The sequence below is a fragment of the Aphelocoma coerulescens genome (assembly GCF_041296385.1).
Source record: "Aphelocoma coerulescens isolate FSJ_1873_10779 chromosome Z unlocalized genomic scaffold, UR_Acoe_1.0 ChrZ, whole genome shotgun sequence".
Lineage (NCBI taxonomy): Eukaryota > Metazoa > Chordata > Aves > Passeriformes > Corvidae > Aphelocoma > Aphelocoma coerulescens.
The window spans coordinates 15,400,320-15,544,498 of record NW_027184085.1 but is presented as its reverse complement, the minus strand read 5'-3'; the positions used below and the strand labels follow the sequence as shown (position 1 = coordinate 15,544,498).

The 144,179-nt window shown below is 37.9% G+C and overlaps 1 protein-coding gene across 2 annotated transcripts; it reads left to right on the top strand.

The window, feature by feature from the left end:
• Positions 1 to 35,310: 35,310 nt before the first annotated feature.
• Positions 35,311 to 97,330, top strand: FGF10 (fibroblast growth factor 10). 2 transcript variants are annotated; one of them, XR_011147795.1, is made up of 4 exons: positions 35,311 to 35,526; positions 35,655 to 35,729; positions 36,272 to 36,411; positions 54,881 to 55,774. XR_011147795.1 is itself a non-coding variant. In XM_069002127.1 (3 exons), the coding sequence occupies exons 1-3, from the start codon at positions 36,075 to 36,077 to the stop codon at positions 94,413 to 94,415; spliced, it is 639 nt and encodes a 212-aa protein (XP_068858228.1). In that variant the 5' UTR covers positions 35,740 to 36,074; the 3' UTR covers positions 94,416 to 97,330. The 2 variants fall into 2 exon arrangements, 1 of the variants encoding a protein (XP_068858228.1); XM_069002127.1 differs by lacking the exons at positions 35,311 to 35,526; positions 35,655 to 35,729; positions 54,881 to 55,774 and adding exons at positions 90,818 to 90,921; positions 94,218 to 97,330 and having other exon boundaries at positions 35,740 to 36,411.
• Positions 97,331 to 144,179: the final 46,849 nt, after the last annotated feature.

Sequence of the window (144,179 nt, the reverse complement as noted above, 5' to 3'; positions counted from 1 at the left end):
TAAGTGCCTTAGCTAGGCAATTTCACATCATTGCTGTTATTTGACTTAATGAGATCTGAAACAATATCAGCCAAGAGTTGAAGGACAATACAAAATTTATATTCCTTTCACTAAAATGAAAATTTCTGCTAATTTCTCTTCTAGAAAGCTTTCATGCTTAAACTAACCAGATTCTTAGAAATGTGGAAAAAAATTCTCATTCCAAAACTTCATCAGTGTACTGTTTTTATAAAGATCTTGGAGGAACATGTCAAACACTTGGTTTAGGTGAGTTAGAACCAATAAGAGTGTGCTCTGCCAAAGGAAGACATTTTGACCATCAAAAATGAAAACATTTACAAGGTCCTAAGGGATTTTTAGGAAGTTTTTTCTTGAAAAATGAAGTTGATTTGAAAACTTAATTTTGTATGAAAAACAAATATGACCAAAACTACTCGATCACTTTTGTCTCAAAGCATCGCAACAAGTAATGACTCTATTTCCAAAGACTTCTGACTTACTGTGCTGCTGCCTTGATCATCAAAACTGCAGATGTCCACTAATAAATCTAGGCAAAATTTTAACATACATTAATTTTAAAAAGTAATTTAAGTTCTAGTGTGCTTGGTGCTGCACAAACTTTAACAAAAATAAGTTCCCTTCACAGTCCTACAGTCTTGTAATTTGGATAAGATCCTAAGAATACAATTCCCATTTAATTCAATGGTAAGCACATAACTAAAACCCTGTGCAAGGCATTGAAAATTTAGCACAGTATTCACTAAGTAGATCCAGATGATGGGCCAAATCCAGCTCTGATGTAGGTGGGCAAAATGCCATTTAAATCATTTGAGTTGCAACACTAGAGCTGAATTTGACCTTATATTTTTTGAACATGATGCCAAATGACTGCAAAAACAATGTAGTTTTTACTCAAGTGCAAATGAATGCGGTGGTTTCATCCTAGACCCTGGAGGACATGTATTCAGAGCACAAAAGCATCACACAGTTTGGCACAGCTTGTAACTGCTTTTCCACAAAGATCCAGGACTAGAGTGTTTAGGGCGTTGCAGGTCATGAGCAAAGGAGGCAAAGCAGCAGAGCTGCATGGACATGGCTGCACACTGTCTGCCTCTTGCTAACCTCTGGCCAGCACTCGCTTCCTCATTTTCATCATTCACTTTAGTGTTTCAAGAACAACATCAATTTGAATGATTCTGAAGTCTCAGAGGATGGGCATTGTTCCTCCCCAGGGCATACAGAAAGGCAACTCCATAGCTTTGTATTTATGCTGATAAAACCACAAACTGAATTTGTCTTAGTGTGGTTATTAACACCTGGCCTGTGTAATGTTTTACTTTTAAATATGTGAAGGGTCTTTTCAAAGGAAAGTTTACAGAAGGCAGTGATAAATAGGAGTAGCATTTATAATACATGTACTAGCTAGTTCATATTTTCATATTTAGACTTTGGCTCCCAGAATTAGTAAGAATAAGAGAAGTTTATCAGTTTCCTCTAGAACTATATTCCTCTATACTTAGCACAAATAAGCACACAACAAAAAACCAAACCAAACCAAACCAAAATCTAGATAGTCCACAAAAAGGCTGCCTGAATCATGAGATTCAGCAACTCATCCCACCACTTTTTGAGGATATTGAGTCCATTTGGCGTCAACATCCCCTTACTGCTGATTTTCTTATTTACCTTTTCAGTCTTGAGGTAATAAAAAAGAGAAATCTTGCCATAGTAAAAGGAGGAAAAGGCACAAAAACATAGTCTGGTGAAAAATTCCTCATTTTGAATGTGTGTACATGTAAGAAACCATTGTCCAACAAGTTGAATATATCATAGAAGAAAAAGCAAGTCTTCTAATTTTGCTGGTATTTCACAAGAACAACTTTTGTTCTGCTCTTTGTTCATCTCATCTGTACTCTTTTGAACTGTACTGTCACCAAAGACAGTTTCCTGAAAGAAATCAGAAGGAATACCCCAGGACCAGAGAATAGCCAAAGAAATAATCTGCAGTAATACTTTTTCTCTACTCACATAGAAAATAACAAAGATAATTGGTTTCTGACAGCCTTCACCTTTACTCTCATAGCAGTTTTTATCACCAGTTTAATTCTTCCTTGCAGCATTCTCTGATCTGTTCAAATGAGAGACCATAGCAGTGTTTGTTTTGCAGCTGTGTGGATCCCATACCACCCAACTCTGCAGACCAAAGCCAGCCAGCAAACTGGGCAAGCCCAAAGCAGGCCATGCCAGCATGAACTGAGCAGAACACTCAGGTGTAGCTAGACTGTAAAGCAGCAATTATGGCAAACCCAAATGGAGACTGAGAATTTATCAGGAACTCTTTTAAAAGCAAATTAAAAGTCTAAATTCATTAACCTGGTTTTGACAATCTTGACTTACTGCTATTCAGGCTTTTGATTTGGGATTTTTAAATCTAATTAGGAGTAGATGCAGTTCAGTGTTTTCTATGATATTCTAGATGATAAAGGTTCAAATCTCAAAATTCTTTTATACATCTTTCAATTATTTTACTCAATCAATAGCATCTAATGTTGTTATATCTACATAAACTTACTTCATCTGGTAACAGTGACATCAGAATTAATTTCTTCAGAAAAAAATTTTAAACTGTTGCTGAGAAAACATTTTAAATTTATCTTCTGGTAGGTGGCAAATATACTTTTTCTTATCCTTTCCCTCCAACAGATAGAAGGAAATTTTAAAAAAATAAAATTGTCTCCTACAAACCAAAACCAAGACTTTTCAAATAAAAAAAGGTGCAACATAGTTCTTTTTAAATCATGCTTTACAACCTTTTATTTTCTTCCTAACTCACTTTTCTTTTTCAGATGTGATGTCTGGAAAACTGTAGTAAACTGGCTTTCAATTCCAGTAAGCCCCCCTAGGAAAGCAGCTTTCAGTTCCAGGAGAAAATTTTTACTTAGTGGCTAAAAGACTTCCAAGTTCATGATCCAGAACAGGCCAAGAGCACTTGTAAGTCAACAACATCATAAATTAACTAAGTAAAACTAAAGTACTGAAATATCTGAAGTTGATTTCAGGGATATCAAATCAGAACTTAACTCAGACTTCCAAACCCTGCTTAATTTGCATAGAGAATTTCTGTCTCAAAAAGCCAGTCTATACCAAAATACTACATCCCACAAAACCCACCACTGAAACCTTGAACAGGCTTTTTCATTACAAGTGCCAGACATGTTTTTCCCCTTGACCACCTTTTTGCTAAATCAGACTTCAAATAGAGAGCTTTTTTTTTTTTTTTTTTAAGGACACTCACAAACTACCCCCATCTTAGATTGACTTTGACATTTTACAAGGACATTAGAGCTAAATCTAGCCAAATTTGGGTGGAAGACTTCCAACCCAGGATTCTGCGGCGAGTAGGGCTGGTGGATAGGTCACATTCTTTCTTTCAGCCATAGAAATTGATGTCCTAATATGGTGCTAGGTGGCATTATTCTGTGAACAGATTCTTTTCCTAACAAAATAACTCTTCATTACCAAATACCACTGTAGTGTTTGACAAAATTGTGCCATTAACCCATTCTTTAGCAAATCCAGAGCACGAGCTATCTTAGTCCCAAAGTAGTTTCAACCACCTTGTTTTGGTTCAGTTCATAAATCAAGCTTCTTGTACTTCTGCTGTTAGAGAGGATACAGGTCTTCATGTATATTTTGAAGATGCTTTTGCTTTCAAAGTAGGATCACATTAAAGTTAGTGAAACCTTTGAAAACGTTCAACAGAGAATTCATTTAGAAAAGCCCCATGGGTCCCTTAGAAGAAAGGCTCCAGATGGGTATGAACAGTTTTTAATGATACAAAATTTAAAGTCTTTGCTCTGAGCCATAGGTAATTCAGACTCATGCTGCCCTACTCCCTTCAAAAATATATGGCTGATTCTTTCTTTGCAGGGCACCCTTTACACCTACCTTCTTCCCCTTTATTTGCAGGCATCACTGATCTTCAAGGATCTAAGAACAAGAATTCACTGAGACAGGATACCTATTTTTTTAGGGGACTGAAAGTCAGAAACTTGGACTATAGTCACACACTTTTACATTTTTTATCTGTGTACCTCAGTTTCATCTGAAAGAAATTATATGTCTTGGCATAACTAAACTGTGCATCTAACTGTCTCTTATAATCTGTTTCATAGATAAACAGAGTTTATATAGGCAAGAAGATCTGCTTTCCAAGAAAATGTAAAGCAGCAATGAGAGGGACAAAGATTCCATCCCTTTTCATGAGAAATTTCTTTTAGTGTCTTGGTGTTGCTCTTGCTTAATGTAATATAACTTTCAAATGATACTTCCATCTGTAGTCACTTGTAATTACCATGTCAGCCCAGTATATGTTGGTGTTACTAATTTCTTGTATTTAGCTTTACTTGTTAACTGTAGTCCAAGATTTTTAAACCTAGCAGCACTCACGACCTCTAATAAAAGAGAGTATATTTTAGATTTATTTCTTGCCATCCATTTTACCAGCAATTTGATGACATTCCAAAAAGTTGTCATTAGGCATGCAATGTGATTAGTCTTATTAACAATGATGTTCTTAACTACTGCATGTCATTGAAAAAATCCTCTAATAATAGCCAGTTTTCATGACAAGAAAGCCGTGGAAATCTGTGGATATTAAAGCTGTATTTTTGCAAGCATTTCAAGTTCAGTTTATTACAATAGGATATCTGTTTAAGCTGCATTCACAGGTTTACACTGTCTTTATAGGAAGTATAATACACTACAAAAGAAAGGTATCAGATTCATCATGAACACATTTCATAAAAATGAGCTCCCTTGTTATTAAGTACCAAATGAAACAAAGAAACAAAATCAGGAAAGTGGGGGAAGGGATGAGGTCAGAGTGATTTTGTTTTGTCTTTTTTCCATACTCCCCATACTGCTGCTTTCTAGATTGGCTGTTAACTTATATATTTTGTCCTGCATAAAGGCATTTTGCATTCCACTTCCCTGGTCTCCAATTTGTCCATCTCACATGAAAGATAACATGAATGGGACAGGTAGCAAAGGCAGAGCTTGCTCTGGCTTAGACAGCACAAGAATTACCCATGCCTCCCCTCCACAGGACTGCAGCCTGAGCAACTTTGCCTCCGTTTTATATGGGCAGGTTATGGGCAGGAGGAGGGGCAGCCCCCAAGAGATTCACATTCGCACTCCAGTCAATTCACAGACATCAAATAGCTCCGTGGGGTTGTTGTACTAACAACTATCCCATTTGTTGTCGTCTTAGGCTCTGTAGAAAACTTTTGAGTAATGCTGGGTTTACTTAGCTGCAGAAAGTTTGGTGAACTTCAGTTCATTCTGAGGCCTGTTAACAACAGGAAAAGTCCAGCCTATAGTTACAGAGTATTCACTGCTTGATGACACTAATAAGATCCAGATGCAAGAGGTAGAGACAGCTGTGATCTTCCATACACTCTGCCCTGCAGGGTGAGTATGCTAAAGCTTTTCATCCTCTTATAATGTTCCCCCTGCCCACTCAAGTGCCCAGGGTAAGGGGAAAACAGGAGAAATTAGTGCCCTATTTTTGCATTAGTAAGATTTTTTAAGCCTCTGCCAACCAGATAAAGCTTAGAGACTTCTGTAAAGGTACTCCAGATTCAACAACTTTTCAAACAGATATGCTCATTATGAATTAGAGAGAATTAGAAGCTATTTACAAGTAGCAAAACCTGGAGAAGATAAACATATGCATAAGGAGACTGACACAGGAAAGGTTTGTTTGAAAAAGTCAAGATAGAGGAAATACAAAACACAGCATAAAAACCCTGAGGATTAATCAAGCTCCAAACATGCTTCGTGAAGGTGTATTTTTTTGTATTACAATAAGAATGAGAATTTAATGAACTAACACAGATATTAATTAACACAATTTTTAATAAAATGCCTTGGTATTTGTACAAAATATCAGCACCTCAACTGAAAACTATAACAGAAGTATCAGATGGTAAAAAAGCAATTGCCTCTTTAGCTTTTCTGCCTTTGTCTTTACATAAAATGCTTCCATTTCTAATGTGAGCAATTACATTAAGGGCAATAGTTTGCTTAGTGTAAAATATCAGTTACACATGAGTTATAAAGGAAGTGACTGCATGCCACAAGCTAAATAATTTACATTCACTATTCCAAAAAACAGAGGTGGTCCTATTCTGAAAATCATGGCTTGTGGGTAAGAACCTTTCACTGATAGTATTTCTTTGAGCAGAGGTTGGCAGGATCAAGTCCTACTCTGTGCACCTGACATCACACCATCAAGAAAACTCTGCAGATGTTTATCTTAAAACTTAACAGCAACACACACAAACTGCATCAAGGAAAACACAAAAGCCCTTTTGAACTGTATTTATTGTTGTCAGGAAATACATACCTTTCATCTCATGTAATGGGATATTTGGGTTTATTAAATCTAACTTGAACAGGTGAAGCAGTAAAAAATAGTTCAGTTAATAACTCATCTTTTAAATTCAGATGGCATTGCTATAATTAAAGGGAGTATCAGTAGAACGCACAAAAGATAAAATGAACAGAAGTCATAAGAGACTCAAAGACATATTTATTACTGTGTTAGACCAGTAGCTTCCAGCAAGATGTTTCTTTTCTTATTGGCAGACAAAAAACTGTTATCACTAGTACCTTCTTAGTCATAAGTTGTTTTACTATCCTTATAAAAAGAATTAGTTATCAAGCTCCAAAATAATACAGAGATTTGTATGTACTACAGAGATTTAACTGTATAAAACTTGAGTTCAGGAGGAACAATTATCTCTAAACAAGTATATCATCTGCAATTTTTGTCCTTCTTCTACAGTTCTCACATTTCCAAAATGTGCATGACCTACAGGAAGTTTCAGCAGTTGTCTGGTTCAGAGTTGCTATCCATGCCTGGCCTTGACTTTAGTCTCGGTTGTATGCCTGCATCATGCAATAGAGGAGGGATCTAATTTAGGTGCTGCATTGTCAGCATTGGTAAAAAAACAAATGGCCTTCAGAAAAATCAAAATAATAAAAAAAGCATTTTAACATACAGAAAGTTCAAATGTTGCAGATGGTTCCTATCAAATGACAGATATCTGGGTCTAGCTTTATTGGAAAGCTAAATATTTATAAAATAATTTGGGTTTGGATTTAAAGGTCATCTAATTAAGCAAATAAGTAACATTAAATTAGTCACAAATGTTCTTAAAATATGGGTTTTGCCATTTACAATTAGTCAGTAGAAAGTTGACTCACACTTCTCACATCTGACAAAGTGTTACTTTTGACTTTTAAAGCAATAAGAGGTTTTAAGCTGTATCAGGCTACTAATATTTAAATACAAATTGAAAATTGGCTTTGAGTCATATTTGGCATGATCTCCTACTTTTCTTCCCAATGGTAAAAATTATTACTGAATTTCTCAGTAATTCTCATAGCAATGTTCTTTGGACAGAATTGGAGAAATTCTACAAAGATTTATACTCTGGAATCCCAAACAGAGTCAGTAGAGATGCAAATTATGGCCCAGAAGCTATCTGCCAAAAGGTGACATGCTGTGATGTGTCTGTTTGCCATCAGGATACTGCTGTGGTAAAAACTAATATTAGAGTTATCCCAAACACCTTTTCAAAGCCACTGCTCTTACTTTGAACATTTCAGTGGTGTTTGCTTCAGAGAAACACTAATCTGAATGTATGGAGAGGTTTTGATCCCTGTAATTTAGCACTTTTGTAGTGGAGCATTTGTAAAGGAACAGATAACTGTGGTTTCAGAGGAAGGTTTTTAATGAGACAGGGAGACGCCTTTTTGTTTTTAGAGGATGGAACTAGTTGTATCTAACCACTGCACTATCCACTATCCTTCTGTTGGTGTTGACAATGGCTGTTTCAGCTTTATTTGATACCTTCTTGATTTTTGTCTGCAGGAAGGGCGATTACATATAGTCCTGCACTTAAATGTTTACCCATTTGCTGTATGATGGGAAATTAATTGATGAATATATATTAACTAAAGTGTTTTCCTAACTCTAACAAGCCAACAAACTAATAGAAGTTCTTAGCCTGATACAGCAACATTTTAGAAAGCCCTAATACCATGGTCCTGGAAGGATTACACACACCAGTTTCAATTGCTGTAGAATTATTTTTACTTCAAAGTAGTTTATGCTTAGAGTACATTCAGCTTTAGTTTGCAATGCTCAAGTCTATGATCTACAACAGGTTTTGTTTTGATCTAAACTTCCTTCAGTCTGAAGATTGTTTTTCATCATAATAGAGAATCAATGATTTCTCAATTTTAATTGATTCCTCTTTTCCATTTTGAGCATAGCTCTGCTCCTGAAAAAAAAAAAACCTAGACAACAAGGATGTACAACATATGCCCAAATCTTATTCTGTAGCACATGCCAAATAGTAATACATGGGTTCTAGTTCCTTCTCCAGTGATAGTCTGCAGCATAAATCCCATGGGTAGAAAACCACATTGTGTCACGTCCTCTTGACACAATGTATAACAATATCCAGCAAGCTTAATACCCTTGAATATATTTCAACAGCAGAGCCACAATTATTTTTAAACATCTAATTCTTTAAGCCTTTCTGTGTTATTGTAGGGAATTTTGGCCATCCCCTGCACCGCCAAAGTAAGCTTGAATAATTTCTGTCAAGAGTTCAGAACTCACAACAGAGCAGGCCGGGAGATTGCCATCAGCCCCAAGAGTCTACAGAATTCTGCCCACTAGTGACACAGAGAAAGAGGCTGAGATTTTCAGTTTTGTACAAACTTAATAGCCTTAAAATATTTGCAAAGGCTGTAATTCATGTATTTAATAGATATTTAAATTCATGTCTGAGAGCAAAATATGCCTTCCTATTAAGGCTGTGTATTTTCCCAAGGATTTCAGTCCTTCCCTAATTAAAGGAAATTGCAAAACCCCTGTCCATTTCCCTAGAAGGAGAATCAGATCCTTTCATATCTTGACCAGGGACTACACCTTGTGATGTTTTAACATAAGAATCATCGATATCCAAATGTATTTTTGCAATGGAATTAACACAAAAAAATTTTGTATAATTTTGCAATGGAATTATCACAAAATCCAGAGCAGAGTCAGTACTGCTTGCTCAACCCCTAGCATTTGGACATCTTTTTTAGTCCCAACAGGCTAGTTATAATCCATCTCACAGGCTTCAGGATTCAGGAGAGATCCAACAGTCAACAAGAGCTGGCTGAAAAAATAACAAATGTGCAAGTGGAGTAGGGCATCCCACTTGTTTCATTAAAAGCCTTAAGCATACACATTCTTGACTGTCATGCATGATCACACCCTAAGACATTGCAGTAAGCAAAGCAGCTCTCACTGCAGTTGCTTCATCACTTATCAGACTGTGCTGTCTCTTCTGACCAGTGAAAACAGTCAAAATATCTGCTTAGATATACTTTACAAAACACTAAAATCTTGGTATACAACCTTTTCTAACACTTCCATAATTAGCTTGAGCTGCAGCTTGGAGGGTGTTGAGGAAGGAGCAGGAGGAAAGAAAAAGCTGCGTGTTAAATATTGTTAAGACTTCCGCTGTTTTATATGTAACATCAGAAAGAGAGAACTTCTGCATAAGGTCGTTCTCATGGTTTTCATTATCGCATATAGTTAATTAAAAACACTTCAACCCCAGGCAACCAACACACTGCAAAGAGAATATTAAGAGGGTATAAAAGCATCCTACTCACTTGGAAACTAATTAAATTGGTTAAAAATGAAACAGTTTTTTAAAAAGTACTGTAGTGTCAGGAAGGGCTTGTTGATACCTCAGATTTACTATGTGTGCACAGAAATGAAAGGCAATTTTGCTTCTGTTGAAGGTAATGGCAAAAGTCCGTCTCCAGGGCAGGCAGATCAGGCCTTTAGCATTAGACTTAAATGTTGAAATAAATAGGATAGCTATATAGTGTTAAAAATAGGCTTTAGGTGCCTGATGCTAGTTTGAGAACAATTTAGGCATTTAATTCCAAAATAATAGCCCTTAAAATCTTTCTTCAATACCATCTTTAATTTTGCAGAACCTCTATTATTGTGGATATCTATCTGCACTTTGGAACAGACTAAGGAGCTTCTTTCTTAAGTGTTATGTATTGATGCCTGCTTAACTTACCACTTTTCCATGGCCAGATAGAGACTGGAGCCAAAACCCTTCCACTGAGCTGTGGGGGTTTACAACACAGGTGCCCCATTCTGACATTGCCATCAGGAATATTTCTATGGTCAAGGGAGATCGTGTCACTATAGGTAAAAGAGTTCAGGCAAAACTTACCTTCTCCCAAGGCTTGCTCAGAACTATAGTATAAATTCTACTCACTCTTTTGTCAACAAGACACCTCAGACATTGATGCTTAGAGATAGGTAAAAGAACTCTAAAGATTCGGGGTCACTCTTCCTATTTCTGTTAGCAAGCATTCATTCTCTGAGCATGTCTACTGAACACCAGTGGAAGCAGCACCTTTGTACAATGCAGTAGCAAGCCTTTTCATTTAAAAGATGTCTGGTATAGCCGCCTTCCCTTTTACTCTCAGAAATCAGAGCACACATGCAGATTATGAAAAAATAATTTTCTATCCATGCCAAAATCCTCCAGGTATTGGCTAGTCTGATGATGATGCCAGATAAAGAATTGATAGTTTCTTAATGAAGACCCTCTTAATGAAGATGCTCCAATGAACAAACAAACCAAAACTAGAAATTTATTAAGTTGGATGAATACAGCAAGAAGCAACATGGTGTGCAAATCCCCAGTCTCCTGAGCAGACTCCAGGAGCAAGCGAATGCACCCTTTCTTTTCTGCAAAAGATTTGCCTCTCAGCACAACCCACATCCCCACCTCTCATGAGATGGCCCTGCCTGAGTGTTGCACCCACTTGGCACTCCACAAGCTTTTCAAATTGAGATCCCTTTCTGAAATACTAACTAAAATACCTAAAGCATCCAAGACCAGAGCAAAGATACTACAGTCAACAACACTTTATTCAGCACATTTCACCTAGACTAGCTTAGGTGACTCTAATCAGCTGGTTTGGATTCCATCTTGAGTTTTTTTGCCGTATGGAACCAATATTAATTCCAGATTATCTTTCAGGCATCTGTTCGATAAGAAGAATGCAGCTTCCTTAATATGTGCTCAGCATCTGCCAATTTTAGGCCTGACCTTGCAATGAAAGTCTGCTGTTTATACCCTGTATCTATATAGGAAGCCAATGAAATTCTCAGCAAGTGCTTTAGTACGTTATAGGAGCTTCTGAAGAATGGAGGCCATAATTTTAAATTTTCCCTTGCTGACACAGACTAAAATAAGAACAGGCAAACTGAATAAATATTTATTTTAAAAAACTGGCATCAAATCCTACATTACAGGATTATTAGACATAGCATCACAATTATTTAAACAAGGATCACAAACAGTACGTAATAGGTCACAAGTCTAAAATTGTTACTGATGCTTATTGCATACTAGGATATTTTAAGTGTTATTCTGTTGCACTGATTAATAATAGAGCACATTACAGTGGTTTTTGTTACTCAGCTTTCTCTCACATGAAACTAATCCACACATACATTATTGATAAATAACGCACACCTCTCCTGTTCACATCATCTAAATTATGCAGAATTAGGAACAGCTGACAAACTAATACACATAACTGTTTCTCCTAATAGGCATCATTGTGGTTGTAGCTAGCATACTTGGTGAACTGCAGTTTTGGGTAAAACACGAAGTTTATATAAATGGAGTATATAAATGGAGTATAAAGTATATATAAATGGAGTTTACCCATAAATGTCAGAAAATTTGGCTTTCAGCCCTTTCTCTTTATTTTTTTTTTCAGAAAAAAAAATGCAAAAAGAAACACTTGAAATAATGCAGCCTTATAAAAATAAAAATTTTTGCAGTATTTTGAAAACATATCAGTAATACTTTGTACTATAGTTGTCCCATCAACAATAAATAACCTTCTACCAATGTTCATTCCTGCCTTGCTTTTACAAAGCAGTGCCTATTTTCATCTAGGAACTAAACACATCATTATCAAGCAACATCTCTCAACAGTCATGAAATAGTTAGCACAATATTCACCTGAGAGCATCACCTACTACAGATTTTCAAAGCAATAATCTTAGGTTACATTTGCATTGGGTTTCCAAGAGGAAGTATGAGTTTTCCTATGCAGATACACAAGGGCAAATTCACCTCATCAGTTCACTTAATTTACAACAGAAATGAATTTGGGCTATTTGCAACCACCTGAAAATACTGATGGTGACGGGATCATTAGCCTAACAGAAATGCAGCTACACCAGCTCACATAGCATGGATAAGAAGCAGGAGTCATTGTGCCGCAGGAAAAATATTACATAGTTGCAATCATGAAAAAGTGGTGGTAAGAGTTGCACAGCTGGGGTGTTCTATTAGAGGGCTATCCTTCAACTGTGTTGAGTCATATTTGCATCTTCAGCTTTATCTAGATGAAAATAATTGCCTGAGAAAAGCCTCACAGAATATTTATTAATAATGCAGTTTTGCAGAGAAATAAGCAAAATTTGGCATGAGGGTCATTATATACTATATGTTCTGCCAGTTATGACTGGACAGCTCAGGTGAACAATTCATAGGGCCAATGACGTACATTGTGGGGTCTGAGGCTTTTTTGATCACTGGGGCAATACAAGTACGAGACAAAAGCATAAAACCCTAAAAGCAAGCCATTCTTCAAATACTGAAATCTAAATCCCATTTTATTATGCTGTCAATGAACTGCTGAGATTCTCCTTTGCTTGTTAACATGATAGCAGACAGATGAGAAGAAATAAAAAGTACTGGCGTGTGAAAGGCAAATCAAAAGGGGAGATTGAAGGGATTTCTCGAGTTACTCAGGTGAGTCTTTAAGCCCCAGCCAGTGACCCAGCCCATGGTCAGAACGGTGCAGGTTCCGTTTGGTTGCTCCGAACGCTTAGACACGGTATCCAACTGTCTGCCCAAAAGGCTGAGAATTTGCAGTTTCTTTGTAAGCTTACTGCACAATTAACAAAAGAAGGGAATTTGATACTAACTAAACAGAGAATGAATAGTCAATAACATTGTATAAACTTTTTCAAGTCACAAATCTTTATGCAGCAGGAGTGACTTTGCATGTTACTGCAAAGATTGCTTCTTTTTGTTCTCTACACTCATGTTTTAGTTGTAAAATATATTTTTCTAAAACGGGACCCTCACCTGTTGGCAGATAATGGCATCCAACCCCTAACATAAAAAGAAAGATAAACCACAGACTAAACAAGTTACAGTAAATGAATAAAATGAAGAACACTATAATAGTGCTTAAGATAGATCCTTAAATGTTCCGCAGAACTGCAAAATAATTACTTTATTACTTTCAACATGGGTGGAATAATATTTATGAAAGAAATTATTCCAGTAAAAAAAAAAAGTATATTTTTTCACTGCCAGATTTCTAATTCTTAAAAAAGATTTCAAAGTACCTCAACCAATATTCTGAATCAAAAAATAAAACATGAAACAAATTCCATGCTATCATAATTCAATAACTATGAAATGAAGTGGCATGTGAAGAAGAAATGCAGCAGACAAAATGCAAATACAAGGGTATTTGTAAAACAAGTTTAAATGCAGTTAACTAGAGTTTATAGACCTCAACCTGAATACTCTTACAGTGGAAACATTATTGTTTGCATGTTGGTGTACATTTCTCAGAATGGACTAGTTGTCAAATTTAAGTAATACTTTACATACCCTTTTTGTAACTGCACAATTAGCTTTATGAAACCCAGCTGTTCAAAATAAAGCCTGGACCAGCAGTGCCATCTAGCATCTTTTAAAAAACAACAACAAGATCTCTGTGCACTTACAGAATTGGTTGATTAGCATTTATTAAGACTATCAATCTTTGTAATAGATCTATGCATCAAGTCATAACCCTCAACTGAGCAACAAGACATGTTTTGATAATCAGTGTATTACCAAATATAACATCTATACACGTCACAAACCATCTGGACAATAAAAGTGTCAGACAAAATTCTTTAGCCTTTGAAAGAGCTCAACTGAGACTGGGAAGAAGGGGACTGCGTTTATTCCTTCAGTGTTGGATTATAATACATGGATAGTGTGAAACTGTGACAAAAATGGGAAGAAGGAACAGTAAGGTTTTCTTTTGGGAACAGAGGCCAAATATGCAAACTGGACTCATTTCTTAGGGAAGACTATGGACTGTCTGGGGCTCAGGTTAAAGATGTGAAAGAAATCTTCCTACTCCCGGACCATTCTCTAATTATTGTCCATTTTTCTGTTTAGAAGTGCCTTTATTCTTGCATTTGCAGGGATTCATGAGAGAAGAATCAGGGAGACACAGCAGATCAATACCTGTCTCCGAGCCTGGTGTAGCCAGCAGAATTTTGGGGGTTTTGATCCCAGGTCAGTCCATGTGGCACTAAGCCTTGCAACAGGAGGGCCACATCTGTCTCAAAGGGGAAAAGGATCTTTGTGCAGGAGTTAGTAGGGCTCACTGAAAGAGCTTTAAAGTAGATTTGAACAGTGAAAAGGATAAAATCAGGCTCCCTAGAGTAAGCCTGAGAGTGGCATGCCAATGTTAGAGGACAGCATGCTAGCAAAGTCCTTCAGTCTTGCTGTTTCATTGGAGAGAGAGGGGGTGGAGATCCATGCAACAGCAAAGATGCAAGGGTTTTTGATCTGTTAGAAACCATGCAACTACCTGAAAATGGTGACAGAGGAATTAGGGCTTCTAACTCCAAAAAGATGTTGGGATCAATAGCCCAAGAGAAGTACAGCTACACCAGTGCACATAGCATGGACAAAATGCAGGAGCCATTGAGAAGCAGGAAAACTATCACACAGTTGCCATCATGAAAAAGTGGTGGGAAAGCTTGCACAACCAGGGTGCTCTAATAGGGATCTAAACTCTTCAGAGGGAATAGGCAAGGAAGAAGAGACAGTGGGGTAGCCCTATATGTTAGGGAGTGTTTTGATTATCTAGAGCTTCATGACGGTGACAATAGGGTTGAGTGTTTATGGGTAAGGATTGGGGGAAGGCCAACAAGGTAGATAGCCTGGTGGGAATCTATTATGGAGCACCCAGCCAGGATGGAGATAAAGAAAAAATATTCTATAAACAGCTGGGAGAAGTATCACAATCACTAGCCCTTGTTTTCATGGGGGACTTCAGCTTAGCAGGTTCTGCTAAAAATATAAAACAAAGGAAGAAAGGTAACAGTCTAGAAGGTTCTTGGAGCATGTGGAAGAGAAGCTCCTGTCATGGTTTAACCCAGTCGGATGGTTTAGACTGGGTTATATAACTTTATCAATGATTTGAACAAGGAGATCAAGTGCACCCTTAGTAAGTTCATCAACAACATCTAAGTTGGGTGGGTATGGGTGAGAGTGTTGATCTGCTGGAGGGATCAGCCTCAGGCTCTGCAGAGGGATCTGGACAGGCTGGATCCATGGGCTGAGGCCAGTGGTGTGAGGTTCAACAAGGCCAAGTCTTGGGCCCTGCCCGTGGGTAAAAACAACCCCAGGCAGCACCACAGGCTGGGGCAGAGGGGCTGGAAAGGACCTGGGGGTGCTGGTGACAGCAGCTGAACATGAGCCAGGGTGTGCCCAGGTGGCCAAGAAGGCCAAGGGCATCCTGGACTGGATCAGCAATAGTGTGGCCAGCAGGACTAGGAAAGTGAATCCTGTATTCAATTTTGGAAGGAAGACATTCAGGTGCTGGAGTGAGTCCAGAGAAGGGCAGTGGAGCTGGGGAAGGGTCTGGAACAGAAGTCTGAAGAGGAGCAGATGAGGGAGCTGTGGGTGTTTAGCCTGGAGAAAAGAAGGCTCCTTAATGCTGGAGGTCTTCGAAAGACTCATAGGTGTGGCACATAGGGACGCAGTTTAGTGGTGGGCTCAGCAGTGTTAGGTTTACAGTTAGACTAGATGATATCAAAGTTCTTTTCTAATCTAAATAATTTTATGACTCTATGATTCTACAATTTCTTAAGCAATATAAAATATATAAAATGTTTCAGATGACCCAAAAAATATTTTCTTGTGCCAGTAAAGAGAAACATCTGCTTTTCATGGTTTAATAAATGAACTCCTCATTCTGACGTCTGATAGACTTCTGTTTTTCACAGGTACATATCGACATGTAACGATACATGTGAAATATATTCATTTGCTCCTTTCTATATGGAGTTAAAAGACTTCAGATTTGCAAAAGTGTAACAGTGAGCAAAATTTCACCCACTTTTATTGTTTGTTGAACAGAATGAATTGCTTGGCATTGCATAAGACAAAACATGAAAACAAATACTGCCTCTCAGACCCTACAGTGTAGAAGACAGGCTCTGAAATGACAGGATATACTGGGAAGCCTTGAAACACATTCATTAATTATTGTCATTGTTAGTAGCAAGCCTTTAGAAAGAACTTGAGTGCAAACAAGGATGGGAACACTGTAGCATATGAAGCTCAGAGAAAGAGAAGTGAGATATTATTGCAAGTTCAACCACAGTAGCTCCTTAGCACTACACTATATAGACAGAGATATAACCACACATCTTAGCCCTATAGCTAAGGATAATTTCTATATTGCATAAATCAGATTAATTAATTGCATTACAGAAATTAGAATGAGATTATGGATCTTTCAGTTAAAGCCTCTGAAGAATCATTCCATTCTGAAAAATAATGTCTTGGTGACTTTTAAACAGATTTCACCTGCCACTCTTTTCCCCTGTTCCTGTGCATTTTTGTGTGGATGTTCCATGAGAAAGGTTTTGTTGATACAAAACTCTAAATTTAAGATACTTGAAATACCATAGCTTGAAATACCATAGGTTATTCTGCTCATGAAGGAAAATTCTCTCTGCACCCCAGCAGAGTTTTGTTGGGATAGAAATAAAAAATACAGTGCAAAGATTTAAACAAATATCTTTGGAACAAAAATAACCCCATCAATTATAGATGCTCAGTAACCGAGTTCAGACAATCACTGTGATCAGTCTGTGAGACATCACCAGCAAACTTTGTCTCTGAAGAAAAACATACAAAACAAACCAATCAGGACAGCTTAATATACATTCTGGTTCACATCTCAGAAATAAAATTATGTAAATGTAACAGTTTGGTGGCCACTGTAATATCCTCTCCAACTATCTCAAAAACTCTTTTAGAAGGCCTAGTAGAAAAATTCAGTGGCTACATAAATACACATTAAGTTTCTTTTCTTTCAAGGAACAAATATTTTTTCAGCCACACTTCACTATTATCTACATATTACAGCTGGTATTATGCAAGGTTTTGTGAGCTTCAGCTATGGCTGAGCATTCAGCTGAGTAAAGACTCAAACACTAAATATATATATATGTGATGTTCTCATTTTTTGTGTTAACACTTGGACAGTTTGTTTATTTTCCAAAATACATTTTTTCCCAAAGGGAAATCTTCTCTGTAAGGAGAGTTATTTTTAAAAGGTAATGTATTTTCAAAAAGACCAGCATGCCGTATACAGATAAGTGAAGCAACAGACTGCCAACACAACAGTCTGATAAGATGTTTTTACCTCTGTAAAGAAAAAAATAAAATGGTGGCAGCATGCTATGTGGTTTTCAGTATAATCACCCTAACCCTGGACCATTTTTGCCATTTTCTAAGAAACTTTTATTTTCCTTCTTTTTTTATTTCTGTTAGAGCATACTGGTGTGATTATAAATTCATACCCACGGTGTGAATCTCTGTTTCCAGACCTAGGGAGGCAAGACAAGGTCTTTTGTATACACTAGAGGAGCAATTTATGCAGCTTCCATCAGTTTATTCACATCATATGCCTGCAGAGCTCAGGGCTTGATATGAGTGTGCTCCCATTTGTCAAGCATCATCCCTTTAATTATTAAAAGTAAGAATGTTTACAAAGGAAACAACAACTAGAGATTAAAATGGGGGGAAGAGGCATACTGCATTCAAGCTAGTCTCCCAAACACAACTAACCCACTGGTGCAAAACTGATTAGCTGCCTAAGGCCACTGAGAGTGTAGGCACAGGATGTTTTCCTAAAGGGAGGAGGGGCAAGCTTGACCTTTAAATTTATAAAGGGAAACCACACACCCAGGTGTTGCAGCTCTGCTCACAAAGAACAATTAGGACATAATCTGGGTTGTTTGTTTTGTTGGGTTCAGAGGTCCATGCTGAAAGATCAAAAAGGTCTTACAGTCATTCAGTAAGCTCCATGCATGTGATGTTTTTCAACAGCCTTTTGTGTTGGTACTATTTAGTTATTTGTTTGTTTGGAAAGAAAAAACAGTCTCTTTAAGTAGAAAATCCCACTTGAGCTACAACAAGACAAATTGCCCCATTCATGTTAAAGCTGGATTTTAAAGGAAAAGAACAGCTTCCTCAGGAGGGGAAGTGGAGGGGCAGGCACTGATCTCTTCTCTCTGGTTATCAGTGATGGGACCTTCGGGAATGGTGTGAATTGTGTGTCAGGTGAGGTTTAGGTTGATTATCACCCAGAGGGTGGTTGGGCACTGGAGCAAGCTCCCCAGGGAATTGGTCACAGCACCAGCTTGAAAGAGTTCAAGAATTTTTTGGGCAGCAGTCTCAGGCACATGGTAGGATTCTGTGGGGTCCCTTGCAGCTCAACATATTCTATGAGATTCTATGAGAGTCTTTGATAAAAGAAAGCACATACGCATCAATTACAACAGGTACTTTAAGGGACTCTTCTGGGCAACAATTACACCAAGTTGCAAAATTACCTCTGCAGCTTTCTCATAAGGAAAGAGTCAAGCTTGCATGGCTCTTCTGACCCAAACTGTGCCAGCAGGACAAAGAAAGTTGGACAGTGTTTCAAAAAAACAATAAAAATATATTTCTCAGGCTGTCAGCACAGAAGGAATAGTGAGAGAAATAGAAAATACTGCAGCATACCCAACCTCTGGGATGTTGAATCTCACTGAAGATTTAGAGGTGCTCTCCTAAAACGACTGCCTATTAGCAGGGTCTCAGGTTTCTTTAAAACAGTCCTGCATCGAAGATGTCAACAGTAGATCCTTTGGCCATGATACTGGTTCAGGGATAAATCTGACTGTAACAGCTTGTGTTACCTGTTTGTTTTTTATAAATGGAGGTGTAATAGAGTACTTTAAAGATAATTTCTTCTGTCAACCACCCAGGAAATCACAGTCCCTCAGCAGGACTGTCATTTATTATAGAGATATACAAACTTTAGCATAATGTAATGCATTGGACAATCTTCTAGCATGAAAGAGATTCTTCCCCTCTACTGAAGTGCTTGGTAGTTGATCTGTCATCAACTACCCACAAGAGAGTAGGCGAGTAAAAATAGACATTCTTCACAACAAATTCCTTTCCAAATCTTTCAGATTGCCTGTCAATGCCTTTTCTGTGGCTGCTGTTCTTGCAGCTACAGGGAACTTTGGCCAACCGGATGGCAGGCCAGCCATACACTGGAAACTCTCAGAAATCTTGAAATTGGCACAGAAAGATGTCAAAACTCACCATCAGAGTTACTTTACTGCAACAAATAACCGGCTGGGATACCACAGTCTCCCAAGGCTGGGTCACTACTCTTGCAAAGAACCTCAAGTTACACACTGATTCAGAATACACGCATAAGAATGGAGACATTTTTCCAGCTGATGTAACAGGCTGTAGGTTCAGAAATTGTAAACAGCCTTTTGTCTGACTACCATTTCTTTCAGTGTGTGAATTTAAATCAAAAAGTTTATGACAGCAGCACTTTCCTGGGACAGGTTGGTATATGGCATCCAAAAGCATTAGAAATGAATTAATACTCGGTGCATTTTTTTCTTGCGATATTTGGTTTATTTCTAATGGTTGCTGACATTTAAACTTAACAACAAGAAACTTTAAATTAAGACAAACTGGCTGTTTGGTCTTGTCTTTGCTATAAAGAAACTTCCACTCTAGCATTTTCATAGGGAGAAAATAAAACCCAAGTCTAACATCTCAAGTGTCCAGAACAACCAATAAGCCTGTAAATGTCTATTTCCTCTCTTTCTGTTTTTTTTCCTTTTCCCACAAAATTGGAGCAAGTAAGTTTTTCCAAAGAAAATGGCATATAAAAAACATGAGCATTTTAAGATCTGATCCAGTGCAACATTTTGACTAACACAAAGACCAGTGATGTAGAGATGTGAGGCCTCACTTTATCTGACATTAATATTTTCCATAGGTTTGATACTCTAAGACAAAACTTACAATTGAATCAGTTTTTTTATCTTTAGCTTCACTGAAGAAAATCTACAGCATTCTGTAGGATTAAAACGAATCTTTCTTTCATCAGAGTTTAAAACTAATTTTCCAGGACACAAAGAGCAAATAGAGATAAAATCTGTTTCTGAATGCATCTGCTGGTTATGAACACAAATTCAGCTAAGTTTTTTGTTCTTTTTAAGTGATGGAGAAGATTAAATTGTCAAAAATACAGCAAGAGCAGAAAATAAAATATGAAAGTTTCTACATTTCATCCAAAAATAAATGTTCTGAACTTAGATACCAATTTTACTTTCAAGTAAAAAGTTTACTTACCAATTTTACTTTTGAACAATTACCAATTTTCAATTTAAGTAACTGGAACATATTTTCTTTGTATAAATGTTCATTTTTGCAGAGTAAGGCTATTGTACAGATTCATAAACTTCTAGTCCAGAGGACAGTGGATGTCATATTCAAAGCATGTTCCTTCTTATAATGTTGACTTGACTCCACTATTGGAGGCTTTTGCAAAGTTCCTTTTAACTACAAGTTATTAGATGTAGGAATTATGTGGAAGGTAGATACAAGAAAGAGGAACTTTCTGCAGCCTATGTTAAAACACAAGATTGATCTGATAGCCATGATAGTTACTCTTGGCTCTAGTATTTATGAAAAAAATGGAAGCTTTATCAATAATGGATGTCAATTTGTTACCATATTTTAAAGAAGGCCTACCATGTACAAAGCTACAGACTTACAAGGCTGATAGTAATTTAAAAAGAAATATGTAGTTGAGAAATAGAAAAACAAATTCAGTGGTTTATTTCTTAAAATTTTAGACTACATCAGATAAGCAAAAGAGCAATGAACAAAGACACAGATGAGCAAAATTTTATTTTGTCAGATATTTTACAATTCCAAGTAAGTGGACACTATATGGGAAGAAAGAATGTGCAGCACAGATGAAGTAGCAGACTTAGATTTTGGAGATTTTGCTCTTACTGCTGTTACTGGCCTTCTGAGTTGCCTCAGCAAGCATAGCTTGTAGCTCAATTTCATAGCATGTAGCATAGATTTCCTCTGAGAAGTATTTTAGTGATGTCTTGGTAATGCTGTCATAGTTCAATTGTATTGTTTATATCTTTTACTGTGATCTTACCCTTTGTAAAGACAAAATATAGTTTGGGCATGTGGGAGACAATTTATCCACACCATACTACCCTTGGGCAAATAATGTTAAGCCAGGGTTATTTGCAGAATTCAAAATGGGATTTAAGGCAGACTTAGTAATCTAATCAGCTGAACTTTTGAAAGCCTTTGCTCAAAAATTGTTTAATGCTTCTAGGAGCATCAGGCTTCAAAAAAGGTGCATTGGCACCTACAGATCAACTTCTAGTGTGTTAAAATGCACCTGAGCACCTAAAACTGGACAGGACCAAGGAACTATGCATACTAGTACATACATATCGTACATACATATGTATCATGGTTTCAGCACATGTCCTGCTGGAGTTCTAACACTAAATCTCCTTATTTCCATGATATATTCAATCCATTGAGTGTTAACAACCAAACAAATTGATTGAAAATTAAGATACTTGAATATCAATGCCTGCTTGAACTGCTGCTGATTCATTTTTCATTAGGTAGTCATAAAATGCCTAAACATACCATGGAGTAATAACTGGAACCCAGATCTTCTAGAACGTTTAGCCTTAGGCCACAGCTGGTGTTTTTCTGTACATATGCACATAAAGTAGAAAAATTACATTAGAATTGATTCAGAAGAGAGATTTCACCTAATGTGATTTAAGCCCTTTTTTTTTTACTGTAGATGCTTTAGGAAGAAGGATTTGAAACAAAAAGTCCTATCACATTAGTAAGAACTGTGGGTGAAAAGTGATCACTTCTGTTTTCAGATCTGTTTTAAGTTATTGCTTCCTACTTAATTTGAACAAAGATTTACCTGAAGTGCCTATAAATTCAAATGAGAAGAAGGGATCTTCCTGTATGGAAACAGCACCTTGGCCTCGTACAGAGTGGTAACTGCAACAGAATGCTTTCTCTTATCTATACAGACAACAAATTAGATGCATCAAGCTGTAGCTTCTTCTAGGGGAACCAAGCAGCTGATACTTAGGGACTGTGATGACGAACATCACAAGTGCTGAAACCCTTTACTAGGAACAGATTCTCACAGTAGCTGCATTGCGCAGAAACAGAGCTCACTCTTGACATGAAGGTGCCTCCAGATACAATGTAATTTTTGGCAGTTCTGGCAGTGTTTCAGCTCAGATTCCAACTTTGTAGTTCATACATTTTCTCATAAAATGAATGTTTTATGTATCTTACACTTACCATTAAGAAATTGCATTCTGACAGTCAAGTTATAATCCACAACTAATCTGAGTCAAACATTGTCTGTGTCTAGTTCAGGTTCTTAGTACCTTAACCTGCTGTCACACTTATTACAGCTAATTCCTAGAAAGTTGCAGAAAGCTACTGCTAGGAGGGGTGGGGAGTGAGGGTGTATGTATGCACAAACACTCCTGAAGAGTTTGATTCAGTATAAATTACAGCTTCCTGGGCTTTTATTATTCAATTATTTGTTTAAATGCTGGATATCTGATTATGCGATCCTTGGTGTAATTCTCTGTTTCTCATATCCATTATCTTCATAGAAAATAGCACAAAATCTGGCTCAATACCATTAGCACAGTCAAATTTTTGACACAGTTCAAACCGGCAGAGGTTCTATGAGTAAAGAGGCCTCAGAACTGGTCTTGGATGACTTACAGGACCTGGATTGGTAATGTTGCCTTGAGTAAGAGTGGCAAATAAACAGCATCATGACACGAGAAGCCACTCTGAGTAAGCTAGCATGTCGATATCTTGGAGATAGTGACTAACTATCCCCTTTCTATGAAGGCTAATAATATCACCAGCAAAAGATTCCTCCTCTAGCTCAGTACTAGGGGAGTTAAAGGTACTTAGGCTACCTACTATTATCTGCTACCACCACCCCCAGCTAAAGACCTTGGTGCATCACACACAGCTCAACTTATGCTGTCACAGCAGACCCATGCCCAAGACAGCAGAACAAGGGTAGTTGATGAGGTCCTCTTTTTCTCAGCTCTAAGGATGCATTCTTCAGACTAATTGGTTACAAATGTTCACTTAACAAGCAAAGTTATTCATATGACACAGTAATGCAATAGTTAGTCTTGAGGACTTTAAATGGTGTTCACTTGTCTTTCTAAATCAAAATCACACAGAAATTATTATGGAAAAAAAAAACAGTACTTAAAGCAAATGTCATTTTTAATCTAGGGGAAATTCATGTCCCAGAATTTAATGGATTGTTAGCATTCTTTCCTTTTTTTTTTTTTTTTTACCAGAGAGCAAACCCTTACTTAGCTAGAAAAAACCCCAAGGATTAGAAATAAAAAATAGAAGCCTTTTCCTGTTACAGTATTGATCTTTTTCACTAAGATGTGATCAAACACTCATACTGTCTCACAAGTATTCAGTGTACTGTGTAAAACAAAATGCTAAATCAAATTCTTAGTGGATGTGCACCCATGACACAATTATACAATACTGGAAAAAATACAATTCTAGTGAAAAAAAGAATCAGCATACATTGAATGAGCAATAATTACTGTCTTCCTTAGTCAGTACTGGGAATTTCCAGGGAATTTCTAGAATTGCCACACACTGATGTATCTTCTGCAGTTTGGTCAGTGCAGGAAAACCACACAGAATCTGTTGAAGTCATCTGCCCAGCATCAACTGAAATTTGAGTCCTGTTTATTCTCCAAGTTTAGCAGAATTAAGAGTTTTAGAGAGAGGATCCTCATGAGAAGAAATGGAAAATAAATTATTGTGAAAGGATGAGAGAGCTTGTTCGGTTCTTCCTTGGACTGTAGTTTTGCAGGAGCTGTCACTTAGTAATGCAAGCATTTTGTTAAGCTTTTGATTTAAATCTATTTGTTTTCTTCAAAATCAGAAAAAACTATAGATAAAGAATCCAGCAATCATTTAAACAGGTCCTTACACCAGATCAGGTCAACCTAGAACAACCCAACAAATTCCTAACTTCCTTTTGAAACTTCCTATGAAAATGATCATACAACCTACTAGTTCTTTCCAGTGCACTCCAAAATAAATGAACACTGAGCACGTAATAATGAATTTCTCCTGAGAGGATACATATAATGGCTAATTTGATACCATTCTTTCCAGTTATGAAAATGTCAGTGTCTTTCAGACTTGAAAAAGTGCTTCTCAAAAAAAAATTTTCTGAGTCTTTCATTTTGGGTATTTTTTGCTATCTTAAAAGTGTTTATCATCTCACTCCTGATACCCAGACTTCTGGAAAAAGAATTCAGCATCTGAGAAAATTTTTACAGGCTAGCTGAAAGTATGAGTAGGAAATTATGAATAAATCTGCCCTAAGAGTACTTAACTGCACATGTAGCTTTGAAAATGGGTGCTGTCATGTTGAAATTTACTGGAATATGCAGCTGCTAAAGCACAGGCATAAGAACCACAATGAATCTCAGAACGAGTAAGGTTGCAAGGGACCATGGTGGGTCACCTGGTCCAACCTCCCGGCTATACTTATAACATGTTACTCAGGGTTTTGTCCAGAGGGTTCTTGAGTATCTCCAATGAGGGAGACTCCAGAACCTCTACAGGCAACCTGTTCCAGTGTGTGGTCACCTGCACAGTAAAGAAGTTCTTCCTCATGTTCAGGTGGAACTTCCTGTGCATCAGTTTCTGCCCATTGTATCTTGTGCCCTCAGACACTGCTGAGCAGAGCCTGCTCCCTCCTCTGGCCCCTCCCTGCAGACACTGACAGACATTGATGAGGTCTCCTCTCTGTCACCTCTTCTCGAGGCTGAACAGGCCCAGCTCCCAGACCCTTTTCTCATAAGAGAGATGCTCCAGGCCCTTGGTCATCTTTGCAGCTCTCTCCCAGACTCACTCCAGGAGTTTCAAGTCTCTCTCGTTCTGAGGAGCCTAGAGCTGGACACAGCACTCCAGACATGGCCTCACAAGGGCGGAACAGAGGAGCAGGATCACCTTCTTTGAGCAGCTGTCAATGTTCTTCCTAATGCACCTCAGGATGCCACTGGCCTTCTTGGCCGCAAGGACACACTGCTGGCTCAGGGACAGCTTGTTGTCCACCAGGACCCCCAAGTCCTTCTCTGAAGACCTTTCCAGCAGGTCAGCCCCCAGCCTGTACTGGTGCACGGGGTTACTCCTTGCTCATGTGCAGGACCCTGCATTTGCCTCTGTTCAGACAGTTCTCGCCCCTGTCTCCAACCTGCTGAGGTCCTTCTGAAGGGCTGCACAGCTCTCCAGGGTACCAGCCACTCCTCCCAGTTTTGTATCGTCTAAGAAATTTTCTAGAAGGCTAGCAAAGATCTCAAAGTTTTGCAGGGCCAAGCCCAGTTTTGGCTAAAGATTTCTAACAGATTAGAGGACCTTATTTGTATCTTCTATGTAATGATTTCGTGAGTTGACTTGTATTTACTTTTCTGACATCAGTCCCAATAGTGACCTCTTCATAGATATGGCTTGTATATAACACTTGCTCCTGTTGTAGAGGACAATACGTTTTACACATTAGCTGATGTTGACTGATTTGCTTTTGTGAGAAGTCCAGTCTGGATGTAGTCATTCTAGGTGGCAGGCCACTCCCTGCTCCTGGCTCTATTCAGTGTTCTGAAATGGCATCTACATGTGTCATTCATCAATCAAAATATTGGGAGACAACATCCCAGCCTCCATTTCTCTGCCAACATTTCATGACAGGAATAGAATAGGCTCTTTTCAGGGTCCACAATACTGTGAGTTTCTAAACATGTCTTCAAAGACAAGTTTACATTTTGGAGGAGGCATGGCTACTCCCTAGCTCCCATCTAATGATATTAAACAATTGCAAGACATTTCCTCTGAAGGCCACCAGGGAACACTACAGTTATGCACAAGCTACCTGTCTCAGACTTCTGGAGGAGCACAATTTACTGCAAACCACAGAGAAACAAAGAGCTTTAGTTCCCTCTTGTCCTTTTCCTCAGAAAGATGACTTCTGGTGGTTTATCTGATGACATGATTTCTTGACAAAGTCATATGCATGTCCATAGGAGGCCATGATTAGAAAGATTTTTTGGTAATCAAATTTAAGGGTTTGAATCAATACATTATTTGTAAATGCTTTTAATTTTTTAAAATTGCCATTTAATAACCTTGAACCTAGCTAGTTCTCTCTCATGCCTAGAGTTTTTTGAAGGAAATTAATCTGTCACTTTACTAGCTAACTAACTAATTAACTAATAGAATTGTTAATTAGCTGAAGTGTTTTCTGCCTTTTGATGTATATCTGACACAAGCACCAACAAGCAAAGCCAAGCTGACGCAGTCTGAAGCAAGGGTCATCACTGTTTTGTTAAACTGTTTGTACAACAGACTCACAGAAGTTCAGAAGACATTAAAAGCACTGGTCTTAGATGCCTCAGAAGCTAAGCAAATCTTTTTACCCATATTTAATTTGTGGATGTTGTAAGTTAGCCTACCTATTCAGTCCTTCCATATGCTCTCTGCTTAGAAAGGATTTTGAATGTAAGTAGTGCTTTTTGTAATCAACAGTGAACATTTGCCACAACTAAATAACTTGCCCTTTTCTGTTTATATCATTTAGAAAGATAGAAATGGCTCCAAGATTACATTCTTTTCACAGCAATCACATGAGTAGGAGAACTTGATGATTCAGAGCTGGATGGAATATGAGAGGCAAGGCAGCATCACAAGCAGAGAAGAAGAGAAAGGATGGATGTAAACCCTCCTTCTTTGACATTCTCCATTCTCTGGGTGCATGAAGTTCTTGTACACTTTCGAAAGCTACTCAGAATGAGTTTATACTCTATATACAGGTTTCTATTGCTTGTTATGATCATTAATGTCTCTTGGTATTACAAATCCCAGTCTGCTTTAGGGGATACATATCTCTGAGATGTACCAAAAAAAAAAACCAAACCAAACCAAACCACCAAAACCAACCCAACCAACCAAACAACAAAAGACCAAAAAACCAACCAAGCAAACAAAAAAACAACACCAAAAGAGAAGAACTGCAGCAGCAGTATTGTTTGTATTTAGAAATATCCAGGGAAGGTATTTTACCAATTATTGGCATGCAAAAAAAAATGTGTGTCATTTTCAAAGTTCCTTGCTTTGAACTACATGTAGGATACACGATATGTGATGTCAATTTTACTGAATCTGGGATTTAGGAGCAAATCATTATCATCAGTAACTGGCAACATGGTAAGATCTGCAATGATTTGGATCTGTGTGGCCAGTTGTTACCCATATTCCATAAAGAAAAATAATCTCCTTAAGCCTTGAAGAATGGATGACTGCTCTTCAGAAAGTTGCTTAAATCTTTAACATGCTGCAAACATTTTAAATAATGCTAGAAAGAAGATACCATATTGTCATCCTCTGTCTCTGTGTTTGATCTTAATAAAAAGTTAAACAATCTGCTAATAAACACAGAACTAATTAAGCTGCATTTTCAAAACCATAATCAGCTGTTGGAGAGTACCCCATAACAGACAAAAATCATCTTTTAAAAGATCACAACTCAGCAATAAACTGACTTTGGGGGACTCATTCTTTGATACAGAGCCTAGAAAGCAGCAGAGTCTGGCTATCCTTTTTGAAATCCAGGACTAAATAATAGAGTGTATCTAGCTGGGCAATTATATCTGAGTCATCATGTTCTTACAAACAGTATTAGGGGTACTGTATGTCCTAAGCTGCAAAGCTTTTAGGAAAAAATCCCACATGTTCAAACTGACTCCACTTTTGGTTCTTGTCTTCATGTTGCCTTTGGTGAAACACGTTTGTCACATATATGTGAAAAGGTATAGTTTTCAGAGAGGTGGTGTCCAACCCTGCACAGGAATTTCGTGGAAATGCAGGTGGAATGTACCATGTGAGAGACCCTGTGCTACACATCTCCTGGGTGATGCCATGCTCAGGAAAGCTGACACCTGCCCAGCCTGGCTGAGCACCAGCTCCAGCCTGGCCTGCACAGTGGGAGCCACAGGGAGCTGTCCCTTCCTTCTCGGCCATGCCAAGGGCCTGCTTCCATCTCCCTTCCTCACGCTGAGAGGTGCTTACTCACAGAAGTTATCCCAGTGACTGCTACAAATTAACTGACAAAGAAGAGGCAATGTGTGAGCTCCCCCTGCAATGTGTGAGCTATTAACCAGCTCAGAGGGAGCCCAGCTGGCTACCCTGGTCGCCTGTGGTGAGGCAAGCGTGTTCAGCTGTTGGGCTGATGTTCCTAGCTGTCAGCTCTGTTTCAAATAGTTCCACGAGCAAAGCCTGGAAGTGACTTATTCACTCCCTTTCAGGAGCACTCAAGACGGATGGAGCTGTGGAGTTTTAGTATGGCTTTGTTGCCTTTCTGAAAGGGGTTGTGGTTGGATGCAGGTAGAGTACTGGACAGTTAGCACTTTTCAGGGTACATCCCCCTGTGTGTGAAAAAGTATGTGTAACTTTTTTGCTTTTATCTGTCACATCCTCCACAAAAAAAAAAAAAAAAAAAAACAAACCTTTTTCCAGTAAACAGACACCACTCTAAGATCCAAAGATGATATTTGAGTACCAAATTATCTCTGTTTCTGGAAAGTTTTTTCCAGGGAATGGAAGCTTCATTGTCACCAATGAGCTGACATCTTGTTCCACCTGAATGAAGTTCATTGATCCCAGACTAGTGAAAATGTTTACAGTGTATCTTGAGAAAAAGTTGTATAAATAATTAGATAAAACAGTAACAGGGAGGGGAATCATTACCACTAACATTTCACATTACATATAATACTCACAGGTGCATAGATTTATGTGGAATGTATGTCAGAACGCAGGAATTATTTCCTCAAAGCTTTGGTAGGATTCTCCATTGAAAATGTAGGCTTAGATGACACTGAGTGGGAGGAGAAAATAATTTGCAAAGGTCTAATGGACATTTGCCTCTTCTTGGCTGTTTCTGGCTGTTTTGTTATCAACTGCTCACATTTATATGAGAACCTAAGTGGTCCCCATTCATAGTAATATGAAAACAGAAAAACAAGTCCTCTAAGATTAAAGTACCTCCTTGAAAATACTGCCTTTTTGATTATATTTGTGCCACAGAGAGGCAAAACTGGCTGCCAGCGGACCATTACTAAACACAGTCATTGTCCAACCCACACACATAGCTATTTATGGTGCTGCAGCTCAGTGTCTGGGGGTCTGTAAACTCCTCTTGCTGACCTTCACAGAATGCATTTTTTACTTAGTCTTCTCTTAATAGCTGTATTTACCAAACAAAAATCATACCGTTATTTTCAAATGTCATACATCTCTTTGTAATTTTGGCAGACACTAGTAACTATAAATGTATTTTGAGGGAATAACTATAATAAGCATTTTAGAGAGACTAAACCCCTTTCTTAATTTTTTTGCTTGAAGCACAGCATTCAGACAGTTTTGCCAATGCATCCATGAGAGAGACACACATACTATCAATCCAAGTAATGTGGCAAAGCCCTCTTGGTCCCACAATTTATATGTCTATTCACAAGATGATGACCTGTGTAGTCCTAAGGGCTTCTACCTTGTGTTTGTGTTTCTCAAAAGAAAAACATGAAACAGGGTATATTCCAGTTAATCATTACTTATCACCTGTGGAAGTGCTAGCCTAGCCAACTCTTTGTTCTTCCACCGGATCTCAGAGAGTGAGTAGTGTCTCACTCATATGATAGAGGACTCAACCCTGGGCAGGGCACTTGGCCATTCTCACCACCGACTCCAGGCTGGAACCAGCTCTGGCTGAACTACATTTTATCTCAGACACATTTTCCATATCTCTGTTACATCTAACCCAGAAACACAAGTGGTTTTGAAATAAAAATGAAATGGTAAAACGTTCATTTTATTAACTTTTGCTAAAGTCTGCTTGAGTTCTTCTCCAGTTTTGGATATCTGGTTGGAAAGGAGTGTACACAGAGGAGCCAGGGAGTATGCTCTCACTACCAAGTCCCACTACAGGCAGCTAAAATAGTATTCTGATTTTATATGTCTTATTTCAGCTACAAACACACAGATGAGTTACACCTCCTCCAGTCTTTATCTTTGACAACTTAAGAGTTTATCTGATCCCTCATTCTGTACATAATGTTGGAATAATACCAGTATTTTGACACTTTTTTAATGTCACAGAGGTACACAAAATGCTAACACATAGAGATTAAATCATCATTTTGAAGATTTTTCAGAAGAAAAGATTTGGAATTATAATTTTTTCTCTCAAGCTTTAAGACATATTTTATTAGGTAAAAGGCAGTGGCCTTCAGTCCCTGTTGTTAGGGAGCATGAACTGCAGTGTAAATATTTCAGCAAGTAGCACTGTATGTCAAACCAAACAACTTGTCTTATTGATGGCTGGTGCCATCAATTTTCTTCATAATTCAGAGATTGAGTGCTACAGGCACGGGGCAGAGTGGCTGGAAAGTGGCCCAGAAGAAAAGGCCCTGGGGGTGCTGGTTGACAGATGAGCCAGTTGTACCCAGGTGGCCAAGAAGGCCAATGGTATCGTGGCCTGGATCAGCAATAGTGTGGCCAGCAGGACCAGGGCAGGGATTGTCCCCCTGTACTGGGCACTGGTGAGGCCACACCTCGAGTGCTGTGTCCAGTTCTGGGCCCCTCACTGCAAGAAGGACATTGAGGGGCTGGAGTGAGTCCAGAGAAGGGCAATGGAGCTGGGGAAGGGTCTGGAGCACAAGTCCTGTGAGGAGCAGCTGAGGGAGCTGGGGGTGTTTAGCCTGGAGAAAAGGAGGCTCAAGGGTGACCTTATCACTCTCCACAACTGCCTGGAAGGAGGTTGTAGCCAGGTGGGGGTTGGTCTTTTCTCCCAAGTAACCAGTGACAAAAAGAGAGGACATGGCCTTAAGCTGTGCCAGGGGAGGTTTAGGTTGGGCTTTAGGAAGAATTTCTTCACAGAAAAAGTGATTAAACATAGGAATGGGCTGCCCAGGGAGGTGGTGGAGTCACCTGGACGTGTTTAAGGAAAGGCTGGATGTGGCATGGTCTGGTTGACAAAGTGGTGTTCAGTCATGGGTTGGACTTGATGATCTCAGAGATCTTTTCCAACTTAACTGAATCTGCGATTCTGTGATTGTGTGTTTTACAGTAACACTGAGTTCTGCAGTTTGGAATTGACGTACAGAGGGAGGCATCTGAGCCATTGATGGCATTTGGCATTCTACATCTTGTTTCTGGCACAGCTGCCTCTCTGGTAGTGACAATCCTGGCCGAAATCCCTCTCAATGAAACCACTGGCATATTTCCCAACACCTTGAATAAGAACAGGATTGGGTCCTATGACCCAATGCATGTGCATCTCTCATCATACTGTAAGCAGCAAATGTTCATGATTGCAATCTAGCAATCTAAACTGAGGGGCTGATGACATCTGAGAGTGAGTTGGTTATATTAACACTCAAAGACATACACAGAACTTATTTACATCACCAAAAAAGATAAGGCCTTGACTAAGGGAAATCATATTTATTCTAACTACATTAAAATATTCCTTGTCTGATTCATGTCACCTACTGAGCAGGAAAAAAAAATACCCCAAAATCTAACCCAAAAACCCCCAAACATCCCTCCCTGCTGATCAAAAGACAAAATCATTACATAAACTATTGCCGTATTGGTTTTTTTTTTTAATTTTGCCTATTTTTCATTAATATTCACCTGTGCAACTCATTTCCCTGAACATTCTTTAGAAAGAAAACAGCTCAAAAAGAAAATTCTTAAAATATATTTCCTACTTTTTACAAAGTTTTTTAGAAAGTGTTTTCTTTATTTCATTCTAGATGGGTCAATTTAATTCATCTTTTATAAAACTGTAGTGCAGGAGATATTTCACAGAACTTTTCAGTGGTAAAAGGCAAAACAGAAGCACTGTTTTTGAAGCAGCAGGTACCGTTTCTAGTCCAGGGCTTGTACTGAAGGTAGCTGCTTTTCAAGCTTAGCAATGGAACAATTAATAAAGAAACCCATTAAGGTCTGCTTGTTGCTGCTAAAAAGGAAGGTTGAATTTCAGGCCTTTGAAGTAACTGAGAATGATTCAGGCCTCATTACAGAGATATAATCTACATTCATACATTTATGTTAGTGATTCAAATCTATTGGGACAGATTGAATTCCGTTAAATAGTGCATCTTTCCTGTGGAACTTTTCTCAGGCTTTCTCAGGCTAACCTAAGAGGTGACCTGACAATACAAAGTAGTGGGGTATTTAGGGATTCAACTGTGCTATAAAAGAAAGGCTATACAGAAAGTAGAAAAAAGAATGAGATATAATCTAAAAAGCTATGTCAGCTTTTCATTTGGACTCCGTTTTGTAAATGCCCCCCTTGTCATCACACAGGATAAAAAAGGACTCTATGCGTTGCAGTAGTTTCAAGTACTGCCCTGAATACTGCAGCTGGCAGAAGCAGATTTTATATGAAATTCTGCACATGTTGAACTTTCTGCTCTCAAGCACAAAATTTTACAACCAATATATACATAGTCACGAGCTAGAAATAGGTTTAAGCAGAAAGCTTCTTGAGTAAATTCAAGACAGTACCTATTTTTTCAGGGTTAATTATACCTGTTTAACCCCCAAACTATTTTTAACTCCCACCAGAGATCCTAAAATGACGATTCACTTTATTTTCCAGCATGTGACAGGGAAAAAAGAAAAACAAAAAAAAGATGTCTTCAAACCTAAAATTTTAAGATATTATAGAAATTGTTTATAATTTAAGCTGTTGGAATCAAAGTAACTTCAATTTTAGAAATAACATGTTGTATCCAGGCAGAACTCAAACATTGACATAGGCTTTTTAGACACACATGTAAGCTGTCAGGCATTCACAGAAAGGAGGGGTTTGCTTTACATTTTGTTTTGTTTCTCTATTTTTTTTTTAATTAATTACCAAAAGGAAAAGCCTTTGGCAAAAGGAAAGCCTATATCAGATTTGCAAAAAAAAAGATTTCTGAAATGCCTTGCACTCACTGCAAATACATGCAGAATAAATACTCTGAAGTACCATAAACAACATTGTAAAACATATTGATTCTAACAGTTAATGGTTTCATTTCTAAGGCTGTTTAAATGTCACCCCCAGCAGCTGAACACATAAATTTAGGAACCAACTCTCTCCAGAATAAACACCATAATTGGACAAAATAATTTCAAATTTCTGTTGTGAAGTTAACAATATATTTAACATCCTAATCTAATGAATCTGTCTAATTTTAGAACGGTTTGTTCTTTCCTGCATTTTCAGTTGTTTAAACTAAAATTTACTCCAAATGCCAAATGGAATAGCATAGGAGGTTTTCCATGACATTCCACTGATCTGAATTATTTAACGGCCTCTATTTCAAAGAAGTTTTGGGTTTTCTTATTGAGCTACTCACTGTGTTTCTGTGCCTATTTCTCTGATACTCCATTCTCTTAGCAAATGATCCATCCATTTGTGTTCCAAAACAGGTATTTAACAATGCTAAACACTGATTAAAATAGAATATCTTGCACGCTGGCCATATCCTGTCAGTTCCTGATGCTTTATTCTGGTGTTAAAAGATAATACATCATATGGAACATGTTTGTTAATTACTGGGAGAGTTGACAGGTCAGTGATAGGCTATAAATATGAATCTGTCTAACATTCAGTATGTGAAATGATACATCCACTAGAAGAGATGCAATCATAGGAAAAAACAACAACATATGCCCCTCCAGGAAAATAATAGCTTGAAAAATTGCTTAAAATAGCCTTGAAAATGGAAAAATTGTTCCTTTCTGGCAAGGGAAACTGCATTAGTTTAAAAAAAAATTAAAAAGACAGCAAAATATTCAGACAGATTTTATGGGGAAACCTTTGCAATGCCAATAAAATCCCTTTTGCTCTGAAGTCAGACGCGTGATTCAGTAAACGACTCATGTTAGCAATTAGAAAATGGTCATTTAGGGGCCTGATTTCTTTTGAGACAAGGAGAGTGAGGGTGGGGAAAGAGACACAATAAATCTTGAGAGGCTTAAAAGGAAGAGCAGGCTAAAGTGTGAACTTTTTATTTCAGCAACGGAAGCGAGAAATCAGTGATTCATTGAAGGAGGGAGAAAGACCTCCATGGAAGCTGGCAGAGAAGAAGGAAAAGGAGCTAATTATGTCTCTTCCCTTTTTACTCTCTCTGACCAGCATATAATCTGCTTTTCCAGGGTCTGCCTGTAGTATATACTCCTTTCCAACCTCTCGACCCAACCCCTCCTCCAGCGGGGGGGGAGGGGGATCTAGCAGGCAACAAGCTCCAGGTGGCTTTCTCAATCACTTCTCTGCCAAAAAAAATAAAATAAAACCCTCCGCTAGAAAATAAGTTGGGGTTTTGGGGGATTGTTTTTTGTTAGGTTGGGGGGGGGGGGGGAGGTTTAGGGGAGAAGGTTAGTTGGTTGGGAGGCTTTTTTGGGGGGAGGGAGGGAGAGTGGGGGAAGAGTGAAGGGGGAGGGAAGCCGCCCTGGAGGGGATTGGTTCAACTTGGAAGACAGGGAAATTAGTAAAGCATGAGTCTGTAAGCCATGCTGGTGGCCGGCGCTCCGAGAAGGACGCCTTAGGAGCAATTAGCAGCGAGCCGAAGGCGGCGGCTGCCGCGGCCGCCGCAGCCCGGGAGGAAGCGAGGGCAGCTCCCGGGGCTGCCTCCGCAGCAGGCACCGCTCGCTCCAGCTGCAAAAAGGTTTCAGATGTCCCACCGCTGCCTGACCCCCTGCAAATAAGGGCTGACCACCAGAGGCACATCCCACCTCTGACTTGTAATCGCTGACATTTAGGCTACAGCTTCCAACCTGTTTACAACCAAAGGGGGAGGGAAAGGAACGGAAAGGAAGGGCGGGGGGACAAGTTGGGATTTCTCCCTCTCTCTTTCTCTGGGGATTTTTTTTTTAATACTGTTCTGGAGAATTCAAAGCAAAACAAAGAAACTTCCTCCTCTGGGGTTGTCAGTGAGAAAAGGACGAGTTGTGCAACTGGTTTGGGATTTGCAAAAAGGCAAGAGGGTGGGGATCAGAAGAAGGTGCAAAGCCACAAAGTGTGAGTGCGTGTGTGTGTAAAGGTGTATGTGTGAAAAATTCACTCCAGCACCCTTATCTGCTGGTTATTATTTATCTTAGTTGTTATTTTTGTTGTTGTCATTGACTTTGCTGTCATCTATTTTTCAGACCTTTCTGCATCTAAGATGGTGAAGAAAGGAGTGAGGAAGAGAACAAAATAACTACTGGAAAGTCTCAAACCAGGTTGGGGAGTGTGTGTGCATGTGGGGGGGTGGGGAAGGGAAAAAGGAAAGAGGATTAACCACAGCAACCCCCCCACCTAAAAAAAAAAAAAAACAAAACCAAACCAACAACCAGCAGCTCTTTTTTTCTGAGGGAGGACTCGAAGGATTAAAAGGCAGCAACTTCTGAGGCGATTTGTCCCCTGAGTTATGGATGTTGGTGCACTTACTTCAGGCCAGATCAGAGCTCAGAGGAATCTAACCAGAAGCAGCAACCACCGTCTCTCCACTTGCCTTTTACCAGGTTTTACCCTTCCAGTATGTTTCATTTGATAAGACATTTTCCAGCGCCCAGAGTTTCAGTACAATGTGCAAATGGATACTGACAAATGGTGCCTCAGCCTTTTCCCACCTGCCTTGTTGCTGCTTGCTGCTGGTCTTCTTGGTGTCTTCTGTGCCTGTCACCTGCCATGACCTCGGCCAGGACATGCTGTCCCCGGAGGCCACCAACTCCTCTTCTTCATCATCCTCCTCCTTCCCCTCGTCCTTCTCCTCTCCTTCCAGTGCGGGGAGACACGTGCGGAGCTACAATCACCTCCAAGGAGACGTGCGCAAGAGGAAGCTCTACTCTTACAACAAGTACTTTCTCAAGATCGAGAAGAACGGCAAGGTCAGCGGCACCAAGAAGGAGAACTGCCCCTTCAGTAAGTACGGCTCTGCCATCGCTCCGCCGAGCAGCGGCCGCTGCGGCCCCGGGCGCGGCTGCCCCGGTCCCGAGCGCCCGAGCCCCCGGCTGGGGAGGGAAGGGAAGGGAGAGGTGGCGCCGCGGAGGGGAGGGGGCGCAGGGCAGGGTCGGGTGGGCTCAGCTCGGCTCCTCGGGGACGCCGCTGCCCGCCAGCCCGTATCTGCGAATCTCTCCGGTTACATTTGTTTTGCGAATGGCCTTGCCGAGCACCGTTTGTTTCTTCGCCTAGCAGAGGAGCAAATTAGAAAGATTTGCAAGGAAGTGGCGCGGAGTGTGTGGGGGACATTGTCTCCTGAATCTGAAAATCATTATCCCTTGTCATTAGAGTGCCTTGACGAGAGCGCTGCATTGGAACAATTAATCGATTGCCCGTGCGCGCTTCTCTCCCCGAGCCGCCCGCTCCGCGCTCCCTGGTCCCCGCTCCTGGAGCAGGGGTGTTTATTCCTGAGGGCCGAGGTCTTGCCCGGGTGCGCTCTCCGCAGCAGGGGTGCCCGGCGGCGCTGGGAGCCGGTGCGCGGCCGCGCTGCCGCCCGCGGTGTGGCGGAGGCGGTGCCGTGCTGCGCCCCGCCGGTCCCGGGCTGCAGCGACGCTATACCGCTACTCGCTCCATTGTAAACATCTGGGGCTGCCTTCCCACAGACCTCACACGCGTTTCATTGTCCTTGTCCTTCTTTCTTTCCTCTTCTTTTTTTTTTTTTTTTTTTTTTTTTAATAAATTATTTCAGAGCAAAAGTCATATGGCAGTCTCCACAGCTGAAGTTTCGAACTTTTCTCTAGAACTAATTAGACGCTTAGTGATAGCATGCTTCTGGTAATGTATTTTTGGCTGTTAGTGCTAGAAATGTAACCTTTACTTGGTTTTTCTGCCTGTGCAATCTCAAATTGAACTGTACTAAATCCCAATATATTGCTTTCTCTTGAAAATCTTAAGTGACTATGTCTCACTATAGGAACATGCTGAGAAAGTAAGCTCTGTTATGCAACTCGAGGAAATCTCAGACTTTCCTTAGTGGTAAAGAGCCACATTTTGGTTCTCGTGTTGTTTTACATAAATTCAGATAAACCTGGGAATAAATTTGCTGTTAAATTAAAACAATTGAAAGTGAATTAAGCAGATCCCTTGTTGGGTAATGTATAAAATATGGAGTATTTCAGCAGGTTGCCATGATAGATACTGCTGTTAATTCAGCTGTATTTCTAGTAAATACTCATAATATAACCTTACAAACAGTGAGAAAGGGGCTGGAGTATCATATGTTGCTGTTTCACTTGCTCCACCTTGCAACTTCATGGTTTATCATGCACTCTAATGTTTGTAAATGCTTTAGATGTCAAAGCAGCTGAATCTTACCACCTCCCTTTCTGTATTTCATAGAACAGCAAATTCTTTAAAAACAGAGCTGTGAGGGAGGCTTAACTTTGATGAATTTGTGTGGAATGAGGTCCTAGAACTATGTTTCTTAGATTACCTTTGGATTTGGAGGAGAACGGCACCCGTAAGATGGGATTCTGAAAGCTTTGTGTGCATCTCTGAGACCACCAAACCATTCTATGTAGAACACTGCTGCCAAAAAGGGTAAGGTGCCCACTCTGACAGCACTGTACTCAGGGAAGAAACTACGCATCTTGAGCAGTCCCGCTTAGCCAGCAGAGTTGCTCAGTGGGTAATCTTGTCCACATGCTTGAACTTTTGCAAAATCTTGCCAAGAAGAGGTAGAGTACACTGAAATGCACATAGACATCCTTGTACCTTTTCAGGCTACATGCAAGAACAACCTCCTGCAGCAATGGGAGGGGTTGTGCGTGTTGTGTCCTGGTTTTCCAGTCAGTGCAACAGAAAAAGAGTTGGCCTTCTCAGTGATGTCACGGTTATTGTCACATCTGCAGAGTGTCTGCTGAAAGAGAGGAGAATGTCATTTGTTTCATATAAAAGCAAAACAATGCCTTTTTTATACAAAATTGTATCCTATCACAGAAGATGATGTGCAGTGAAGAAAGGACTGTTGTCATCTTAAAACCTGTAGCTTCCCTACTCCACTTACAAAGGCAGACCTAGTGCACATCCTCCAGTACAAAACAATTACCATCCAGTTGACAGAAGTCAGAGTTCTGTGTTGTTGATTAATAGTCATTGTAATATGCGGTGTGAAATTTTGTTTTCTGTAAAAACAGTCTGAGACCATTTACAAATATATTTATTGTGCCTTTATTCAAGGCTGTTTGTGTAGTAAAATGTTGTAAGTGAATTCACTAAATCTATGTTTTTCATAGCATCACATGCAGCAGTGCTGTCGTAATACTGCTCCCCAGCTGGACTGATTCCATGCAAAGATACCGTATCTTTCATATGGTCTGAAATAAGTAATTACATGTGAATAGATTTCTGCCATGCATAGAGTTAGCCAGACAGGCCACTAAATCGTAGCCTGTTTAACATTACAGGCTATTTAATCTCTAAAATTAGTTTCTCTTTCCGAAACCATGTTTTCCTAAACAAATAAAAGTGACTATTGGCGCACAAGACTGAAATATTCGAATTTGGAGGCTAATTTTCCCATATGCTAATGTTTAAAATCCATTTATGCTGCAGTAAAGCCTTATCAGTAGGTCTGTAAGATTGTGATATGTTGTGTGATTAGACAACAGCTTTCATGGCTCACTGCCAATTAAGCACTGTCAAGTAAAAAGAACAGTTGAAGAAAGTCAGAATAAACATCAGAAAACAGAATTTAGTCTCCAGCCATTAAATGGCTCAAGCAGCATTCATAGATTTGCTCTATAAATATTGTGTAGAGTGCACTAAATTAAAGTTTACTCTGGCAGCTGTATTTCAGCTTGATTGCTTGGAACTATTCCATCATCCTTTCTCTACCTGTAGACTACCAGGTGGCTCCTGACTGTTGCATCAGAACACTGGTGGAACTTGCAGCACTTGGCATAGCTGGAGGGTGTCTGTCACTAGATAGATGCAGGACTCTTTATTTTATTGTTCCTTACATCTGGAAGTTGGTCCTCAAAATACAACTACTACCTTGTCCTGTAGCATCACAGCTGTGAAGTCCCTTGCCCGTGTTCTTGACAGTCATTTGCAAGCACAAATAAAGACAGCTGTAGTGTTTTCTGGAGGCTTATATACTAGCTGGGGGAAAAACAAATCCAAAAATCCTCCAAAGAGCAATTACGAAAGCTTTCACTATTGCTTGAGCTATGGGATCACCAAGAGAAGTTTACGCCATATATTAAAATTGAGAGGGAACTGCATGTGTGCAGATTCTGATTTTGCTCTCACACAGACAGCTCTCTCGATTAAGATGGAGAAACTCTGGGATTAATGGATGGCATGCATTAAAGCTACATGATATATGATAAACTGGTTCAAGAAAACTTGAATATATGTCTCAATGCTACACAGTTTTCAGCTGACTTCTAAGGCAAACGTTCACAGTACTATAAAGCACACAAACTTCAAATTTGCAGGACAGACCTTATTAGTTGAACAACAATAACAAAATACACGATGCTTCGTTAGTAGCAGTTAACCTGCAGTCTGTGGAGGGAGTTCTACCTGAGCAAAGATTGCAGGATCAGGCCCTTGCTTAGGTACGTGTTTAGGGAGTGCAGTCCGTGTCACTGAGCCTGAGGATGAGTGGGAAGAATTGCTGGAGGGATTACTGCGGGCTTTGGACCAAGCAGTGCTGTTCAAAACCTACAGTAGATGGCGGCACAGCCACTGCCTGGTGTCACCTCTGCTCAAACGAGGTGGACAGGAAGGGTCTGCATCCTCAACTGTATAGGCTGATTTAGTTCGAGCAAAGCCAAAAGGGCTTGCACCAGCAGATATTCTATTAATTTGCGTTCTGACCAACCTAAGTGGACTAATTCAAGCAAAGGCACTCCACTGCAGAATAAAAGTGTATGTCAGGGGAGCTAGCAAGAAATAATTAGGTACTTCCCACAAGCTAACCTATTACGGGCTTTTCTTCTGACTATTCAATTCTCTTTTTTTTACAAAGCATTAGGGACTCTCGAAGTCCCTGATAGTCTTTGGTTTTGCTTTAGTTAGCATGGGATAAACTTAACAACATAGTGAGTGAGAGCAAGAAAGTTTTGAGCTTCATTCTTTAGCCCAAAAGATTGTAAACAACCACTCTCAACTACTAGAAATGCTGAACATTACTAATGAGGATTTTAATTGTGTGCATATATACATGATATATAAATAGAGATTTGTAGTATAGATTGGGCTATATGCAGAAAAATAGCATTAAATGTGTTTTGCTGGAGTAGACTTCGTTTGATACTCATTTTTTTCATCATACCTCAGGTGCAGGAAAAAAATAAAGTGCCATAGGTACCTTAACATCAGTTATGAAGCTCCGAGCAGATTAGAATAATTGGTAAAATACATTCTTTAGCTACTGTATATTTTTTAAACTAACTGTTTGGGATTATTGACTCCTTATCATACATGTTTGTAAATTAATGTGAGAGCTTTTCACTGTTGCTGAAGACTGATTAATGTTTTGCTGATTTACTCTCCAAAGAGTCCTGTTTTATGGCTTTATCAATCAAAATACTTAAAATAGCAAATAATAATGAGGGAAGTAATTTGAAACATAGGTTCCTTACTGTGAAGTGTATATGTTGTTAAGATCATGATTTCTCACTTTCAGTTTTTTCTTTCTTTTTTTTTTTATTGTCTGTAGGATTCAGTTATATAATTTATAACCAGCAGTATAAAACCATAGGCACTTAGGATTTATGAATGTGAAAAGAATTGTACTATTTAATGTCTACATGACACTCTCCTGTTACCGTCACTGCATTCCTGCCTTGTGGACCCTCCATGCTGATACTGTAGCCCTGTCATAAATCTTTTCAAAATACACAGTTGTAAGAAGTCTTTTTGTCTTCATAAATCTAACTTATAGCCACTTGGAAAAAAAAAATTGAAAGAGTTAGGAGCAACTGGAAGTTTGTTCTTAAAATCCCAGAAGAAAGAAAACAAGGGGCATACAGGTTTATAGATGCCATGCGTCTGTTTTAATGGGAGGGTTCACAGGTAGTGGCTCGGTCAAAACTTCCCTTGAAGATGGCATTAGCTGAGTGAGCACTATAGAATGTGCTTACACTTCTGAAACATCTTGGATGCATTCACTCATAGGATAAGATCCTCTGTTTTGAAATAAGGCATTTTAAGATGACTTTCAGATGTCTTTGAACTGTGTGTGAATAGGGGCCTTTTCACTTCAAATGAGAATCAGATCAGATCCTGCAGTAGGGGAATATTCATTTATTGAAGAGAGCCTTTCATTTTAGAAAAGAAAAACCTTTCTATGTGCAAATCTTGTTAACCAGTGTCTTAAGTTAAAAATCACAGGTACCTGTATGAACATAGAGCAACAACTCATGTGGCGTGGATTGCTGACTTTTCCTCTGAAAAAGTAATATAATTGCACAAAGGAGATTCTAAATAGGAAAAAAATGTATATGTAAATAATGTTGTATTTCTATTTTTAGGCTTAGTATTTGGGCTGATAGAAATAGTGTCAACAAAGCAGAGAGATTATGTGGTCAGCTTGGGATTTTTTATATGCTCCCTTCTTGACATTGATATGCCATAACAAAACATTGTTTTCTGTTTTGTGGAGAGCTTTCTGAATCAAGCTCTTACAGTCTCTTGTTCCCCAAAGTAGCACAAAGTTGAAATTTCAGTTTGCTCATTTTAAACACTTGCTTCTACTGCTTGCAATTGCATACATCACTGAACTACGTTATTCTAATATTCTGGGCTTTATCATCTAATGACCTCTTCATCACTTGGAACAACACCAATAGTTTGTGTATCAGCATTGCCAACCAGTGTCAGCTTGATGAGGCTGCATGGAAAAGTAACCCTTGCTTGCTTTGGGCTGTGGATACCAAACTACCAGGTCAGAACTGGAGGACAGGTTTAGTTAACCTTAGCACATGTTTGTTTCTCAGTTGGTAGATGTATTAGTGCCACCTGTCTAACTGTGTGTACCTGTCAAAAAAATTTCCTTTCTTTTGCTTTGACAATTTATTCTGATGTGATATTTTGCTGTCTTGTATCCTTCCATTGCTCGGATTCTTTAACACAGAAAAGTAGTCAATGGTGCTTGCAACTGTTGGTTCTGTTAACTAGAAGGATCCTTTCCTAGCTCCCCTAATTGCTTCTGTTTCTTGTGCCAATTTGTTGTAAAACATCTCTGTTGGTGACAACATAGTAAAAAGGAGACAGGAAACAGCGTTTCATGAAGTTTTGAAAAGTCACCCTGGGAAAGCTCTCTGTGTTTATGAAGAGAATTAAAATCTTCAAGAGTATGAGTTAGGAGGAAGTGGGTAAATCTTTAATCACTGAATGGATTTTAAAACTGAATTCATTAGTTGTGCAGATTGATAAAATTGATTTTGGTGCTTTGTGAGTACAGTGCAACAAATGGAAGTTGCAGGGGAAAGAAATGGTTACGAGTAAGCCAAGTCTCATACTAAATGGTGGCTTTAAAGGCACTGTTTTTAAATTAGGTCACTTGTGTTCTTTCTTTGAACATTCAGTTCTAATTGCAACAGTAAATCATAGAATACACTCAAAGTAGATTCCCATGTAAGGTGGACAACTGGACAGTGCCTTTTTACTGCTACTAACACGTGCATCCAATTACTGGGTTGATATACTCACAATGTCAGCTGTAAAGCATTCCCCTATTTTATAGTTAGCCTAAAGAATTATTAGCCTGTCCCCTTTCACGTTTACCTCTAAATAATCTGTCAGTAGTGTATATCTTCTACAGTTAAAGAGGAATTTTCACACACATTGAAGCTGACTTTCAAGAAAAAAGGAAATGTTAAAATTACATCAAAAAGTTTTATTCCTTTTCTCTTTCCCCTCTTCCATAATTTTTGGTGTTGCGCAAGAGAATAAAAGGTTACAGATAGTAGAAAAATGAATTATTATGAATGTTATATAAAAATAAAGATCTTTCATAAATCTAGATTTAGGAAAGCAATATGATGCCTGCTCCTTTCATGGTGGAAAACATATGTGAGGGACAATAAGTTTAGTTGGTTTTTGCAGTTCTTGACTTGTCTTCCTTCATGGGGAGCAGAAGTGAAAATGAGGGGGTTGCAGAGGGGGAATTGTGAGGAGTCTCATTGCTCTTCTTTCTTCTGCCACTGATACTAGAGGTTCAAACATTGCATAGAAATAAATGAAATGTGAGTTTTCTTTTAGGTTCCTGACACACAGCTGTGCAGCTGTAGTCAGCATGTGTGGGAGTTGGGGAGGGAATGCTGAAGCATTTTGGAATTATTCAGGATGTTATTTAATTGGAATTAAGGCACAGTGCTAAGTGGAGGCTGGGTATAAATCAATGATATTGTGCCCGCATTAGAGGAAGTGGGTGGGACGTGTGACAAGTACCAGATCAGTACTAGAAAGGATGACAAGAAAGAAATAGGGGCAGCATATGTCATGAGTGGGAGAGAAGTGGGGAGAGGGGGAGCATGGCTGACCCCTTTTGGCAGCTGTGAACTGCCAGTGATGTTGAATTGTGCTGTCTGATCTTGTTGTAACATCTGTTTGCTCACAGACTGAAGCTATGAAGACCATAAGGTACCTTTTGAATTTGTATAAAAGTGTGTTAGGGTATGAACTTTCCACTCCCAATTTCATTGTGTCTTCTCTGACCCTATTCTGTAGATATTAGATATTATTTGGTACCTGCTCTAGGGTTTTCTTCTACATTTTATCCTCTTCAAGAGGATTAATAACCTGCTTTATTCTTAATATTAAATTCAGTATGGACAACTTGCAAGCAGAAGGGTGGGTGAATTGGCCCTTGAAAGCAATAAACTATTTGAAAAAGCTGCAAGTTCTGTATTAAAGGAAAAAAAAAAAGTTGGGGTTTTGTTTGGTTGGTTTTCTTAAATTTTTCACTCTTCTAATACTATGCACTATATTGGTTAAGAGAAACACCTGAAGGACACCAAGGTATCCTAGAATTCCAAGTGGTTTGCTTTTTGGAGAATAGAATAGGGTGGAATAGGGTGTTTTGGTTTTGGTTTAGTGTTATCAAATATTCCATATTTTGAAAGGTCATCATTAAGATTTGAAGCAGCTACATAGTTACAAATTTGGTGCTACTGTGAGCAAGGGAAAATGTGTGCTCTGGAATGGAATAGGAGATTACTGCATTTAACATGATGAACATTTTACAGGACTGCAGGTTTAGTGTCTTCACAATTTTTTTATTACATTTTACGGGATGCTAAAGCTTCTGATGTTCTCTGAAGCAGCCTTTCAACTTTAACAGAACAAAGTTTTTTTCTCATTTATTTCCCAGATACTTACTTTTTCTCTATGGTTTTTCCTGAATGTAAACAACAAAATTATAAACCATGTCATAAAGCCATAGAACTGTATAATATCCTGAGTTGGAAGGATCTCACAACAACTATTGTGTCCAGCTTCTGATCCTGCACAGGGCAATCTGGAAGTTGATCTGGAAGTACCTCTCTTATCCACATGAATTATCTTAGTACCTGTGGCACGTTTCCCTTGGAGACAAGCTAATGAAAACCTTCCCCTGAACTGTAACCTGGGCTCATGACTCTGCCCCTCTGCCCTGTCTCAGAGGAAGCAGGATGGTGCATGTGGTTCACATTCTGATGACAGGACACCTTTCCCTTGTCAAAACACTAGTGCTAATAACTGCAACACAGAAATTCTGTGCTCACTGAGGATCTGTAACTGCAAAACTAATGGTAACATGAAAAGAAGAAGAGTCTAGAGCCTACCTCATCATCCAAGCTGGGTTGGTTTCTGTTAACCTGCTTCAGTGTCTAGGCCTGGTTACTCTGTCTCTTCTGATGCTGAAAAGATAACCTGTCATACAAGATACATGTGTGGTTTTGGTGCTACCCTTACAAGTAGATGGGTGAATAAATCATACTTTGGCTGAAGGGCTGAGCTAAGGCACCGCCATGTGTAAACTGGAGGAGAAAATTGTCACAAACCTAGTTTCACTGGCCATTCTGACATACAAACCATTGCAAGCACTTTAATAAAATTTTTGCTTCACTAGTTCTGGCAGAAATACCTTAGAAAGCAAGTACCATGTAAGAAATAGACGGAAATTATGACTGTTGCAGCTTCTTAGAGGTGAGGATGCTGATAACAGCATGAGCAAGTACAGTTCTTATGAACGGTCACATTTAATGTCATGTCTGATAGCTTTTATTCATAAAGCAGCATGACCAACCATGCTTCCAAACACTCAGAAGCACACATAAGGAATGACTCACTTCTTAGTCCAATGAGTTGTTTATACCACTTAAGCAGCTAATAGAAGATTCAGTAAGGTAAGTACTGGGAGGTAAAAGTTATGCCCTTTCTGAGGCTTAAAAGTAGAATCAATGTAAGCAGTTTTGCTGCTTCTCTTGGATTTTCCTTTTTCAGCAGCCCTAGTCTGAGGCCAAGGATGATGGAGGGAGATGCTGAAATCATGCAGACTGGTGATTTGATCCACCCTGGAAATGATGATGTTTCCTATTGCCAGCACATGATGGGAAATACTGCAGGACAGGGAAAAGGTGACAGGGCTAAAAAAAAAAAGATCTGTGCTTCAGGTGCTATGAACAGACCATTTCATTCACAGCTTCCTGTGTCTGAATATCCTGAGGAGTGGCAACTGGAACCCAGCCTGTACATCCCATGGCATTTAAACTACATAGCAACTCTGTATTAGTTATTCCTTGGTACTTCCTTTACTCATGACATAAACCAGTCAAAAATAGTGACTGCTGATTACTTCAAAGCTGATGATTATTTTATATTAAGGAGCTACAAGACTGAATGCACTGACATACTAAAAACATTTTAAGAACACTCTATGGAAGACAGAAAGATTATTGTCAGTAAATGTAGTGTGTAAAATACCTTGCTGTAGGGCTTTGGATGATAAAATGCTTTTCATCTGAATGATATACCTCACAGAGCAGCTATTCAGTTGAGTTTGGTTAGGAAAGAAAAGATCAACCAGCTTTCTTTATAGAAGTGTTTGCAGGGTATTTGAACATTAGAGAGATTCTTAATGACAATGGTGGATTTTTGTCTCAAAACAGGACTGAAACAGATAGGGGCTGGAGTAGTGGTGTAGGATTGTGGGAATGATTGTCCTTCACCATGTGCTGTGAAGATACTGAGGGAATAAAGGAAGCTGAGGGAATCTTTGGAGTTCCTCATGGTCCTCATGGTGATTGTCAGGTAGCACAGAGGAGGAATCTGCTTCAGGGGAGAGGATACAAGACTGGACAACTTGGCACAAGGATAGTCTACATGAATCAGTCTTTGAGTGTAAGAAATGCTGTAAAGTGTTAGGAAATAATAGGTCCTATATGTTTGTCATCCACTGTACATAAAAATTTCTAAGAATATTTGAGTCTAATTTCTCCTTGGCTCTTTGCTGCGCATAAAATGAGGTTAGCAATACTTCTGCATGAGGAAGGGTGTTATGAAAGCCAATTATTTGTGAAACACACCAGTGACACTGTGATGAGTGCCAGGAAAAAAAAAGCCCACCCAGAGGGTAATCATCCTCTTCACTGAAAGGTTTGGATATAAGGAATAGTAAGGGCAGTTTTGTCTTCCTATAGGCTACTTCTTAATTCTATCAGACTAAGGTATTTTTTGTCTGTCAACAGAAAAGAAATTTAAAAAAAAAATTGCTCTATAACCCTTCTTGCAAGCATTCCGTCAAGATTACCCAACAGATTTTTTGCATAGCATAGAACAAAAATTAATGTCCAAATTGCTCCTAACCAAATAGCATGAGTGGAGGCACATACTGGATCTGTCCTGTCAAACTGAGCTCTAAATCTGGTTCCACCACACAAACATTATAAGCACAAGCAATGTTAAAATTTCTTTTGCTTTGAAAGTATGAACATTAGGGTGTTTCAGCTCAAGGATCAGGCCTATCAGTAAAAGAAATTTGAGCATGATATCCTCCTAATATTTATTTTATTAATGTATTAAGTATTTCTAGAAGTTCCTTAAGTTCCCCGAAATGCTGTCAATTATTCGTTTGATTCATTATTCAATGCTGGAATTATTTGTTTGCATTTCATTTATTTTCTACCATCTTTTAAATTATTGATACTTCCCCTTTAGTGTCACAGACATTATTCTTTCAGTTTAATTTATTACAATTACTTTTACATGTCACAACTTTGCTTTGAAATGACAGCCATCCAAGTTAAAGTCTTTTCAACTTTAGTGAAAACACTTATAATGAGGCTGACACTTGGCTCATGTGGAATTAATCTGGTCTCTTGGTCATTTCTTCAGTTTCTCCTGCTGCAGTCAGCTCTCAAAAAGATGTATCTGCAGCTGGGGAGTACATAAGATTAACTTCCGCCTCTCTGTGGCTTCTTGCCTCAGACCACACACCAAATAATTCCTCAAAGCATTACCCAGATTTGCTCAAAATTCACCATGCTTGCTTTATTCCTTTAGTTCTGCCACACATGCATTTGTGGACTCTGCTTACAGCTGATTCTGCTTAGGAAACAGGAAACATTTTGCAAAGATGAGTATTTAGAGACAAACACTATTGTAAAATATCTATATTAATTTTTCTATAGAACTCTTCCTTTTTTTGGTTTCATTAGTTTTATACATGTACACAGTAGACCATAAAGTTCAGCAAGACATAACCTTTTTGTTTCCAATTGTAGTAAGCATATCATAAAGACTGATACAGCTTTTCGGTACAGACTGACTCATAGTAACTCCTTCACCCAAAATGAAATTTAAAAAAAACCAAAACACAGTGCTTATATTCCTGAAGAACTTTAGTGCCATCTGAACTATTAAGTTCAATAATGCTATAAAAAATTGTCACTGGAAGAAGTGGAGTCAGGTCTCTAATCCAGGGACCTCCAAACCTTAATCACAGTTCAAAATCTCTAAAATGGTGTCACAGATGTGAGGTGTACATACATGTGCTCAGACAGCAGTGCAGACTCAAATTCTGCTAATCTAATGATTAGCAGAAAAAAACAGTAGATAAAAACAATAATTCTCTATGTTACTTTGTTCTTCATGCATGAAGTTCTAGATGAGGTTACCAGACTCTTTTCATTAAACCCATAATAGGGAAGGGAACTTAGTCTCTGTGTTTGAGTCAATTGCAGTCTGGCATTTTCTAGTACTCTTAATGTTGGGTTTTCAACTAAATATTTTTTCATGGAGGTTTCAGAATGTTTCTGCTTTCCAAAGAGCCAGTTATGAATATATATGTATATATAAACTCTTCATTTACAGATGTGTTTTGTGTGCTAAGCTATAGAAGTTCTATGTGCAAAATACCTCCTTTTACAGTGACAATGCAAAGGTAGATTGCAGAACAATGCAACTAATGTAGCACATAAGATGAAATTTCCAAAGAATCTGTAGAGGCCTGACTGAAGAGCACACTTACATTTTGCCCCAGCACAAGAAAGATATTTAGGTCTTGGAATGAGTCCAGAGGAGAGCCTCTAAGTTAATCCCAGGCCCAAAACACCTCTTGAGAGTAAGTAGAAATATGTGCCATGGTTGCAGTATTTGAACACATGAATACCTTCAGAAGGACTGTAACAGATGCGTTACCTAGAAAAGAATGACAAATGTGAGAGACTTCTAGACATCTAATAACAATTTCAGAGTTTAGTCAGTTAAAGAACTTATCTGTTCTTCAGTTCTCTTGTTCCACTGGTAATGAGTCCTAGTCAGCATGACCTTGTAGCACAGTTTGTTGCTGTTGCTTTTTTTTTCTTTTTTTTTTTTTTTTTGCATTCCTTATCCAAATGGTAGATTTGTTTTCTGATTCTGAAGGAGAGCTAATACTCACAAGTCATTTGTCACAAGCCACTAAAAGTGTCAAAGTCTTACAGCAGGTCCTTGGTGGCTTGTTAATCTCTCCTTTTTTACCCCCCTCCTTTTTTTAAAGGAAACAGACTAATTCACTTAAGCATAATGAGAGCCATGCTTGCTATAGCCTACTTGGTCCTACCAGCCCAAGTAAAATCTGCCTTGTTTCTTCATGTCCTTTTCTTGGCTCCAACAGTTAAACACAAAGCTGAAAAGCACAGGCTTTTGTGGCAGAGCTGCTTCATATGTCAAATGAAAAATTGAGGCTGCCGTTTTCATAACAGAAAAATATACAAGTGTGCTTTTCCTTTATACCCCCCTCCCTTCTAAATTATCATCAGCAACATGCAAAAGATAAACCTCTATGTTAAATAGGGAGACCAGATGTATGTTTAACCTCTCACCCTCATTTTTCTAACTGGCTTCCATTAGGAACAAAAAGTTAATATATTCTAAACAAAAATAACTGATATGGTAAGGTGAACTTTTCAACTGGGTAAGAGTTCTTTAGAAGGAGACAGTATTAAAGAGTCCTGTGTTAGGCTAACAGTCTGTTTTACTTTAGTGATATTCAGAACAGTAACTCTGTGGTTACTCTTGATAAGTAGTAGTAGGTGAAAGTTTGTTGAGTTGCAGCAAAAACAATTGTAACAAGTACTTAAATTCTCATGTGTTACAGAAAATCTAACAATATGTTATAGATCCCAGGTTCACTATTCCATGTTAGATTTTTTCATCTCTACAGTCATTCCCTAATCCAAACTTGAAATATGGCTGTGTTATTTTCTTCTTCTTTGGAGACAGGGACTGAGGCAGAGAGTTTAAAGATCAGTATTTTTCTTTATTTTATCTTCACTCAAACTTATTCCACCATAAATCCATAGACTGATGATTCTACTCTGTTTATTATTTTGTGTTCACAATACAAAGGATGATGTTCTCATTCTTAGTAGAAAGGGGAATTAAAAGATAAATACTCTTCATTTTGTATAGCAGAATATTTCTCCAACCTAGATGTACATGTATGGCAGACTAGATGACAAATTCAACCCTAATTAAAGATATAGAATATAGAAGAAAAGTCTACAAAAGTGATTAATTAGAGAAAATAGACAATTCTGTCTAAATGCAGTGGTTTTGGAAAGTGTTGTCTCTTGGTAAAAATGCCCATCAGACAGTAGAGTAAATAAAGTTGGCAATGTCTGATAATTAGGTGTTCTTAATGAGCAAAGTTAGGATCTGTGTGTAACCTGTATGGTATCCTTTGGAAGACTTTGGGAGCTGAGTTAATTATCAGGGAAGATATATGTCTATAGTGCTGTTGAAATACTCACTACAGATACCACCTGTAGAGGGTCTGTCTTTTTGAAATTACACAGTCCGTAAACCAGCAGATTTTGCATATGGATTCTAAATTCATAGTTTTAATTGCTTTTTTTTCATACTGTTAAGCTTGTATAAGTAGGGTAATGTTTAAGAGAGATTTAATAGAAGAAAAGATATTCACCCAGGAATCAAGGAGAATTGCCTACAGAAAGACAGGAGAAACAGGTCTGAAGAGAGACTGTTGCAATCAGGAAATCATTACCAGAAGAGGAGAAGCCCTCCAGCAACTCGTTCTGACTCCTCAGCTGGAGGTTACTAAATCTCACCAGCTCATGTTAGCATTTCAAATCTTCCCACAAGCAAAATCATACATCTTAGCTTTACTGGCATAAATACAAGATTTCAACCATTCTGAATTATATTACCTAAAGCGAGAATACACTGGAGTGTTTGCAGAACAGCTAAGCTCCATCTGGGGAAATAGCATAAAGAGTGGCTGGTATAGATTTTTTTTCACTTTAGACATGATTCATAAAGGGGATGTGAGATGTTCTAAAAGGAAAAGTAAAGTGACATTTGAAATAAAATTACCAAAATCATTTACACTCTGAACAGAGAGGATGGTGTTTTGACCCAGTCCAGAAACTCAGGATTTCAGTTACACATTTCTAGTATTTCTCTGAAGTTGGCAGTGTAAAGTAGTCAATTTATTCCCACAATTTCTATCAAGAGTATCATTTCAACACCTTATAATACCACCTTAGAACCTAGTCCAGGAGTAAATACCCAGTTGATTTCATGAGTTGTGCCAGTCCTGGAAAAAGTTGCAGATGTCAGCTTTGCAGAAGGCTGAAATAGCCAAAGGAAAAGGTCACTTGTGGGATAAAAAGCAAAAGGAAATTAAAAAATAATTCTTTGTACTGCAAGATACAATGAGGAGGTAGGAACGCTCTGAATTCGTACAATAAACTCCTCAGTTTTTTGCTCCTTCCAGCTACTGTAGAAACTCTGTCTTCTCATTATCTGCTTAAATTTCAAAGGCAAAACCATACTGGAACCATTCTTATTGGATAGTTCCAGCAGGCAGTTTCTGTGGAACAGTATGCACAGCACCAGTTGCCTCTTTACCACATTTCCAGGATGCACTGTCATCCACAAGATGGGCACTCCCAGATGGCCTCTCCCACCTACAAACATCTGTCTGTGGCTATTTGGGAGCTGTGGGTAGGTGGGAAGTGGTTTCTGGCTCTTGGTCTAGAAAAGGGAAGTTCTGAAAAGCTATGTAATAGGCAACCAGTGACCTTACCATATGAAAAACAGTCTTTGCTTATCTTTCCCTCACTTCTTGTAACATCAGCTTTTGGTGGATCACTTCAAAGTAGCCAGGCAGGCGTTGTGTCCCAGGATCAGGAAGGAAACAGCATTGCTCTGTGATTTATGATGATTGGGGAGCTCTGTTGCAGGAAAAGCCTTGACATGGGGATTTGTTATACTTCATAACTGTGTGTCTGTTAATCAAAAATGTGTCAAATCACAGAAAAGGAGGACCAGATAAAACCTTCTGGAAACTCTAAGAAAAGCTCCTGTTATGACTAGTGTTCATTTTATAAATTTGTTGAGAAGTTTAACAAATTCAGTCAACGCTGGGTAGCTTTGCTCACCATGTTCCTTGGATATAGGCTGTTCCACACTCTCAGTCCTCTAAGGGCTACGAATAATTTTAACTTTCAACCAAAATACTGTCAGCAGGACAAAAGGAAATGGCTCAGGTAGAACATCAGGAAGCATCCTTCTCTGAAATGTTTGTTAAACATTGGAATGGGCTGCCCAAGGTGGTGCTGAATTCACCATCCCTGGAAGAGTTCATGAAAGGACAGAACATGTCACTTCGTGCTACGGTTTAGTTGACAAGATGTTCAGTCAAATGTTGGACTCAATGACCTCGGAGGTCTTTTCCAACCTTAATGATTCTACGATTCTTTGATAATCAGAGCTGCCCTTTCAGTTCTTTTGCCCAAGTAGCATCTTTAATTGACCCAAAGATTTTATTCTTTACAGTTTACTATGAAATGTACATGTAGGAGGCAGTTGCATTCTCTCCTTTTCCTTTGCTAAATTTAATACTCTAAGCTCATTCCTAAACAGAGAAGAGTGAGCTAAGACACAGCCCCGTGTCCTGATCCTGAGATTAGCTCTGTGGGTCAGAGCACAGTGCTAATAATACCCAGGTTATGGGTTCAATTTGTATATGGACCATTCACTTAACAGTTGGACTTGATGATCCTTGTGGGTCCCTTCGAACTCAAAATATTCTGTTATTCTGTGATCTTCCTGTTGGTTCTGAATGCAAAGCAAGGTAGCATTCACATAGGCTAATAAGCTATGTGTCTTGTTGGAGCATTTTAATTACTATGTGGCACCCTAAAAACATAGATGTCTTGTTTTCCAGTCCCAGGTTTAACAGCTTTTCTGGAGCAGTTTCTTTTGAAGTATTTCTTGTTGATCTTCTGGCTGGCTCTGTCTAGACATTCTCTTTTCTTGTGAAGTAATGCTTTCATTTCATGTCTTTCAAGAGATGCTTCTAGGTGCCTGGCCTTAAACTAGAACTGTGCACCATGTCCCAGACCTAAAAGAAGAATACCAAGATTGGCAAAACTAGTAAGCCTCTGAAACAGACCTCGTTTCTGCCACTTCGTAACAGCTAATTTCTGCCCAATTAGTAAACTAGGTATGGCCCAGACCTGGTTTACTGTATATTTGACAGGGCAAAATGTTGAAAAGGTTGAAGTACTCTGTCAAGATTGATGGTCAGAACACAGTGATGTAGACAAATGAGTGATGTAGACAAAAGTGAATTTAAGGCATTTATTGCATAATGTCAAAAATGTAAATATCATTGATTTGCACATAAAACCACTTGAAATTTGAAAGGACTATGTTAGTTAATGGATATTTTGGGGAAATAACTTATTTTCCCCACTTCCTTAAATCTATTGAAATGCCAAAGCATTTTCCAAATAGAGTAAATAATAGATATTGAGAAACATTTTCTTACAAAATCAAAGTCCAAAATAATGTCAGTTTAGATGAAGCATGACATTTTCTGGGAATTAGTTAGAAATATCATGAAAACTGTCCAAATTGATTTTTTTTCTCTATCATAAGTTTGACAAGATGTTTCTCTGTTTCTTTTAGAAGTATAAAAAAAATAATTTTATCATAATATTTAAAAAGTTGAATTGCAAATTTGTTTGAGCCCATTACTTCTATGGGGAAATGAAATTAATTTAGTGATATTTTCAAATGAAATAATGTTTGGTTGTAAAAGTTCCATGTACAGCTTATTAATTCAAAAAAGGAAAATAATTGAAGAAAAAAATAACTGCTCAGAAGACAGTTGTAATATTCTTTGCCAAAATAATCAAGCTCTTCACTGACATAATGCTAAAGGCAGAGAATGACTTTGTTGTGTTTTGCACAGGCCTGTGTCCAAGTTCTTGGTCCAGGCAAGAAGTTTCACGGTTTATAAAATGCCTAAGTCAGTACTTGAGGTTCAAGGCACAGATGCCTGTATGGCTGAAGAAGTAGACATTTCCAGCCAGTGCTTAGGTAGCTTCTGTCTCTAGAGGTTATTGAATTAGAAATACTAGAGAATTGCAGCACATACCCATAATGGCTTAACACAGTACACAGAACTGTTGATTTTCTTGCAGAAAACTCCCCATGGGTCATTCTCTCTCTGTCCCACATGTAGAAGGGAACAGGCAGAGCTCTACCTTTACTTCCTTTACTTCCTTGGCTTCATTCCTCCTACTAAATCAATGGATTTAGTATAAACATTAAGAAATATGCTTGCTTTCTCCTCCCCAAGCAAAGCATTGTTTTTCCTGACTTTTTTTTTCAGGAGAAGCAAAGACAACTGCCTTTTATTCCGGATATAGTGCAAGCTGAGCAACCAGGATGATTTTTCATGAATCTGTATCTTTTCTATGGTAGAAACTGATTTGTATTTATTAAAGAACTTTAGGAAACAATGTTCTTGGTGTAGTTGTGTGTTTGCATGTGACATAATGCAGGTCTCTTGCTTGTGTGTTGATGAGGGGAGAGAACAATGCATTGACTGTTGTGGGTTTTTCCATATTGTGACAAAGAATTTTATTTCCTGAAGTCTCTAGGTATAATTTCACCTGTTCCTGTCATTATAAGATGGATATATCAGCCAAAGCTATTCTTAGTCCTCCCCTGATGCATCAGGATGTCGCAGAAGAAGTGTGGACTGTTGCAGCTGATACATGGAGATAATGGGCACCACATGACTATTTTTTTTTTTTTCCTGTTTTCCTTTTCTTTTACTGTCTGTATGTCTGGCTTTAATCAGTCAGTTCTCTGTGAAATGTTTCAATTGGGCCTGAACAAACTCTTCGCTCTTCTCTGATATGGACCTGTGGATTATAGGTGAAACTACATTAAGAGGCTGCAGAGGTTAATTACGCCTGAAAGTTTCCAGTGCTCTCCACATCAGTTGACACTCTCAGCACACTACATAAACAATCTGGGATAAGCTATCATTAGCAAAGCATGAGAGCTGCACTTGCCCAGCCCCTGCACTTGCATTTGGAAGCTTTCATACATGCTTGTACATTTTGCATGACTCATTTATGCATAGAAATAAATTTGTAGGTCAGCTGCATAGCCTCTGTGTGATATTTCCTTCATCTATATAAGCAAAAAGATTCCTACCTGTCCTACAAACATTTAACAGCTAAGCAGTCCTTTTTAAAAAGTTCATTTTTATTTAAAGTACTTAATCTTTCTTTCTTAAATAAAAGCTTGTAGTAAATTTGGTAGAACACCTGCATATACTGTTCCTGTCAAGAACTTTTGAGGTTCTGTAGGCAGATTTTTTTCAAGTTTAAGAATTTTTTTTTTCTCTGTTTAGCTGAAGGCTAAATTTCATTGGGAAAATATTAAAACCGTTTAAACAGAAGTGTTGTCAAGAGTGCAGTGTAAACATGCTGATAAACCATCGCTTTCTTTCTAATAGAATCCGTGTAGATGTTATGTTAAAAACAGAAAGCATAAGGTTTTCAAACAAACACAGTCCTCAGGAGAATCATGTATCATTTAAGATTACTTTAGTTCAGACCAAACTCCAGTTAAATCAGTTATCTCTTATGCAAAACAAAGAAATGAAAGGGCAAGTAGCCGCTTCCCTTTATCTCTTGTTATAATGTTTTCTTACATTCCAACACCATTTTCTTTACTGTTTTTGAAGAGAGGAGGCAGTTTTATGCTTTGGAGTGTGCAGGAACAAGTTGAGGAAGGGTTGGAAGGTCAGCCAGTGAGCTCAAAGTGTGGCAATTCACTTCTGTCTCACCTCATTCTTGCTTCTTCAGAGCAGCAGCGCAATAATCTTTTAAATCTGTTTGATATGGCTTGTATGCTTGAAGCAACTTGGACACTGCTTGCATAGGAGCTGTCTTGAATTTGCCTATATGAGGTCACAGAAAAAAAAATCATAGAACACTCAAGGAATTCTCCAGGTTGCTAGATTTAATTACCAGAATTTCTAAGGAATTCTTTTGTACCAAAAAATGATTGGATCATCATTTTTTTAAGTGGATTAGATACAAAAATATAATGTAAAACAGCCATTATGGTGAGGTATGATGTGGGACATTTTTAGCTGTCAAAATGTGCTTAGAAATGTATAACAAATGCCAACATGATACTGTGAATTGTGAAAAGAAAAAGACATGAGTTCTGCTGTTTGCTGTTGCCAGTAAATGTCTACTTTTGTTTGGACACTATTACTACAAAAGCCAAGATAAGATTGTGACTTGCCAATTGTTGCATTGTGCTGTCCAACTCTGGTTTTTAATTAAAATACACATACGCCAAAAATTATGTTTATAAAATTTAGTATGTTGTGTAATAAAAGAGTGTTAGGTAGTCCAGTTAATGAAATTATTAAACTTTGGCAGTGTTGTTAAATTAAGTTTATATTTAATGTTCTTTTAGGAGAGTGGGTGGAAGGACAGTTGAATTCTATTTCATATTAATTGAAACTGACTAAGCTGTTGATATAATATTGCCTGTAAAGAGCAATTAACTGGATTGTGACACTAGTTTTTTCTGGGAGGGCAACATGGATAGTGCATGCTTTGAAATAGAACAGTCGTAAGTGGAGCTTTTATTCCATGTAAGCAAGAGCCTGTGTAGCCAACATCCCTTTTGGACATGTTACATGTTGCTGGTGCCAGGGGAACCACATACTGGGGAAAAGGTCTTATAACTCATAATGCAAGCCAAAAAGGAGAGTTGAATATTCAGTGCTAGAAGCTGGGATGTAGCACACCTTATTATCGTATATCAAATGAAGTCTTGATTCTCAAAATGAGTGTGGTCTTTTCTGGTTTTTTAAGTAGAGGACGTGTACAATTTTAAGGATCACATTCTTTATATCAAGACCCTATTGTAGTTGCTTGGATAATTTTCTTGAGTTTGAATATTACTTGGATGAAGGCGTTTGCAGGATCAGCTTGCATTTCTTTGTGAGTTGCCCAAGCACTTTCAATTGAACAAAATCTGCACCCCCCAACTTTTATGAGTTGTTTGTTGTTTATTTTTCCATTATCAAGATGACCAGTTATATGTTTCATAAGTAGGTTTAAGAGTGTGGCAAACTAGCTCCGGTTGTCCCTTGTTTGGTTTGACACACTTCATGGACACTAACACTTAATTAGTCATTGTCTGATCCAAAGAATTTGAGTAGCTTGTTGGTTTTGTTTGTTTACTCCATTCCATCCCTTCAGTAAGTAGAGAAGTGTAAAACATATCTGGAAACACAAAACTATGTGAAATGTCCATGCTGAATAATTTCTCATCATAGGCAACAAAAGCTTGACCATTGGACCATTCTTAAATTCATGTTCATTGTGCAATGAGAGATGACGTTTGCAAAATACATATCAGAAAAAGCTAGGGAAAGACTGAAATTGTATTTAGGAATATAACAGAAAACTGAAAGTGAAATTAGATACTTTCCTAGGCAAAAAGAAAGCCAGTCAAAATTTGAAAATGTAATCTACTTAAGATAGATTGAAATAAAGTTCTCTGGAAATCAGCATTAGGACTTCCAAAGGGTTTGTGCTGTCAGTTGAGACATATACTAGTCTTTCTTCTAAACTTTTTTTTTTTTTTCTAGTTTGGGTTTTACTGAATAAAAATGTTAAAAATATTTCCGTACAGACAAAAATGCCAGCTCCATTCCTTTTTGAAAGACTTGTATAAACACTTGCAACAACTCAGTCCCAGGATGTTCATTAAAGTCAATGTCTGCTAAGCCTCAAAATTTCTGGCTTTACTGTGAATATTTCCAGTTGTTGCAAACTAGGTAATTATGGGTTTTTTCCCTTTTAACGTAGCATATTTCGCTTTAGCAATAAGCAAAGAGGCAGGTAAAGAAGTTTTAAAGTATCATTTTTTGATCAATCCGAGCCAAAGCTTTACAGTTTGTATTTGTATGAAACCTTTCCCTTCATATTTATTTTAAATTAAAAGAAATTTGAAACCTTTGATGCTAGACACTAAGCCTTTGGGTATCTGCTGATAATGCCATGTCCAAATGTGCATACCTTAATACCTTAAACAAAAATATCACCACTGACATACAGATCATGAACATTTGCTTAGCAGAAATATTTATATAAGATGACCAGGTCTTACTGCCCAGCTGTAGGAGGGCATTAGGTGCCTTGTATTGTTACGGGTGTAGAGAAACCAAGAGAACTGAAAAGAGTAGAGGGGGGGTGCAAGATATATTACACAAGGTGGTTTACTGCAAAATAAGGGGTTTTTTTGGCTTTTTCTGCATTGTGTCAGGGGATTTTTTGGTTGGTTTGTTTTTCATTTCAGTTTGGTTTTGTTTTGATTTGGTTTTCTTTTTCATTTATGTGTTGTTATCTAGCTGCCTGGTTTTGTTCTCCTGCCTGCAGTTTTTTTTCCCAGATACACACATGCATGAACATATATTGCAGGGAATTTAGAGGAAGGATTTACAGTAATTTACAGAGTTAGCCACATGAAATAAAATCAGGGTCATTTCTGTTAGAAACCTGGCTTCAGCTAGTGTCAGCCTAACCACTGTTGAGTCTAATGAATAGCAATGGAGCCTGGTATTACGAAGTGCAGGGAATCATCAAAGGTAATAAAACTGAGATCAGACCAAAGCAGCATCTGGGAGTGAAGTTTTAAGTAGCAGACAGGAATGTGTACTAATTATTGCATTGTTAATATGTTGCATGTGTTGGTTGAATAGAGATGGTGTGACTAAGGGCAGGCAGTAGCACAGCCAGTAGCCCTGGATTTTATCCATCACAGATTCCATATTAAATCTCCAGCTGCTTTATAACTTTCCTAATGCGACATATTCCCATGCAAAACCTGTCTGTCCAACTGAGCACACCACTTCTTTCAGATGTCACCAAATTTATGTAGCAGCCTAGGACCACTTGGCTTCCTGCTAAACTGGATTGAAAACTTAGAAGAGACAGCTGGACAATGTTTCACTGCTACTAAAATATTTGCATTGTATACATCAGACACTCAAGTTCACCAAAGAGCTTTGATGGCTCCTTTCGTATATATACAGGAGGAACATTTAGTTGTGATGATGCTGCAGCACTGGAGTCAAACACAGCATTCCAAAATGTCTTTTATCCTTAGAGAAGATTGTTCTTTCTCTATATAAATCATGAGGCTTTGGAAAAAGTATTGTTTTCTTCCTGGCATAAGGTGTGCCAAAAAAATACAAAACAGGCACACTACACCAATTAAAAAAAAAATCCTCTCTATCCTTAATTTTACATGTCTATTATTTGAAATATCAGAACTGTGAAATTAAATTTAATACCCATCAACCTGTCAAAGACGGTAATATATAGCAATTGTACTTCAAATTTTCAAAGCCATAGCAGCATAAGCTAATTAATGTTCTGGAAGCACAGGAAGCAATAAAAATCCTGTAGTGCTTTGAATATAATGTAGCAGGATAACATAATCAGGTTTCTCATGTCTGCACAAGAAATAGTCTTGAGTATTAGCTGAAGTAATAGTGTGGTAAGTGTAGTCATCATTTACCTCTATGTAATCTTCCAAATTTCAGGCTTTTGCCTTCTCTGCTGTTCTGAAATGGAGTTTGTTAATCAAGGGCCTTTGTAAAATGAGGTATTGAATACTCCACTGTCAGTCTACTAATATAGTTGGAAATCTATGATGAAAACTTTTGTTTAGAGTTATGGAAAAGTAGAAGGGCACTGAAGGAGCTCCCATCACCATTTCTTTGACCCAGGAATGGAATTGCATCTATGATTTGATCAAGAGCATACATCAGAACAGTTAGATTTTTTGTGGGTCCAGTCACAGAGCCATCAGGAAAGAAGGCAGCAGGGCATAGGCCACCAGCTTGATTATGGTGCTCTGGATTTGTTCAGTGATACTCAGTCCCAAACGATCCAATGACCAGATCCTGTCACACTAAAGAACTTATATTTGAAAAGAGAAAGGGGAAGTGTGGTGTGGTTCTTCTGGGCTTTGTTCATTCCCCTGTATGCTGTTTTTGCCAGTCTGTCAGGACTGCAATAAGATGTTCCCTTTCCAAGTTTTCTTCTCTGATTCTATGGGCAGAGAAAGTCTTACATTCAATTAATTTTTTCCCCAGCTCTCTAGATTTTGAAACCTATCTTGTTACTATGTATTTTGCTCTCTACCATATTTTACTTTGGACACAAATGCACACCTATCTGTTATCAGTGGTAGCAGTAGCTTGGTCAGCCTCCATGGTGCAGAATGGGAACATTTTGGAAATCTGGAAATGTTTCCTGGGCTAGAGAGATGGTTTCCCACCCAGCTCTCACTAGCAGTCACATATTTATCCATGGAATCCCCATATGGCTTTGTGGGTGGTAATGTGTATAGAGGGCAGATTTCCCACCACAGCGGTTTCCCTCAATACAGATTTATTTCTCTTTTGCTCTGCAGAGTTTTCAGTCTTAATCACTGCTAAACTTAGGCCTGGTGTTTGTATTAGCTGTATGATGAAATAGTCTATATTGAAACTTGCAGCTCTTCGGATACCATTTGTTACTTTTGTCTTTAAAATTGGATAATTATTTTGAAAGTTTCCTCATCCTGACTAGAGGCAGAATAGAATGTACAAAATCCTGGCACCAAGACTTTAATTACAAGTTCCAGCCTGGAGGCAGATTGGTGACTCTGCGGGTCGAAAACCTTAGCCATGCAGAAAGAAAAGAACCTACAAAAACAGAGTCCTCTGGCTGACTCCTGCAGATGCGAGCGCTGCACTGCTCTGTGTACATAGCGGGGGGCAGAGAGCAGTCAGCTTTTGGCTTCTCTGTCAGCTCTGAAGTCAGCACTCCTCAGAAATTCATGGCACAGAAATATTAGAGCAATGGGGTCATCCTGAAATTGATAAATACCCATTTGAAAATGTCTTAACATTGTATTATGATTGGCCAGAGCCAGCCTGAGTGTGACATATTTTGCAGTGTGAGCTGAATCCAGGAATTTTAGATGTGTACCTGACTTTTGCTATTAATATACTTCAAGGGGCTGAGAAGTTTTTTGCTTCCAGTCCAGTACAAACAGATCTTAGCTCAGTTACAAGATAACTTTCTGGCAAATATTGTTTATTCTCTTATTTTGAGGAAATACTGCTATTATATCGTTGTGGAAAAGCAAAAGAATAAGGAAGGCATGGTTCATTTGAGACCTAGGATGCAAGAGGCCTTTAAGACACACTGTGACTTTGCTTGTGGCCTGGTCCAAAGGTAGATGCCCTGGCTGGAGATAGCAGGTGACCTCCTCTTCCCTTGCAGGGTGCATGGACTACTATTATCCCACTCTTATCACATTCATGGCGCCCAAATAAATCATAGACATTGCTGTGCTAGGAGTTTTTCTTCATTTCATGGAGCTCATGCGAGGTTTCCTACCCACAGGCCAAAATGTTTTTTAAACCAGTAGCTTTTGACAACATTGTATGATTTAATATAAAATATAAAAGCTGTTACAGCTATTGGTGTCCATGCAGAAACCTCACAGTGGTACACCAATGTGCATCATCTGGCTCAATTCTGAGTTTTTGCTTTTAAGACTGCTTTCAAAGTATTCTTCTTCCCTAAGTGCTTAAAATTACATGAACATTGTCATCATCTCACTGTGCTGTATTATTCCACAAGTGCTACTGCAAGGCAAAACACTTGTTGACTACCTCAGCCTTCTCCTCATCTGTTCTTACCAGTTTTCCGGCATTGTTTATCAGAGGGGGTTACACCTTCTTTCACCTTCCTTTTCTGGGTCACATAGCTGCAGAAGCCCTTTTATTCCTTGCATCTCTTTCCAGCTTCAGTTCCAGCTTGTCCTTGGCTTTCCTCACACCATCCCTATGTAATCGAACTCCATCTCTGTATCCTCCCTGCACTGTTGGTCCTGGCTTCAACTATTCATGCATTTGCTTCTTCCTCTAGTCTGACCAGCAGTTCCCACTCAGCCGTATTAGTCTTCTGCCTTCTTTGCCTGGTTTCTTGCTCCTGGGGTTGTTAGTTCTTGCATTAGTTCTTGCACTCTACAGAGGGTCCTTTCACTTGAGACATGGCAGAAGAGGCCAACTCTCCCCTGGCCACAACCTCTTTTCAGGCAGTTGTAGAGAGAGATGAGGTCCCCTCAGAGCCTCCTTTTCTCCAAACTAAACAACCTCAATTCCCTCATCTGCTCCTCATAGGACATGTTTTCTAGACTCTTCTATTGTCCCCTGGACATGCTGCAGCATTTCAATGCCCTTCACTGGAGTGAAGGCCCCAAAACTGGACACAACACTCGAGGTGTGGCCTCACCTGTGCCCAGTAAAAGGAGACAACCCCTGCCCTGGTCTGCTGGCCACACTCTTGCTGATCCAGGCCAGGATGCCATTGTCCTTCTTGGCCACCTGGGCTCATCCCCAAATGTTTTTCCACTGGGTGATTTCTGGCCACTCTTCCCCAGGCCTGTAGCATGGTTTGGAGTTGTTGTGACAGGAGTGCAGGACTCAGCCACTTCACCTTGTTGAACCTTGGCCTCAGCCCATGAATCCAGGCTGTCCAGATCCCTCTGCAGAGCCTTCCTGCCCCCCAGCAGGTCAACACTCACACCTAATATATAATCAAGCACCTAAGGCATGCAACTTCCTTCTTCCTAAGAGAACAACTTGTAAAAGAATCTGATTTTCAGCTTCTGCAATTAAAAGAAATATTGCCCTGAATTATGTATGTTTTGTAATTTAAAGACATGAGATAGTTCTCCCCTGTAGTGGCATTATACTGATTCAGTCTTCTTATTAAAAGAAATAGTGAATATTTTTAAAAGGACACTTAAAAGAGGTCAGGCTGTCCTTTCATGATTTCTAGTTGTTTAGTGATTTGGGGCAATTTTCTTTGTATGAAGAAGCTGGATTCTGGGACCACAAGGGCTGGTTTTTGAAGTGTTGTACAAGCACTAACAATAAAACACATTTTCAGTACAAGTCTTTCACCTGTGTCTTTAGAAACAGCAAGGACAACAGCAGGAAGAGGACATGTCATGAACTCTTTTCAGACTGGTGATTTCAAGATTTGTTGTAATAATTGTAGGACCTTAACCTTACAAAATGAGGCATTTGCTCCTGTTTTAGGAGTAAAACATTTCCTTCTCCAGTTTTAAGTTTAGTGTAAGAGAAGATTGAGTAGAACAACTGCAACATGCTCTGAAGCAAGCTGAGCCCAAAGCACACTTGCCAAGTTTGTTGACAGGGATAAGAGGAGGCTGGTTCTTGATGAGAACTCAGAGAATTAGATCGAATGAAGGGAGCTGAGCACTGAAAAGCAATAGAAAGAGCCCTTGATCCTCTGTTTGCTTGAGTAACTTAGTTGGCAGTATATTAAATATTACAACTGACTGCAAGGGAAGCAGAAAGTTCAGCGGTTCATGCATGTTAGTGCCTTTCATTTAGAAAAAAAATTCAGAATAAACCTTAAAAGAGAAAGCAATAAGCAGAATTCTGATTGTTTATTTGGTGGAAAGCACTAGAACACTTCTAGAACACCTTCTTAAATCCAAGACAAACATTTTCCTTGTAACGTAAATTAAAGTCGTCTTTCCATGACACTGGGATGCAATATCTTATCAGGGATAGAGTAACAAAATATACTCCTTTCATTTTCTTTCCTAAGTTGGCAAAAGTTAGTTTTTTGACAGAGACAAAGTCAGTATCATGTCATCAGCAAATTCTATGCATCTGTTTGCTCTATTACACCACAGTAAGAAAGTAGCAGCTGGAATTGCAGGACCTGATAATGTTCTTTCAAGCCAGTTGTAGTTTTGCTATTGACTTCATTGGAATTAAGGCCAGTTTACATTTCACAATCAACCATTGATTTCTGGAGAAGAATGGCACTTCTAAAGCAACATTTGAACTACCTTTCACAATCTTCAAGTGTTAAGAGTGTCATGCAGATTTTATCTCATACAAAATAACCAGTTGAAGAAATGGTGCTCTCGATGGTCACTGACAGAGGCATTCCCAAGGGTGGTCTTTGAGCATAGCAGACCTCAACAGAGATTACATCAGCAGCAGCAAGGAAAACAGACACTTTTTTGTCTTACAGTGATGTTTTATTTTAAGCAGCTACTGCAATAGTGTAGCAATGTGCAAACTGACAAATATGAAACTGATTCTTACATGCCTTAGTTTCAGGCTTATTCATCTCTTTTGAAGTTGCTGAGACCATTTGTATGTGTATGTGTGTTTTAAGTAGCCTCTAAATTTGGTGTCATAGAAATAAAGAAGAAAAACATTTTCAGGACATTAGTTCTCTGTGGACTGCAAGCAGTGTTCAACAAGTGACAGAAGCCCTGAGCATACATAATTGAAAGTCACTAAATCACAGAAATTCCAGAAATTAAATACTTCATTATTCTGTGATGATACAACGATGCCTTTACACATCATCATGCTTGCAAAGTCCAAACAACCTCATATTCAAGAAACTTTTTATACTACCCACATAATATTAAAAAATGGTGTAAAGCCTATAGTGACATAAAAGAGGATCCTCCACTGATTCCAAGGGAGCAGCTTTGATATCAAGTAGATGAGGTTTTGATGCCTTTATTTTACCAAGTTACTTAAGTTTTTGCTTGTCTTTGTGAGTGAGAAGTATTTTGCTATTTTGGTTTTGGTATTCAAATATTTCCTTTTTGGAGGTCAAATAGGAAGTGTCCTCTTGTATATGTTTGCTGAGAGCTGTTGATAGAGTGATTATAATTTTTTTCTTTGAAGAAAATATGTCCTTCACTGTAGATTGATTAAAAACAACTGTTGACTGCATTTGGCACAGACATAGTTGATCATCAACGTACATTAATACATAATTTTGCTATGTTTTATCTTACAGACATTTTCTGTGTTGTGTGTATATTTTCAGATTGTGATAAAGTAATATATATCTAATTAAGAGTTGAGTTTGAGTTGCGAGGAAATGGACTTCACTGAGATATGTGCCACTAAAGGATCCAGACTGAAGTTCATGGAAACTTTTCCACTGGCTCCAATGAACTTCAAATCTGATACCTAATGAATTTCTAATTAAAGTTGCCTTATTTTCTTAGATTACTCAGAAATACTGTCCTATAGCTTTTGGTTCACAATTGGAGAATACCAACATTTAGCTTAAGCACTTGAATTTCGATTCTCCTGTGTAAAACACTATTTTATATGAGAGAGGTTTATTCCTACATTGATAATGTGATATTGAAAAGCAGGTACTTCTTTCTGACGTGGGGAGATGGAAAAATATTTTGTAGAGCTGACTTCTATTTTGTTTAACCTTTGAGCCTTTTGTCTTCAAGAGCTACTCTTTAACTTTTAAATGGGACTTTTAAAATCACATTTAAATGCAGCTCCAGATAAATCAACTTCTAGCATGGCTGTCTTGGCAGAATACCTGTTTTAAGTACAGTTTTCATAGAGTACCCCAGATGTGTAAGTGTGTATCCTCTTTAAATGATCAAATTATATCCCACCTCTCCACTCACCAGTCTCATAAAATGCTTTCTGTATTCTACAACTGCTTTTTTCTCATTAGAGTTGTCATTGCGCTTCTCTTTCAAGTATTTCCCCACCTCAGCTAGGTTCTGAATTTGTTCAGGGGGGAAATTCCAGGCTATTGGGTCAGAGAATTCCTTCAGGGTTTGGCCCATATCCTCCCATTCCCCACACCACTCAGGATTTTCCACACCTGGGTCAGGTGTCTCATCAGCCACCCTGGAAATCTCAGCCTTGATTCTAGACAAGCAGCAAACCACATAGAGGAAGCCTACCAGATAAAGTACCGGGAAGGTGGTCTCTTTAACATCCAGGGGAAACTGAACATTCTCAAGAGGTGACATACCATATTTAAAGGGGAAGAAGATGAAAGGCTGGGAAACCCCATCCCCTCCTCCTCCTGTAACAAACTGGGTACAATTACTAATAAACCCCCAAAACAGGCTACTGAAACTAGAACAGAGACTAGGATGGGAAAACAATAGATCATACAGATTTTGAGCAACCCCCAGTACCTCTTTCTGTAAATCATTACCACAGAGCACAGCAAAATAGAAATCTGGATTCTGCCCCTGCTCAGTAGAAGTTACGTACCAGGGACAAAATTGAAGCTATCTGTGGATAGGCAAACAAGCCTAGGGACCAGAAGGACAGTAGTACTTCAAAGAGGCCTAGGGACCCAAAAGACATTATTAGTATATCAAACCAGAGAGACATTATGAACTCAACCAACATGGTGGCTACTTTAGCCTAGTAGAAAGTAATTAAAACTAAAATGTAATTATCACAGTTTTTCACTTTCCTCCGGCCCCACATTGGGTGCCAAATTTATTTGTCCTGGTTTGAGACAAATTTGGAGGAAAAACGTCTGAAATGAACGTCCTTCTGTTAGAAGGCAGATTTCAGCAGCCCCTCGCCCACAAGGTTTGGAAAGAAATTCCTCAGAGGAAGGTGAAAAAAACCCTATTTATTTAACAAGCAAAGTGCACGCAGGCAAGGAAATAAGAATGATGTTAAGTAATAAAGCCTCTCACTGTGGAGAAAACCTGGTAAATTCAGAGTCCTTTGTAGGCATTGCTCTGCTCTCTCTCCAGAGCTGGGGTTCGACATGGGCCCCTCTGGGCCACGGTGTGGGGCCTCCCGGTGATGTTCTGGTGTTGCTGAACAGTCCAGAAGAGAAGAAGAAGCCAAAGTCACAAGGAAAAAACTTTCTTGCCTCAGCTAGCAGGCTAACTAAAAGAAAACGAAGTTTAACTCTCCTTCTCTCTCCTGAGAAGAAGAGACGAAAGCTGGCTAAAAGCAGGGAGGTGCTTCCTCCACTCTGCCTCAGGAACGCAGGGGAGTGTGTGTCGTTGAGCTCTGAAAAATCCACCTGGCTTCTCTCCCCCTCTCCTGAGAAACAGCTTAAAAACACAGAAAGGCACAGAATTTATGTCTGACATAGAGCAGATGATAGGGGATACACCACCATAAAGTCACCCCGAGACATTATGTATGCGATTTTTCAATGTCTCACAACAAAATTTAATTTGTTGTTGTTCAGGTTACTACTGAAAGCATGGAAAATGTATCAACTCTCCTGAACTCCAGCTAGATAGATTGTATCCCATTTATTTTCCTTCTCCAAAAAAAAATAACCATCATCAAAGTCATCAAAGGAAGTTGTCAGATTACTTTGACATTATACCCTTTTGGAAAAAGCATGTTAAATTTTTATGCCATTTTCCATTTATTTCCATGCATTTTAAGTGAATGTAGAAGAAGAGAATAACTTTATACTATGATTTTTGGGTTATGTCAGCATTTCTAAGAGTAGTCTTCTTACAGAAGTAAATCCCAACACTACTGGTTGGCTTTTTTTCTTGCTAATATCCAGTGGTAAAGCATTCCATTTATATTTTTAGTCCACTCAGTACAGAATATGTAAAGGACAGGTGTGGCCAGCTACCTACAAAAAAATGTCCTACACAGGCACTGTAAAGAGTCACAGTCTGTCCTTGTTTATCAACAGATGGAAGTCAAATTACAACCTTGCTGTCTTCATGCAACCCAAAGGGTGCATGTAAAGGCATAAGTAGGGGATGAATATACTAACTGAAAAAATAAAGAGACAAAATTATTCCTCTTACCTTGTAATTATGCATCATCTGAACTTAATATACACAAGGATTTCTGCAATTCCTCCAGATGTCAGAGACCAAAATCTTTGAGGACAGCCATTTGTCCAGAAGGACCCTTTGAGGTAAAACTGTGTTCAGATTAAAATGCTGGCAAGGATGAGTTCAAAGTCATGTCAAAATTGCTATCTAAGATCATTTTTCAGGAGGATGTGTGCTTGTCTCTAAGGCAAAGCAAGAAATTTGATGCTTTGTCATCTATCCCAAGCATACAATAATTTTTATGGTTCATTAAATCTTGGAAACACAGAATGGGAATCTTCTGAGGTATTCTAAGAAACAGGGATATGACCATCTCGTCTTTTCAGCTTTTTTTTGCAAGCTAAACTACATTTTAATTCTTAGCTGTCCTCTTTAAATGTACTCTGCATACTGTTATGGGCTAGGAACAAGAATATTTATTATAGACATCTACTGGTTAATCTGAAAGCAGGATTTCAGCATACATCTACATCAGAGAATGAATAAGAATGCAGCCATGAAAAATATAAACACAGACTTGTAGTATTCTACATTACAGAGTTTCTGCAGAGGTAGAGCAGTTGTGGTTCCATTCTGCCACTGTTAAGAGCTCATCTGAAATTAAATGCATTATTTTAGCCAAAAAAAAAAAAAAAAAAAGGTAACTGAGGCAGACATGAAGCTGTGAATAGCTCTGTAATGGAGAGGCACAGTTTTAGCAGGGAGTCTGAAAAGAATTTACCTGTTTAACCAAGCAAAAGAAAGGTGAAAGAAGGTTTAAGACTTCTCTGTTAATGTATCTAAGCAAGAAGATAAAAAGGAGTAACCCCACAGATATTGAATGGGACAAGATGACTGTTTACACTAAGAGAAAGCAGTGATACAGAAGAAAATGGATAAAAACTGACCCTTTAAAATTTTTGCCGGAATTTTTATTTTTTAACTGTACCTACAGGGGATTGAAATACACTTTCAATAAAAACATAAGCAGGAATTACTTTTTATCAATTTATAAAATTACTGTATGATGTGGCTGCTTCACACAACAAGTAACTTAACTCAGCTTTACTACCACTAGTTCCTTCTACAACTATGATTTAAAGCATCCAACAGGAATGTGTAATCTAAAAATAATCATTTTTCTTTTGTTGGTTTTAGTAATTTTGTTGGTTCTTAGAGTTTGGTACTATTTAACACTCTTTTTGCTAACCACAAAGTATCTGCAGATTTGTATATACATAATTATATGACTTCATGAACAGCTACTCAGATTCATAATTTTTCATTTCTGGTTTTGTTAGAAAATGGTGGATGATAAGTTAGTTATTTGCAAGATAATCATTTACATATGGCTTTTGTCAAGCCACATTTGGAAAGAAATCAGCATGTGACTAAAAAATTCAAACCCAACAATTTAACATTGTTTTGTTAGTTAAATTGCTTTAAATGACATTATGTTGGATGCATAAGAAGTACATTCTATTGGAAGCATAAAAATTTGTCAGAAATTGCTTTGCATTTAACTTCAACTAATTTATTAAGCAAAAGAAGAGCAAGCAGTTAGTTACTAAACTAGCTGATTCTAGTTAAAATTCCTTTTTTTTTCTTAAGTAGTAGAACTCATCTTCTGACACCTTATTTCTTATTTTTAGTCACTGATTTCTTTTCTGTTACAAATTCCACTATTTTTCAAAATCCCAATCACTTCTTAACTTTGAATGGATAACTTACTGTCATGAATAAGTTGAATAAACCATAATGAAGTTATTTTCTCTGCTGAAATTCTGATCTCAGGTATTTCATGCACGTCCTTTACTACTTAAGTGTTTGACACCTAACTTTATTAGCAGGTGCATTGCTCCATTTAATATCATGATTTTAGTTTGTCTTAGTATGTTGTCATACAACTAAACTTTCTTATTAAATAATAGAATCATAGGACTACTTAAACAACTTCCATTAATTACTTCATAGAATTAGTTAAGCAGCTTTGATGATTCAAAAGCTCCACACAGCTACTTGATCACTCCGTCCCCCAGTGGGATGGGGGAGAGAATCAGAGGGGTAAAACCAACTAACTGATGCCCAGCCAGTCCCTGAACAATGGCAGCCCTGGCCAAATTACTTCCCCAACCCAGTTTTATTGTTGTGCATGACACCATGTGGTGGAATATCCCTGTCAGCAGTTAGAGTCTGCTGTCCCAGCTGTGTCACCTTCAAATTTCCTGTGCTCTCCCATTTCCTCACTGAAGGGATGGTGTGAGGGGCAGAAAAGGCCTTGGCTCTGTAAGCCCTGCTCAGCAGTAGCTAAAACATCCCTGTGTCATCAGCACTGTTCTCACCTCTTACTCAAAACACAGCACCATACAAGCTACTATGAAGAAATTTAACTCTGTGTCAGACAAAAAACAGTACAAAAAAGGCCAGCATTGCATTTATTACACCCTACTACAATCAAAGTAGTATCTATTGATGGACCTAGAAGCCAAATGCTCAATCAGTAGATACCCAGGAGGCATAGTATTCTAAAGGAATAGAGCAATCCAGAGTTGAAAGGAGTACCACATTGACTTTAGGGGAAGCAGATTTAGCAAAGAATGAACTTCCTAGATTTAGACCAACCTTAAAAGTCATTGTGCGTTTATATGTCCACTCTAGTGGCAAAAATAAAATATTACTGAAAAAAATAAGGCAAAATAATGTTCCCTTGGAAACTGTAGGATGAACTGTAAGGGTTTTTGTGTACTATATTGTGTAATAATTCTGCAATATTCACTAAACTTTTATTTTAATTATTCGTGATATTTTCAGGGCCCTCAGGCTTTTTTCAAGTAGATGTTTTCCAGGGTTTACAAGACTTCAGGCAAGTGAAAATATCTTATGTGGGGAAGTCAGAGGACAAAGAGATTTAACTATAGCTGACACACCTCTACTAAAACTGCTGTCACCACTATATTTGTCAGCTGTGTTTACGGTTCACAGGAAGAAGATCAATAAATAGAGCCATTTTGTGCACCTATTGTCAGATACTGCCCTTCATTATTACATTTCACCATTCCCTTTAAGCAAAGCAAGCCCAAGGTTTCATTGTCATCTCTTTATTAATGAGGTGTCCCTTCTACAGACATGTTTTATGATGGTGCATTGGTGGTGTATTTGCAATTAGTCTGCGAGTATCCTGTGTCAATACACTTCAGCCCTGTGCTGCAATGCACTCTGGAATATAGTCCAACAATTTCAGTTTTCATTATGTGTTCTCTGTTATGTCATTAATGATGATTCTGCTTATTTACAATATCCAGAAAAATCACGCACTGGGACATCTGGCAGACAATTTCTGTGGTGTGGAGAAAGATACAAACACCTACATTAATGCGCTTAATATTCATAAAATAGATTATTAATAGTAGATATTAATCTTAGGGATATGTCCATGTAATCATATGTGTTATCTGATGTCACCAAAACCAAATCATGGTCCTCATAGATGCTTGCTAAAAGTTAGCTAAATACAACTAAGCTGAAAAGATGCCCATAATGAGTGGAAAGCATGGAATACTTTCTGAAAGATATCATTCTCTCATTCTAGCTGTTATTGCTTTTGTTTGGCCTACTTCCAGATGGGAAATAGCTTAGACAAGATCTATCCATTAAACAACATTGACATCTGTCTTGTGGGTAGAAATATGAGAAGGGAAGATAAATGGTGTCTCATGCCTGTGCTGAAATATATCAAATTTTAAGGGAAACAAATTCACCCTGTGCCCTTGGATTACATGAAATATTTACAGTATGTCACTTATCATTTTGCCTGCATGTAGAATCCCTTAACGGTTCTTTTTCTACATAATTTTTTGTATCAAAAATATTAATTACTGACTAGTTCATTTTATACAAGTTCAAACCAACTTGAGAGTATGAGCAATTTGACAGCTATGTAGCAGTTTAGCTTCTGATGGGAAATATACCAGGGATTTTGCATCCAGGTAAATGTACTTCAGAGCTAAGGAGTATATTTAAATTAAATGTGAAATGCTCAATATGTGTGTGTATATATATGTGCATATGTATATATGTCTTCATAAACAGTACATCAGTAGCCAACATTCATATCAGCAACACAATAAAGTACATTCATATACAGTATTTAGTATGTTTATGCTTAGTACATATGCAAAAATACACATGTGAAATAAAACGTTTTCCTTGATGCGATTTAATGCTGTGAACAATAAATGTAGACACTTGCAGGTGCATAGGTGAAGATATTACCTCTATCAGTTCAGTTTTATTGCTGAACTTAATTTGTTTTTTGGTGTCTTTTAAGTAAAGAGTAACGTAAAACTGTTTGTGTCAGCTTAGCCTTTACAGCCAGATGCCAGTCTACAAATGCTATCATTTATGACATGATAAGATAGGAACAGAAGTAGAAACATCATTGTTCAGCTGGACCAATGGCCCACACGCACAGAGAATTACTCAGACAGAAAGGGCAAGCCTTATACTAGAGAAGAGACAAAGTATTTCTTCACTACAGTATTAAAAAGCTTTTTAAATTAGCATTAAACAAGCTAGCCTGGGAACTAGCAGCAATCAAGGCACAGGGCTGAATCCCTCTGCAGAGCTAACACAGTGGCATAATGAGCATTTAGAAATAATTGAATGGTCAGGGTTGGAAGGTACCTTAAAGATCATCCAGTTCCAATGCCCCATGGTGCTAATCCCTTTATGTTAAATGCAGTACAAAATACAAAACAGTTCCTCTGAAAAAAATGTGTTATGTTACACAAAATAGACATACATATATGTAATAAATACATTTAACCTAGGCAAATAAGCATGTACATATTTATAAAACGTATAAGATTAAACATATTATTTTCTTTTTTGGCGGAAGAGGTGTTTATCAGATACAGTGTAATCCCTAAAGGCATTAAATTCAAGTTGAACTATTTAAATTAAGCAGTGTAGGCTCTTAGCCTGCATGGGGGTTTGTCACACAGGTAGGTTTTCTTTCTCAGATACTGAGATGACAAAGCCTGTTTTCTTTTAAAATATTCTCTTTACTGCCTCAGCTGTTGCATAATCTTTGTAGTTCTGTTTTAATTGTTCTGGTAAGTGATGTTGCCCAAGTTTCTCTAGTCACAAACACTAATGAATTCCAAGGGTTTCAGAAGATCTGTATTCTGTTTACACTGTGATATTTTAATTTCTCTCTAGCAGGCAAAGTCCTGCCTCAAATTTTTGTATATATTTCTACCCTTTCCAGAGCGCTGCCTGTATTTAGTAGTTCCCTCATGTATGTGCTATGGTATCACTTTCATGAGAAGCAATGATACTCAAATTTGGTTATAGATAAAACAGATATTTTTATCTTGAACAAAATTTTTGCATGCTAGGTGTTTTCTGCTTTCTTCTGACTGGACTTTTTATTATGTTTAATTTATAGAACTGGATTTTTCACAGTGAATCCTATAGCCAGTGTGCAGCCCATATATTCCTGATGTCCCTGAACATCTATAGTTTCTTTCTACCATGGTGTGGAAAATAAATGAAGACCAATTAAAAAAAAAAGTTTAATAAACTTACCTCAGATATTATACTATGTCTTATAATTGCTAAACTGTATGTGGCAGCTCAAAGATGCTAGAAAGCTTCTGTTACAATTCAGCTTTTTATTATATGTTTTCTTTGAACTTGCACTGCAATGGGGAAGATGAGGAGAAGGCTCTACTGATGTTTGAAACACATCAAAGGCTTAAGAAACTAAACATGCAAGACAGATGCTTTTGTTAATGTCTGCTGTATCTCATTTCACAATCTTTAGCAGCATATACAGCTTCATGATTTCACACAATTACTGTTTTCCTGCTTATTAATGTGAAAATTTGATAGAGTAAGAAACACTTGTTTCAGTATGAAATTCTGGATTTTTTTCAAGAATTATAGCTTAAACTTGCAACGTTGGAAGAAAAGAAAAAACGCAATAAATAGATAAAAAATTGCTAGTATAAAGCATATCTTAAGGTTCTTTATTGTATGAAAAAATCAATAGGATCTTGTCTGACAGTTCATATGTTGCAGCCTATTGCCTTTAACATTATAAAAGGGAATAGAAACATACACATTTAGCATCTTTAATATATGGCTAATTATATATCCAGATAAGCATTAATCTTGGGTTAGACGTCAGTATTTAGAAAAACCTCATTTTTTGTTTGTTAGGTGGTACCAAATCCCCATCCAAATTTTTCACTTAAGTGGTTTCTTTCTTAATAAGCTTCCCTGACTTCAGCCTCTACAATTCAGTCTCTGATGAGTCTCTAGTATTTTCTATTAGGCAGTCAAGTATTTTTTTTTTTTTTAGCAGAAACCTCAGCACGGAAATAATTCTAGAAGTGAGCAGAGTTAGCCGCTATGATTGTAAGAGCAAATCCTGTCTAACACAGGCCCAACTTTAGACATCAGTTCTGTAGTTTGAACTGGAAACTATAGAGGAAAGGGAGTTTGAGACTCCCCATTCCTTCATGTGGAAGGATGCCCCAGCTATGCTTCCCCGTGAACTCCTATATTATTAGCTTCTGATTTCTGATATCTCTTCTTGAAATAAAGTGATAATTATGGTCAAGGTACTCTAATAAATTGCCTAATTAATATGAAACAAATTGCCTAATGAATGCTGCCCTCTACTGCAACAATCCTAAGGATGTGCATAGGTCCTGTTTACAATTATAAGTTCAAGTGGTAGAGAGGCCTCTTTCAGCAGAAAGAGCTGGGTACTATCCTCACTTCTGCTTTGTAACCACAAATTTGTTACAGTACTTCACACATACTGCTTTCCATTTGTAGGCCTCATTGAAAATACTCATCTGTAAATATTCCCAGCTTTCCTCCTCATTCAGAATATGATATACCACTGGGATTTCCTTATCTTGTTTAAATTGAAAATGGGCATGGAGTAAGACTGTCAGGTTTGGTTTATTCCATTATAGTTAAAGTAGCAGCCTTTAATCATTACCAGCAATATTAGTGCCACAACAGTGTTTACATCTCAAATATGCTTCTAATTTTCCCAGTCAAAGGCAAATTGTTGGTGATATCTTAATGTTTTTTTAGGTAGCTAATGCCAAAATGCAAGGTTATGATCTTGATCTGAATATTTCCCAGATGTGTGGTAAGGTGAAAGGTGGAACAGCTAACAGAACTTGACTTCCTATCTGTGTTAGTCTAAGTTAAGTGAATTCTAAGTCAGGCATAATTAGAGAATGAGACCCCTAGAAGCCTTCACCTTCACAACTGTTTGAGATGAAAGCTTAGCGCTTGGGTGAGTGTAACATAATCCACATGTTGGAAGAGAAATCAGAATCAGCTGTCACTGTCCTCTGCATATGTTTTACAGTGCCCCATTAGCCACCTTCTTGTCAAATGTCAGTGATCTTCTCTGAGCTTAATGTTTCTAATTCATTTACACTGGAATCAGGACCAGATTCTAAATCTGATGCCAGTTTCAACACATTGCCTTCAACTGAGGTTTCAGTTCACATATGAGATCCAGTTTGGAAAGATGCAGTTGATAGAGATAGATTCTAATGATCGTCAGTCACAGGAGTCACTTAACTCTTTTTCAAGACAGCCATATCAGATATAACATAGATAATAAAAACAAGAAATAGAACAACATATGAAAATTTTGAATTTGGCCCCTGGGGTTTTGACCAGAAGACCTTCAAAGGCTTTTTCAACCTGGAGTATTGTCTGAATTGAAAAGGCATCTAGAAATCTCTGCTATGTCCAAGAACACTGGAATTGTTAAGCTGGGAATCAGAGATTGATATTCAAATCATTTGAAATAAATCGGAAAAATTGGTTTTATTAATTATTGTAGGATCACCAGATGAAACACTGACATGGATCTCAGGTAGCAGAGTGCCTTTTTCAGGCTTTGCTATTATTCTGCTAGGTCACTGAAGCAAAGCAATCAATCAGCCCTCTGAATCAACTTTTGTGAAAGGAGACCCACAAACTGATCTTACTGGCTTTGATTGCTAACGATCCTGCAATGAGGGTCACACGCTTTCCGGGTGTGGTAATATGTATGCTAATACCTGAAAAATAAGTGGAAATGGCATTCAGGGATATGTCTGTTAACACCTACAGAGGTAATGGCTTGTTTTTAATGTACATGATAAAAATATTTTTATGAGGGTAAAGTGGGAAGACATCATAGAGTGGTCCCATAACAAATCCATCAGTGATTTTCCTTTGCTGGTTGTTACTGAGAGATAAGACATGTTTCTTGAAGAAGTGAAGTTTAAGTATTAGTTGGCTTCTTCTAATAACTTTCACTTATGCTGGAAATTTTTATTCAGTTTTGTTAATGAATAGCTCAGTTTGTGTGTAAATGAAGATGTAGCTCCTGTGAGAAACTAGGCAAGAAATCCCAGAAGTTACAAATTTTTAGTTCTGTGCTAGGAAAAATGGTAGATTTTAATCCACCACAGGCTACAGATGTGCAAGAAGGTATTTTGTATAGTTTCAAAACTATGTATGTTTTGTTAGAAGTAGCGCAGAAATCAGGAATTGCTGAAGTATCAGCTGCAAATTATATTGCAGTATATAATTTGTGATAGTACTGATTGCTGGCTTTACGCGTTACACGTCTAAGAAGAGATAAGGCTGTATAAAACAGAGCATACTGCCCATTAAAATCTTCCTATTTCTGAGCATGGGATTTAAAATATTTTTGAGCAAACAACGGCGAAACAGCTGAGAATGGTGACTGACTGGTCACTTACCAATTCATCTGATATGTCCTGTTGATATGGGATTTGAACAGGAAGGGTAAATCTGGCATAAGTTTTTATCACCCTTTGGAAATTCACCATCTTCTTGACTGTGGGTAGCTTGCATCTCTTTGGGAATGTGGCCACACATCTCCCTTTTAGGTGCCCCATTAGCACTGGAATTGTTGCTTTTGACATCAGAGATTGATATTTAAAGATGTAAGATCAGTTAGAATGGATTTCTTAGGTCAGTGGATGCTGGATCTTGTCAGCTGATATTTTAGTACTGGTGCTGGAATCTTTGAGATACTTCAGGCAACATGATAGATCCCCTCGCACCAGAACTGTTCCACTTTAATACCAGAGAGCTGCAAAGGTGGTTTGTCTACTGGAATTTCATCATTAAAGATTTTACAGAGCATTTGCTGTTGCTCACTATGTTAGTGAAACACATGGGACCTGGAAATTAAAAGTTACCACAAATAGTGTCAAATGATGTTACGCTATTGTTGTAACAAAGAAGATACTTGGAATACAGTTTTTTACTCTGATACGACAATTTATTTCATCTTTCCCACCAGATTTTTATCTTCTCTCTCTGAAGGCTTTTGTGTTTTCATAGGCAGCTGAGAATGTAACTGGTGGGACTGAGTGGGGTCAGTCAGTTCAATTGCTCTGCAGTTGCATGGAAGTGAATTACGATTGAGCAGATGCATGACAATAGATTCAGGAGTGTTGTAACTGTTGTTTATTGTGTTAGTTTAAAACCAGCAAGGAGCTCCCAAAGCATGGTCTTGGCACAAAATTTTTCAAACAGCAAAATATGTAAAGTAAATAAATAGACTGAGAGATTAAAGCCACTGTGATCCTTAGTCATATGTTTCAACTTACTTTTTTTCTATCAAGTTCTTTTGTTAGTGTCTACAAGGAAAGGGGAGGAGATTACAGTGTGGGCTTGAGGATAAAAAGAGGCACCGGAAAGTAAAAAATAAAAAAAAATTCCGTAGAGGTGGGCAGAAAAACATGGATATTAAGAATCAAATTCTCATACATGGTATCTTTGTGCTTTGCCTTGTAGGATACTTGCTGTCTGTGAGCCTGATTTGTGAAAGGAGACCCACAATTTTGTAGTTTTTGTAGGTACTACAGTTGGGAGTGATGCCTTAGGATTTTAGCTTTTATATTTTTCATATCCTGTAATTTTTTAGTGTATCATTCTAAACTCCATATAGACTGTTAGTTACTGTTCTCCCATTTTGGTCAGACAAAATGATTCCTCTCTAGGCCTGAAATTCAAGGACACCTTAGTCCTTGACTGTCTCAGGCCCTGAGAAGTGTAAACAGAAGTGGGTTAGGGGGAGCAGACTTGGGGTGAGTGACTTTATTACTTAAAGTTGTAATTGGAGGATTAACCCCCAATACGCAAATGGACCAAACTTATAAAAGTATGAAAACCCGTGACGCCATTGTCCATTTTGGGTGTAGCCCCTGGGACTCTGACTGCCCTAATGTACCTTGAAGGCTCTTCAAGAAATATAACTGCTTTTATTCTGTTAATTTTGTGTAGCCTGTCTTTTTATGTAGCCCATCAAGGCGTCAGGAGTCTAGTTTTCATGTACTGAATCACAAGTTCTCTAGGATTTACCGATATTCAAACACATGTTTTTTATTTTAAGTACAAGTCCCTTCACATTTCAGTCTAACAGTGCTAGTACAGTTCTCAATTATTACTCATTTACAGAAATCAATGTCTCATGTATAAACAGCACTGACTGCAGTGTTTGAATGGTTTCTAATAAAGCAAAAAGGAAATATGGTTAGTGTTGCATTTGATCAGATCAATAAGCACAAAATAAGCAAATGAAGAACATGGGGATGAGGGACATAAAGCTCACAATTTAGAGGGAAGTATCCAAAGTATATGTAATTTCTAAAGGCAATGCAATCTGAAACCATTATGGTGTTGAATTTTTTGCGAGCATAATATAAATGATCACACTCCTATTACTGCCTGGGACTGCCACATATCTGAACTGTCTTCTGCTGCTGCCTGGTCCTTTTAATGTTTCTTTGCACTTCTGGAATTCCACTGCACTAGTCACAAATATCATACAGGAGTTCTGATTAGTTTCTTTGTAGCCAAAAATCAGCAGCACACCATGCACACTGTAAGTACATTGAAGTGCAAATCCTGTACAAAATACTGCTCTGCAGTGTAGTAAGTCCAACATTTTCAGAAATAATTGATTGACTTCCTGTGTGTGAAAACACAGTTTTATGGGCTTGGAAGCATTCTCAAGAGATCATGTGGTACATCCCCTTGTCCCACAACATATCTATCATCAACTGAGCTGGACACTTTTATCACCTGCTCTTAAAGTCTACACACACTCCAAAGCATCTTTAATGAATAAGGAGAGTTTTTATCACCCTTATTAAAATCTTACTATTCTTAACATCCTCTCTTACTCTTTTGTGTACTTGAGCCCATTATTTCTGGTATCTCTTGCATGGAATATTCCATCCTCTTCCCAGAAATTTTTAAGTATTTGAAAGTTACTGTTACACTTTTTCTTTCCAATTCTCCTCTGCCTAAGATAAATAGGATAACTTTATTTAACTTTCAGTTACAAATAATTTTTTTATATGCCTATCACTCTGCTTGTTACCCTCCTTAAACATATCTTGAAATGAGCATAGAGCTCAGATGAATTCTTGCAAATGCTGGATTATATGGAAAGATTTTCTTTTGCATTTTCAACACATTTAGTTCTTTTAGGAAGCTATTCACTTTTCATGTTGCTCCCTCAAGGCCACAGTGTACACCAGTTTCTGCAAAATACTTACCTTGTTCTCCTTCATCTTGTATTTGCAGTTCCTCTACACTTCATTCCATTTTTGCAGTGAATCATTGGCAACAATTCTCTAAATACAGTTTTCTAGCCTGTTTTTCATCCTACTTAAAATAAATTTATATTAAACTAGTGTATTTATGATAATGTAATGTGATTGTGTCAAAAGCCAGCTACATAACCATTTCATGACGTGACCTGTTACGCTGTTATAAAATCAGATTAGATTTAATGGAATTTGCTCTTGACAGGTCTTTGCTGGCTGCTTCTCTGCTTTCTTTCATTTCTCTGTATGGGGTGATGTATATGTAAGAATTAAAGGGTGACTCCACTGCTTCAGACGAAAGGTCAGTCTGGTTTCCTGTCTCTGACAGGAGCAGTAGGAGAAGCCCAAAGAGGAGAAGAGCAAGCAAGCAGTGCTAACTGCCCTCTATACTTCGCTAGTGTGCATCAGAATGCAACTCAGAGACTAATGATGGTATTGATTTACTTTTCTTAGGAGCATATTTTTGGAATTTATTGCTCTGATTGATTCTCAGTTCGGGTACACTGACATCCTACCAATGACTGCTGCAACCTAACAAGTGTGAAAAAATCACTTCTTTTGTTTTAAACATTGAATTGTTGCTTTCTGGCCAATAATTTCATTTAAGGTTCAGTGCATAGTAGCTCCTTCTCCAATTTCTCAAAGTTACCTCCAGCTTTGTTGATTTTCCCTACCAAAACCATTTCAGTTCTACCCTGGTAAAACCCAGTGGTTTAGTTATTCTTCAAATAATAGTTAATCCTTATTTCTGATCATGCATGTTGCTCTTTCCTGGAGCTTTTCCAGTTCTGTTCTATCTTTCATGAGACGAGAGACAAGGGTAGTATTTGTGCTCAAAATGCAATCATGGATGGACTTAAACTTTGTGGCTGTATTTTTCATTACCTAAACATTCCCTACTCCTCTCCAGTAAATTCCTTATTTTTTTTAGTATCTATTATAAGACCAAGAACTAGCAGCTGGGCCATAGGCCATTCTGTAACACATTCAATCTTTATAAACCTAATGTTATTTTTCCTCTGTGCATCCCTTTTTACAACATTCACCTACACTGAATTTTTTCTGGCATTTTATTACCTTATCAGCTTGGGTTCTGAGAGTCTTTTGCAATTATTCCAAATTCCTTCAGATTTAGTACCCTGAATAATTTAGTATAATCAGCAGGGTTTGTCATGGCAGTACTGTGAATAATTAATGAATACGCTGAGCCCAGAAAATACCAGGACTTTGTTGATTACTTTCCCGAGAAAAATTATTACTTTTTTTCTCCTATTTTTAACCCATAGCTTATTTATTTATTGTCTTCTATACACCAGCTACACAACATGTGTATAGAAAATTGATGCTACCTGGAATACAGTTGTGGAGCTGGTCATGCACAAGCAATGAGACATTGTAGATAGTTTTACATTTAATGCCTGTGCACAGGCTGTACAAGAAGTGTACTCACCATTGACCTGACATTCTCAGGTGTTTCTGTAACCACATGCAAAATCCCTCTCTATGGCAGCTCTGTTCTTCAGCTGCTTATCTCCATCGCTGTCTGCAGGTCTACACTATCAAATAACTTATTTCCCTAGATGACTATTGGATCCAGCACTCCTGTTTTACACTGCACATGTTAGTTCACACTTAGCTTTATTTTATATGAACTATTTTCTTCTGGGATCAACTTCCATAAAATTTTCAAGATAATTCACTGCGGGGACCATACAGAAAAGCCAGTCTTAGTTCCTTTGGTTTTCAACAGTTTGATGCCAGGCATCAGATGCAGCATCTACATGACCTTGCCATCAGACTACACAAACAGCAAACTGATGGGCTACCACACAATCTTCACAATATGTCAGACACTCAGAACAGGAAATCCACAGATGTGTCTGACCTCTGGGTAAAGTCTCTAGAGGTAATATTCGGAGGAAGATTGAACCAAGCCCTCTCAGGGGCACACCAGACCAACCCTAGAAGGTGTGAATATGCTTGTCAGGCAGTTTTCACCAAATGGCCTCAGGACAGGTTCTCTTTGTAGTGTTAGTGGTATAAGCAAAGGTATCTCTGAACCTGACACAGAAGTATGTAGAGAAGATGGGACATTCTTTGCCTGCCTTCTACACATTTCCTAACATGGATTCTGCATGACAGCAGAAATCACATTCACTGTCATCTGAGTGGTTGATTGGTGTTGGTTGGCTGAGCATGATTTGTGCTGTTAAATTACAGAATGTTGAGCAGAAAAGCTGGAAATAATGTATCAAACCTTCTGAATTGTGTTTTAAGTGTCTCAAGCATGGTTTTGTGAGCATTTGTGCAAGACACACAGTTCAAGGAAAAGGAACACCAAAAATGTTTTAGCAGTCCAGGCTAGGGAACCACAGTTCTTATAAAACGACAAGACTTGAGTTGCAAGCACGTGCAAATAGATCACATAATCCTGTGTGCAAAACATGCTTGTTAGCTGCTATCTGAGGATGTCAGCAGGGAAGATGGAAACAATATAGAAGGAGACTTGAAGATCATGAAAGCAGAAGGGTGTGAAGTGATTGTGCTCTTCAGATCAGCCTTTTAAGTTTCTGTGCAAGATTGACGATTTTGTCATCCTGCTTTTTTATGAGGTGTTGAATGAATGCTTAAGAAGACAGCACTTATCAGTGCTCATCAAAGTTTAAAAAGAACTGTTTGTACTAGCAGTCTGAAGATACCAGGTCTAACAAGGTTAGAGACGATCAAGTATTAATGATGAAAACACTGTGAAAGACATATGTCAGGTGCTTGCAGTGTAGCAGGCCATAGTTTACATATGTGTGCTAGAGTACAGACCTTGTTACATGCTTTTACTGCATATCTTTGATGAAGAAAAAAATGCACAGAATAGGTAAGACAAAGTATAAATCTAGCATTAAAAAATAGAGAAGCGGGTCACATAGCATTGTAACAAGAATAATACAGTTATTGAATGGTGTCTTTTTGATTGGTTGTCTTTTAGGATTAATTAAGTACACAAAATTACTTATGTCACAGAAAGCAAAACAATTAATGGATAAAGCAGTGAACTGGTGATCAGAGGTCACTGAGTTCTTTTCTGCTGCTTAACTGCTGGCCTTAATATCTTCTCACATAATAACAACTTGCAATTAATTTCTCTTTCTTTTCTCCAAGACTGTCGAATAACAAGTGTTATAACAATTGTCTCTTTCAATAAATATTTTTTCTGAAAAAGTTTAGACAGTAGTTTGTTTGCAAAGTATCCACCAGGTTATAAGCTACTCAAAACCACCCATCAAATCATATACAACATTGTCCTAAGCTATATAAGTATTAAGGTCAGAGGCCTGCCTTTTATTCGATCATATCCAGGCTGGTTAAGAAAAAAATTTCTGGAGAAAAAAGCTACAAGGGACAAAAAAAAATAGGAATTTTAAGGAATTTTTAGATATAATGAAATACTGTTTGCATTCATTTTCTTAATATTGATTACCTGAACCATACAGCTGCCCTAATCTACACTTCTCAGATGTTCATTCTGTTCCCAGAGTCCTTATAAAGTTTTCTTGCAAAAGTGATTATTATGACCAAGTAACATTAGGAATATTTGTGGCATTGCAGAAGAAAACTGCTGAAAGTGTTGATGAGTAACTACCACCAAATGTAATTATGTGAAAAAGAATGATCATTATAGCTGTCCAGGGGTAATCTTTCATTATAAACATGTGGATCCCATATTTTAAAATACCATGGATTCCTTTTTCCTGTGTGAGGCAAAGACAGACATAAACCATTAGAACGAACAACTAATTGATGTTGTGGATTAGTGTGTTTGGCAACATTCTGATTTGCAGGGGAAACACTGAAACATCCTTTTTTTCCCAGAGAAACATAGCAGTAGAAGAATACTACTAGAAACTGTTCTTAGTCATGGTATTTTAAAGAGGAGCCTGTAGAATTTTGGGATTTTTTCTGTTTTACCCCATTACTAGGTCATGATGTCCATAGAGATTCAGGAGAGGATCCTACCTGCCACAGGCAGTATAATGCACACTACCAAGCTTTGTGACAGTTATGCAAGTAGTTATGCTTCTGTCTTCTGTCTCCTACCTTCCACAAGATGATAAGTGTTTGAGATGAGGAAATCACAGACCATATTTTTCCAGTCCTATTTTCTTTCACAAAGGGAAGTCAGGATCCATCATAAGGACAAATGAGGTCCAAAATGAAGCAAAACTGATGAAAGAGAACTGTTGTCCCACTTAGCTGTTGTTCTAGCAGCCTTAGCTAGAACAACAGCCACAGTATGTATCAGACAGTCTCAGTAGCAGACAACAAATTTGTCATTTGGATAAAGATTGTTGGTAGACACATTGCAGAGGACATCTGCAGCACAATGAGTTTCCTGACCCATGACATCTCTATAATGCCTCTTAAGAGTTTTTTTCATCTGTTTGTGCATACTCTGACCACTTTAGCACCAAGGCTCACTCCCATCTGCTTATACTTCTCAGTGTCTTAAATAGTGATTGGCTCCATTGAATTGTCATTTGCGCCCCATTTGCAAATATGTGTATTGTATCTGCTACCTAATTTCTGCCTATTAGTTCCTTTGCCATTACATTCCACCCAGCTAGAAGCTCCTCCCTTCCCAGGAGGGAAAGGAGAGATTGCCAGTGGTATACAGATACTTCTGTCAGTTGCCATGCATTTGGACTGTTTCTTCTGCAGTGCAGCTATGTGTTATCCCTCCCTAATCTGTTAGGATGGACGTTGAATGGAATAGCCTTACCTCTATTCAGTTTCTTCCAGTTAAAGTTATTCACTTCGAATCTTATACAAGTGGTGAAATGCAAGAGGTGAATATAATAATCATTAATGTGAAAGATAACTTGGGATTTCATGTAGGTTGAAATAGGCCGGTCCACACAGCCCTCGGAAAATTTACTGTGCTGTACTACTCACTTATAAGCTTTCCATTCTCCTGCATGTTTCTGTAGAGACATGGAAATTTAAGATTTGGCAGAAATCCTGAGTGCCTGGTCCTGTCTACAAAATGGAAACATACATGGACTGCCAAGTTTCGATTAGGATTTGGATTAGGATCCAAGTTTCCTTATAAACACATGAAGTAATCATTCCGCTCAAGTCAGTACCCACCGGGCCTTAGTTAGAACATTGGTCCAGTCTTGGGCACCTCACTTCAAAAAAATTAGCCAAATGGAAAGAGACCAAAAGGAGAGCGATAGGAGGTCTAGAATATATACTACTAAAACTGACTGAAAAAACTTGAGTTGTTTAGTCCTTAGGGTTTTAGGTTGATTTGTTTTCTATTGAGTTATTTCCAAGCCAGATCATTCCAATGATTTTGTTTATAGTGCTGTTCCACAAGCAGTTACATTTGAAGGGTTGGTGAACTTCAGCACAGAGGCAGGAAAAAGTATCAGGGGGAAGGGAGGGCTGAAACTCCTTAAGCCATCTTTGTCAAGAGATCTAATCAGATAACTACCACCCTGCATCTAATCATATGTACTATACTGTGGTGGTGGTTTGTTTTCCATTTTTTCTCTTGGCATCACTACTCTTCCTTGGTTAGTATGACCTGTCACTTACAGCTCCTCTGTCCCAAAAACAGATCAGATAATGTATTCCTACACTCTCCATGTCTAATCTAAAAGTTACCAAATGTTGCAGTGTTGGGGTCAAGCAGGCTGAGATGCTCAGACACCAACATTTTCCATCAACATTCACGCAGCTGTTTTCATGTCTTCCCATCTTCGCTCAAAAAGTTCAAGAAATCTGAGCTCTGATTAACAGAACTAGGTACAGTTGGCTCTACATGTAGCCATCCCATCTCAACATGAACGAAATTCATCTGAAGGAAGCAAACATGTTTATATTCCCTAGCACTTCGGCTAAATCTGATTACATGCTTGTGTGTTAGTGATGAAAGTGACAGACATGGTGTCCTTGAGGGAACATCTGAACTCGTCGTAACTGACAACATAGATGTGTCCTCAAAGTCACTTCCAGCATTTCCTTTGCTTCAGTTTAACCCATCTAGCTTTGGAAACTTAATAGAGGGAGTGGTGGTGTTTAGAACTGTCCTTTGAAGTTGCCTGTCTTCACTGACAAGAGGGAAAAATGTAGGCTAACTGTGATCTTGAATTAATTGTTTCTGTTACATGTCAGGATGTATACTAGCTAAATTGATTCCTGCCAGTTTTGTAGCTAAAGATAAACTCCCCCTTTGCTAACCAGCGGCTCTCACTATTGATCACTAAGAGGTTCTCTCTCATCCCAGGTGCCCGACTGCTGTCACCCTTCCATTTGCTTGGTCTACATAGAACCATCGGTGGAGTTTTCTGTGCTCTGCTCTGAAATTAAAGCCATAAAAGCAGTAGAAGATAAAAAGGGAATTGGTACAGACTGTGCAGATCTGGGAATGGGCTCTAACCATTAGTGTTTTATGTGATTTTTATGTACTGTGGAGATTTTTACATCTTATGCTGATACTATGCTGATGTAAGAAGGCTCAGAGGTTTTGTTACCATAATCTTTCAGAAGTTTGGATACATATCTCAGGCTTATCCAAATGCATTCTATGTGGGAACTGGACAAGAAAGTTCGTGGGGCATGAATATTTTGGCTATAGTTGATCTAAATATGACATATTAGCAGATAGCTTTGTGGTCTTTCAGTGCATTAACTTCTGATGTAGAGTAGGAACTATGGCAGTCTCAAAAATATTAAGCATTAGTAAAAACCACAGAACTAGTTTTAATTCCAATAAAGTTTTATTTTTAAATCAAAGCTTAGGTTATGATTCACTTTGGTTATTATTTGAGATTTCTGCCCATAATTGTGGCATTGTGAGTTGTGAGGTTTGGATCTTAGGCTTCCTTTCAAAGTCAAGCACAAAGTCTGCAAGATTGCCTTTTAGTGGAACTACTTTGGTTCACTGAAAAAGCTTTCAAAGGCAAGACTTGCTTGCCATCTTCAGTTTCCTAGGTTTGTTTTATCTATTAATCCATCATCTTCCTTTTTCTGTTATCACTAAATACAGATAAAATATAGGAGTATCAGTATAACTTGTCATTTAGGGATATTTTCAACTTGCTTTGCACAGGTGTAATTGTTGAAGCAGAGTGGAAACAGAGGCAGTGGCCTCAACACCTTAGCACTTCACTCTTCCATGACTACATCCAACAAATCTGTTTGCTTCAAAACACCATTTTTCAAGCCACCTTCTAAGAACAGCTTTTTGAACTACCATGTCTTCAGTGTTACTCCTGAACACCAATTTGTTTTGACTCAAGCCAGTGGCAGTCAAAAGCACTCCTTCAGAGAAACTCCCAATAGGGCACAAAAGCCAAAGTTTTGAAAAGTCATTTTAGCCTCACCTGCAGTGGCACCAAGCCCTGTCTTGTCCAGTTACCTACCAAGAGCTGCAGCTTCCTCCGTGAGCCCAGCAGCTTCTTGTCACCATTTGGGAAACCAAAAAGTTTCAGAAGCTGTCAGTCATTATCACTTTCTAGCCAGCTGAACTCACTCATCATCTGCAATATTTTTGCAAACAGAAGAAAACACAAAGGCAGGAGGGACTATTTGTGGATTGTTGCATATACATGATAATCTCTGAAATGTGTAGGAAGATGCAAGGTGGTCCCGTCCTTCTATGTTGAGAGGACTGCAACTAGTGTTGGAGATGTTTTAAATGTGTTTATAAGAACTCCTTAAACAAATGACACAACTACAGAAAAATGATCACTGTCTCACACTGCAAAGAAGTTGAACTTGGTCCCAGAATCAAGTGTTTCTTGTTGCAGAGTATGTTTGCATCCATTGCACTATTGCCTTGACAATAGATCTGATATTCTGTCAAATTGTCTTTCCTAAGAATTGCTTGACATAATTTCACCCAGTTTCTAGGATATTTTTTAATTTTTTGGCTTCATATTATCAGCCTTTTTATAAAATATAAGATATTTTTGATTAATATGCCTAATCATGTAAGTGCAATTTTCACTCGTATTTTTTACAGTCCCTCTGTGCAAAGCAAGAAGACAAACAGGTTTCTGTTGCCTCGTAATATGTATAATGATCACTTTTATAAACTATAAAAATACAGTTTATTTAAGTTAAATACGTTTGGGTTCTATTGGGAATATGTTTAAAGCCTTCAGGACCTGTAAAGAGAGTACATGCATAGCTACAGGGCACATCTCAAGTTGATATTTGAAATCTTTCTAATTATAATGATTTGGAAATGGTTTCAGTATTGAAAGCTATACTTTTACAGTGGATGTGGTCAATGGGGATTAGTTGTAATTGTTGAAGTTTACAGAGTTATGGCTGTAAAATGATAATGTGCCATCTGGTTTAAAACCATAATAGAGGCTAGAGAGTTTTGGTTTTTGTAATTAATTTGTTTTCATTTCCAAGTTCCTAAGAAGCATGAAACCAGAATAAATAACTCCTAAGACTTTTACCCCAATATCAATATTTTTTTTGTGCTGCTTTTTATCAAGAATACTTACAAGTCACATTATATCATAGAAATTATTTACTTTACACATCTTCTTAGAGTAAAGTCTTAAGGCATGGAGATACCTAAGCTCAAGCAACGGTATAAAATCAGATACAAGAAGCATGCAAGGAAGCATGTTGAAATGCCTTTTTTGTTTCAGTCTTAGAGAAAAAAAAAAAAAGAGCTCCAAAGAAAAGTTAGCATTGATGGGAATAGAATTAGAAATTTAAAAAAAAAAAAAAAAGGGGAAGGGAAAAGGGGAAAACACTGTAGTTTTAAGCTTCATATTGTATGTTTCAATTTCCTTTTTTAATATATTCCTGCTGAATTTAATAGTGCTTCAAGAATAATCAAATGTGTATTTTTGCCCTTACATCAAATGCATTTTACTTATTTTTATTCAAATTCAATGGTTTCCAAGTTCTAGAAAGTTCCTAGGTCTTCTTGCAGATTCATATCAGATGAGTAGATGTTCTCCTGCCGACCTTTGAAATTTGTCTACATCACTGAAACCAATGAAAGATTCCTATTGCCTTCAAAAGACTTCTATCAAATTAGAGCTTCTCCTGGGAAAATCTATAAATAATGCAGAATAATTTTCAATCTAGACAGAAATCTAGATTATAACTGTGCTTGTAAATAGCAGGTAACTCCAGTGAAGTCTTAGGGGACTACAGAAAGTCACAAAATATCAAATTAGGTCCCTATGACCCACGGGTTAACAAATCAGGATTAAATTCATTTGAAAGAAAAACATCCATTAAAATTTCCACTTCCCCCAAAAGAAGTACTGTGGAGGATAGAATACGAAAAATTTTCAATGAAAATTACACATTTTTCAACTTTCAAGTACACAGAACACACTCAGTGAGAATAACTCCAGGATCACTGGTGATGATAATATCAACCTTATTTGGAAGCATTCTGCTATATTTGGCTACAACTAAATAGCTTAACTAGGTATAATCAGGCTAGTTGTGGAAGATACAATGTAAATGTAGTAACATTTCTCTTCGTGACCTCCTTACAGTTGCTCCAACAGGAATATAATGAATTGTGAGATTGCAAACAAACTTTACCAGAAAAACCAGACTATATTTTCATTAATTTTAGGAATACATGTGTTACTTTTATTTAAATATTTTACTGAAAAGCAGTGATGTCCATCATTCAAGTGGAAGACACTTAAAATGGGTTAATTATGTAAAAGTTTCTTATTTTAGCAGTGTTTTCCTTCAGCTGTTAGTGAAATAGTTAATTGAAATAGTCTAAAATGTTATTGTTACAAGGATTGTATGCCAAAATCTATATCAGTTTAGTGCCTCTCAACATAAAAAATTATAATGGCATGTGTTATGCCAGTATTATTTTTGTTTCTTTGTTTGTGGTTTGGTTTGGTTTGGTTTTTTGTCTTGTTACTGCTGTTAGAAATGGACCCAGACAGTTCAGGCTACTGCAATGCAATTCTGTAGAAAGAATTAACTGAATTCTTCTTTTTGGCACGGAAAATACAAAAAAAAGAGTGTCACTCATGGTGTTGTAGCACTTGCCCTCTAATGTTTGCCATCCACAAGTTAGTCCACTTAACTCTGTTTGATTTTGAGCACAATTATTTTAGCAGATGTCACTTGGGAGAGCTGCTCAGTTCTCTATAACAGTGCTGGCTCAGAAGATCAAGAAGGCAACTTTGGCTTTTCTTTGCTGTGAAAATGAGCAACATTTTAAGAATAATATAAAGATAACAGACCTTGGCAGGTATGGACTCACTGATATGCCTCTATCAATGGCATGACCCTGGTATATGTAAGCTATCACAACCTAAATAAGGAGGGCAGTTTTGCCCCTCCTGTAATTTCCCTGTTGGTACACCCTTCATGTACCACACTGAGTTAGCTGGGCTATTAATCCAACTGTTAGTACATAAATGTCAGGAGAACAGGAGAAATGTTGGAGCCAGGCATGCGGTCTCCTGCTCCCAAATCAGTATGCTCCTGGGCAGAAAACAGAGGTGAAAAGATGTATTTCCCATTACTGGTCCTTTGAACCATCCAGTGTCCCAGGAAGAATCTGTTTTAAAGGCGGAAAAAAAATCATATTTATTACAAACAGAAGAAAATGTTTCTGATATCTGGAAGACAAAGATAGTGTGGCCATTACTGTTGGTCTTATTATTTCCCACATTGTCAACACACTTGCCAAAAGTGAATTTATCAGCTGAGTGCAACCAAGATATTTAGTTTATCTAAATGTCCTAGAAGGAATAAATTGTTTACCAAAGGTTTTGAAGATTGGGGAAAATCTAATATTCTATTGACATATGCTATGTATTTAATTTGATGCTGTGGTTTCAATGTCTCTTCTGATAAATTTTAGTAAAATCTCTGCTAAGAAGAATGGAGTTGTTTCAGTATCTGTGGGGTTTAAAATGCAGGGCTAGCAAAAGAAACATGTTAATTGAAAAAATATTTGTGTATATTCTTGCAGTGCTTCAAAGAATACTTTTGCTGAAATTTTTGGTCAGTTGGTGCTCAATATTACAAGTTTAATTAATTTAATTTTTACAGGTTTATTATCTTTTCCACAGTGAGAAAATCCTGTAACAAAGTGATTAAATAGCTCAATTTTTATTTTTTAGGCATATTGGAGATAACATCTGTAGAAATTGGTGTTGTGGCAGTTAAGTCTGTTAAGAGCAACTACTATTTAGCCATGAACAAAAAAGGAAAAGTCTACGGCTCTGTAAGTACCTTTTTACATTCCAAATGGATTTCAGTAGTCAGCACAGTTCCCTGTCTTGCCTATTGAAAACACTGCTTGTCTGTGTATTGCTACTAATTAGAGATGAAATGAGCTGTTCATCAAAATTTCATCCTCTGATAAACCAGGATCACCCCACTGCACAAGCTTCCTGTTGTTTGCTAAGCTCATGTCAAACCAACACAGCTGCTGGGATTTAGCATGCTTACTGCCTCAGTCACACTGCTTATTAAGGAGTGTTCAGCAGAGAGAGTCCTACAAAATGTAATATTTAAGGCTTGTTTTCCCTGTTTTTTCTACAGTGCAGTCACACTGAGCAGTAATTCAAGGGTGGGGGGAAGGGGATAAAGTGTACCTGAAATCGCGGAAAGTTGAGCTGATGGAGTAAACACACCAAGTCATAAGATTAAAACCCTGAAGAAGATTCCTAGAGTAGAAGGTTTTAAATTGACTATATTGGTAAGTGAGTAAGATTATGGACAGTACAGAGAGATATGACCTTAAATATCAGTGGATAAGCTTTGTCTGAGCAGAATTCAGGTAACCTTTGAAAGTTGTCCATATATACTTTATTTGTATTTGTGTAAGTTTGAGGTTATTGATACTTTCAGGGGGAAAAACAATCCAAACACCAAAACACAAAAGTAATCAACCAAACAAAAACAAAGCAACCTGAGAAAACTCGTAACTATCCAAATATTTTTAATGGAAAGCAATATGATGTATAAATCCTTAAACTAAACTCAAATATATCCTCACACATTCCCATGATTACACAAACACCATATTGTTCTGGTATTACATCTGGTTGGGTTTGCAATTTTGCAATATTGTGCCCATTCCTGGAAAGGTTATGAACCAATCTGCAGGTTGCTTAATGCTGAGATCATCCATATGTTTTATACAAAGAAGGTTGCAGGTAGGAACTGGGTTTATTGTTGAGCAATGTAGCTAGGCCTCCTATTTCTGCTGAAAACAATGAAGTTATGATAATCTCAAGTGAGACTCAAGGGCTTCCAATCATTTGGCCCTCTTTTTTAAGGAAACACTTCTACAGGGTTTGTTTAGTTCATACAAACTATGTAAACTGTCCTCCCCCATCACTCCTGGTTCAACAACATACTTCTGATTTTCTAAACTCTGTGACAGTGTCAAAGAATCACATTAAGGAAACACCAGAACAAAGAAATTTTTCTTAAACTCCTGTAAATGTAGATTTTAATTTTTAGATTTACACTGGTCAGAAATACAGGATGATCAGTGCTTACTGAGAGATAAGGCTGTGTACAGTTACTCAGTACAGTCATTGGTTATGGGTGTGCTTCTGTTCATAGGTGAAGGTTTTAACATAAATCACCATTTTCAATTCACACATCTCAGTTTACAGTGTGCATCATTTGTGATTGTCCATCCCAAAGCCCAAGACAGGTTTTCCTACCTGAGTTGTTGCCTTGTTTGTTGTTGCCTTGGCTGTGTCCCAAAACTATATACATGTACAAAAGATGTCAAAGCAGCTTTCAAGTACCATACATGGAAACTGCTGCCATAGGATTCAGTAATTCATACTGTATTAGAAATAGTGTTGACAGGAAGATACGAATGCGGGAAACCTTTTTTTTAATTCCAGCTGAGATAATTTTTCAATATTCACATCATAAAATCACAACATAATGATTTATCAAAACCTATTCCATAATACTTTAGCGATTTCAAGAATGCTTCTGTTATTATTTTTCCCATAATCCCAGGATTTGCAGTTAGCCTCATATTACTACAGTGTGGCAGCTTGCAGATGGATATGAATACCAGAACCAATATAAATTGTAAAAACACCCTTGAGCACATGCACAATAGACACTGGTGCAGGCGTATGCTGAAATTTGTTTGAAATGAGCAAAGCAGTCCTGTGTAGCATTCAGACCCCTGCCAGTAAGACTTCTTAAGCACATCACAACATCATCTTTTCTCTATTATCTAAGAATGGAAGTAAAAGTTGGATTTGAGAACAATTCTGCATCTGGGAAAACAAGTAAAGCCACTTCTATGTTAATCAAATACCTTTCCATTTGACTGATTTCAGTAAAAATGAGGGAAAGAAGACTTACTATTAGGTTTCTTTAACAAAATAAACTTCTTTAATCTACTTTAACAAATTGGCAGATAGGAGAAGTTACTATGGTGTAGAACTGTGATTGATAAGCACCTGCTTTTTTAATATCCTGATGCCAGAGGTGACATATTACAGAAAATAACTGGTAAATTATCTATATATAGCTTTTTGAGGCAATGTCAATAGTGGTTTGGTAAAGAGTCTTGCCTTGATAATGTTTTCCTTACTGACCACTGTTCAAATAACTACCAATCATAAAATCAAAGAGCATTTTAATTTAATTACGTTTTAAACACTGCACTTTTAAAAGCCTTCTAAATTGAATATGAGTAGTTTGTTAAAATTGGATGGGTTTTTATGTAGGAATTACTTGCTTATGAAAAGAAGTATTCTTCACTTCAGTATAGAAAAGTGTACCTGTGTAAAAGTACATTTAACAGTGTAGAAAAAAAGTAGTCTCCCCTACATGCTTCCACAGGCTTGTATTTTTTATTCCTTCTAACAGCCTGATGACTGGTTCTCCTTTAAAAATAGAAAACCTTAATCCCTGGTACTGTACACAAAATTACTTCCAACGTTGTTTAGTCAATAAGACATAAGGTCATATATGATTCCTTTTTAGGCTAAGCCTCTCTTCAGGTCAGCTGAGTGAATAGGCCTCACATCAATTGTGATAGCAGCATAACAGTGATTTGCACCTATCCAACAAAAGCCCTTTTTCATGTCCCATGTGGTCTAAAGATTCTTACTTTAAATAAGAAATAGATCTATTCCACACATACTTGTTTAACATATGGTATCAATAATCTCATTCAAGATATTTAAGAGTTGTATTTGTTAGAACTGAAATGTGATTAATGATTCCAAGATTGCTTCCTCATACTCTTGAGTTTATGACCGAGAATTTGATTTAATATTGTTGCCATATTCCACGCTGCTATATCTATGCATTGAATAATTAATTATATCTTTTGTTATTGCAGTTTAAGTGATGTTGCTTTATATGCTGTGGACACAGTGAAACTTTCATTTAAATATACTGTAGAATCCTAAAAGAGTGTCACATAGAGAACACTACAACTTTTGAAACATTTTTAAAAAGTATTTGCCTTCAGTGTGCTGAAATACTATGTTCTCAATTTGTGGGTTTTTTTTCTTCTTTTAACAGAAGGAGTTTAATAGCGATTGCAAATTGAAGGAAAGAATAGAAGAAAATGGATATAACACATACGCATCCTTAAATTGGAAGCACAATGGAAGGCAAATGTTTGTGGCCCTGAATGGGAGGGGAACCACAAAGAGAGGACAGAAAACAAGGAGGAAAAACACTTCAGCTCACTTTCTTCCTATGGTAGTCATGTCATAGATGAACGAACTTATTTTTTTGATGCAGTTGAACCAAAGGCTGTTATGTCAAGAATATTTGGTAATTCTCTTAAAAGGTAGACTCAGAGAAGTAGCACAGACATCTGCATGTTTGAGATGAGAGCAGGGGAAGCCTTTGAAGGTTTTGTACTTATTGCTGGCACATGAAATACCTTTATTTAGTTCGTTGTTGTATCTTATAATCAAAATGCAAGCTGGATCAAAGGGGATGGAATTTATTGCCAGTGTGATTTTTTTTTTTTTTTTTTTTTTTAAGTCACTGCAGCAGACCTTGATGGACATAAGACAATCTGTTGCGTGATCTTCATGGGGAATGCTATTTATGGAATACTAACTCATATCAAAGTCCTTAATTGCTCATTCAAGCCTGATGATTCAATGAACAGTTAGACACACAAGCATTTACTGGAAGCACTTGGGTCATATGCACAAATAATGACATTTCTGGAGAAGCCTTGTGGACGAATGGATAGGATATGCAAAGTAGTGTGTAACTGTTCTAACAAAATGAATAGTATGGTTTGCTTGTATGTCCTAAAATCATTTCTTTTTATTTCTCTCTAAGTTATTTATTTAATAGGATGTTAAATATCTTTTTTATTTGAAATGTTTCCTCATTTGCTTCTTTCTTATTTTCCCTTTTTCTCAGTACTTCACACAGAGTTTGATAGATTAAAATGTCAAAACCTCAGAAGTACTCAGAGAATAGGTATTGGACAAGGCTTTAAAGGCAGAATTTAGAGTGTATAATCCATTTTTTTCCTGAACTGTCTTGCACTTAAGCAAAAGACCAAACAAGCAGTGCTTGGGTTTATGGTATTGGGTATCTTTATATTGGAGAAATATTTGTACTTATCAGCACTCAAGAACAAACTTCCAGAAATACTTTGTTCAAAGGGTCTTTCTGCTATTTTGAAATTGAGAGAAGGGGCCACATCTGTACTTGGGTGCCAATGCATCTGTGTATATTCATCTGACTTTGATTTCAGTTTGGAGCTAGGATCTAACACACTGCTATCAGTGTGATATTCTGCAGCACATGTTGGGCTGGAACCCTGATGTGGACAGCCCTGTTAAAATCACTGAGATTGCAAGTGGTAAAATAAAACTCTAGTGTGTAATTCCTAAGTGTAACATTGGCCTCTGAAAGGTAAGCAAGAAGGCAGCACAGTCCTGCACTCCTTATTCAATTAATACTCTCATTCAACCCATTTGCCATTGGTACCCAACTTGTAGAATCACAGGCATATAATGAGAGCAATATCTAAGGGCTGCAAGACAGGAGATCCAAAATCATGCTCGTACATTTTTCAGAGATTATTACTCACGTGTATATTATATATGAGAGCCAACTGAAAAGCTGTGCTGGTTTCCAGCTTTAGCATGCCTTTCATAACCATCACAGTAACTGAAGGCTCAAAATACATAATATCCAGCACATTTTTATGAAGTGTTACTCGTCCCATGGCTTAACTTGAACAACTGCAGTATAATAAAGTTAAGCATAATATGAAGTCTGTTCAATTAAAGGTACATAAGGTTTGTTTTATATTTTGCTTTACTCAGTAATTTTAGAGAGCTCTGGATAGCTCACCAGTGTAACCATATTGAGATTCATTTTGTTAGAGCAGGTAAATAGAAAACAATACATCAAACAATTTGTACCACTGTCTTCACATTGTATTCCACTAAATAAATAAGCCTTTGCAGTGTCTTTAGTAAGAAACAAAAGTAGTGTAATATTATTTTGTTCTAAATACTTTAACTGATAACTATAAGATTATATTGATGCTGCAGTTTATCTTCAATATTTCTTGTTGTGAAAAAGTTGGTTTTATTTTTATTGTTTGGAGACTGTATTTTGGTACAAAGGAGAGCCTTGCTTAATGTGTCTTTTTGAGAATGTTTAACCTCTATAAAGGCTGGTGTTGTTGGAATCTTCTATAACTTATTTAAGTCAATGTTTAACCAGCACTTCAATCTTAATCTGTTATTTAAATATTAGCTGTTTTTTTTAAAAAAAGCAAAAAAAAAAAGCTTTCCCATAAAATACAGAATGGTCAGATTATATTTCCTGTCCTTACATAAAGTCAGCTGTTTTAAAACTAGGAATTCATTGAGAGACAAGATATTTTTAGTTGATAGCTGATGTATTTCATGGTACTTTATTTCCAGTTTTCTTCTTCACAAATGACATTTTTCTAGAAAGAGAAATAAGAATTTCAGATTCTAAATGTAATTGCAGCTCACAGCAAAATTTAACTACCATGATAAAAGCGAGTTTCTGTTGTTTAAATTTGTAATCAGTAATTAAAACTGACAAGACATAATGGACCACCCATACTGAACATTCAGTATGAGTTTGGATGAATGCAGTATTGAATGACCACTTAAAGAACATTTAGGGTACAAATGAAATTCTCTTCTTACAGAATTACCTAGATGACTTGGTCAGGGGAGAATTATGCATAAATATTATCATAGTACTCAAAACACCATGCTGCTCAAATGACAAGATCAGGAAATATCACTTTCCCAAAGTGAGCCAGGAGCCATTTGTGACATGAGTAGTGGTTTCTGAAAACTCACGAAAATAAAAAACCCTTGAAGGAATCAATGATTCCTGTGTGTTTGGTATACTGTAACACCCACTGTAGTGGGAGCAAACTGCAGATATTAGAGTATCCCAGATCCTCAACCATAAGCTCTGTTTTCTGTCACCCTGGGCATAAGAGTCTCCTGAGTAAAAGGAAAACAGGGGGAGGGGTTTAGAAAATAAAAGGGATACCAAAATCACTGAGCAACAATGTATAGTATGTTATATTTAAATAAAAATAATAAAATGTGGGGATTAGAGAATAAAAGTATTGTCTTTGTTTTATTAACCTGAAATTGTACTGCACAATAAAAATAAAAAAGATCTGTTGTACTATGGGCTGTGATTTCATGCTGTATACCCCCCAAACAAATATCATTTGAACATTTCCAACTATTTTTAATACTTTGTATGTGTGAGGCCACTGTCTCCACACTAATAACAACCAAATGCTTCAGATTCTTCCTATATTTGAATCCATCTAGTTTTATACAGTGGAATAAAGCAATGAATTCAGAGGAGGCATGTTTGATGAAAGACTGAACGGGTTTAGGAAGAAGAGCATGTACTAATATTTTTAAAGTAAACTTCAGATATGGAAAAGTAGTTACATTTTGTGTAAGAGTTCATTCAAGACATTTCAGGTTATGACATTCACTATCGGTTAGCAAGCTTTAGAAGTAGGAGCACAACTTTGTAGTTCATGCCCCTCCTGAAACTGGTTGTCTCTATTCGCGCAAACAGTAACTGTTTCAAGGAGTCATCTTGAAACTAATGTGTGAAAACAACCTTCTTTTGAAGTACCGTTATTTACTGCATTAAGTTAGGCTGTGGGACTGAGTTAATCTTCCTGATTTCCTATTAAAGTGGAGAAAGAAAAGTGTAACACGTAACAAACACTTTCTGCTCCAGCTAGTCGATGTGTCAATACTAATGGTATTTTTCAGAAAAAGATCCTAGACTGAAACAATTTCAGTGCAACTTCAAGTAATGATGCAAAGCAAAGTTGTTTCCATGGCATTGTTAGCAAAATATAGAATAGGAAAAATTAATTAGTTTTCAACCTGTAAATTATGATTTACAGTTATACCTCCCAAACTTTTTGAATCTCATGTTTAGCTATATGGAAGCTTTCTTGGAATAAGTTTAGGACTTTCTAGTGAAGCACAGTGCATCTCATACCTGATTGATGTATTTTCACTCATTAATCCCAGAAAAAAAAGTTATATATCCTTTCTCCTCTACAACGTTTTATAAAATAATGCTCCTGCAAAAGACAAAATAAACAAATCATGACTAAACCTCAAGTAACTGATAAGGGAGTAGTGATTTCTGAGTTACTGCAGTACAAATGAAGAGAGTTTCCACTCCTGAAATTCATCAGCAGGACTTCTAGTGATGCCACTGTATGCTATTTTGTTAAAGCAGAATAGAATCATAGAATGTTAAGGGTTGGAATGGACTGTAAAGATCATTTAGTGCCAACCACCCCTGCTATGGGCAGGAACACTAGACCAGGCTGCCCAAAGCTTTATCCAGCCTGGCCTTGAACACTTCCACTACTGGGGCAATCCACAATCTCTCTGGGCAACCTGTTCCATCACATTCATAGTGAAGAACTTTTTCCATACGTCTAACCTAAATTTTCCCTCTTTCAGTTTGTATACCCATTGTTCCTTGCCCTATCACTGTAGTTCATGATGTCAAAGAGTCCTTCTCCAGCTTCCCTGTAGTCCCCCTTCAGATACTGTCAGGTTGCTATGAGGTCTCCACACAACCTTCTCATCTCCAGGCTGAACAGCCCCAACTTTCTCAGCCCATCTTTTTACGGGAGGTGCTCCAGTCCTGTTGTCAGCTTTGTGACCTCCTCTGGACTTGCTGCAGCAGTTCCATGTCACTCTTATGCTGGGGACACCAGGGCTGGACACAGTGCTCCAGGTGGGGTCTCACCAGACCAGAGCAGAGGAGCAGAATCCCCTCCCTTGACCTGCTGGCCTCATTCCTTTGGATGCAGCCCAACATTCCATTGGCTTTGTGGGCTGTGACTGCACATTGCTGGGTCATTCAGTGAGCAGAATGAAAAGTTAGTATCTCTGCTCCATTGTTTACATGATGCCCAGAAAATTTTTATACTTTCCTTCATTAGAAATACTCTTGAAGTTTCACTTGCCCGTGTTTTCAAAAATGTGCATCACCCTTTCACTGCTATGTGCAGTTTATTTCCTGTCCAGTTATGGTCATTTCCTATGATTTCTTCCTTTTTTTACATGTAACAGCAACACTCCTAAATAGTTCACTGAGGGAACTTACACTACTGATGTCTGCAGTACATTGTCATTAATATCACAAACAGAAGACTCTCATTTTTGGTTCTATGTAGAACATGACATAGAGAGCCTGTGACCTTGTAGTGTTTTGATAACCCTTTTCTCCCCTGAAACTTCACATACACTTACTAGTAAACATACAAATTAGGCTCAAAAGTTAAGTATGCATTGAGGATAACTTGGTAATTTTAACAGCCACTATGCACAAGATACATTGCAAATGAAAATATATTTTCCACCTTCCTTCCTTTTCCATGGCTCTCTCAAGGAAAAGATATGACATCATTAGTATTATTATAGTTGTTGTCGTTATTATTATTACTACTACTACTACTACAGTCTTTGTTGTTCTTACTAATTGGTAGCCAATACATGACCTGTTTTGGTCTTTGACTGAATCTTGCTTCAGTGATGAAATAGGATAGAGATATCAGCGGTCTTGTAAAAGAAGGATCAGTCTCTTTCTCTTCCTTATGGTCAGCCAATTCAACTTACTGAGTGCTACTGATGTAGCATGCAGTTTGTGCTCACTTAAATATAACTTAAGCTGTATGATTCCAGCGTTGGAAGAAGAGATATGGCTCTGTTTATCATGTTAAATGAGTACTGTATCCCTTGCCTGACGGAGACGGATAAGATTTAATCCATTTATTTATTTAACTGATGCTTCTTAAATGCTATGAAGTGAACGATACAGTGCGAGAGAAAAGTCTTGCTGATAGCCATAATTATTACATTTCTGTGGTAATTGGGAGATGCAGTGGGAAGGTACAGTGTCAGAATTGTTAAAGTGCTTTAATACAAAATCCTGCGGCAAGGTTCAGCCTATATTCACACTGAAAGCCAAGTTGCAGATGAATGCCTGGGTGTTGAGATTGAGGAATACAGAAGCTCTGATTGGCCCTGTACTCCCCTGACTGCTCTAATGTCTTAACCATTCTCCACATCAAAGTCACAACAAACTTGAATCTGATTACATGTACAGATGTAGAATGTGAAGGCAATTCTACTTACAGTCAGAAAGTGGCAGCGACCAAGTTTAAGTGACCTGCAGCAATCTTTTGTTTCTTTCCCCCTCATTCTGTAACATTTAACATTTTCCTTGGACTTTTGTCAGAGGCCTGACACACAGTTTTCCTCATTGCAGATGAAATGCAATACAGCATGAGGTTTCTAATATGTCCTATGTGTACCAACTAAGGATGAAAACTGACATGAAAAACAGCAAATTAAAACCCTCAGGTAGAATCTTGCAAACAAGCTATTGCTGAAAACTGCCTGTGACACACAGGACTGAATGTAAAAGCAGACCAGTCCTCACCACTCATGTGACAGGCATTATGCTTGGTGTTAAGACTTGCTTGTATTAGATTTTCCTCAAACTTTTCATCTATTTTGTTATGAAGGATGTCAGTAAGATTCAGACAGTCATATGAGCTTGTCCAGGGAGGATGTTTAATACTAGACACAAGGTTTTGGCACAAGAAGTACTTGAGCTTCTTAGTGCTGGACTTTGGAAGTGTACATTAAGGAAATACCATAAAATTTCTCCATTCTTCTGCTAACCCCTCCAGCTATAATTCTGTGCTCACTGTTGGGGACAAAGCATTTTAAAAGCAAATTTTTTTGTCTCTGAACTAACGAGACATGGATTTGACAGATGGTCTGCTCAGCAGAAAAAAAATTGTGGGATGGTTGCACTCAAAGGGCTGTGGAGAGCAGTTGTCCATATTGGGACTGCCACGTTTTGACTCCTCTGTCAGCAACATGGACAGAGGGATTGAGGACACCCTCAGCAAGTTTGCTGGTGACACTGAGCTGTGTGGGGTGGTTGACACAGGGGAGGGAAGGAGTGCCATCCACAGAGACCTGGACAGGCCTGAGAGATGGGACTATGCAAACCTCATGGAGTTCAGCAAGGCCAAGTGCAAGGTCCTTCACCTGGGTCAGGGCAATTCCAAGCACAAGTACAGACTGGGCAGAGAATGGATCAAGACAAGCCCAGGAGAAAAAGTCTTGGGCATGTTTGTGATCAAAAAGCTTAACATGACAGGACAATGCCTGCTTGCGACCCAGAAAGCCAACCACATCCTGAGTTTTATCAAGAATCCTGACCAGCAGGTCAAGGGAGGTGATTGTCCCCATTTACACTGCTCTCATGAGACACCACCTGGAGTACTCTGTCCAGCTCTGGGGTCCAAAACACAAGAAATATGTGGTTCTGCTGAAACAAATCCAGAGGATAGCCACTAAGCTGATCACAAAAATGAAACACCTCTACTGTTAAGACAGGATGAGAGATCTGGGGTTGTTCTTCCTGGAGGACACTCCAGGGAGACCTCATTGCTGCCTTCCAGTACCTGAAGGGGGCTTACTAGAAGGCTGGAGAGGGACATTTCACAAGGGGGAATTGTGAAAAGTTGAATTAAGTTGAAGGAGAATAGGTTTAAATAAGATATTAGAAAGAAATTTATAATCCTACAGAATGAGATCTTCTCAAAAACCACAATGCTTATGACCATCATATGAGATCATTTCCATATCATCATGTACCTGTAGCATCATCTGATTTTGAGGTAGAACCTCAAAACTACTGAGGAAACATTAGATTAAATTACTTCTTCAAATATGTTGAGATCAGTCAAAACTGGCATTGATTTTTGATGCACATTGAGCTGGCCATTTTGGTAGGTTGATAAGTAAAATTTTAACCACAGGTAATCTAAGAGTAAAATTATCAAACTGAAGTAAGGGAAATTTAAGTCAAAGTATTTGGAAAAACCTTGTTAACACTAACAGCTCTGAAGTAAACTGATTAGGGTAATTGTACAACTTACAGAGTTTTAGGCATGTAAGAGCTGTCAGGAATGGTTTACCTTGCTGATTCTGCCTCAGAGAGGAGCATGGAGTAGATCACTTGCAAAGTTCCTTATAGCGATATTTTGTATGATCCAAATAACCATCTACTGAACCTATATAAAACACAAGACAATTAGCAGCAGGCATAAATTCCAGTTACTACCAACATTTTCAAACTCAAGCCAGTAATATGTAGAGATCCTCTTAAAATTATCCAGAGCCATACAGTTGCCCAATTACTTCACACAAGCGTGTTGCAGAAGGAAAGAAACATTAGTTGTTAAAGTATTTCTAAGTAAAAGAAATCAGAGTGACTAAAGCAGACAAAGAACAAGTTTTTTCAATAGGGCACACACTTCCGGGAAATGTCGGCAAGCTGGTGTTTGGTCCCATCTTACTAACCTTTGTAGAGAGATGCAATCTGCATCTGACTCAAGCTTCCATTGCAGGAGACAATACTGGCAGAAGCAGTTACAACACGAAAAGGTCAGTGCCCACCTCCTTTCAACACTCAGTAACTTGCACAGAAAGCAAAAGATAATTTTCATAGATAGTTTCTGTATTTTTCAGTGGTTCTTGCAAGAATAATGCCACAATGAATAAAACCCTTCATTAACCCACTCCCCCTCAAAATGCATGTCCTAATTGGAGTTGACTTATGGATACTGTTCAAGAAAATTGACTTATTTCAGATTTAACTAACAGTACTATAAATAAACCTGTAAATAGAATCACAGAACAACAAAATGGTTCAAGTTGGAAGGGAACTTAAAGACCATCTAATTCCCACCCTCCCTGTCATGAGAAATGAGAAGAGACACCTCCAACTAGACCAGATTGCTTAATGCCCTGTCCAACTTGGCCTTCAACACTTCCAGAGATGGGTCATCCACACCTTCTCTGGAAAACCTGTTCCAGTGCCTCACAACACTCACAATGAAGATTTCTTCCACAAATTTTTCATATTTAATGTAAGTTTTGATTTGATGGCAGCTTAATAATTTGTAAAGTTCATTTCATGTTGTTTTCTTCTGTTAATTTTAAACAGGGTGTGGTAGTTGATCAAATAACAGACTGACCCCGCATTCTATAGAGCCCTCTATTTTTACTGGGAACAGCTCAGCCACTTACAGTTTCTTCTGCTAACACACTGTATCACCATCTTATATACAGGGTGAAAAGGTCTGTTCTAGGAAAGAGGGAAAATTCACAATGGTCGTGACTATTCTGTTACTTCTTGGACTCTGCAAGCATGGCAAGGGTTCTGCATAACTAAAATACAGGGAGAAGAGGGCAAAATTATTCTTCCAGTTAATTGTAGCACTAACAGATATGGATATATCATGAAATATATATTATGCTGCACATTCTATTGCCATATTCTTGAATTATTTCTATGTTTATATATATAACATGTAATAATAACATGTAATAATATTTATATCCAACAGTTATAAATAACACACACAAGCACAGAGGCTTGTACCATTGGTAGTTTCCTGCCAAACTCATTCTATTGTTTTCATTTCTTTAGCTCTGGAGGAACACTGATGTTATTCAGTGCTGTTGCTTTTACAACTTAGGTAGGAAGTTTGCTTAATCAGCAACCTTCAGAGATAATGCCCATTTCTAAAGTCCATAGCCCTTACAACTCCATCTGACAGTCTTGTACCTCAAAATCATTAAGGCAGGTGTTCCCATTTCACTATTTGACAGCTATCAGTTTGCTGTTCATCGTAGAAATACAATTGTTAGCTACAGCTGCTCCTGTTATCAAAACTCCATTGTTTTAGATGCCAAAAAATAGAAGATAATACACATTAATGATTCAGTATGATTACTTATCTCTTGTTTGATATTGTGGGGTATGACAGAGAACAATAAATAAATGAGAGTGTCATCATCAAAGTATTATTATGCGTACTTCTAAGATACATTTTAAGGAGGTTAGGCTGATGCTCTTTACTGAAGAGATAGAATTCAAGGAGTAATTTATTAGAAAATAAAGTAAAAATTATATAGGTTTTCATTTGGAGATCTTGTTTTCTTAGTCCAAAGGAAAGAACACAAACAAAACCCGTGCAGACATACCAAAATTCAGAAGCATAAATCACAGCTAATATCTCAAGACCATGTAAGTCACGTAAGACCTATCAGGGAAAATTCTCTTCTTTATGGGTGGGCAAAGACAGAAAGACAATTATTGAGTGCCAAGCCCTGTGACAGAAGAAAGATTTGAGCAGCTGTGTCCTTAATACTCATAATAAGGGGACTCAGTGCAGCTGGCATCTGAGCCAAATAGCAATATAGTCCTTGAAGTATGAAATACCATGTTGGTATTTCACCACACAGCACATCTTTCTTACTCAAAAGTTCAAGGAAGGAATTAGAAGTAAATTAATATTTACCCATTTGGAATATAGTATCTAGACAAGACTCCATTATTTTAATTCCGTAAACAAAGTTAGGGAGAAAAACATAGTAATTGTCTATTGTGCTTTGGAAGAAAATACTGCATGTATTCCAGAGAAGCGTAACATGAACATTGCCAGTGCACTGTAATGACCAACATAAATGCTCAGTGTTGTTGAGAAGTGGCAGGATAATCTGTGTCAACAAAGAGCTGCAGAAAGGGGAGAGTGGATGAATCTAGAGACAGACAAAACTTTCACTGAAAATATTTTACCACAAGTTACTTCTTATTTAAGAAAATTGCTAGCTCAGAGCTATAATGCATGAGAATAACAGGGATTGTAGCAACACTGTAGAGCCAAATTAGAGCCTTAATCTTTTACTTAGAAGGTATGCCCTGAGCACAGTAAGATGATATATGGAGTTTTATGAATAGGAGATCACTGCAAAAAACAGCTAGGCCAGGACAGGCATCGTACCACGAAAGCAACAGAAAAATTTAAATGTGACTAGAGGAGGAACACAGCAGTGATAATAAGGAGTATTTGGAAGAATGAGTTAAATTAATTTTGCAGAACGTCACAGCAAAGTTTCAATTTAAGTTTTGGGCAGTGTCTGGGCCCTAGGAAGAAGTTGAAATTGTCTTCAAAATCAATCCTAGAAGCAAGCTGCTGTTGGCTTCTAAATATTAAATTAAATGTGATTTTGTTTGTTTCAAGCCCTCACACACTGTCCACGTTGTAAACATTTTCCTGGTAACATTATTGTGTTTTGTGTAAATACGGAGAATTTTCTTAACTTGAGCCAGATTACATTTTAAACAAGCACCATGTAATGAGGATGGCCCTAATTAAATGGAGGACTGCTGGCAGTACTATTGCAATACATAGAAATCTTGTGCCATTTCCTGTCTTTTTTCTATTGAGCATGAAATCCACAACAGATTTCCTGCCACCTAGGTAGAACTGAACAAGGCACACTCTCACTCTCAGTCTTGCCTGCAAATGCATAAGCCAGTACTGTATGAAGTCACAGCATTAGCTGTGGGTCTGTGCAGCAATCTGTGCTTACCTGGGTACATAACAGAGCCTGTGCCAATCCAGGTGCTTCTACAGGGAACATTCAGACAGTTTAGCATGCATTATAAACCATATCTCTAATATTGAACAGACTTAGAAAATCCAGGGACTTTCTGAGGGAAGAGGTTCTTCACTTTGGCAGCTGTTGCCACACAACATCAGACTTCACTTTTTGGAAGAATGGCAACTTTAGCCAATAGTTAACAAGGTGCAAACAGGGAAAATAGATCTGATATAGTCAGTGTTTTGTATGACATGTTCAGGTAAGCCCCTCACTCTGCTCTAAATAGTGCTGCCTAGAAAGACCAATCAGAGCAAGAGAAGTGTAAAAATCAGGAACAAATAATGAAGTCAAAACAGAAGAGAAGAGTTGAAGTAGAAAATGCAAGAAGCTGGCTGCACAGTGGGCTACCAGACCTGGTTTTGTGCAATTATCTGTACTTTAACTTACTGTCTGCAGTGGTCATGAGAACTCCATCTGTACAATCATTCCCTGGAAACACTTCACACTGAATGAACCACTGCTTCCAGACTCCCACAACTGTTGTGCCTTTGATCATGAGTATTTGAACAACAGCTTTTTATACATATTCAGTTAAAGAACTTTTCAGTAATTGCACTTTCAAACAAGACAATTATCTTCTTATCTTTCTTCACATATCCAAAAAGCATGAAACTAGAGTGGAATATCATTTCATCTTCACAAATTTCTCTGTCATGGCTGTATTTTCTCAACCAGTTCGTAAGTGACTATGGCCTAACTTGTGCTCGACTAAAGTATATCCACTTGAAAATGATCTTATCTCTACAGGAGTATTTGAAGAGAGAGCAAGTCCAGTTTTGTCAGTTTTGCTACTTGAAATTGTGTTTTTCTGGTTTAATGCAAATCTTAGTTTCAGCTTTCCTTTTTTTTCACTGTGGCTAAAAGCCAGAGATAGCTAGTGTTTTACTCTCTTTGAAGGATCAAAATCAAGTCACTCCCTATGTTTCTGAATAGTAAAAATTCTTCCAGTTGCTCAGCATAAGGCACATTCCTCCTCCTGTGATAGAGTTTATTTCTCTTTTATTTTTGGTGACAGCATCTGCAGTATTCTACCACGAAGATGCAAATCAAAAATTCTAGTTTTTTACCCCTACTTATAAGTTGGAGCATTACATTAGTTCACCTTTTGACAAAGAATGCTTTTAATGAAGTTAGTTTGTGCAGATATGTAAGAAATTGGTGTTTATGTCCAGGGCAATGATTAAAATATTAATATTAATATTAATATATTAAAATATGGAACTCCTGTTTTTTCAGTTGTTTTTTCTGATTACTACGTTTTGCCAATGGGTATATTATTTAAATATATTTAAAATAGTGTTTTACTGCTACTTCATAATTTAGATTTTTTTTAACTGCAATAAGATATCATGCCTAATGGAAAGTTTATAAAATATAGTATATCTACACATTACTTTTATCTGTCAAACTTGTTATCTTATTAAAGAAGATCTCATTTCCTTCATAAGGTCTAATTTTCCGCTGAGCCCTATTAGCTACTACAATACTTTCATTCTCTGGTTCACAAATCTTGTTGCAGAAATTGTATAATGCTGGACGGTTTATATACCATGGAGTTGTCCCACATGCCTTTCAGAAGATAATTGCAATTTTGTAATTTGCTTTGTACCAGGGACATGATTTAATTCAATAATTTCGAATATAGTCTGTGTAGGTAGTTCCCAAAGAAACCAAAGGACTAAGAAAAACAAACCTAGCATCAGTATGTGTAATTTGCTGAATATAAGTTCACATCTTTATTTATATTAAATCTGCAAATGGCTAAGAATGATTCATCTAATCATTAAGACAAAAGTTTGCTGCAGGAACATAGCAAGTAAGAAAATTCATGCTGGTTTTGTTGCTTATGAATCACTTACTAATGAGTCACACGCAAAATTTGGCAGTACCCAGTAAAAGAACCAAGCAATTAATTACTGAATCTCTCTGGAAATTGACAGTTAATTTTCTATTTGCCTAGTACTTATTACTATTAATATTGTTTTATCAGTGAGCTGGAGATATAACCCTGACAATTTTCTATTCCAGACTTTTTTTTTCCAAGGTATAATCCATACCTAGACCATTTCTGACAGAAGTTCATCCAACAGTTTAACATATCTACTTATGGAAATTCTGCTGCTTTTTCAAGTAGCTTGGTTGTGTGTTAGTCTGGCCTTTTGATACTTCTTAGTATCTAATATAAATGGTCTCTGCTACCAATTAATCTAACTAATTCACATTCTGTCTATTACAGAGATGTAAACACTTGATCACCATCCTCTTTGCAATAACCTTTTATGCATTTGAAGCTTGTTATCATAGCCCTTCTTCATTTTTCTCTTTACCAGACTAAACAAATGAAATTCTTTCATACCTGCCTTGGAAGTCATGTTTTCTAAACTGCTTATCATTTGTATTATTTATGACAAGTTATCTCCAATTTCTGTGTCTTTCAGCAAAAGTGTCCCCTCTTCTAAAAGTGCTCATCCGTATAAGGTAGCATGAAATAAACACATCTTAAGTCTAATGAGATACATGCTTTTAATAACTTTCTGAAATGGCATTTGCCTCTTTTATAAATGACATTCAGTTGCATATGTAGCTCCAACTTTTTTCCTGCACTTTCCAGACCAGTCCTTGCACATTTCCTATTCATGTAGTCAGTGAACAATAGGTAAGACAGCTTTCAACCATCAGTGAGCTCACTTTATATCAGTTTCATTGACAACCATAAGTCCTCAACTTGACTGATCATGGAACAGAGGGTTGCATGGAAAGCATCTATACAGTACAGATAAATACTAATCCAGACTCAGAGCCAAAATTTTTATGAACTAAGAATTTCCTCTCTCTGCCCTCCAACATTACTCACTACAGACTTGTAGCTATGTCCTATCCTATTCCTGCTCTAACAATTTAGTTAACACATCTGCTTCCTGAGATCCAGAAAGTAAGTCAAGCTAAATTGCCTCAATTTTCATATAAACCTCATATAGACAAGTGTTTAATTTAGTTAGTTTACTCTAACATATAACACATGTAACATGTTTATGTTACTCTAACACTTGCCAAGCCAAGCCAAGCTAACAGAGAGCTAACTGCATCTATAAAAATCTAGAGCTATCTTACAAATCCCAGATATTGTTTTAAATATCCCTAAATAAGTAGTTAGCCTGTCTGTTGAAACAGGCCATTTTCTGAACATTACTCCTAATATTATATAAAAAAACCCCACAGGAATATTTTTTATCATTGTGAGCAGATAGTTAGTTGAGGTCAGCTTTAGAAAGCCTTTAAGGTTTTTGGTTCTCTGCCTTAGGACAGGACTGATGGAATATATCCCTGAAATGCTCACTATTCAATTGGATACTAGGAACGATTTCTTCACTGAAAGGGTTTCCAGTCTTGAGATCGGAACGGGATGTGCAGGGAACTGGCTGAGTCACCACCCTGCACAAGTTTGAAGGATGTGTAGCTGTGGCACTTAGGGACATGGTTAAGTGGTAGATATGGCAGTGTTGGGTTTATGGTTGGACTAGATGATATAAAAGGTGTTCTCCAAGCTAAATGATGGTATGAGTCTGGAATATTTTAAGGAAAATTAATGTCACATTTTAGGATACTTATCTTGAACTCCACAGAGGAGAAAAATAAAAAGAATTTTCATAATTGTGTGCCACCCAAAAGTTTTCTGCTAATTATTTTTCAAATGGCAAATTAACTTTCATTGGACTTAGTGAAGAAAAAGCCAGATTTCAAAAGTGATAAATAATACTGTTCAAACAATATTCATCATTAAAACTCACTATTGTTAAATGATATGACAGTGGCTTACTCTGAACAACTCTAGAACCAATGTGCTTTGAAAAGAGATGTGAAGGTTGACAAGAAGTTTGAATTTCATTCTGTTATTCTCCTTGTGATGATATGTCCAACTTGAGAGATATTGAGTTGTTCTAATGCCTACATCAAGCTGCTTTTTAATGTAGAGAGTGTCCTGAGTCTAAGGAACAGAGCCTAGGACTCTGTCCTTGACTACATCCTCATCACATTTATGTGCAGACCATCAAGAATACCAATTAAATTCTTCCCCTTAATTTTGAGGGAAATAATATTCTTCATTCCGGCTTTTAACTGTACTTGCTAGACTAAGTATCAAGAAATTGCCTTAATTACCTATCATTTATTTAACTGTCACTATGCATTTAGCAGGTAGATTTTATAAGTAATGTTTTACTTGGCTTTCTCTTCTTTAAGCTCACATACCATGCACTTCTACACCTACAGCCTGTAGTGTTAATTCCACGTATGAAGAATCAGACCATCAGTATCCAAAAAAATTTCTTCATTTTCTTCTTTCACCCATTCCAACTATGGAATGGTTAATTCCATTAACCTATTGAAAAAAAGCAGCAAGTCTTCAGCTGCAAGGTCTGTAACACTGAAAAATTTATAGCTAAAAAGAAGACACCCTTCAATTTTGTAACACATCTTTTAGAAAACATTGTAAATATGCCTGCTATCACTTCTGCTACATGCAGTCTGGGATATTCTCCATGCCATTGTTCCAGTGAAACAAAAGGTTAAAATACTCATGACACAGGTCGGAAGAGAATGGAAGAGAGAAAGATCTCTAAAACACATTGGGTTGTGTTTAGGTGATAAATGAGCAGTATGAAGATAGCTTATCTTTAGATAAGCTCTGATATTATGGTGCATGCTGAGAACAGGCTGCTGAATATAAACAGTGTCTTACTGAAACCTGCTTGATGCTGAAACTAAGATGTCAAGACTAGTGCCCTGATATGATTTAAATCTGTTCCTTTAATTACAAAATTACTTGTTGGGTTTTCAATTATTTAATTCTGAACTTAGAGCCTCAGAAAAGCTTGTTTTTAAACTGTATTTCAGCATTGTTTTTGAGTGGTATGAGAACTGAAATATTAAGGAACCTCAAATGAAGAAAGCAGGTTAAAAAATATAAAAGTGCTATCTTATTTGGCTTTGACAGAGTGAAACTGAAGCTAAGGAGAATGGGGGAAGCCCATGTTAAACACATTATTGCAGCCTTACACTCCACTTCTGAAGGGCAACTGTTGAGTGCTAGGTCCCCATGTCACCTCAAACCAAAAGCTATCCCTCTTTGAAGTGTTTACTGTAGAAGAAAGGAAATATGTTTGCAATCTTAAACATAAACCAAACTTTTTAAAAGATGTCTCTAGTGTGTAAGCGTAAAGATATCTTGTGAGTAAGGCACTGGACTGGAATTCTGACCTCAAATCTCAGCTGCCAGTGACTATAGAGGACCTTGGCAAGACAGGTAGAGACAAATATAAATAAAAATGCCTATGGAAAAGATTCAAAAGTGTATATGTGGCAGATATGATGACTGCACCAAAGTTTGTAATCTTATTTACCTGCTTTTCAGAAACACCTTGTAGTTAGAAGGTGGGTTTTATAAGAAATGTATTACTCAGCTTTCTTTTCTTTAAGGTCATGCACCATGCACTTCTACACTTTCAATCTGACAACTTTTATTTGTTTATTGCTTAAATCCCATAGGCACTTTACTCTTTTTGGTCACGATTCCCAACTCTCTATGTGTTGTACCTCTTACAGTGATCCACTATCTAAGCTTCAAGCTGCCTCCTAAGCATGTTTTCCTTCTGTGTGATGTACTCAGAGGAGCTGAGGATTTGGACAGCTAATCTTACATCAGCAAAAACAAATCAACAAAATATATATGGCAACTGTAATGTGACAGAGAGTGGAAGTTTCTCCCACAAGGGTGGATGAATCCCTGAAAAGGTCATGCTTACCAGAGTTCTGAGAACACATTTCTGAGTGATAGATAAGGAAAACAACTCTGCCAATCACTGTGTTGTGGAAGACAGCAGACGTATTTGAGGCAACAAATAACAATAAGGTACTGTCACTAAAAGTTATGAGTTCTCTAAGTTTAGGCATTATTTTAAGCAATCAATTTTAACATCAAAAAGCAATAATTGACATTATCTACTCTTTGCCCTCTACAGAAAGAAAGTAGTTGCTTGTTTGTTATATCTTCGGTCAAACTGGACTCACTGGCATGAATTAAGTCCTCAGATCAAGATGAGATTGGTCTGTTTAAAGGCAGTTAAGCATATTTCATTAATCTCATACTGAAGCCCTGAAGAGCAGCTCCTTCATTCTGACCCCAAGGAGGTCTGTATGGGGTTTATAAGTTCTTGTGTTTTACAAGCCTGTCTTTAAATGCTCTGTTTGATGCTGTTGTTCAATGCTTAGGATCAGAACATTGTTCCTGGATGTTCAATCCAAATCAAAACACCACGGCATTAAACATTTTCAGCCGAATATAACATCTAGAGAATGTTCCACATGTTTGGCGGACAGAGAACAGCTTATAACACTATTGCAATTACATCCTCTACAGATGGCACATGCTGTATGGATTACAATGTTGCTTGTTCTGTTGCTGTGGACTCAGTTTGAATTGTCTGTGAAACATTTGAACCATAAATCAATTCTTCTCTCTCTCAAATTAAAATAAAAACGTATTTCAAAGGGAATTTTGCGCAAAATGGCAAGAGTCAAGGGTCTAGGGTAACCTTTCAGTTTGTATCAAGGACAAGGGGCCTGCTGAATAAAAAAAAGAGGAAGCGGCCTCTTTTATTTAACAATTTTTTTCTCCTGACCTCATACATCAGAAAGAAAATCTTCATTGGAACAAACTATAATGGAAGACAGACTATGTTCAACCATGTCTTGCATAGATCTCCAGGGCTGGCAATTGTTCCCAAGAACTTTTCCATCAGTGGAAAACTGAGCCAAACTCCTGCTCTTAAAGCCAAACTGTTCATGGCTAGAAGAACTGTAAAATGTTATAACAAAATGGTTTTCAAACTGAGCATTGAGCCAGATGACAAGGTGATGTCATGGCTTGATCAAGCCTTATATAACTGTTTAGGTATGTGGCAACATTAACTGTCAGTTGCTCTCATTCACATTTACCATTACCCATGAACTGATCATCAGAATTACTGTATTTAGAGAAACCCTTTAGATAAAAATGTCAAATGATTTTTGAAAAAAATCTATCTTTTAATGTTGATCTTGTGTTGCAATTACTCCCAGACCTTATTGTGGTTTCCTGCACAGAATTATATCCTTAAGCACACCAGTCCAGCATTTAATACAGACACAGGACAATAAAAAGTCAGCAGCAGGAGACAATATGTTTTATATGTGCAGTTAACTTTACACAGTGCTGGAAAATATTGGCAAGTGGCACTTAATTATGTTACCCCTGGATTCTTAAAACGTATCACAAAGAACAAAAGGCACAAAGCACTTATTTACTGTAGTTGGGTTTATGAATGTTTTTCAGAGCTACAGACTTTACACATTAGAATACAACATCAATATGTTCTAATTTTGCTAATACAATTGTACTTTCTTGCTTGTGTTCTTTGCTTACTCTTAAATAATTTCCAATTAATAATTCTATAAAAAGTGTTTTCATTTGAGACACTGGAGAAATTATTCCAGTCATATTTATTCCCAATATTTTTATTATGTTGGCTCTGGATGTGAAGTAGAGGAAGGCAGAGGATTTTCTGCTCCATTGCACAATGCCTAGATCTGGAGATAGTATCAGTAATGGAAAGAACCCTATAAAACAAAAGGCAGTCTACAGGTATATCACCAGCAGGACATTTTGCTTTGTGGCCTACTAAGACTACATCCTAACATGAAATTGCTGGAAATGCTGAGTTGAAGGTTTACAATAAAAAAAAAAAAAAAAAAAAAAAAAAAAAAAAAAAAGAAGAAATTATCTGATGGTCAAACCTTTGCATTTTCTACTTAATGGTACACTCAGTTCCCAATGATTCATTCCCATCTAGGTAATATTGACGAAATATGTATGCAGAAACCATAACTCATTTATTTTATGTCTTGATAAAATGTTTTAACAAGAAATTAAACTGACTTAGCACAGTCACATCCCTAATTTAATGCAACAAGAGCAAAACTTACCACCTGACAGTAATTGTCTGATTTAGTAGCTTGTGCAAGAGTAATTTTATATATTAACATAAAGAAAAATACTTTGAACAATAAGCACCATCTGAAAATTGTAACTACTATGTGCACTGTGCAATCCCTCCTCTCTGAAAAAGACTAGTTCAGGAGCTGATTCAAAGGTCTCTGCAAGCATTAAAAGAAATTCTGAAAATATTTGATCAGAAATTTTCAGTTTAAGGTGAAAATGGCAAAAAGAGATAACTGTGAAATACCTTATTTTAATTTATTTAAAATGCCTGCCCCCTACAAAAATTCTCCACAGGTATTTACTTACTTTTTCATCAGTGGTAAACCGACATTTACTTAGTTTTGTGATTGCATTTTACTAGGAAAATAAATCTGTAATATGTTAATTCCACATGAATTCCACAGAACCTGAAAATGCTGTACTTTCAATATTGTGAGTATATCTTAGAAATGCTGCCTTTACTTCCACTGAGTGCAACAGACAGCATAACTCTGTTCCATAAAAAAGACATTTTTGTTGCTACTCTGGCAGAAGTGTTATTGAGTTATTATTGGATTCAATATTGTTAACTTTTGAGTCACACATTTTTTCTTACCAGACCCATATTTTGACTTTATTGACAACATTCTAGTTTTGCCAGCTTGATTTTAAAATACTGACAATTTTCTCATTGCAAAATCTTCAGAAAAACAGCCATTCCTGCCATTCTTTTTTAAATTTTCTTATTACTACCAGGACTGCACATAGCCACAAAATTGCTGTTGGCAATTCATAAGCACATGTGGAGATATGGAGTGTGCATGACACAAAGTCATGTTCAAGGGTCTACAGTTCTCTTAACCACTCCTTCTGAATCCATTCTGACTAGCAGAATTAAAAATTCTGGGCTTATTTTTGTGTTCAGATTTGTTTAGAACATTTACATTTGGTTTCAGTTCTAAAGGAAACCACAGAGAAACGTTTGACTAGACCCCTGTCTGACATGAGATAGTGTTCCACTCACTTCTGTGGCTTCTCTGCTGCCTTAAAGCTGTTTAGGATCTGTGTCAGCATGTTTGTGTTAACTCCAAGGTACTACCTGAATCTCTGCTGAGTTCTCCTGCACAGTGAAAGCTGCAAAATGAGCTAAATGAAAAAGACACTGCATTGTGAGAAACTGGTATGTTTTCCCTCCAAGCTTTACTCAAGGAAAAATGGCTGTTGTCTCTGAAAACCGTAAGGTGCTTTTAAATTTCAAAATGTAATTCACAGAAAATGAAGACAGCACAGACTTAGTCACATAAACCAAACAACTTTTATAATGTTTAGATTTGTCATCCAGAAAAAGCACTGAGAATTCCTGTATGACAAGCTTGCACTAAAAAATTGGGAGAAAAGAAAGGAATTCTGCCTTGTATCAGCCTGCTTGAAACCTCTCTGTGTGTAGCTGTACTCAGAGGTCTGGCTTGAATAAAATTCACGTTTTTTTATCTTCAGTCTCCTTCATATAAAAAGAAAAAAAAGAGTATAATTATGCCAATGGGCATTCCCTGTCCTCATAAAGTAAATAGTACATGTTGATCCAGGTATTTTACAAAGAATTTGCAGTTAGGCTAGCAGCCCAGAAGATGAATCCTTGTTTTCTATATATTAGTTCAGTTGATGATGACACATTAAAATGAATTATTTATTTTGTTTATATTCTCGTAAAAATGAATTACAATTTGAGAAGACATACATACATTTCTTTAGACACTTAGGAGTATCATTGCAATGCAATAATTTAGTGTAATTTCACACCACTGGAAAAGCAGGATGCAAATGTTGATCCTTACCATATCAATTATCTTAGACTGACTAGGATTTGCTCATGACATCTGGAAGAATGCTATCATTCTTTTTTGGAATGGTAAGGTAATGCTGTGGGTTTATCTTAATTTCATTACAATGGACAGTCTGTCAAACCACAAAGATGTAAATAATTATACTTGACTTTGATCCTTTAACATCATTCAATCTCATTCAGCAGATACATTTGCAGTTTTCACTGCCTTTTCAGAGATGGTATATGTTTGTTTTCCATATATTTTATTTATACAAAAAGTGTGCTAAGTAGGAAACTCCTTCCTGAAGTACATTTTTAAACTTGCTGGTTCAGAGGATATAGATAGCTTTGTAAAATATATGTTTATCTGATTTATCTCCAGCCATCCAAATGGCAACAGGGATCCTTCTTTATTCAGAGTACAAAGTAACATTTCAGGATGATATAAGCAGATCGCCAAAGGTAACAACTTTCTACCATTGACCATCGGGGTAGTCACTCAGACTACGAGAACAGGAGAGGAAATTATCACCCTTAGTTTTGCAACAGAATGAAATAAAGGCTTTCAGATATACCAACAAGCATTCTTTGGACACATGACACTTTGTAGCCACAAAAAAAAAAAACCAAACCAGAAACCAAACACAAAACAAAAGACACTAAAATCAAGTGATATGTGGTACTACTCTGCAGTTTCTCTGGGAAGTATTTTGCAGAAATAATATACAAAATTTATGAGTTTTTGACTGAGGGAGATTACAAAATACCTTTGGTATGATTACACATGGATATCCCTGTGGAAGTCACTTCTAAGCATATATCTATTCTGATAACTAAAATCTTGTTACTACTTCTTGCATAGTGTTATCAAGAACTGGAGACCTGAGAGGAGTTCTATTCTGCCCATGAAAAGGTACACAGCATTTGAACAAACCACATACTTTCAATGACTTAAATCTACTGGAACATTTGAAGCCACGTACAAGATTTTTCAGTTAAGCAATTTTAAATCTCTATCATTTACTGACATGCAACATCAAGCCCATAATAAGAGTGAGCATTAACGGGTAGTTAAATTTACACAAGCAAAAGCTAAAGCAGGTCTCTTCAAAATTCCATATGCTGCTTTTTAAAATTTTCTTTTTATAATAGCAGTTGCATCTTAAACTACTTAAACCACTCTATATCCTATATACACTTACATACTATATGTATTTTTAGTTATTCTTTTTCTGATCTTTATCGTTCAAAGTGAAAAGACACAATACATGAAACTCTAAAGAGTACAGTGAAATATGTTAACTTGCAAGCTGCATGTAAGACAAATTAATCATGATTTACAGGAATGTTCTAATGTTCTGATTTTGTCTAGAATAATTTTCTTCAAAGTAGCCAGTACAGGGCTGTGTTTTGTATTTGTGCTGAGAGCAGTGTTGACTATAAAGGGATGTTTTAGTCACACAGGGTCAAGGCCCTTTTTGCTCCTCACCCCACCCCACCAGTGAGGAGGCTGGGGGTGCACGAGATGATGGGAGCGACACATCCAAGGCAGCTGATCCCAGCTGACCATGGGGATATTCCATCCCATAAGATGTCATGCTCAATACGTGAAGCTGGTGGAAGAAGGACAAAGGAGTGGATACTTGAAGTGATGACATTTGTCTTCTCAAGTTGCTGTTATGTATGAGGGATGCTGCTTTCCAGGGGATGGCTGAATACCTGCCTGACTGTGGGAAGTGGTGCATTAATTGTTTGTTTTGTTTTGCTTGTGCATGCAGATTTTTCTTTCCCTATTAAACAGTCTCTGTCCCAGCCCACAATTTTTCTCACTTTCACTCTTACAGTGCTCTCCCCTATTCCCCTGTGGGGGAGAGTGAGTGGCAGTGTGGGGCTTAGTTGCCAGCTGGAGTTAAATCATGAAGGCTATTAACCCACTTCTGAAGACACTGAAGTCTCTCAGACTTTGGTCTCCAGACTAACATCACATCCAAGAAGTATACCGGCAATCTGCTTATGTGCACCCCTGTTGTGGCTTATTATTATATGTCTCAGTGCAGCTTCCACATGTTCCAGTTTTAAAACTGCCTGACATTTCTGGTTGAGTATGTTGTGGCTAAACATGTGCAGGAGCAGTTTTTCCAAAATTATGCATTTAGTTATTTTAAAATGTTTATTTCTCTGAGTAGCCAAAAGTACCAGTCCACAACAACTACAGGGTGGATTGGAAGGTCTTCCAAAATTACATTTAAAAAAACAATGCAATGTTTGAGTTAAGAGAAGTGTGGAAGAACATCTGAAAGCTGTAACTTCCTTTTTCTTTCTTTTTGGTTTTATTTCTGTTTATTCATTTGCACTACTGTAATTTGAAAAAGAACCAAACGGGCTTTTCAAATATTATGAAAACAAATGTGCTGCTGGATTGAATACCTAAGTGTCAGGCTGGGAAAACATTTTTACAACCACATTATAATTCCCTGAAAGATATCAAATGTCTTATTACTGAGTAGGCAATAACTCAGGTTTTAAAGCAGTTCTATTCTCCTTTGCATGGTTGCATTCATGCCTACAGCTTCTGCACTTTGTTTGACTGTGCAAGAGGGCAAACATATTAAAATGTCATCATTGCTTGTGATATGAATGGAAAAGAGTCTTTGGCTTTTGGGCAATTTTCTTTAATACCCCTCTCATATTTTAAGGCAGATTTTCTCAGCACTTTGAGAATGGAATGTTCAGTTTGTTTGTTTCTTATATTCTTCTTTTCTTTTCCATTTTTCATTTAGGCCACTCCTATTGAAAGGCTCTCTTTCCATTAGGGATCAAGCAGAACTAATTGACAGACAATAATAACCCCTACAAAATGTCTCACTTCTATCCTTATTCTCCTTCTACTTACTGCTGCTTCACTTCAGGAAGTTTAATTACAGCCAATTGTTATTCTTATTATTCAACGTTTCTTTACTTACATGCAAAAAACCCCCATTTCCTCCCTTTTTACCTTACTTTCAGTCTTTATTGAAACCAAATTAAATCTGGACTGCTTGCCTCCTCACCTACTGCCCTTTATGGGGTCATTTGCACAGAAGTGTTTACACTATCAGATGCAAGTGCCTCACAGCCACCCCAGTCAAGCTCCAATCTTATCAGTTGAGAAGGACTTTCCTGAACTGCTGTGGATCAAGACTGCACCAGACCACTGTGGCAATTGTTTGCCACAAAAAAAGAAAGCATGCACCATGAGACAACCCATTACCAGGCTATTCTTTGCTTTAAAAATGAAGTATCCTTTTCCTCCTACTACCTAGACATGGTCTGCATACCATCTACCAATAGGGGTGACAGCTGATCCACAAGAGACATACATGAATCAAGACTGGAATCCATATATTTCTGGCTATCCCTCAGTCCATAAAACCTAAAAAGAGCACCACTCAATTCAGTGTATGTTGAACGGATGTTCTGCAGGATTTGACCTGTCCACACAGGAATGGAAAAAGAAATCAAACATAGCTGATTTTTGTGCAATAAACAAGCATTTTAATATTAAATTTCTAAGGAAATTATTTAAAGTTGCACTTAATGTGCCTAAAAATAGAAACAAAAAAATTTAGGAATAGAAAAGTCTCTTACTTGTAGAATTAATAACTATTGGTCATGGCTCATTGTTTTAAATAAAGCACAATAGTACTTTAATTTCATTCTGATCTATTAGAATTACAAAATCTGTCTGTGGTCTTAAAAATTAGGTCAATACTAAAAGGCAGACATGATTCTGACATTAAACATTGTTCAAACAATACAAAATGTAACCCAAAAACAGATTACAGTATGCACTACAGAACATCCCAATTAATTTCCTGAAACCGAGCAGCTTAAAAGAGAAAAATATTTGGAGAATGGTAAAACATAAGCAGTGTTTGCATCTGTGTATGAAATTATATTTACATGAAGTATTTATGATTTGAGATACAAACCCTGGGGCACAACTCTCAACTTTGTTTAGAAGCCTTCAGGTACAGTCTGAAAGTCCTGATAGAGACTTCAAGTCTATGCCACTACCAAAGCCAGTTTTTCCCTTTATCATTCTTAAATGATGCCTTTTGGACCCAATTTTTAAGGTGTTCAGTAATGGAGATCCCAAAATGAGCTCTAGAATTTATCCATCTTTATAAACTGCAGGATTTCTTTTTCTAGTTCACCTTAAATTTCCCATACTGTTGCACAAACACATCAATTTAAGAAATGAGTTTATTTTCTTAATTGCAATAGTCCTTCACATTTTTACAAAACAAAATCTTTTATTTCTGCATTCTCTTCGAAGTCTAATTAACAATGACTACTCAGTTCTTTCTACTGTAGCATTCCCAGGCTTGGGAATATATTCACATACGCTGTGATCCATTACCTAAAGCTAACCAGTCATCGCACTGAATAATAGGGAACAACTCAGTGATATTAAATACTATTCTATTTTATACTGGAGTTCAGCAGCTTTTACCAAAGCTTCCATCAAGTCCTATGGCAGTTTACAGTATTCTTGAGGTACTCTACATAGGATCATTTAAATTTAAAGCATATTATTTTGAATAAAAATATGAAGTCAGCATATCTTTTAGTTTTCAAAATATAGTGAACTGTGAAAACATATTTAACAGAATGCATGTAGATACAGACTGTAACTCATCACATTAAAATTTTTACATATTTTTGTCTTATTTCCTTGTCTTGTAAAATTTCTTTGCCAAATTCAGTTACCCTGTATCTCCAGAGACTACATACTAAATTGCAAGGAGAAAAACTTTACAAGCTGGTATGCAGTTGGTCCACCAAAAACTGCACAGCAGATGGTCTACAAAATGTCTACCTGAGACTAAAGCTACAGAAGCAAAGGATGGTAATATTGCTTATGGAATGGCACGGCAGATTTTTGCCTAAGTTAAATTGCTGCATGACTCACTGCTGGTTTTACATCACATGGAATAATTTAATCCCTCAGGTCTGGCTAAATTAAAAGCCAAATGTCATGAAGTGACTTTAATGGGTCTCCACTTGCACAGAAATTTTACATTAAAGGAATAAATTTCTTTCAGCTTCCTAAGAATCAATACACAATATTTATTGTAATAGCTAATCAGAAATTACCAACTTTATAGTATGTGAAAGAATAAGTTCATTATTTCCATTAATCTTTTTCTTGTACTGAAAACAACTTTAGCTTTAATGTCTAATTAGGTAATTTTTTCTATCACTCTATGTCTACCTCCCACTGTAGAAATAATAATAAAAAACCAGACCAAGTATGAAAAAAAAAATTATTTGCAGAAGATTTAAACACCAAAACAATGGGGCCTGGGATGGGAATGGAAAAGGCTGTGATGCAAAAAAATTAGGTTGGTAACCATTACTGTATCTGAAGACAGGCAGTGTTCAGTACTTCTGGCAAGTCTGAATGTTTCAAACAGCATAACCAAGATCAGTTAGTCCAGTACTTTGTGTTTTGTGAAAGGGTGGAAGCACTCTTTATTTAAATGTGAGGCCACCCAAACATTGTGGTTGTCATGTTTGTTTTTTTCCTAGGGGAATGAGAGAGGGAGACAGTCCTGCTATGAAAGTGAATTTAAAATCACGCACAGAAAATGACACACAGAAAAACAAAACAAATATAATAAGACACAGAGCAAAGAAAGAACAAATGAAATTCAGATGGAAAACCAACAGGTGGAAGAAAAACAACTGGTAACAACAATCTGCTTATGCTGTCACAGGGATGTCACTGACACCTTATAATAAGCGCAGGATTATTTTTACTTTAGCCAAAAACATCACACAGTTTTAACAATAAGTTTTTTATGCACCTTCTAAAATGCCTAAATTTCCAGCATATACTGCCTCGAATGATCTAAGATACAAACAATAAAAGTGTTGCTCTTGCTTTCATTTGCCAGCTTTATACATTTGAACAGTGGGTCCATACAACTGAAGTAATTTTGCAGCTTGATTTGAAAACCATTTTTTTGTTTTGGCACATGATCAAGAAGCTGAATTTACATGCTGCTGTAAGGCTGTGCCTAAGCCACCTGCTTCCCTCTGTCATAATCTAAACTGACAAATACCAGAAAACAGTCTGTTCAAAACTAGCAGTGCTGAATGTGAGCATCTTTTAGGCATGCCTAAGTCTGAGATGTTCTGACTCCCAATCCAGTGCCATAATCATGACTGTAACTTACTCTCAGAGAGTAGGTACATATATATATATACACCATATATAAGTGTGATGTCTCTCTGTATATAACATCTCAAAAGCCATTAATATTCAACTTGTAGCTTACTTCTCAGATACTTTAAAAACTAGCAGTTCAGAAAAAAAATTACGGGATATACATTTTAATGGCCTTAGACTTCAACTGGGATAAGTCAACCTTTAATTGATAAATCAGTTTTGTTGACTTATATTGGCCAAATTTGACTCTAAGTATTTGTAAAATATAATATCTAAAACCATAGAATAATAGAATTGTTAAGATTGGAATAGACCTCTAAGATCAAATCCAATATTAAACCTAGCAGCACCACCATGACTCCAATAAACCATGTCCAAAAGTGCCATAACCTTTTTTTTTAAAATGCTTCCAGGGATGGTAACTCTACCACTTCTCTGGGAAGCCTATTCCAAAGTTTGACCACTATTTCAATGAAAAAAATTTCCTAATATCTATTATAACCCTCTCCCAGAGCAACTTGAGGCCATTTTCTCTTGTCTTGTCACTGGTTGCCTGGCAGAAGAGACCAACCCCCATCTCACTACAGCCTCCGTTCAGGCAGCTGGAGACAGCGATGTATTCTCCCCCGAGTCTTCTTTCCTACAGGCTAAACAACACTAAGTGCCTCCTCTTAAGACTTCTTCCTCCAGACCCTTCCCCAGCTCCATTGCCCTTCTCTGGACTCCCTCCAGCCCCTCAATGTCCTTCTTGCAGTGAGGGGCCCAGAACTGGACACAGCACTCGAGGTGTGGCCTCACCAGTGCCCAGTACAGGGGGACAATCCCTGCCCTGGTCCTGCTGGCCACACTATTGCTGATCCAGGCCAGGATGCCATTGGCCTTCTTGGCCACCTGGGCACTGCTGGCTCACGTTGAGCTGCTGTCACCAGCACCCCCAGGTCCTTCCCAGCCTGTGACACTGCCTGGGGTTGTTGTGACCCAAGCACAGGACTCAGCATTTTGTTTTGATGAACCTCATATCATTGGCCCATTGGTCCAGCCTATCCAGATCCCTCTGCAGAGCTTTCCTATCCTCCAGCAGGTCAACATATTTCATCAATGAGCTCTACAGTAATTTCTACTGCAAGAAATATTTCTACTGTAAGAAAAAAGCAATAAAGTGACATTATGATTATGTGTATATGGTCTAGATTTTAGATCTAAAAAGTTTATACTGTCAGTAGCCCACAAGTCAATTAACACCAATTAAGTCTGCAAACAGGGGCAGCTCTGACAGCCCCAAGTGTCACACAATGTGTCTTAGAGCATTGTTCAAATGCTTCTTGGAGTCTGGCAGGCTTAGTGCACTGGCCTGTTCCAGTGCCCAACCACCCTCTGCGTGAAAAACCTTTTCCTGACATCTGACCTAAACCGCCCCTGACACAGCTTCACACTATTTCCTCGAGTTCTGTCACTGGCCAGAAAGAAGAGAGCAGTGTCTGCCCCTCCTACTCCCCTCACAAGGAAGTTGTAATGGCAACGAGGTGTCCCCTCAGTCTCCTCCGGGCTGAACAGGTCAAGTGACCTCAGCTCCTCCTCATATGGCATCCCTTCCAGACCCTTCATTTTTGTTGCCCTCCTCTGAATGTTCTATAGGAGTTTAGTATCTTCTTTATATTGTGTCACCCAAAGTTGCCCCCAGCACTTGAGGTGAGGCCGCCCCAGTGCAGAGCAGAGGGGACAATCCCCTCCCTTGCCCGGCTGGCCATGCTGTGCCTGATGCCCCCCAGGACACGCTTGGCCCTCCTGGCTGCCAGGGCACTGCTGACTCATGTTCAACTTGCCATTGACCAGGACCTGTTGCGGTAAACCATGACCAACCCCAGGGTCAGCCAGATAAAGTGGATCAAAAGGTCCATTGGTTTGATGCCTCCACAGCCCAAAAGCCTTGAAGTCACAAGCAGCACCCAAAAGGCTGTGAAAAATACCTAGATCTGTGCCTTACCATTGGCTGCTTCTCCTCTCCCCTTATTTCTCATATTTGGTTGTCTTTCCAGAGAGTTCTATGTTCCTCAGAAGTTAATTGGCCCTTGTTACTCCCCACCCACCTACTCCTTCTCCCATTTGCTGTAGTTCCTTCTCCCTGCCTTTGTAGCACCCCCTAGCTGGTGTATTATTGGTTACAGCGTGTTTTCTGCACCCACTCTGTAAGGGTATAAAACCCCATGTCAGCCCCATTTTCTTGGCTTCTCTGTGGTTTTCCTGTGTTCTTTAGTAAACCCTCTCCCCCACGAGAAGTTCCTCCACTTCTTTCCTACCTCCTTCGTGCACGTTCGCCATTGGTGGGCAAGGCGAACCCAGGAAGGAGCTTTGCCTGCCCTCCTGTGCCGTGATCGGCCCCTGTCCTCCCCTTCGGGGCAGGCAGAAGATTGCCCAGTGCCTGGGACAGCATGCTAGCCAGGGCACCACAGCAAAGACCCCCAGGGTCCTTTCTCCAGCACTGCTCTCCAGCCTCTCATTCCCCAGTCTGTCTGTACACCCGCCATTGGTGCATCCCATGTGCAGAATCTGGCATTAGCCCTTGTTGAACCTCGTATCATTGGTGGTTAGCCAGCCCTCTCTTATTCGTTGGAGTGTCCCTCTCCTTGTCATAAAAATAAATCAGATTTGATAAGCAGGATGTGCTGGTTGTGACCAATGACTCTGTTGTCTTTCTGGTGTTTTTCAATACCTCCCAGAATAATCTTCTCCATAACTTTACAAGGTACTAAAGTGAGACTGACAGGCCTGTAGTTTCAAGGTCATTCTTCCTGCCTTTCTTGAAAACTGGGACAATGTTCACCAGATTCCAGTCAGTTGGGACCTCTCCAGATTCCCAAGACCATTCAAAATCACTGAGAGAGCTTGGACACAAAATCAGCCAGCTCTAGGAATTCTTGAATTAATCCCATCAGGCCCTATAGATTTACAGGGATCCAGCTCAAGCAGCTTTTAGTAAATGACAAAACTGAAAAGAATAAAAACAATAGGAAAATAGATTTCCTTGCAATCTGGCACTTCCTACTTGTGATCTGAATAGAATTTCTAATTCAGACTTTTTAGGTAACCAGAGGTTACACACAGCATTCTCTGTCTCAGTTTTTCACAAAAAGTTGTGAGGCAACACCTCCAAATTTAATAGAAACTTTTGAGGAGAAAATTTGTTCACATGGAACATTCTGTTCTTACAAAATGGACAGCTGTGTACATTACTTGCCATTACAGTGGAAAGATGCAAAGTTAGGTTTTTTGCAGCAGATTGAAACAGTGATTATATCAATAGTACACTGGTATGTCACAATGACAGATCATTTTTTCTTTATAGCTCTTCTAAAACAGAAGTGACTAAAATAAGTGCCTGTAAGTCATTCCTATGACTTCTGACCTAAAAAAAATTTTTAAAAAATCTATAACCGGTATGTTCTTGTTGAGCACAGCAGAGGCTCTTAAGATCTTGAATCCTCTCTGAGCCTGCAAATTAGGTCACCTTACTTAGGTACTCCAGTAAGAAAGATCTGGTCTTATTGAAAAGCTCAGAGAAGGATCATAATACTTTTTTTTAATGCTTTGCATCATTTTGTCTGCAATATCTTGACTGCATTACTAAGTATGAATAAAGTATTGTCTTTCTAACTTGCTAGACAATTGCCAAAATGTACAACCTACTCTAAGTCAAAATGAAATTGTAAAATCTGCATGGGTTTAGAGCTATTCACTATTTGGTTGTTTAGGTCACTTCCTCTCCCTTGCTCTTATTCTATATCAAAAGCTAAAATGAGCAATGCAAACATCAAGACTGCTCTCTATGTCAGAGAGTCTACAAAACCAGCAGAAATCTACCCTGTGTCTGTGTCAGCAGGCATGGGATTGGAAAGACAAATGTTGTCATAACCTCCACCCACTGGAATCTGGTTGTTGATTTGGTTAACACATCCTCTGGCTATTTGAACTGGTCACCCAAGAAGTCAACAGTAAGTCAAGTTGTCATGCATTCCTTATTAGTCATTTCCTCCCACAGCTGGATCTTCTGCATTCATGTTTACAAATCAGCTGAAATCTTGTTTGTGCTTCAAGGATGAACTGAAGACATTAGAAGAGTATCTACAACTCTGCAAACAAAGAAGATTTAGGTTCTCCCATACAAGCAATCTCTACCAACTTTCTGTCCACCAGCTGTCTTGCTGCTCCTGAATTGCATTGGTTTTACAGTATTTGGGATTTTTTGGGGGGTTAGTTAGTTGGTTAGTTAGTTAGCTGGTTAGTTAGTTAGTTAGTTAGTTAGTTAGTTAGTTAGTTAGTTAGTTAGTTAGTTGTTTGCTTGTCTGGGGTTTTTTGAAGGGGGAAGGGGCATGGGGGAGGACACAGACAACACATCATCTGGGCCCTTCTACCTAAGTACCCAAGGGGGAATTTCAGCTATTTTCAGTGAAGAAAATACTTGAATAGTTTTCACTTAATGTGGTAGCACTGAGAAGTGATGTTTGTTCACATAAAGAAAGATGTGCATATAATTACTTTTTAAAAATTTTATTAAACAGCTATTTCTGGACAATATTTCCAGCTAATTGGACAACATTGAGACTGTGAGTCAACATAACTGCTTACTCTTGCTTATTTTAGAATAAAAATTCTACCTTTAGGAACTTCTTCACTTTACTGAATGCAGAACAGGCAAGGTATGAGAGAAAGAAAAAAGGGGCATGATACAAAGGAGGAATCTGGAAAAGTTCTAGCCAAATCCAGCTCATTGTGAATGATATTTCTCTTGACTTAGTGCATTTCTTGGCAAAATAACTCTTTCTCTTCCCTCTAAAGAGTTACCTACCCTCATCCTGCCACATCTGACTTGTGTGTGAATCTTTTCTATGAAGATTAAACACAGAAGACTTCATCTTTCCTTTTTTTCCCCCTCAAGTATTCTTTGTAACTGAACCTATCTGGGATTTGACATTTAAAAAAAAAATAGCTGTATTAAGAATTGCCTGGAAAGAGCACAGAATTGGCTGGAGAAAAGCAAGATAGATTTGCATTAAAACAAAAGCAGAAAGAAATAAATATGTCCAACAGGTGAATTTTGTTAGTCTATTCTGAAAGGCACACTGCTTATACACTAGTCAGAACAATTTTATAAATATGTACTTTACATATTTAAAATCATTATTTCAAATTAACTAATAGCTAATCATCATCTTTTTGGAGATGTGCTTGTATCCTACATTTATTTTTTATTATCTCCCATTTGAGAGAAATTAATAAAAAGAATACATGAGCTGTGAAGGCCAAACATGTTGTCTACCGAGATGGAACAACTGAATCTAAGACTCACAGCCTTCTCTCTACAGTCCCCCACCCCAATCCTATCATTTACTGATAAGAGATTTACCATTAACAGGTTCTATAAGCAAAGTGATACTGTAAGCAGAGATGCACACAAGCTCCTATCACTGCCCCGCCACTATCTCCATGGCCAGGACCCAACCACCAACAAACTGAAGGTAAGGTTTCTTTAACTATCATTGGGAAATTTTATGGATTGCCTGTCATTTAGCAGAAAAGTGACAATTCAAGCTATTATTTTTTGCTAAAGCTCCAGAAAACAGTCTTCCACAAGACTCTAATGCAATTTTAATTTTACTAGAGAGCCAGTTGACTGTTATGCACCACAGAGATGAAAAGTCATTCTTTCAAGTTTTCTAAAATGTTGAAAATTCTTATATAATGTTTAATGTATTTACTATTAGGCCTCTTAAATATTTTTAATTAATAAGAAGTTAAATGCAAAATAATCCCATTGCTTGTATTAACGCAGTTGCAGCAAAATAGATGCCAGTTTCAATTATTAATATCATGAGAAAAGTATATTTTGCAAAATATACTTTTGCTTTGTCAGGATGAGAACTATGTTCTCAGAGGTCATGTCACAGAAGCCATTTTCTTAATCCAGATAAAACTTGTCTTGAACCAATCAAATATATATTATACAGCTATTAATCCACTTATATGAAGACAAATTAACTGCTTGACACCAAATGATTTCTTGTGTGCTTGTTGTCAGCAATTAAATATCACAGCAGAAAAATGTGTCTTGGCACTAAAAAAATTTTTACCTTGACAGTAGAGGGTTGGATTCACACACAGGACTTTGTAAAAATTCACATTTGTGCTAATATTTTACAACCCCTGCTGCTGCTTCTGCTGCTGTCCTTAAGCAGTTACCTTTCTTGTGGTCCACTGTACTATTGGGCTTATTTCCAAGAACTGATACAAACTGAGTCGTGGGATCATCTACTTAGCCAGCAGATGAAAACAAGCAGAAGGAGGAGGGATATATGGATTCCAATCTCTGTTTATGAGAACATCCTTCCTGTCATCAATATCCGCATTCCATTAACGTATGGTTTCAATTCTGCCTTTGCAATGTGGTTCAAACACAATAGTCAAAGCATATATGTTCCAGTCAAGCACATTTCACTTTATATTAAATCAAGTAAGAAGGGATACCATGGCAGTTTCTGTGAAAACTCTAGCTGTTTAGTAACCTGCTGCTCCTAATCATTTTCAATGGTACTGAAAAGCTTTTCCATTACATAAGAGCAAATGCAACCTCTGATAAAATATTATGGATAATATCCATGGAAAATAAGATGTACTCCAAAATGCTTATGGTTTTCATTATTTATCTAGTTGTTTAAAATTTATATTAGTTAAAATATTACTCTGTCAAAAACCTGTTTGAAAGAGCACAAAATGAGAAAAGAAGCCTGAAAGAGGACCACTGATCATTAATAAATAAAAATCTCTATATATGTTCCTTCATTTCCATAGTATGTACACTGTATTCAGGTTTATAGCCTGCAAATATCCTTAGGAAAATGTCTGGAATGTGAACTGATACTGCAAAGGGACTGAATAATCTCTTAAAAAGGTATTAGAAGGTATATAAAGCTATACTGTGGCTTGAATTGTTAGGGTCAACTCTAGGGTATGCACTAGAACCCCAGTGTCTGTGGTACAAGTGTAAGTAGAATGTACATGCAGACACCTATACAAACCTATAAACCAGCTAAATCTAGGTGTCTCAATCTGAAAGATGAATTCCTCTTCAAAGGTCTTAAGACCCACTTTAATTCACCTGGAGATGCATCAAATAGATGGTTTTTATATATGTCAACAAACTGCTGCCTGTATAATCCTAGAAACATTTACATAGCAGGGCAGGAATACTGGCAGGTAAGTTTATTGCTTATATTAATTTTCCAACATCAACTAGTCATATATTTTTGCAGAGCATTGCATCACCACATGCATATATAACTGTCTCCAAATATGAGCTGAATCAGATTCAGGGACTGGATCTGCTAGATTTTTTTCCATGCCTTAAGTTTATGACATTGGCACAACCTGTGCACAAGGAAATAAAATCACCTTGATCTGCAGCTCTGGTATCTTTTCTAAGAATTAAACCTTCTTGAGTAATGTGTAAAATTTCAGTAGAAATTTTGTCAGAATCAGTATTATAACTGAATGAGTGGTTCCTGAACTTTGCACCAAATTTGTGACTGTGTCTGAATCCATTAGGCTACAACACACCATCCTCTACTTTCAGGCAACATAGATTCCACTGTAAGAAAAGGCTTGATATGGTTTGAATAATAGACAATTTCTCTTATGATGATAGGAATTACTGAAAATAAGACAATTTTAAGGTTGGGAAAGAATAATAGCATGCCACCTGTACCTGGGATCCATCTCCAATCTCTGTTATCTTTTCTGTGACTTCCCATGACTTCTGAAAATTTTGTTTCTTGCTAGAGGGATATAAAACAGGACCAGACTATTGGTATTGCAGAAACGGTATTTATAAGACTGCACCTGGATTCCGAGATGGCATTTTTCTTGCTTACACCAGGTGCTGTATCTAACTTAAATCTGCTTGTACCAATCATATAATCATAGAATATCTTACATGTTTATTAAAATGCTTTCTCTAGTCATTATTAGTATCTATTTTTTAGATCTATTTTTCCTTCTTTAGAAATGAATAGAACCAAGATAAAGTCATTGGTTTCAGTAGAATTACTCCTGATTCACAAAGCTGAACTGCTCCTTAGCACAGAAGTTGAACTATGTTATTGTGGGCATTGTCCAAATGCCTCTTAAACACTGACAGGGTGAGGGCACTGATCATCTCACTAGGAAGCCTGTTGCAAAGTTTGACTACCCTCTCAGTAAAGAAATGTTTTGTAATGTCCAGTCTAAACATCCTCCAGCACAGCTTTGAATCATTCCCTCACATCCTGTAACTGCATACCAGGGAGAGGTGCTCAGCACCTGCCTGTGCCCTTCCCCTCCTCAGGAAGCTGCAGAGAGCAGCAAGGTCACCCCTCACTATTTTTCTCCAAACTAGACAAGCCCAGATTCCACCACCACTCTCGAGGACATGTTTTCCAGCCTTCCCACCAGCTTTGTTTCCCTCCTCAGGATGTGCTGAAGGACCTTCCCATCCTTCTCCACCTGCAGAGCCCAGCAGGGCCCACGCTGAGGCCGCTCCAGGGCTGAGCCCAGCAGGACCATCCCCTCTCTGTGCTGGCTGTGCCCTGCTTGGTGCTCTGGGATGGGGTTTGCCCTCAGGGCTGCCCGGGCACTGCTGACCCACACTGAGCCCAGCACCAGCCAGCCCCACATCCCCCTCTGCAGCTGTCCAGCCACTCCTCTGCCACTTCATGCCTGTGCCTGCTGTTACTCCATCCCAGGTGCAGAATCCAGCCTTTGGACTTGTCAAATTTCATCCCATTAATGATTGTTCAATCCAATCTGTCTAGATCCCTCTGCAAGGCCTCTTGTCCCTCCAGAGATTCAATAACACCTCGGAGTTTGGCATCAGCACACTTGGTAACTGTGTATTCACCTGCTGCATCCAGATGCTGGATAAATCCACAGAACAGAACTGGGCCTGGAATGGAGCCCTGAGGACCACCACGGGTGTGACCAACCAGATGTAGCCCCATTCACTACAACCCTTGGGCTCAGTCCCTCAGCCAGTTCTTCACCCACCACACCATGAACCTGCTCGTCCCACAGCTGGACAACTTACACAGAAGGATGTGAGGGATGGTATTGTTGAGGAATAGATTCAGTGCAGGTGGCTCTGGGTGCAGCTGCAGTGGAGCTGAAGGTTGAGCTCTGGGTGACAGAAACTCCAGGCAAGAGGCCCCACATTGCTGACCTTTGCTTAACAAAGGGCATAGGGACCTGCAGCCACAGGACCAACACTCAGAGACATGGCAGGGGCTAAGGACCCCAGACACTTGAGAGCTTATACTCATGATAGTATAAAAGTCCAGGGTTTCCTGTGGTCGGGGTCTCTTTGGAGGCACCCAGCATGAGCTGTGATTTTGTTATTTAGTTATTGCACCAAGATTAAATTATTTTAAGGACCAAGGTGTCTGAGATTCTATTTTGGAAAACATGGTGTCGAGTCAGTGCGGAAATCTTGTCTGATGGTATGAATGGGGTGTGTGTACAGAGTTAGCAGGGCACTTAGCAGCTCTGGAGCTGCTCACTGAAAGGGGCTTGGGTCCCAGCTCAGGTGGTGCACATGTGACTGCCAGAGTGGCTCCTGGGTGGCAAGGCAGGAAAGTTTCCTTAACAGTATCTAAAGCCCAACTAAAATCTGGGAAAACTACATCCCCTGCCTTCCCTTCCTCCACTAGATGGACCTTATCAAAGAAGGATAGCAAACTAATTAAGCAGGACTTTCCCTTTGTGAAACCATGCTGACTGCATCAGATGATTGCATTGCTTATTACATGCTTTTTAATAGTACCTAGAATAATCTTCTACATAATTTTTCCAGGAACTCAAATTAGACTAGCAAGCACGTCTATAGTTCTGTCTTGGTTCTGGCCAGGACAGAGTTAATTTTTTCAGTAGTTGGGAGGGGGCATGCCTAGGACCCAGAGGTTATTCTATAACACGTCATTGCCAGGTGCAGGAGGAAAGGAGTCACTTTCCAGAAGAAAGGACTCTTTTCTTCTCGGGGCGACATGGCTGCAGTTGGGTCATGGGCTCCACAATGTACATTTTGGCACATGACTCATTCTCTCCTTTGTACACTTTTGTTATTAATTTTGTTGCTGTTACTGATTCTTTTATCTCGTTGTTTTCAGTAAATTGTTCTCACCTTAACCCATGAGCTTTACCTTTTGTGCCTTCAAATTCTCCACTCTACCCCACCACAGCTGGAACGGAGAGGGAAAGCAGAGGAGTGAGAGAGCAGACCATGATTTAGAGAGCCTCAATGGGGGCACTGAAGTTGAGAGTACCATGAGAGAACCACCCTGGCTCTTCCCTCACACCATTTTTGTAAATTGGAATAACACTGGCTCGCTTACAATCAGGAGGAGCCTCCAAGACTTTAATAGACAATAAAGAGGAGTCCTGCCACAATATTCACTAGTTCCCTCAGTATTCTGTAACAAATCCCAAAAAGCCCCATGGACCTGAGAACATTCAGCTGATACAGTCCCTTACAGCTTCAGTGTCCACAAATGGAAATTCAGTTCCTGCACTGTGGTCCACTCACTCAGGGGTATTGGTAAGCCCCAGATCCATCCACATTATTAAAGACTGAGGCAAAAGCCGCATCGAACGCCTTCACTTTTTCTTCATCCCTAGCAGTCAGCTAACTATCTTCAAAAAGTATCGGTCCTATGTTTCTTTAGACATAGTCTTTTTATTAGCATACTTTAAAAAGCCTTTCTTGCTGTCTAACAGATCACTAGCCAGTCTCAACTCTGATTGAACTTCAGTCTTTTGTGTCTTCTCCCTGCAGATATGAACCACAGCTCTGTAACTTTCCTGCAAAGCTTGACCTTATTTCCACAGGTCATATAGTTTTCTTTTTCTCTTGAGCTCCATGAGAATTTCCCTGTTGAGCCAAGGGGGCCTTTTGCACCTCTTGCTTCACTTGCACTGCAATGCGATTGCCTGCTCCTGTGCTTCTAAAAGGTGGTTCTTAAAGACAAACCTGCACTCACAAACTTGTAAGCCCTCAAAAGAAAATTCTCAGCATAATCTGCTAAATGGTTTCTTGAATATCTTAAAGTTAGGTCTCCTGAAGCCCAGGGTGGCAACCCTACTCTTTTTTTTATTCTTTAAACTAAACACATTAAACCAAATCATTTAATGATCACTGTGGCCAAGCCACCTGCCATCATAGCTCCCACGGTTCCTCTCTATTCACAAATAGCAAGCCTAAGAGGGCAACCTTCCTAGTTTGCTCACTTAGTATCTATGACAAGAAGCTATCTGCTACAGCCTTCAAGAATTTGAATAAACAGACATAAAAAGAGGAGTAGAAAATTATGTTTCCATTTACTAAGTTCATTTGTTGAAGAGAATCAAGCATTCTGGAATATAAACAAAACTGTTTTAAATAAGCATGTCATCTGAAAGTTTCTTGTGGGCAAAATAGCTATCATTTCCTGGAGTGGAGCCTAACTTTATTCTAATAAAAGTGTCTCCAATACTATGAGAAAGAACTGGAGACTGGAAATTAAAAAAAAAAAAAAAACCAACAACCCCATTTAATCACATTTCAATCTTGCGGTACAGGAAGTGATGGGGGGACATAAAATTACCTGAAATCTTGCCAAAGCTTGCAGAGGAGCTGTCAGTTCCTAAAGAACAGGGTGTGCCTCAAAACCATTGCATGGTTCTTGTAGTAACCAAATAATGAAATTCATTTGTATGAACAAGGTATTCAGGGGCAGGGGGTGCTATTTCCACAGTTCAAATTCTTGAGGTTGTAGCAATTGACCCCTAAAGAAAATGTTCCTGCAACATGTGTCACAACTAAGAGTTTTATATTGGTACTATATTTGAGGATGTGTCATTTTCTATTAATTCTTAGGGTTCCCTCTGCATGCAGCTAAAAACACGTCTCTATTTTCTTGCAGGAATTCAGATGTTGTGATTCAAATACTGACAACACAAAGAAACCACATTCCCAAGTTGCTTCTATTAATTTGAATATTGATTATGTCCCTAGTGGTAGCAGCAGTTAGAGTGCCTCAAAATAGGTCTTTGTTTATATTCATAAGTAAAAGAAAAAGTGAGTTTCAACAAACTCATATAACTTTTACTGTATAAAATCTTGCTTCTGACACTGTGAAATCTCTCTGACAGAGCACTTGAGTTGAAGTAAGTTCATTTCATGGGAGCAGAGTGTTATGGGCACCAGGATATAGATGTCAGGACAGAGAAATTAGGAGTGCATGGACCAGAGTTTGTGGACAACTGGGCAGTGAGTCACAGGGTTATGAATAATACCGATCATTAAAACCAGGGCAGGAAAAGCAGCTGTTGGAACTTCTACAGCTTCAGGGTTTCTTTTCACAGAGCCTCTTAGTTGGAAAGAATTAATTTGAGATAATAGAGTGCAACTGGCCTCTGAGGGATTTTGTAGGTTTGTAAATGATTGCAGTTTCATATCCATAACTAAAGCCCTTACTGCTTGTAGTACAGCAGGCTAGCTGAGAAAATCATACAGTAAGCAAGGCAAATTAAAGTGGACATGACCTTTGCTCCATTTCTTGCACTACAAGAGAAATGTGGAATGAAAGGTTGAACCTGAACAAATGCTCAATCCCACAGAAGTCCTTCCTATTTTTCTGGAATTGTAAGTCACAAAGAAAAGATAAATGCTGGAAGGCACTGGTATAAGAAATATGGCAAAAATCCTACTAAGAGAAAAATGCAACCATTCTCAAGAAACTCTCAGACAGCAGAATGAAACCCGAGCAGTAAAATGGAGTATGTCACACTAGCAACCATAGGAGCTAGCCCAAAGAATCCACAGCTGGATGTTGTGTGGATAGGGATACAACTAAAGGTCCTATTAATATTTCTAGAACTGATAGTGAACCTTTCAAAGGGGGAGGCTAATAAATTATTCCTCAGTAATTCTTTCAGTCCTCCTACTGAAAAAAAGAAGCCTAATACTGTTCAAACAATACAGTTGACACAATAGCTCTAGCCAGAGGTTTATAAATTAGTAAAGTGAGTAATGAAGAACATTACATGTTCAAGGAGAGATTCAACCCAAAATCTAGGAAAAATATATTTGTTCTCTAGAACAAAGTTATTAACATCTCATTACCAATATTGAGCAACGAACTGAACAGAATCGCTGTCTGTCTTCACTCAAAATTTCTTTCATTTGCTGAGATACAGATATTACCCATAGTCAGAGAGGCCTGTTGACACTCGTCAGTGAACTGCTGATTCTCATAGACAGCTTTGCTAGCAGTAATGTTCTTCTCTGCCATATGCTGCTTTGGTGATGGTTCTTACTCCTCTCACTATCTTCTGTCCTTCCTTGGGCAATATACTGATGCACAGAGTATCCTTCAGACAGACTCAGTGGTACACGCTGGAGGCTGGTCACATGCTAAGCCGTCCTCCATCACTTATGAAAAAACACAGCAACGTTAGCAGCTGGACAAATGGCTTGATCCATAAGATACTGAACTAAGAATATGAAATTTTTAGTAGAATTCACAAATCAGTATGGGAATTATGAGGAGATTGATTAATCAATTGTATACTGTAGTTTATATCCTAAATAGAAATAAATAGAAAATAGGTGTTTATTTCTCCAAGAGGCAACTGTAAAGTCACAATTTGGAACTTCTATTACGCCAACGTATTGTGAAGCCCTCACCAGGTACCTCATATCAATTTTGCTTGTTTTTCCAAAAATATTACTTAACTGGTCTATATTTATAAGGGCAACGTAAAAATCAAATAACTGTGTGACAGTCAAGACTGTTTATATCCTCAAAGGCTTTGAAGAACTTCCATTCAATCAATTTCCATGGAATTTTATGTACGTACAGAAAAAACTCGTAGCTAAGCAGAAACTGTTATTCAAAAGAGTAACTAAACTACTCAGATGAAGTAACATGCTCATTGTTTTTGCCTTGTCAGAATAGCAAAGAGGCCAATGTGCAGTGATGTTATGATTATGGTTATTCCATTATACAGGTCATATAAAAAAAGTCTCTGTAAAGCATATACTGTTTCTAATTTCTTGGGAAAGGAACCCAAGGGGATGGCTTCTTCTGAAGCCCACAGCTGCAACTAAAATCCAGGTGTAATCAATAAGGGTTTAGAAAAGGAAAAATCAGCTCTGTAAAAAAAACTTTTGTAATCTTACAAGGAACAATACTCACTGAAAATAACTTTTTTTTTCTAGGATCTGTAGATGTATATTTAGAGAAGTACATTGCCAGGCTCTTACCACATCTATTAAGTATATTAGGCATCTACCTATCCCAATTATTGACTTCTAAGTCATAGAGAAACAACATTTAAATTCTTCTTCCAGTCAATGAAAAATAGTAAAGTATTCATAGGGATGAGCATTAACAGATTCACGAGCTTGAGTTGTGCTCAATTACTTGAGCGCAATTCTTATCCTTCTGAAAATGTTCAAAAATCATCTTCTATGGGAAAAGCCACAGTACTTCACCAACTCTGAAGAAAGCTTTGGTATGTTTATCAGCTAGATACCAATAAACTGGACCCATTAATCCATTCCTAAATTCCACTGGTACTTCAAAGCCTATTAGATATTTATAAGTTTTTATGCTAAATTTTATTTAAACGTTGACTTTTAAAGCCTGGGTTTCATGCTAGTTGCTTACTTCATTCAAATATAAGATTCTCCCTACTGTGCAGTGTTCAGCAATCTTAAATCTAATCCCTAATGTTCTGAGGGAAAACTGGGCTCCTCTGAGAAAAGGTGATTAACCTCATTTATTTAATTTTGGACTTGTTTTTTCCTTTAACAGATGGTGACCTTCTCTAACTGCCAGGAATTCTCATGCACGTGCTGACCTGTAACTAGTCATTTATTCCAGGGAAAGTGTGCAATAATTTGACTCTCCACTTTATCCTGGCTGACCCACAAGGTTTTCCTAATGTTCCTACTCACAGCAAACTGGACTTTTCACCATATGAGAGTGACCTCAGAAGCCAACCACATACTCTGTTAGATAAACAATATGTTTTCAAGATAAACATAATAGTGGATCAAAGCAAGAGTTTTTCCAAAAAGGAGCATGTTAGCTTTATTATTTGTTATGCAATCATCCTCAGTTTGTTGCTTTGCTGATTTTCTTTCCCTTGCGTATTAATTTTCATCTGTATTTTACATATCCATTAAAAATCACCATATACTCACTCCAGCAGAGATTAAATGTCTAAAAGATGGATTTAAGTTCACGATCTCTCCTATTTCTATGTAATTACATTGCCTTCCATGTTGCAGTACAGGTCTCAAAATAACTCCTCAGTTCCCCACAATCAAAAGTCTCAAGCTGGTTCGAGTTCCAGGAATTCAGTCTACAGAGAGCTCAAACTAAACAGACTCTGGCCCAATGAAAATCAGGCACTTTTCCAAAAGGTGATAATGGATAGACACCAGATGGCTGATGGAGGGGAAAACAAATCTCCTGGTATGTGCCAAAAAAAAAAAAAAAAAGAGAGAGAAAACAACAATAAAAAAAGCAAAATGAAAAGTGGATTTAAAGACTGGCATCAAAGGAAAATCGCAAAATGCAGCAAAATGCAAGGTGAGGGTGCTGCCTGGAACAAGCCAGAAACAGGATGCAGGAGTTCTGAAGGACAAGGTCAGATTTCAGTGGCAGTGTGCAGCCCAACACACAGCTGAGAAGAGAAGAAGAAAATGTCCTCATGGCCCTGCCCTGACAGCAGAGACCCCAGTCTCTGGAATTTTACAGAGGGAGTAGCCATGTTAGAGCTGGGCAGCCTGGCCAAGCTCCCGTGGGCACACTGTGGGTTGTCTGAGGAGGAGCAGGAGCAGGTGTAAAGCCAGCCCTGAGCAGAGAAGGGCCTTTCCCGGGTGAGAGGACAGGCTGCATGGCAGCACTGCAGGTGTCTGGACAGGGAACCAGACTGTAGAAAGACATCATTCCCCCTTGCCCCACAGGCAGACACAGCACCTGTGGGAAAGCACTGTCCCACCTGCACTATACTCTCCCTGCACAGCTGTGATTTTAAAAGCTTACTATTCCACCTTTTTTTTTTAATTTCATGTTTTCAGTTTAAAACACAGCTTTGGAGTTTAAAGGATTCTATTTGATTTCTCTTGGCTTTCAGAAAAATGTGACATGAGATACCTCGGAGCTTTACTTGACAGGGAATTCATTGGGGAAGAGAGGAGGCATCCTGTGAGGACAACACAAAAGCTCTACTGCAATAAACAAGATTGCTGGAAATATCACCCTTAGATCCATGCTAAAATACTCTGTCAATATCATTCAGGAAAAAAAGCATAAGATACATGGGTTGAGCTCACTCCTAGTGCAACTGCAGATAAATTTCTTGGATTCAGTGGCATATCTGCAAAGGCAAATCATGTCCATTCCCACTTTAAATGTTCAAGAAAGTAAACAGAGTATCTGCAGAGTTGGGGTACATCATTATCCCAGAAAATAATTGACTCTACCATTCTTAGAAACTCTGAAGTAGATACACTGTTGCAGGTATCTGTGCTGATTGGACAATCAAATTCTTTAAATAAATAGAAGACCAAGAAAGGACACAGATGGCACAAGCCGTTGCATATTTCAGAGGATCTTCCTACTTTCATTAAGATTAAAGCATTTTAATAGAGTTAATGGATTTTTAAAAGAAAAGGCAAATTTGTCCCACATTTCTTCTGCTATTAGAGGTTCTAAAATTTTGAGCTTAGAAGCTGTACATTCATGTACCTTGGCCACCACCTTAAACAAAGAAGACTGTAAGTTTTCATACTTCAAGCTACCCTAGAAAGGCATATGTATAAAGACCTGTTCATTTAAATCAGTCAGTTTAAAATATAAATATGATTAGACTTTAGAATATAAAGGTGCCAAAGTACAAAATTTCCACAGCTGTAAACAGTAAATACCTGAAGTGGGGAGAGTAAGAATGCATGAAACTTCCAGTTGAGTGTGTTTTGCATTAATGTACACAAATCAAATGTTTTGTGAACAATTTAAGTAAGTGGATGAAACATCAGGAATGAAGCAATATAATCCACTAAAGTAAAGCATGCATACCCTGAGGCAGAAGTGGTTTTAGTTTTCTTGTGACAGCACAGCATTTTGTTGTGTGTTTGTAATGAGGTAGGGGACACTTGAAATGAGGAGCTGAGCAAAAGTCTAGCAAGTCTTTGTAGATATTTCTGTTGCTAAAAGAACAAGTCTCTTTTTAGGGTCAAAGCCCATGCACTTTGAAAAAGTTCTGCTTTTCCTCACATAGGTTTTCACTTTTCTCTCTGTTCTAACCAGCAAAGTATTTCCCTGCCTTTTCCTGTATGCAAATATAATGCAGATTGCAGACAATGTATACTTGTAACATTGCTTGTTTATTTTTTACTTCCACACTCAAGAATCCATTTTCATTTGAAACCACATTTTTCTTCATTCTTTTGTCCTTAGGTCTGAGCTAAAGAATTTAGAAATGAGGCTGTAGTGTTCCCAGGGCTGGGAGTTATCCACAGATCCAGTCTTGTCCTTCCCAAACAAGGAGTCCAGGGAGAATCCAAACACCCTGAAGAACTTTTTTAACCCCTTTGCAAGATCATGCTTCATACTTAAACAGAGACAAAAATGCCTCTGTAGACTACCTGCCACCCACTGCCTGACCTTTGCACAGTTCAGAGATATGTTGTTAAGAGTTATCTTCAGAAGAACTGCTTTTAATTAAATGTTTGGTTCCTATTTTGTCCTTTGGGTTATGTATCCATGTATTCATTCTTCTCACAAATAATTTCTGTGTTTCATTTCAGGTTCATACGTTGTTGATTACATAATTACCAGTAGTAAAATAAGCAGTTTGAACTATGTCTTTTTGAGGGACTTTTTTGAGGGAATTTAAAGTCTTTAGAAGTACGGTAAGGCTGGCCCTTTCCAATACCTGGCTTGGGATGATCACCTCTGCACTAAAACTTGAACTTCAGGTGTTGTGCCTTACTGTACCATTTAATTAGAGAAGCAAAAACCAGTGGGTTCCATCAGATTTCTTGTAATTTCTTTTTCAGTTGTTCTGAGAATATGTATCAGGAACTAGAAATTGTATAAATATCAAGCCCTCCAATATACTTCTGCATACTTTAATTTCATTTAATTAAATATGAAGTGTTCTTCATTAGCAGCCCGTTGGGAGAAGTAAATCACAATAAACTCTGTTTATGCAGTGATTTTTTACAAGGAAAAGGCATGTTCCTCTTATGTTTTACCTTTCCCAAATCAGATAATTTAATAATGACATTTTGAGACCTGTCACCACGTGTCCTGTGTCCTCCTGTCTTACAGGCTGATAAGAGATTGAGGGCCTAGAAACAATTTTTCCACATTTTGCAGGAAGCTGGGAGGAGCCTCGTGTGAATCTTCTTGCAGGATCACCTTGAGCTGCACTACCCAGCACTGGGCTCCCCAGAAGGTAACCCCGGTGTTACGGCACGTGCTTCTCTAGTCAGTATACAGTACTTTCCATGCCATCTTGGTGCTTTTCACACTTCAGGGTGACTCTGCTGAAAGCCTATTGTCTTTGATCTCTCACAGCTCCGTCTTTCAATGATGTGTATTTTTAGATGCAGTGGAAGTAAGCCATTGACTTTTTTTCTCCTTTTTTGAAGAGGGCTTCTCACATGTTGTTTACACTCTGTGAGCTTTAGTGGAGTGTTTCTTCTCCACTGAGAGGAACATACTGTTCACGTGCACTCTTTCGCCTTCTCATGTTTGTGTTGCCTGGAAAAGACCAATTTTCCCTAACTGCATCATGCCATGCACTATAAATCACATTTGTGTCCTATTTAAAATATAAACCACAACAGACACAGAAGAACAAAAGGAACCACACGCCCAGCTTTTTTTGACAAAACTCCCACACATTGATAATTAGAAGCACATAAAACCATACACAAGCTAGGAGAGCTTGAGCGGCTGTCATGCCTCATGCTGTCTGTCTCAGCCTCCTCCACTTTCAATTCTGCCACAAAATTGCCTGGAACAGTAAAAAGGGCAGGAGAAGATTAACATAAACAATCTGTAAAACAATGGAGATTAAAATAATAGTAAAGATTGCCTGACAAGTGTGCTTTCATGAGACTTTGGGAAATCTTTGCTTTAATTAATTATCTGCACTTGTCCAAGGGATATCTGAAGCACTTAAACACTAAAAGGAGAACAATGTGTTTTAAAAGACATCTTTAACACAAATAATTGTTGAAAGCATTTTAAGTAACTTAGTGCATAGGCAATGTGAATAGAGGATTCTGACTGCATGTTTGTTTTATATTTTGCAATCGGATTTATTGGCCCTACAGACTTGAACCATAATCCTGTGAGCTCACATGTGTACATATTTCCACCAGACTGAAAAGAGCTCTTTGAGGGACTGGATTGACCAGTTTGTTATATATATTACTAAATGTAATTAATAGCACTCACTACGTATTGTTGCTGCTGTTGCAAGGCTCCGTACGTTGTGCTTAGGCTGTGTAAGGCATGGTGAATCCACATGCCTCATACATCCCACTGCCCTTTTAACTTCTTAAACCCCTAAGAAGGAACTGAACAGGTTAGACAAGTGTCAGAAGAGAAACAATAGTTTGAAGGGCTAAAGGATTTTACCCAGGGATGTTTAACAGATAAAAGACAAAGTTCAGTAGAAAACTAGATGTCTTCATTCCCCATGCAGTATCTCATACAGGAGGGCAGTCCCTACTTCACACTAGGATTTTACACAGTGTGTATGTTACAGCAAGTGTGCCACATGGTAAAGAAGACAAGAAGAACCTCACTGATCTCAGTAATGTAATTATGAATATTTTATTAGTCTAAAAATTATCAGCATTGAGCAGTGTCATTTATCAATATAGACAATTTTAGCACCAATTTTCTCACAGTGAAATATATTTATCTTCCATTAGTTTCACCCACTAAATCAGGTGGATAATGATTGATAGGACATAATCATCCTTAAAATAAAAGGTGGCATTCTGCAAAGTCCAATTTTTTATTGTTTTTTCACTTATTTCTAGATTTGCTCTTAAATATCTTCCATACAGGTACTTGCTACTACTCCTCTGTGCCAGTATGTTATAGGTGTTTCACACAAAGAAATGGGGATGCACTTGAGGAACTTACACAAAGTTACATGAACTTCACACCTGCAGATCATCCTGTCACATATTCTATCACATTTGCTGACTTTGAACAGTGCCACCTTTCAGGAGACCATAATTTCCCCAGAACTACCAAGAATACCTACCGAATATAAATGAATGACTCTGTTAATGAATCTTATTTAAGAGTTAGAATACTTAGAGTATTATAAGAGTAATTACTCCCATGACAAATTTACTTCTCTTACATGTATAGTCAGAAGAAAGTCAGAAGTAATCAACAAGAACAATTTAGTTTAAGAGCCTAAATTAGTGCCTAGGTTCAAGTGGATTGACAGTAAGACAGACTGACAGCAAGATGAAAGTTAATTAGCTGTATTTGCTAATTTTTCAAATGCTAGTGAGAAAGGCCTTCTCATCTTGAGGTAACTAATTACCTTTTGGCCCTTGAAGCTGTTCATGATTGCAAGCCTAAAATGGTTTGCTGTGTCCCAAGAAAAAAACAACCATATAAACCCCTGAAACATCCTACCACTAAGCCAAAAGAAAATTCAAACAGCTCTTTGTTCATGACTCAAAGAAACAGATAACAACACCAGAGGAAAAAAGCAAAACCAAACACTTTTAAAGAAAGACGTTCTTGAAATATCTGATATCAAGTAAATAGGAAGAAGAAATTATTTTTCTCTTCAGTTGTCTAAAAGCCAAACAATGACTTATACTTTATCTCCAGTAAAATTGAAGTTATCATGAGTTCTGCCACTTCTTTCAATAAAACATTTTCTTCTCCAACTATTACTTTCTATTCCTCTTGTCTTTACTTCCAAATCTTAACATAGTTAAAGTTTATGAAGAGATTTATATAAACTGTTGCTCAATATTTAAAACATTTTGAAGTATAAATAAAATGTTTGTTGTATCTGAATTTTTTCCTGTGCCTTCCAACAAGAGATTCTGTGTTTTACACTTTCCAATTAACAGTTACCTTATATATACATCTAGAAACTGATCACAAAAAAATTATGCTCTATTAAAATCAGTCTGTAACTTTTCAACTAAATTTATAAAAAAACTGAGAGAGGGTATGTCTTTTTTTTTCCCTAAGAAATCTTTCTGAAATAGAAAGAGTTATCTAAAAAGAAAAGATAATTGTTTTGCTTTTTGTCTGAAATACGGACAAGATCTGTAACCCAACATTTTCAGTCTTTCATAGTAGTCATTGGAATTGCAACATTTGAGCATAATACCAAAAGCTATTTTCAACCAATTTTAATTTTTTTTAAAAAAAGAAACAACAAACAAACACTGACACATGTATGTGTATACCCCAATTTTCCATAGCTTTTAATAATGAGTTTTCATGTTGTTTTTGCTCACTGCTTTATTTCAACCTTTCTATAAGCAGCATTTTTTAAACAGATTTAACTGTATCTTATTCTTCCTCCAATTTATTGTTACAATATAAAAGAATTATGACTATACTGAATTAGTCTAGTAAGTAAACATTATATGTGTTACCTATGTTGACTTCTCACAGTGCTTCACACTTTCTAGAACATTTCAAGGTGGTATCTAAGAGAGAATCTTCACAAATCAAAGCTGCTTCATTTAAGGCATTTTCAAAGCTCGGCCTTGTTCAAATATTTTAGTCTACATTTTTCTTTAAAAATTCCCTGTAGTTAAGTAGATCCTGATGAAGGTAACTGACTTCAAAATTGCTGAAAATGACATAAATATTCTCAGTTTCTTGAAAAAATAATTTCTCTTGCAACTGATAAAAAACATCAGATTCAGACCATTACAATCCCTGCATAGTCTCAGTTGAGAAAATTGTAAATGGTTTTTCTGTGGGGGCTTAATTAGAGCTCTCAGAGTTCATATTTGGAGTCTTCCCATATGCCAAAAAGGAAACTTAAAGCAGCCTTTCAGTAATTCTTCCTCCCTCAGTAATTCCTACTCATGAAACTTTATGTGAATTAATTAATTAATGGAATTTTTTGCTAAATGGTAAACTCAGCTGGCCATTTCCATGTTTTGCTTAACACAGAATGAGACACAGAGTCCTGACCAAAGACATGGTGACTTAGAGGCTCCTCGTTATGTGATCAGTCATTCGTTTATGGAAATAAA

Excerpts from the sequence above, each read along its gene's own strand:
- FGF10 (XM_069002127.1), top strand. The coding sequence starts at position 36,075 with ATGTGCAAATGGATACTGACAAATGGTGCCTCAGCCTTTTCCCACCTG. Across the intron at positions 36,412-90,817 it reads GAAGGAGAACTGCCCCTTCA|GCATATTGGAGATAACATCT; the intron begins GTAAGTACGGCT and ends TTTATTTTTTAG. Across the intron at positions 90,922-94,217 it reads AAGGAAAAGTCTACGGCTCT|AAGGAGTTTAATAGCGATTG; the intron begins GTAAGTACCTTT and ends TTCTTTTAACAG.